The sequence below is a fragment of the Capra hircus genome, chromosome 10, assembly GCF_001704415.2.
Source record: "Capra hircus breed San Clemente chromosome 10, ASM170441v1, whole genome shotgun sequence".
Taxonomy (NCBI): Eukaryota; Metazoa; Chordata; class Mammalia; order Artiodactyla; family Bovidae; genus Capra; species Capra hircus.
The window spans coordinates 67488348-67620449 of NC_030817.1; the positions used below are offsets into that span (position 1 = coordinate 67488348).

Genomic DNA, 132102 nt, shown 5'->3' on the forward strand with positions numbered 1-132102 from the left:
TTATGCTTTATTGATTTCCTGTGATGTGCCAGGTACTGTTAGAGATTTTCATTAATTTAGTATTTTATTGTCCTCTAAACAGCCTTGCAAAATAGGCATTTTTTTATACCTATTTGATGGAGGAGGAAACTGAGCTTAGAGAGGTCATGTAACTGCCCAATGTCACAAGTAGAAATGGGGCAATAGGCATTAGAACCCAGGTCCAACTGACACCATCATGTCCTTCCCCCCTACACCATATTATACTCTTTCCCTTGAGGGAGCTGGTTTGTCTGTGTAAAGAGACAATCTGAGTATGCTAAGCTTAAATACTCCCCAAAGAAGCTATAAATGACAAATTTATCAGAGACCAGTAGGTTTTTGGACATGAAAAATCCAATAGTTTAATTGAGAGATGCCCAGGGGCTTTATTATGAGCTACTACTTTCATTTTATAAGTACCTAGGATATCCTTATTGCTACCAATATACACAGATTTTCTTTTTTTTAAGTCCTGACTCACCTTCTATTCTCCAGAAATAAAGTCTATGCTCTCTTAAATATGCAGGCCCCAGTTTTCAGGATTCTATCTGCCAGGATAGCCTGGTTTATGCCCTGATAATGAGCAGCTCCAAAAATCTTGGTTGTTTAGTATAACAAATATTTATCTCTTGCTTATATAAAATTTTATGTTATATCGGGGTGGATCTTGAGGGCATCTGCAATACCCGCCCTCCAATATGGTGACTCAGCAGTACAGTTTCAGTATTTCAGCTCTTCCAGTTCAACACAAGTCCCCTTCCACAATCACAATGGAAGGCAGCAGAGAGACTTGAGAATCACAACTGGCTTTTCACTACCACTGCCCAGAAATGATTTGTCACTTCTGCTTACATATCATTAGTTATTGTAGTCACATGACCTTGCCCATTTGCAGGGGCAGATAAGAAAAATAGTTTTCTGTATGCCGATAAGGCTTAGACAGTCTGGAATCTTCCTGCAATGCAGGAGACCTGGGTTCTATCCTTGAGTCAGGAAGATCCCCTGGAGAAGGAAATGGCAACCTGCTCCAGTATTCTTGCCTGGGAAATTCCATGGACAGAGGAACCTGGTGGGCTGCAGTCCATGGGGTCACAAAAGAGTTGGACATGACTTAGTGTAAACAACAACTACAAATGCCAAAAAGAAGAGGAGAATGAGATATCACTGAACACTAATGATGTTTGCATAATAACCTGCAATTGTCTATGTCTGTTGTATAGGTATAGAAATAGCCATTTGGAAATAGAACTACTTAGTCCAGATGAGTAGCCAGCAGCCATAAGGATACCTCTTTTCTTAGCAAACTGTTGCTTGGGTTTACTGATGCAAAACACTCCCAGCTTTTTCCTTCTTTCCACCTTTAGTGAGAGGCCATGCAGGGACATATGACAGTGTAGTGTTGGGGACACGAGGGAGGAGGAAGAGACAGTCAATGATGAAAGGGAAGAAGGGGGCAATAAAACTCATAGACCCCTCCTCACTTCCCCCAACCTTCCCCTTGATCTTTGCAGTTATCTCCAGTCCTATTCCATCTCTTGTTTCCCCTACCCAAGTCCCTTCCTGCTCTTTGATACATAGCCAAGAAAGTTGGAATCCAGGAATTCCTTTGAAGATAAATGGATCCTATATCTTTCCATAGGCATGGAAATACTTATCAGCACCCATACGCTAACACTGGGAAGACTGAAGAAGGTAGATCTTCGGAGAGCCCTTTCAAGAAAAGTAATTAGATGCAGAGGGAGGTGGGAGGGGGGTTCAAGAGGGAGCGGACACATGTATGCCTGAGGCTGATTCATGCTGATGTATGGCAAAACCCATCACAATATTGTAAAGTAATTATCCTCTGATTTAAATAAGAAAAGAAAAGTAATTAGGGTTACCAGGGAAAGAGAAGTAGCCTTATAGTGGCATGATTAGTCTTGAGACAACCAAGAAATAACTGTAATTTTAATCAATTCGTAAGTTATTGTCCTGGGACCTAGTCCTACCCAGCACTATGTCAAAGCCCTCTACTGTGTCCTTCACTTATTAAAACAATACAAAACAAAAAAAGGTCAAACAGGCAAATATTTAGTTGTCTTCTCATCTCATTTGTCATTTTCTCTTTTCCCCCAATCCTCTGTTTGGATGCCATACCTGTTCCTTTTCCCCTTAGGCTTCTCTGTGCCATTTTTTTCCTCGTTTACTTGGTCATCCCAGCTTCCCAATTGTTTGCATCAGCGGGCAGAAAGTTGCTCACTCAATCCCAGAATCCACCCTGTTGGGGTTGGGGTGTATGGGGTGTGTGTGTGTGTATGTCCCTACGGACTGCATCCTATCTGTGTGTGTGTGTGTATGTCCCTATGGGTTGTACCCTATGCGTGTGTGACCCATGGACTGTAGACCTCCAGGCTCCTCTGCCCACGGAATTTTCCAGGCAAGAATACTGGAGCGGGTTGCCATTTCCAACTACACAGGATCTCCCCCACCCAGAGGTGAAACTGTAGTCTCTTTTGCCTTTTGCATTGGCAAACGGATTCTTTACCACTGCACCACGAAATGGGACTAAGTGAAAAGGCCCAGGAAACTAGTGCACTGGATTTCTAAATCCCATCTTTCTTAAATAACTTCAGCTACACCCAAAGCCTGATGAACGAGACTGGGCTCCCTGCCCAGGTGGCAACGACGACGTGGAATTATCAGCCTCAGGCAGCCCCAGCTGAAGAGATAAGGAGTACTTAACGACAGCATTAAAAGATGCGAAGCACCGGAGGAGCACCGGGCTTGTCCACCGGAGCCAGATCCGGCTCCTCAGTGCCTGCCATTCCCCGCCTAGGCTGTCAGGCTCGTTGGTGGGGAGGGGGGGCAAGATGGCGGCGTCCTTCCCCTCTTCTAGGCTGAGCGTGAGGGCGGGGCCGCGCGTGTCACGTGGCCGCGCTCGCGGGCCGCGCGCTCCCCATTGCCCCAGGCGCACGGCAGGAGTCCGGTGCCCTCGCAGACGGTGGCTCTGCACTCCTAGGGGTGTCTTCTCGTGTCCCCGCAAAGTCTGGAGGCTCTCTCGCTGCAACTGAGAGCCGGAGCAGGTCCAGGAAACGGGGCACTGGGCCGTGCAGAAGCAAAGGGGCTGCAGAACAAGATCCCTGCAGCCCGCGCTGAGGCAGGAGGTCTGAGCACTCAGCGAGGGGCTGGGCAGGAGACCTCGCGGGCATTCTGAGGGACAGCCGGGCCGGGAGTTGAGGGCGAGGCTATTGGAGAGGTTCAGAGCTTTCCACCCTGACCATGAGCGCTGTGAGGGGCTCCAGGGTCCCCTTGGGACTCCAAGCATTTGACTTGGCCATTTTCCGGGTTTCCCATGGCCATCTATCCTCGAAGCCAGCAGAACTGAGAAAGGGCTTCAGCTAAATGTTTTCTTCCCTCTGAGGAGAGGGCCTGAGTCTGCCAGTCTGAGGAGACTCGAGAGGACCTTCGGTGGTAGCAGCTGAGGTTGAAGAGGGCGGCGGGAGCAAAGAGCGCCCTCCTTGACTATCAGAAACCTCCTTTGTTTCCCTCTCTGCTAAGTGGTCTTGGCGGAGCTGACCACCCAAGAGGGACGGACGACGCTTGGCGGGCTCTGACCGTGCCGCCTTCATGTGGCTGCTGACGGGGGCCCGGGAGGGAGCGGGCATGGGGCGAAGCCTCGCCCTCTCAGCTCCCCGCCTCCCAGGAGCCGGGGCTGGCGATGTGGAGACCTGAGGGGACCCGCGGCTGCCCGGGGTTCTCCAGGACTCCACCAGGCACCCGCGCGTTCCTCCACGCCCGGGGCTGGAGAAGGTGGCGCCGGGGTCCAAGCCGAGCGCACGGGCGGGCGACGACTGAGCGGGAGCCCCAGCCTTGCCATGGGGCATAACGGTAGCTGGATTTCCCGAAATGCCAGCGAGCCGCGCAACGCGTCCAGCGCCGAGGCGGCGGGCGCCAACCGCAGCGCGCTCGGGGAGTTTGGCGAGGCGCAGCTGTACCGCCAGTTCACCACCACCGTGCAGGTCGTCATCTTCATAGGCTCGCTGCTCGGTAAGCCGCCCGCTGGGGCGCCTCCCGCGTGGGCTTCCCCGAGAGCTCAGGCACGGAGAGCCGGGATCGGGCGTCGCTGGAGCCTCCTTGGGTTTCGGGGTGCCTGGAAAAAGTGCAGATAGTTGAAGGAGGTTTAAGAATGCCAGGGTAACTGAAGGGAAGTTAAGCAGGGATGGTCGACTGCAACGCCCAAGCTGGAAACAGGAGTTCCGGTAGGGTTTGGTCCCGAGTGGAGGAGCAATTGCCTGGCCCCGGCGGAGGTCAACCTCTCCAGGCGGCTCTTTGAGGGCCGCTTTGGGATGGTCACTGGGTTGTGCCCATCGTACTTAACATCCTGAGTACTATGGCGGGGCGCTGGCCCCGACCTCTTGTTGACAAATAAAGAGCCACAAAGCTTCAGTTTTGTTGCTGATGACTGATGTGTTTTGCGCTCCTATCTATTCTTTGTATACATTTTTGTATTTTCCCCCAAGAACCCTATTTTGCGCGCTTTTGAAAAAATGGGTTGCTTCTTCGGAGCACCAACCTCCTGGTAAACAACCTTGTGGAGTTAAGCTCTGTGTTGCCTTCAGATATTTTTAAACCCCGAAACGAAATAAATCCCAATATACTTTTCTCCCTAGGTTTTTTGTTTTTTGTTTGTTTTTAAAGTACAGGATAAAGATAGAAAAAAACACAAAACACTACGCATAACAAATTTAGGAATACTTGTTGGGGGAGGAAAAGACCAACGAAATAAAATGAGTGGTTAGTAAAAATATTAGTGCACTAATGTGAGAATTACCTGAACTTCTGGTAGCTACTCTTTGAATGATAAATGATACAATGAATATTCATTTTTGTTGAGATTTGTTGTTCATGTTGCATATTACTTGTAAATATGTGGCTTCCTTTCAAATATAAATTCTCTGATAATGGCATTTAAAGGTTGTGAAAAGATTGTTTGTAATTATGTGTGATATTATGGCCAAGAGCAGTCTTAAAGTTTCAAAGTAGGAATAGATTACTTTTTTGTAGACACCTGTGAATTTCCATGGAAACCAATATAATTGACATCAAAAAGACCATGAAACATCAACTACATCCCAATTTAAAAGAAAAAGAAAGAATAACACACTATAGTAAATAAAAAAAAAAACAGACTATGGCAGAATTGTTTATAATTTCCTTATGTAGCTTCTGTAATTGTCATCATCCTGTCCCATTCTAGCATATTTATCTTTCACTTTTTGTCATGAGGACGTTTTCAGGAGGTGACGCTAATGGGCTATATGTAGATTTATGTGTGTATGTTATGTGTTTTTATGAGTGGAACATACATGCACGATAACAAAGCAAAAGCTTGTGTCCCAAATATTTTTAGTATTCACTTAGCAAACAGTAAACACTGAATACCAACTGGGTATCAAGCACAATGCACTACAGATTTTTGAGAGTTAAATTCTAGTATTGCCACACTTACTTAAAGGGTAGATTATTATTGGGGAGGCAGTAGAAGTGGCTGCATTTTTATTTCTGCATTTATTCTGTGTATATCTGCATATATATATATATATATATATATATATATATAAAAGAGAGAGAGAGGAGGGAATGTTTTGCTTTTTTCATTGGTAGCTTTAACCCTGAAGAAAGATGGTGCCTAGAGAAATTTTCTCATAGGTTGAATCTGAAAACTTCAGTACTATTGAAATAGGAAACAGAGCATGTCTATAAAGGACAAAACAAACAATGCACAGTTAACTAATGCTTTGCTTCCCATGTACTTTCAGTTCTGGTAACTTGCATTGGATTCAGGAGTTCCTAGGTAAATATGCCCTTAATTGAACTTTTTCCACACAGCGCTTTAATTGACATGCAAAAACTGCTTTTATGGATATCTTCAAAGAGAAGACTGATTTTGCCCCTGATCTTTGGTTATACTTGACATGACCTAGTCAGGATTCCCCCTTACACATGACTTAAGCCCTTCTAGGAGAGAATTCCATTTTCTCCTTTTTATTTTTTATAAGAAGTATAAATATGGTTAAATTTCTAGAAATCAAAACTCAGAGAACTTATGCAAACATGAAAGGCATTTCTGGTTTTCATAAAAGCTTAGCTACATAGCATTGCCTTGTGCACTTGTTATTGGTATTATTGGTTCATTGTTCTCTGAGGATTTGACCCATACAAACATGTCTATGTCATTAAATCCTGGTAAATGCCAGTTGAGGCTCTCAGAGCTTAAGTTCCAGAGCCATGTGTAGTCAGTTGCATGGCAAGTAAACTTGGGAAGCCTAGTTTCATGAAGCCCCAAAAGAGAGAAAAATTATCCCAGAAGAATCTAGGATAAAAAGTAAAGCAGAAGAGTGAATAGTATCTGTAATAGCATATGACACTGATTTAATCTGCTTGTTTCCCCTGTCTCTAAACATGGGAGAATGAATTTTTCCCTTTGAGTAAATTCCCATATTGTCAACATAGATTTTTTGTTGGGATTTTCAGATACCTGCTATATGTGAAAATTTCTTTGTACTGTTGACATCTTACAGCTTCTTTTGAAAACTGTTTTAGTGCCTTGTATGAGGGAAAAATAACATCAAGGAATAGCTATAATATTTCAACTTTGCTGCTGCTGCTGCTAAGTTGCTTCAGTCGTATCCAACTCTGTGCGACCCCACAGACGGCAGCCCACCAGTCTCCCCTGTCCCTGGGATTCTCCAGGCAAGAACACTGGAGTGGGTTGCCATTTCCTTCTCCAACGCATGAAAGTGAAAAGTAAAAGTGAAGTCGCTCAGAGAACATTATTTGCTGTGTTGAAAATGAACTCGAGAATTGTATATAATATTATTCAAATAATGCCTTTTGAAGGTTTATGTGAGTTAGTGTCTGTCAGCCTTTTTGTGCAACATCTTGGGATATCTTCAGATATACTGTAGATGTTGAAAGAGAGTCAAATAGTTTAGATTGCCCTTTGATAAATATATAGCATTAGTAGTGAACAATGTGAAATCAAAGACTAAAAAAGAATTGGAACCATCATTTCCAATAAATGTCTTGGATCTAACTCCTCAGAGTTGATCTTTTTCTTTTCCCTTATTCTCTTTGGATTCACAGTCCAAGGACCTGGAGAGCTGGACCCATTCTGGTGCTTTGACTTGAAAAAGGTCAGTGGCTGTGACCTAGTGTATTACCTCTCAGCTGCTTCTGGACAGATTGCCTCTTACCTGTTATTATCATCATTGGAGGCATTTAGATTTTTATAAATGAATTTGCTCTTAAAGAAAATTAGCACTGTAGACAATAGCCAAAAAGTGTGTATCCTACCCTGAAATTTATTTTAAAATAGAGAAATCAGCCTGCCGTCCTCTTGCCAAAACACCATATGTATTCTTCTTAATTTTAACCTATCTCCCTTTTCCTTAGCAATAGTCTACTGTAAACAGACTATACCTATGTGAAGTTGATGACCTCAAATAAAGGTTCAAGTTGTCTGTTGCGTGATTTCTTGAGATGGTCATTGAAGTAATAATTTCAAAGGAAAGAGGGAGGGAAATTATATGTTGAATTGATTTGACAGATGATATGGAGGAACACTATTTTTGTTCATGATTGTCTGTAATCATTCAACAAAATTATATTGAGTACCAGCAGTGTTCATGGCACTTGTTTGACAGAGAAATATATTTGTGCTTTTGATACTAGTTGAAATTAACCAGTTAATAGCTGGATAGTTCTTGGAGCTCCTTAGTTAAATTTTTGAGGGAAACAATGTTCCTGCTAGTTTGTGTTCATAAGGCATACACACAAGGATGGTTTTTCATAATTATATACAATATAGTATGTTGGCCATGATTATAGCCAATAACAATGTAATATTAACAGTCTATATATACGTACATACATACATATATATACACATACATACATACATATATATATATACACACATACATACATACATATATATATACACATACATATATGGCTTCCCTGGTGACTCAGTGGTAAAGAGTTTGCTTGCCAGTGCTGGAGATGCAAGAGACATGGGTTCAATCCCTAGGTCAGGAAGGTCTCTTGGAGTAGAAAATGGCAACCTACTCCAGTATTCTTGCCTGGAAAATTCCCTGGATGGAGGAACCTGGCGATCCACAGTCCATGAGGCCACCAAGAGTCAGACACAACTGAGCATGCACACACACACACACACACACACACGCTATATATGATAGTAAATATGATAATATATATGATACTATTATATAATAAATATATTATTGTTGCTCAGTTGTGTCCAACTCTTGGCAACTCCATGAACTGCAGCATGCCAGGCTTCCCTGTCCTTCACCATCTCCAGAGCTTGCTCAAACTCATTTCCATTGAGTTGGTGGTGCCATCCAATCATCTTGTTTTCTGTCATCCCCTTCTCTTCCTGCCTTCAATCTTTCTCAGCATCAGGGTGTTTTCTAATGAGTCAGTTTTTTGCATCAGGTGGCCAAAGTATTGGAGCTTCAGCTTCAGCATCAGTCCTTCCAATTTATATTCAGGACTGATTTCCTTTAGGATTGACTGGTTTGATTTCCTTACAGTCCAAGGGACTTTCAAGAGTCTTCTCCAACCCCACAGTTCAAAAGCATCAATCCTTCAGCACTTAGCCTTCTTTATGGTACAACTCTCACATCCATACATGACTGCTGGAAAAGCCATAGCTTTGACTAGATGGGCCTTTGTTGGCAAAGTAATGTCTCTGCTTTTTAATATGCTGTCTAGTTTGGTCATGGCTTTTTTTTTCGAAGGAGCCATCTTTTAATTTCATGGCTGCAGTCACTGTCTGAAGGGGTTTGGAGCCCCCCCAAAATAAAGTTTGTCACTGTTTTCATTGTTTCCCCATCTATTTGCCATGGGACTGGGTGCCATGATTAAGTTATTTGAATGTTGAGTTTTAAGCCAACTTTTTCACTCTCTTCTTTCACTTTCATCAAGAGGGTCTTTAGTTACTCTTCATTTTCTGCTATTAAGGTGGTGTCATCTGCATATCTGAGGTTATTGATATTTCTCCCAGCAGTCTTGATTCCAGTCTGAGCTTCATCCAGACTGGCATTTCTCATGATGTACTCAGCATGTAAGTTAAATAAGCACAGTGACAGTATATATCCTTGATGTACTCCTTTTGCGATTTGGAACCAGTCGATTATTCTATGTCTGGTTCTAACTGTTGCTTCTTGATCTGCATACAGATTTCTCAGGAGGCAGGTAAAGTGGTCTGGAATTCCCATCTCTTGAAGAATTTTCCAGTTTGTTGTGATCCACACTGTCAAAGTCTTGGCATAGTCAATAAAGCAGAAGTAGATGTTTTTCTGAAACTCTCTTGCTTTTTCTATGATCCAGTGGATGTTGGCAATTTGATCTCTGGTTCTTCTGCTTTTTCTGAATCCATCTTGAACATCTGGAAGTTCTTGATTCACATACTGTTGAAGCCTTTGTTGGAGAATTTTGAGCATTACTTTGCTAGTGCGTGAAATAAGTGCAATTGTGTGGTAGTTTGAACATTCCTTCCCATTGCCTTTCTTTGGGATTGGAATGAAAACTGACCTTTTCCAGTCCTGTGGCCACTGCTGAGATTTCCAGATTTGCTAGCATATTGAGTGCGGCACTTTCACAGCATCATCTTTTAGGATTTGAAATAGCTCAGCTGGAATTCCATCACTTCCACTAGCTTTTTTGTAGTGATGCTCCCTAAGGCCCGCTTGACTTCACACTCCAAGATGTCTTATTCTAGGTGAGTGACCACACCATCGTGGTTATCTGAGTCATTAAGATCTTTTCTGTATAGTTCTGCCTATTCTTGCCACCTCTTCTTAATATCTTCTGCTTCTGTTAGGTCCATACCGTTTCTGTCCTTTATTCTGCCCATCTTTGCATAAAATGTTCTTTCCATGATATAAATATATATATCATGATAAATATCTTTACCATAATTATAGCCAGTAATAATGTGATATCATCAGCCTTATTATACCTGCTTTTTTTCTGTTTTTGGTATGTCTAGAAACCTAGTAGACTACTTCAAGAATAAGGTGTCCTGAATTGACCTAAGGAGTTTGAAGTGGTGAGGTCAATAGTTATCAGCCTGGGTAGATGAACTCATAATATACTGACTCAAGCTGCATCATGTTGCCTTCGATTTCCATATGCTATATGCGTTTCACCACCCCATTCTTTTATAATGTTATCTATAATATACAGGAAAGCAGTCTGGCTTCCATCTGAATGAAATGCTTTTGATAATCCTTTTTTTCCCCTTTCTAGGCCTTGAGTTTACCAATTCTTCTGGAAATTCTACTGTGAAAATGTAAAAAAACTTTATTAAAATTAAAATTCATGTACCACACATTTCACCCAATTATAGTATACAGTTCAGTGGTTTTTAGTATATTCATGGAATTATGCAGCCATCACCACTACTGAATTTCAGGAAACCTTTTAATACCCCCCGCAAAGAAATCACATATCCATAGTAGTTGCTTCTCATTTCCTCTAAATACCCTGAGCCCTAGCTATCTACTGTACTTCATAACCATTCCTGTTTCCTTCTTCTTTCATCTTTGTATTCTCTGAGACACAATAATATTGAAATTAAGCCAGTTAATAATCCTGCACTGGCCTCTAAGTGTTCAAGTGAAAGGAAGAATTGCATGTATCTCACTTTACATCAGAGAAGGCAGTGGCACCCCACTCCAGTACTCTTGCCTGGAAAATCCTATGGATGGAGGAGCCTGGTAGGCTGCAGTCCATGGGGCGCTAAGAGTCGGACACGACTGAGCGACTTCACTTTCACTTTTCCTTTCAGGCATTGGAGAAGGAAATGGCAACCCACTCCAGGGTTCTTGACTGGAGAATCCCAGGGACAGGGGAGCCTGGTGGGCTGCCGTCCGTGGGGTCACACAGAGTCGGACAAGACTAAAGCAACTTAGCAGCAGCAGCACTTTACATCAAAAGCTAGAATGATTTTAGTGAGGAAGGCATGCTGATAGCTAAAATAGGGTGAAAGTAAGGCTTCTTGTGCTAAACAGTTAGCCAAGTTGTAAATGCAAAGAAAAATTTTTGAAGGAAATTAAAAATGTTACTCCAGTGAATACATAAATAGTAAGAAAGTAAAACAGCCTTCTTGTTGATCTGGATAAAGTTTAGTGGTTTGGGTAGGAGATCAAACCAGCCACAACATTCTCTTAAGCCAAAGCCTAATCCAGAGCAAAGCCCTAACTTTATTCAATTTTGTAAAGGCTGAGAGAGGTAATGTAGCTTCAGAAGAAGAGTTTGAAGCTAGCAGAGGTTGATTCATGAGGTTTAAGGAAAGAAGCTGTCTCCATAACATAAAAGTGCAAGGTGCACCAACAAGTGCTAATATAGAAACTGCAGTAAGTTATCCAGAAGATCTAGCTAAGATAATGAATAAAAGTGGCTACACTAAACTATAGATTTTCAGTGTAGACAAACAACTTTGTATTGGAAGAAGATGCCATCTAGGACTTTCATAACTAGAAAGGAGAAGTCAGTGCCGGGCTTCAAGCTTCAAATAGGCTGACTCTTATTAGGGTTTAATGTAGCTGGTAACTTGAAGTTGAAGCTGATACCGTTCTGAAAATCCTAGAGAATTATTCCAGATCTACTCTGCCTGTGCTCTGTAAATGGAACCCAAAGCCTAAATCACTGCACATCTATTTACATGGTTTACTGAACATTTTAAGCTTACTGTTGAGACCTACTGCTCAGAGGAAAAGATTCCTTTTAAAATATTACTGCTCATTAACAATGAGCTCTTGGGCACCTAGTCACCCAAGAGCTCTGACGAAGATGTGCAATGAGATTCATGTTGTTTTCATGCTTGCTAACACAATACCCCTTCTGCAGCCTGTATATCAAGATGTACTTTAGACTTTCAGGTCTTATTATTTAAGAAATATATTTTGTAAGGTTATAGCTGTCAGGATAATGATTCCTTTGATATCTGGGTGAAGTAAATTGAAGACCTTCTGGAAAGGATACACCATTCTAGACACCATTAAGAACACTTGTGATTCATGAGACAAGGTCAAAATATCAACGACAACAGAGGTGTAGAAGGAGTTGATTCCAAGTCTCATGGATGACTTTGAAGCGGTCAAGACTTCAGTGGAGGAAGTAATTGCAGATGTGGTAGAAACAACTAGAGAGCTAAGAATTAGAAATGGAGCCTGATGATGTGACTGAATTGCTGCAATCTTATGATAAAACTTGAACAGATGAAAATTAAGGAAACAATTCCATTCACCATTGCAACAAAAAGAATAAAATACTTAGGAATATATCTACCTAAAGAAACTAAAGACCTATATATAGAAAACTATAAAACACTGATGAAAGAAATCAAAGAGGACACTAATAGATGGAGAAATATAGCATGTTCATGGATCGAAAGAATCAATATAGTGAAAATGAGTATACTACCCAAAGCAATTTACAAATTCAATGCAATCCCTATCAAGCTACCAGCCATATTTTTCACAGAACTAGAACAAATAATTTCAAGATTTGTATGGAAATACAAAAAACCTCGAATTGCCAAAGCAATCTTGAGAAATAAGAATGGAACTGGAGGAATCAACTTGCCTGACTTCAGGCTCTACTACAAAGCCACAGTCATCAAAACAGTATGGTACTGGCACAAAGACAGACATATAGATCAATGGAACAAAATAGAAAGCCCAGGGATAAATCCACACACATATGGACACCTTATCTTTGACAAAGGAGGCAAGAATATACAATGGAGTAAAGACAATCTCTTTAACAAGTGGTGCTGGGAAACCTGGTCAACCACTTGCAAAAGAATGAAACTAGATCACTTTCTAACACCCCACACAAAAATAAACTCAAAATGGATTAAAGATCTAAATGTAAGACCAGAAACTATAAAACTCCTAGAGGAGAACATAGGCAAAACACTCTCCGACATAAATCACAGCAGGATCCTCTATGATCCACCTCCCAGAATTCTGGAAATAAAAACAAAAATAAACAAATGGGATCTAATTAAAATTAAAAGCTTCTGCACAACAAAAGAAAATATAAGCAAGGTGAAAAGACAGCCTTCTGAATGGGAGAAAATAATAGCATATGAAGCAACTGACAAACAACTAATCTCAAAAATATACAAGCAACTTATGCAGCTCAATTCCAGAAAAATAAACGACCCAATCAAAAAATGGGCCAAAGAACTAAATAGACATTTCTCCAAAGAAGACATACGGATGGCTAACAAACACATGAAAAGATGCTCAACATCACTCATTATTAGAGAAATGCAAATCAAAACCACAATGAGGTACCACTTCACACCAGTCAGAATGTCTGCGATCCAAAAATCTGCAAGCAATAAATGCTGGAGAGGGTGTGGAGAAAAGGGAACCCTCCTACACTGTTGGTGGGAATGCAAACTAGTACAGCCACTATGGAGAACAGTGTGGAGATTCCTTAAAAAATTGCAAATAGAACTACCTTATGACCCAGCAATCCCACTGCTGGGCATACACACCGAGGAAACCAGAATTGAAAGAGACACATGTACCCCAATGTTCATCACAGCACTGTTTATAATAGCCAGGACATGGAAACAACCTAGATGTCCATCAGCAGATGAATGGATAAGAAAGCTGTGGTACATATACACAATGGAGTATTACTCAGCCATTAAAAAGAATTCATTTGAATCAGTTCTGATGAGATGGATGAAACTGGAGCCGATTATACAGAGTGAAGTAAGCCAGAAAGAAAAACACCAATACAGTATACTAACACATATATATGGAATTTAGAAAGATGGCAATGACGACCCTGTATGCAAGACAGGAAAAAAGACACAGATGTGTATAATGGACTTTTGGACTCAGAGGGAGAGGGAGAGGGTGGGATGATTTGGGAGAATGGCATTCTAACATGTATACTATCATGTAAGAATCGAATCGTCAGTCTGCGTCTGACGCAGGATACAGCATGCTTGGGGCTGGTGCATGGGGATGACCCAGAGAGATGTTATGGGGAGGGAGGTGGGAGGGGGGTTCATGTTTGGGAACGCATGTAAGAATTAAAGATTTTAAAATTAAAAAAAAAAAACTTGAACAGATGAGAACTTACATCTTATGAATGAGCAGGGAAAGTAGTTTTCTTGAGATGAAATCTACTCCTGGTAAAGATGCTGTGAAGACTGCTGAAATGATAGTAAAGGAGTTAGAACATGACATAAATATAGTTGATAAAGCAGTGGCACGGTTTGAGAGGATTGACTACAACTTCTAAAGAAGTTCTGATGTGGGTAAAATCCTATCAAACAGTATTGCATGCTACAGAGAAGTCATTTGTGAAAGGAAAAGTCAATCAATGAGGCAAACTTCATTGTCTTATTTTTAGAAATTGCCAAAGCCACCTCAACCTTCAGCAGCCACCACCCTGGTCAGTCAGCAGCCATCAACATGGAGGCAAGAGCCCTCCAGCGAAAATATTATGGCTTGTTGAAGACTCAGATGATGGTTAGCATTTTTTAACAATAAAGTTTTTTTTTTTGGTATATCTGAACATCTATTAAATAGATTTTCTCTTGTAGACACTTTATTTTATAAATAACAGTAGGTATAAGTAGTAGTATTAAAGTAGTGTGACCTATAAAGTTTGTAGACATTTAAAAAAAAGTTTGGAGTAAATTATATAGATTAAAAAAATTGAAATATGGCAATAAAGTATTTTTTAATTGAAGTATGTACATTGTGCTTTTATACATGCTATTGCACATTTAATAGACTTACAGTATAGTATAAACGTAACTTTCATATCCACTAGGAAACTAAAAATTCATGTGATTCGCTTTACTGCAGTGGTCCCTTGTTTGCATTGGTCTAGAACTGAACCCACAGTATTTTGGGGGTATGCCTGTGTATGTTGAGAGTTAAGGTATAGTAGGGCTTCCTAGGTGGTGGTAGTTGTAAAAGAACCTGCCTGCCAATGCAGGAGACATAAGAGACGTGGGTTTGATCCCTGGGTTTGGAAGATCCCCTGGAGAAGGGCATGACAACCCACACGAGTATTCTGGCCTGGAAAAATCCCATGGACAGAGGAGACTGGCGGGCCACAGTTCATAGGGTTGCAGAGTCAGACATGACTTAAGTGACTTAGCACAGCACAGCACAGAATGTTTTAATGCTGGTAGACAAAGCAACTAACTAATTTATTGTCTGAAAATTTCACCTTTAATTATTATTATTATTGATCCTAGTGTTTCAACTCCAAATATTCATGGTTCTGCAAGAAATATCCTTTTACTTTATTGCAATTTTGTAGAAAGGGAGAAAATTTGTCTCAAAATAAGAACAAACAGATATGGCTTTGTTTTTCTCTGGGGTGTCCCAAGTCTCTGAAATTATCTCTTCCATCGAGTTTGCTCAAGAGTTTCTCTACATGTCATTATTCTGAATAAGTCATTTAGATTGGTTGTGACTGGAAGTTGTTGTGAAAACTGTTTTATTGTCAAGGAACTTCCAGATTGGCTGGGTGGAAAATCTTTGTTAGCAATAAAGTATAAAATCTGAGAGGAGTTTCTGACTAGGCTGAAAGGCATGAGTAACTCTAGGTAAAACCTAAAATGTAAGTATTTACCCTAGGCAAAAGTGAAAAGTAAGAAAACTGTCTTTGAAAAATCAACACCTGTTTTCAGAGTTTTTATGTTCTCATGTTCACTCCATCTCTTTCAGACACCTCTTGTTTTCTTCTTTTCCTTTTGGATGCCCAGTGACCTTGTTCTGAATTGCTTACTTGTCTTCCTTCTTTCAAACTTAAAGGGAACTGAATTCCATTCCCTCATAGTGGCCTGCTAAATAAACCACTTCAGACATCAATGTTTACAGATATTATTACATTAATATATTGACCTTAAGAGTACTTAAAAAAAATTACTATCTTAAGCAAAAAGGGTGACTACATTGATCATTTTATGTAGTGACATATGTTAAGAAATGGATGGAGTGGATCTTTTTGGAACTTCTAGTGACATCATCATATAGGCAAGACTGTGATTGCATGTAGGGCATTTAGAAAAGTTGAGGGTATAAGCACATACCTGGCATGTAAAGGAACAGGAGGGTATCAGTTTATATTAGTGTCTTGCTCTCTTTTTCATGGTTTTATTTCCTCTTGTATAATTTCAGATCTATTGTTTCAGATTGTTATCTTGGGATGTTTATTGTGTCTGCTGATTCTTTCTTGTGGTGGATCATTTCCTTGAATGCTTGTAAGTTTTTATTTGTGAGTCCATCTCCTTTTTCTGAAGGATTCTGTGAGGTCTTGGCTGTACAGGTGACCTTCATTTTCACATTTGTTTCTGCCAGGTATCATAGGGCCATCACTAGCCCAAGACCTCAACTGCAGGAAAAGGTTCATTTCTTTGTCATCTCTTTGAGGTAGAGGACACAGTTTTTCACTCTCTCTCTCACTGAGGTGGCCACTCTTGGAGGATTCTGGCTTCATGCTGGGATTTCATTCCAACTACCTGCTTCAAGGAGTATCCAGCCTCATTCAGTTTGTGTGTAGCTGTAGAAACCCGAAGTTAACTGTTAGAGCCTATTTCCTGATCTGAAAACTGCCCCTCAGTGCAAGCCCTTTTGTCTCTGTTTTAGGCAACTGGGGATTTCCCTTTTATTTCTTCTAAGGTTTGCAATGAATTTAAAGATCTCTTCTGTTTTATCCAACACTTCTAGGTGTTTGTAGCAGTGTTCTAAGTTCTGCCATGGAGCCAGAATTGGAAGTTTGAGAATTGTTGTATTGTTCAGTCACTCAAGTCATGTCTGACTCTTTGTGAATCCATGGACTGCAGCACGCCAGGCTTCCCTGTCCTTCACCATCTCCAGAGCTTGCTTAAACTCATATCCATTGAGTCAGTGATGCCATCCAACCATCTCATCCTCTGTTGTCCCCTTTTCTTCCTGCCTCCAATCTTTCCCAGCATCAGGGTCTTTTCCAATGAGTCAGCTCTTCGGATCAGGTGGCCAAAATATTGGAGCTTCAGCCTCAGCATCAGTCCCTCCAATGAATGTTCAGGATTGATTTCCTTTAGGATTGACTGATTTGATCTTGCAGTCCAAGGGACTCTCAAGAGTCTTCTCCAACACCATAGTTCAAAAGCATCAATTCTTCAGTGCTCAGCGTTCTTTATGGTCTACCTCTCACATCCATACATGACTGCTGAGAAAACCATAGAGTTCTTTGTTGGCAAAGTAATGTCTCTGCTTTTTAATATGCTGTCTACGTTTGTCATAGCTTTTCTTCCAAGGGGCAAGTGTCTTAGTTGGAGAATAGGCAAAACATATTAAAATAGAAGGTGGAATGATTGCTAGATTTGATTTTAGGAGATATGCTACCATAAAATGGGGTGATGGCATTAGCTCAGAATAGGGAAAATAAAAAAGTGGATGAGGAGATAGAGCTTAAGAAGGTTTAGGAATCTAGTCTAAAGAACATTAAGAGTATATATGTTGTGTGTTTAGTTGCTAAGTCATGTCTGACTACTCTGTGACCCCATGGACTGTAGTCACCAGGCTCCTCTGTCCATGGGATTTCCCAGGCAAGAGTACTGGAGTGGGTTACCATTTCCTTCTACAGGGGATCTTCTTGACCTGGGGATGGAATTCGTGTCTCTTGCATTGCAAGCAGATTATTTGCCACTGAGCCATTGGGACTTCAATAAGTTTTTATTGAATGGATGAATGAGTAAAAGTTGTGTTCTAGTTACTTTACACTCATAAAACATTCAAATTTCTCTTTCCTTCTAATCCCATAGTTCCTAGGTGTCTGAGAATGTAGCTCCTAGGTCAGATGCAGAGAACCTACAACTTTGAGGGTTGATAGGATGGAGGTTGGGGGCACACTTGGGATTTTTAGCCAAAATAGTTTTAAACCCAACTTTGGCCATTATACTGTAACTAGTGCTATACCTAGTATAGCTTCTCTTGTTGCTCAGTCGGTAAAGAAACTGCCTGCAGTGCAGGAGACTGGGGTCCAATCCCTGGGTCAGGAAGATCCTCTGGAGAAGGAAATGGCAACCCATTCCAGTATTCTTGCCTGGGGAACCCCTTGGACAGAGGAGCCTGACAGGTTACAGTCCATGGGGTCACAAAAGTTGGACATGGCTTAGTGACTAAACCACCACCACCAGTGCTATACCTATTGTATAACTGACTATCTCCTAGCCAACTCCTTTTCCTAGACTTAGGTCAATTAATGTATTACAGGACTTAATTATGCGGTCTTGATTTGTGTTAGCTTAATTCTCCTAAAATTCTACCAGGAAGCTAGGGTATTATAAAGCATTACTGACAAAAGGAAAATAAGTGTAAATAAAGCTTCCTTTAACACACTGTAAGGCATGGCCAAGATTCAGTAAGCCAAAAGTGTAGCCCTGAACCCTGTCAATTAACATCTCCTTCCCCACAGTATGTACACACTCACACGCACAGAAAGGATTTCTTTCAGGAGGCCTCTAGAAACAAAAACACTCAGGAATTTTGTTGTTTTCTTTTTCTTTTGCATTTACAAGCAATTTCCAGGGAGATGCCTTCAAATGGCCTTAAGCAATATTTCAGTTGGTGGCCACACTTGATTCTGAAGAATGTTGGGAAACATTTTTTTTTTGGCCTGCACTGCATATTTGCTTCACCAAATCTGAGACACTCTGAAAAACTTCCAGTTTAATCTTAATCACTGATGTCTAGGCACCTTCCCACTTAAAATAAATTTCTAACAATGGTTTAACATCAATTGCAGAATTCAGTATTTTTTTTTAAATTAATATTTTTTCTGATGAAAGTTTCTCCTGAGGAGCAAAATTACAGAGATAGAGGCAAAGCATGAAACGTATATACACTTTCTCTTTCTGACTGCCTCACTTTTTTCTCCTTTGAGAAGTTTTAAAAATACAGAAAAATATTTACAAATTATAAGCCCACTATTCAGAAATAACAAATGGTAACATTTTGTCATGCTTGTTTTCTGTTGATTAAAATGTTACAGATAACATGAATCTCCCCTTGTGCCTCTTCCTAGCCCACTACCCTGGCTTCCCCATAGCGCTGATGGCTACATTGAATCAGGTGTCCAGAATAACCTTCCTCCCTGTCTGTGTCCTGCTGGTGCTGCTTGATGCTGGCCTGTGATCATGTTTTTGTCATGATGCTTAGTCGATATCTATTAATGGATAGATGACTCCGTGTGCAATGTTAATTGCCATAGGATGGTCACATTATACATGGGCAGTTTAGGAACTTCTTAAAGGGTCTTCAAAAGACAAGCAGGGTTTAGCTAATGGGAGATGGATGCTACCCATACAATGTAGGTGCCCTTGACTTACCTGCTAAATGGTAACTGGCAATCAAGAATACTGCTTTAGCCTTATGTGTACACTGGATTTTGTAGTTTACAACAATACCACATTATTCCAATCATAATATGAATTATGAAACATTGTAGGGACAATTTTCTGTTTTCATTGTCTCAACTCATCCTCTCCCTCTAACAGTACTGCTCTCCCTTAACAATGCATGAGCACCCACTGGTGAACTTCCCTTCCAGTATTTATGAGGGCTCTTAACTGCAAATAACAGAGGTTATTGTCAAAAGAAGACGCAGCCATAAAGGCATTCTAGAAGGAAAAACATTTTATTTACAAAGGTGGATTGCAAGGGAGTTCAGGTTTTTGAAGGACTGGCTTCCCAAATGAAATACACAGCAAACCATTATTTTTAAAAAAAACAACCACAAGATTGGGCTTCCCTGGTGGCTCAGTGGTAAAGAATCTACCCGCCAATGCAGGAGATGCAGGTTCGATCCCTGGGTCAGGAAGATCCCTAGAGAAGGAAATGGCAACCCACTCCAGTATTCTTGCCTGGGAAATCCCGTGGAGAGGAGCTTGGCGAGGTACGGTCCATGGGGTCGCAGGAACATCAGACACGACTTAGCGACTAAACAACCACCACAAGATTACCGTGTTTACAGTTACTCTGCTCACAGTTACCCCGCATGAGTGTTGTAACCTCAAAGATTATGTCATATCTTCAGATATGTCGTATGTGTGTCATGTCTTCCTGGGATCCGATTTCCCTGTCTTCAGCGATTAGTCCAGGAATGGGTCATGGGATCTAAGCTTGGTCAATGCCACTGGTGTAGAGAACCCCTCTTTTCCAAAGGGACTGCTGAACAGAGATAAAGCAAGCTGATCCATAGAGAATGAGGGTAGAGGTGAGGGTGAAAGGAAAAGAGGCCACTGTAAAAGTCAGTAAAGTTGCAAAACAATAAAGTTGTTGTTTAGTTGGTAATTTACAGGAAAGATTCACAATTTCAGTTATTTTGGGGACCAGAGCTAGACAGTGTGATCCTGGATCTTTTTATTGTCTTTATTTTGGCGGAGTGGTGGGACTCAGAGAGCAGACATATATTTATTTACTCCTGACCAAGTAATATGCACATTTTTGCATAAAGCAACAGCACAAGGTGTTAGTTTTTCTTCTACATGAAACTAGCCTGTTGATGATGAGGAAAGAAATTTCCTTCAGGATATTAAGTTGCTTACAAAATTTATGGGATTCAGGGAGCCAAGCCTGAATGGTACAGGGCTGGGACCTCATCAGGAAATACGCACAGCATACCACTGGTTCTAGCAGAAATGAAGCTGTCGTATACCATCAGTGATGTAGAGATTAGACTCCAGAACCCTACGACATAGCTGGCCGTGAAGGACCAAACGCATCTGTCATTCTCCTGTACTTACGAGAAAATCTGATGACTGCACCAGTCACCACCTCACGTTAATCATGTCTGCTTTTCTTGGGAACATCTGCTGGCCAGAACTTGGATATAAGCCTGTGCTCTAACTGCAAGGCTGTCTGAAAAAGTAGTATTTTTAGCTTTCCAGCCTTTGTTGCAGAGGGTAGCAGATGGTTGGAAGATTATGAAATGAATATTTAGTGAACCAAACTGTAGTATCTACCACTTTCTACTTTGTGCGGTTCCTTATATGATAGCCCCTCACAGTACTCCGCTTGACTCCATGCAATCTGGGGGACAGTAGAGGGCACGTGACCCAGGCCTTGCTGGTCCTGGGATCCTATTTCCCTGTCTTCAGTGATTAGTCCAGGAATGGGTCATGGGATCTAAGCTTGGTCAATGCCATAGATGTAGAGAACTCCTCTTTTCCAAAGGGACTGCTGAGCAGAGATAAAGCAAGCTGATCCGTAGAGAATGAGGGTAGAGGTAAGGGTGAAAGGAAGGAGAAGGGTGACATAAAAGCTATCCTGGTGATACTGTATGAGTCCCTGGAGTTTCAGAAATTGTGTTCTCCAACTACATGAACCCCAAACACCCAGCATCTCCCTTTTTTGCATCAGCGTCTGTGAGTTGGCTTCTTGTCATGCATGACAGAAACATCCTGCTTGATTTATATAGTATTGCCATCACCATTCATATCCTGCATTTGCGTAAACAAATTCGGAGGGGGAGTGACATGCCTGTGAGCATATTCTCACAGCCAGGTAGGGCCTGATGCCATGAACATCTGATGCCCGGGAAAGAAGAGCAGCTGAGACCCAGAGCCCCGAGTTGCATAAGAGCCAGAGACGGGCTGGCAGCTGGAGAGATGCTCACATACACTGAGGGTGACTCTAAGTCTAGCAGTGCCAGAGGTCAGGAGTGGAAAATAAGCCCAGGAATGTAAAAGAGGCTGAAAGCTGCCTGTGCGTGTACAGGGACAGAAGCCCAGAGGAGATTCTACTGGACCAGGAAATACGGTGATGTTGGTTCTGAATCAGCACAGAGCTTCTGTTGCTTTTTCTCTCTCAGTTAAACATTGTTTTAAAAAATCAAGTTACTTACACATAAACAGCTGTTAATAGTTAATTAACATAAAAATTTAATTCCTAATATAAAAATTTAGAAGCTAGGAAAAAAAATCTGTGTCAGAAGAGGGAAAAATTGCCATTGTTAGATGGAACCTCCCAGGAGATGAGCTCACCAGGTTCTGGGTCATAAACTGGCTTCTGCTTCCTGAGTGTTTACAGAGCTTCTGGGGAGGTCAGAGGGCAAGGCCATGGCTGAGTCCTGGGAAACACCACTCTCACCACAGTTAGCTGTGGTGTGTAGTTGGGGTCCTGGACACTTGACAGGTATATGGCTGGGGAAATTAGCTGCTCCAGGTTTTCTGCTTTAAATTTCACCGTGGCCAGTGTCCAGCTCTCACGACTGTTGAAGCAGATCACTTCTGTAAGGGGTGAAATGAATGCCCTCCATTGATCCAAGCCCAGGGCATGGGTGGGACAGTGGGAGGTTTGTCAGCACAAAGTCCAGGCATTCAAGTGCAGGGAAGAACCCGGGCCAGATCCGTGTGGGCATTGTCAAGCTAAACAGATAATACATAAAGTTCATTTTCTAAGTCTGTGAGTCTGTTTCTGTTTTGTAAATAAACTCATTTGTACCATTTTTTAAGACTCTCTATATAAACTATATTATATATTTGTCTTTCTCTGTCTTACTTCACTTAGTATGATAATTCCCAGGTCCACCCATGTTGCCACAAATGGCATTATCTCATTCTTTTTAATGGATGAGTAAAAGAAATGCAAAAAAGCGAAATGGCTGTCTGAGGAGGCCTTACATATAGCTGTGAAAAGAAGAAAAGCGAAAAGCAAAAGAGAAAAGGAAAGATATACCCATTTGAATGCAGAGTTCCAAAGAATAGCAAGGAGAGATAAGAAAGCCTCCCTCAGCAATCAATGCAAAGAAATAGAGGAAAACAATAGAATGGGGAAGACTTAGAGATCTCTTCAAGAAAATTAGAGATACCAAGTGAATATTTCATGCAAAGATGGGCTCAATAAAGGGCAGAAATGTTATGGACCTAACAGAAGCAGAAGATATTAAGAAGAGGTGGCAAGAATACACAGAAGAACTGTACAAAAAAGATCTTCACAACCCAGATAATCATGATGGTGTGATCACTCACACTCACCTAGAGCCAGATATCCTGGAATGTGAAGTCAACTGGGCCTTAGGAAGCTTCACTACGAACAAAGCTAGTGGAGGTGATGGAATTCCACTTGAGCTATTTCAAATCCTGAAAGATGATGCTGTGAAAGTGCTGCACTCGCTATGTCAGCAAATTTGGAAAACTCAGCAGTGGCCACAGGACTGGAAAAGGTCAGTTTTCATTCCAATCCCAAAGAAAGGCAATGCCAAAGAATGCTCAAACTACCACACAATTGCACTCATCTCACACGCTGGTTAAAGTAATGCTCAAAATTCTCCAAGCCAGGCTTCAGCAATACGTGAACCGTGAACTTCCTGATGTTCAAGCTGGTTTTAGAAAAGGCAGAGGAACCAGAGATCAAATTGCCAACATCCTCTGAATCATCAAAAAAGCAAGAGAGTTCCAGAAAAACATCAATTTCTGCTTTATTGACTATGCCAAAGCCTTTGACTGTGTGGATCACAATAAACTGGGGAAAATTCTGAAAGAGATGGGAATACCAGACCACCTGACCTGCCTCTTGAGAAACCTGTATGCAGGTCAGGAAGCAACAGTTAGAACTGGACATGGAACAACAGACTGGTTCCAAATAGGAAAAGGAGTACGTCAAGGCTGTATATTGTCACCCTGCTTATTTAACTTGTATGCAGAATACACCATGAGAAGTGCTGGGCTGGCTGAAGCAAAGCTGGAATCAAGATTGCCAGGAGAAATATCAATAACCTCAGATATGCAGATGACACCACCCTTATGGCAGAAAGTGAAGAAGAACTAAAGAGCCTCATGATGAAAGTGAAAGAGGAGAGTGAAAAAGTTGGTTTAAAACTCAACATTCAGAAAACGAAGATCATGGCATCCGGTCTCATCACTTCATGGCAAATAGATGGGGAAACAGTGGAAACAGTGTCAGACTTTATTTTTCTACGCTCAAAATCACTGCAGATGGTGATTGCAGCCATGAAATTAAAAGATGCTTGCTCCTTGGAAGGAAAGTTATGACCAACCTAGATAGCATATTCAAAAGCAGAGACTTTACTTTGCCAAGGTCTAGTCAAGGCTATGGTTTTTCCAGTGGTCATGTATGGATATGAGAGTTGGACTGTGAAGAAAGCTGAGCACCGAAGAATTGATGCTTTTGAACTGTGGTGTTGGAGAAGACCCTTGAGAGTCCCTTGGACTGCAAGGAGATCCAGCTAGTCCATCCTAAAGGAGATCAGTCCTGGGTGTTCATTGGAAGGACTGATGTTAAAGCTGAAACTCCACTAGTTTGGCCACCTGATGGGAAGAGCTGACTCATTGGAAAAGACCCTGATGGTGGGAAGGATTGAGGGCAGGAGGAGAAGGGAAGACAGATGAGATAGTTGGATGGCATCACCGACTCAGTGGAATTGGGTTTGGATGAACTCCGGGAATTGGTGATGGACAGGGAGGCCTGGTATGCTGTGGTTCATGGGGCTGCAGAGTCGGACACGACTGAGCGACTGAACTGAACTGAATACTCCTTTGCTTATATGTACCACATCTTCTTTATCCATTCATCTGTCGATGGACGTTTAGGTTGCTTCTATGTCTTGGCTACTGTAAATAGAACTGCAGTGAACGTTGGGGTGCATGCATCCTTTCAAACTATGTTTTTCTCCAACTATATGCCCAGGACTGGGATTGCAGGATCACCTGGTAGCTCTATTTTTAGTTTTTTAAGGAACTCCATCCTGTTCTCTGTAGTAGCTGTGCCAATTTACATTCCTGCCAACAGTGTAAGAGGGTTTCCTTTTGTCCATGCTCTTTCCAGCATTTAATGTTTGCAGATTTTTTGATGATGGCCATTCTGACAGATGTGAAGTGATATCACTTTGTAGTTTTGGTTTGCATTTTTCTAATAATTAGTGATGTAGAGTATCTTTTCATAGTTGAGGGGGAAGGATGTGGGAGATATACACTGGGAATTTGGGATTGACATATACACACTACTATATTTAAAATACAAACTAACAAGGACCTACTATATATCACAAGGAACTCCGCTCGATATTCTGTAAAAAGCTAAATGGGAAAATAATTTGAAAAAGAATATATACATATATATGTATAACCGAATCACTTTGCTGAAACTAACACAGCATTGTTAATCAACTATGCTTCAATATAGAATAAAAATTTTTAAAAAGGCCATACAGAGGCAGAAGGTATGTAGCAAGTGGCAGAAAGGAGCAAAGCATAGATGTCCCACATAAGTTTCTGAACCACCTTTCAATTTAACATGTCAAGTTCAATACTTGTAAAGGCCATTGTCCTTGCTGTTCTCTTTGCTTTGGAATGTTCTTCCCTAGACACATCCTGTGGCTGACTTGTGTTCATCCTTTAAATTGCAGCTCAAATGTCCCCTCTCCACTTCTATCACATCATCCTATTTATTTCCTCTATAGCAGTTACAATCCCTGAAATTGTCTTGTTTGTGTAGCATTCTGTCTCTCTCCACTGGGATGCAGAATCGCATGGACAGAGAGTTTGTTTAATGTACCACTGTGTCCCCAGCATCTGAAAGAGTGTCTGGCATATAGTTGATGCTCAGTAAGTATTTATTGAATGAGATGCTTGGGGGCAACTAAACAGAACAATTAATTAAATAGCCACTATCCTGATTTGCATGAGGCTTAGGAGCATTCTGACTGTGAATTTTGCCCACGCCAGGACTCAGATACAGTCATATTCAGTAGCCTGGAGTGGTGCTCATAAAAACCAGATATCATGAGGCACAGCAGGTCCCTTGATAGGAAATCCACAAGGACAGAAATTATAGGCTGATTTAATTTAGAGGGAGCCTGAGAAGTAAGACAGGCAGCATTTTGAACCTGGCAGCATAATGTGTAAGAGGATGTCACTATAGCTTTTACAGGCTTTTAGATCCTAGACAAAATAAAAGTGATTGCTGAAACAGCTTAGGGACAGGATGCTCCCTGTGGGAGAGTGGCTAAGAGGCAGTGTTGTCATCATGGAGCTACAGGTGGTCTATACTGAGACAGGTGGCTCCTAGCTATGTGAGATCAGAGTGGTGCCCTGGAGTTTCTGTCAATTTTTAGGGAACCACTATCTGTTCATCCTTCTCCCTGTCTTATCTGGGAAGCTCTGTGGTGGGAATGGGGATGTGAATAAGATATGAAAAAAAACCCCAATATTTTTACCCTAGCCAAGTATTAGAGGTTGTGTATCCCTACTCCCCCCCCCCCCCACCCCACAAAGATATGTAGAAGTCCTGACCCCTAGTACCTCAGGATGTGGCCTTATGTGGCAGTGAGGTTATTGTAGATGTAATTACTTTCAGTGAGGTCATACTGGAGTCAGGTGGGCCTTTGATCCAACATTAATGGACATGTCCTTATAAAAAGTCCAAGTGAAGACAGAACCCAGGGGAACAGAGAAAGAAGTAAAGACAGAGATTGAGCTATGCAACTGTAAGCCAAGGAACACCAAAGATTTCTCGCAAGCCCCAGAAGCTAGGAATAGACAAGGAAGGATTCCCCTACAGGTTTCAGAGGGAACATGGCCCTGCCAACACCTTGATATCAGACTTCTAGCTTCCATAACTGGGAGACAATAAATTTCTGTTGTTTTAAGCCTCTTGTTGCCCCTTTGTAACCACATCCACTTTCCTCTTGCTCCTACCCTTTCCTACTCTGCAACCACTAATATGACCTCAGTTTCTATAATTTTGTCATTTCAAGATGATTATATAAATAGGATAATATTGTGTGAAACCTTTTGGGAATGTTTTCTTCACTTAATATAATTCCCCAAAGATTCATCCTAATTGTGTGTTTCAGTGTTTTGCTCCTTTTAATTTCAATTCCATTTCTATGACTTCTTAAATGAAAGGATGAGCAACTCTGCAACTTTTCTGGTTACTCTTAAGTCTTAAAACACTCCCAATTTAGTACATAGTGTGTGCAAGTCTGATGAAAGAGGCAAAACACCAAACTTGATTGAAAATGAACACTTCTCCCTTCCCCACAACCCCCAGTCCAGGTCTGTTGCCTGGGAGAAGCTTGAAGTTGGGTAAAGGTGTCTGGTTGGCTTCCTTCCCTATCTTGAGCTCTGGCCAACGTTTCTTGACTTTTTGGATTGAAGCCAAAGTTGTGCCTGATAGTATAGGGGTGGAGGGAGGAAATGTGGGAGGGACAGAAAAGACCAGAAAGACTCATCCTGTTGTAATTCACGTCATGCTTTCTGTACTATCACCTATCCCTTGATGGTGGTGATGTCTTCTCATATTCTTGTTTGGTAGCCCACTCTGTCCTCAGCTTCTGTGAATGCTGCTGGGGCTCCAGCTTCTTATTGCTGAGGACTGTTTGTCCCTCCAGGTGACCCTCTTGGAGAAGTCATGACCTGACCCCATGCAATTGCTTTTAAACCATAGCCCACATCTCATCCAAGGGAACACACATCAATTCTTGGCCCCCAAAATTCTGGGAGTGCAGCCTGCCCACTTTATCCTCTTCTTTAAGCAGCCCGTCAACCCATGTCTTGCCCTGTAAGTTTCTCAGATGGGAACCAGTCACTATTCAGTGTGAACTTCAGTTGTAAGGGTTCATACACCAAGCTGTCTGCATGGGTTTGTTGAAGCTTCTCTCTAGGCTTGAGGGGAGAGATGGGCAGCCCCTCCCTTCTCATCTGGGTGGGTGGGACTCAGTGGTGGGCACAGCTCTCCATCTATTCTTCCAGGTGGGTGAGGAATCAAGTGTTAAGACCATTTGGACATGACTTTGAAAAATGTGTTTCTTGATCTGAGTTCCTTACTTTGATATACTGTAATGTGTCTTGATGCCTTGGTAAGTTAGTCAGTTCAGTTGTGTCTGACTCTTTGTGACCCCATGGACTGTGCAGCATGCTAGGCTTCCCTGCCCATCATCAACTGAGCTTGCTCAAACTCATGTGCATCGAGTCAGTGATGCCATCCAACCATCTCATCTTCTGTAGTTCCCTTCTCCTCCTGCCTTCAATCTTTCCCAGCATCAGGGTCCTTTCAAATGAGTCAGTTTTTTGCATCAGGTGGCCAAAGTATTGGAGCTTCAGCTTCAGCATCAGTCCTTCCAACGAATATCCAGGATTGATTTCCTTTAGGATTGACTGGTTCCAAATAGGGACAGGAGTACATCAAGGCTGTATATGGTCATCCTGCTTATTTAACTTATATGCAGCATACATCATGTGAAATACTGGGCTGGATGAAGCACAAGCTGGAATCAAGATTGCTGGGAGAAACATCAATAACCTCAGATATGCAGATGACACCACCCTTATGGCAGAAAGTGAAGAAGAACTAAAGAGCCTCTTGTTGAAAGTGAAAGAGGAGAGTGAAAAAAATTGGCTTAAAGTTCAACATTCAGAAAACTAAGAGATCATGGCACCTGGTCTCATCACTTCATGGGAATAGATGGGGACACATTGGAAACAGTGACAGACTTTTTTTGGGGGGGCTCCAAAATCACTGCTGATGGTGCCTGTGGCCATGAAATTAAAAAACTCTTACTCCTTGGAAGAAAAGTTATGACCAACCTAGATAGCACATGAAAAAGCAGATACATTACTTTGCCAACAAAATCCGTCTAGTCAAAGCTATGGTTTTTCCAGTAGTCATGTATGGATGTGAGAGCTGGCCTATAAAGAAAGATGAGTGCTGAAGAATTAATGCTTTTGAGCTGTGGTATTGGAGAAGACCAGTCCATCCTAAAGGAAATCAGTCTTGAATATTCATTGGAAGGACTGATGCTGAAGCTGAAGCTCCAATACTTTGGCCACTTGATGTGAAGTACTGACTCATTTGAAAAGACCCTGATGCTGGGAACTATTGAGGGTGGGAGCAGAAGGGGACGGCAGAGGATGAGATGGTTGTATGGCATCACCGACTCAATGGACATGAGTTTGAGTAAACTCCGGGAGTTGGTGACGGACAGGGAGGCCTGGCGTCCTGCAGTCCATGGGGTCGCAAAGTGTCGGACATGACTGAGTGACTGAACTGAACTGAACTGATGGGACCAGATGCCATGATCTTCATTTTTTGAATGCTGAGTTTTAAGCTAGCTTTTTCACTCTTCCCTTTCACTTTCATCAAGAGGCTCGTTAGTTCCTCCCTGCTTTCTGCCATTTGGGTGGTATCATCTGCATATCTGAGGTTATTGATATTTCTCCCAGAAATCTTGATTCCTGCTTGTGCTTCATCCAGCTTTTTTTTCTTATTTAAAATTGATGAAGCGATTTTGTTTAAATTTTATACATATCTCTTTCATATCAGCAACTGCTTTTGAAGAAAGCATTTTAGGGCCACTTATAGAGTTTTTCTTTGGTTTCCCTGGTGGCTCAGACAGTAAAGAATCTGCCTGCAATGTGGGAGACCTGGGTTCAATCCCTGGGTTGGGAAGATCCTCTGGAGAAGGGAATGGAAATCCACTCCAATATTCTTGCCTGGAGAAGTCTGTGGATAGAGGAGCCTGGCAGGCTACAGTTCATGGGGTTTCAAAGAGTTGGACAAGACCGCGCGACTACACTTTCTTGTTTTATACAGTTTTTAGGGCCCATCATCACTTCCAAGCTGGGTAAGAGAGACACTGCTTTTATTTTATTTTTTTAAAACTTACACTGAAATTTCAACCTAAGCCACAAGTAAGCATTCTGATTCCTTTAGGACATTTTTTGGTCTCCATATATGTCTGGTTGCCATTCACAAACTCTATGACATTATCATGTGTGGCTTTTTAATGAGAGCTGATAAAACTTGCAGTTGTGAGTTCACATGTCCATGAAACATGAATGATACTGTTACCTCCTATTAAAATAACTGATATTTCATCAGAGGACCTTTATAAGAAGGCTAAAATAATATTGAATGTGATAATTTAAGGTCATTATGCCTTCTGCAGACAAAATTTCAAATTAAGTAATTTATTACTTGTTCTGAATAAAGTAGTTGAGAGTGTCTTATATTAAGAATGACTTTGTATTTTCTGAGTAAAAATGTATGAGGATACCTCTGCCTCATGGTAGAGGGTTTGTGATGTTTATTCCCTGGCTCCCTGAGCATCCCTGTGTGTGCTCATTTACACGTTTAATTATAGCTTCTTTTTGTGGGGGCTTCCTGTGCAGTGTCTTAGGACAAAAAGCACTTCCAAATGCTGCTAAATGGAAAAGAAAGAATAACTCTCTGAAGTCAACCTGAGTGTGAATGTAATTTCCAGGAACATAAAGTTCAAGTGAGACTCAAGCTGAGACAAAGTAATCAAATTTCGGTTTCCAGACCCTCTCACTGATTGATGAAAATAGCACCTTTTGTGTTTGTCCTGTTGTTTCCATGGCCTTCTCCCAAGGCTATGAATCTTTAGCAGTGGCAATTCTACAAATTATCAGAAGCCCTAAAATGAAGCTTTCTGCCTCTGCCACGTGAAAGGCAGGATTAAGGACTAGATGGCTATTTCTCTGTGGGATGCCATTATTGTTAAGATTGGATGGGACTTTTCTCTGTAGAGCGCCAAATCATTTTTTCTATTTGGTACCAAGCCCTTGGGCTCTAGCTGGTGAAGTTCACACCAGGTGCTGAGGAATGGTGGATTTTAGCCTGGCCCTACTGTTGAGTGATGGGTTGACATGGTAAATCACTTCGTCTCTCTTTGTGACTGTCATTGAGAGGCAGAGATTCTTAAACGTAGTGTGCATAAAAATAGCTCGTTAAAAAGTGCAGGTTCCTGAGTTCCACTATCAGAAATTCTACTTTGTGGGTTTGGCCTGGGGTCTTTTTTTAATATAACTTTATTTATTTATTTATTTTTGACTGTGGAGAGTCTTTGTTGCTTCACATGAGCTTTCTCTAGTTGTGGCAAGCAGGGGCTACTCTTCATGGGGTAGGTGGGCTTCTCATTGGCTCTAGACCATGCGGGCTTTGGTAGTTGTGGCATAGGCTCAGTAGTTGTGGTGCATGGGCTTAGTTGCCACATGGCATGTGGGCTCTTCCTGGACCTGGAATCAAACCCGTGTCTCCTGCATTGGCAGGCAGATCATTGGCAGGCAGGTTCTTTACTACTGAGCCACCATAGGCTCCAAGACCCCTGGCCTGGGATCTTGCAGCCCATATTTTTAATGAATGATCTATGTGATTTTGATGCAGGTGCTTCACACTTTAACATTCATCTGAGGGATGCCCAGCCAACTTCTTAGTGTCTTCTTAGGTGGGCATCATGCAGGTTAACTCCCAAGTTATAGCCCCAGGAGCCAAGCAGTGAGGGTAGATGTTAGGGGAGTGAAAGGAAAGACTGGTTACTTAAGTGTCTGGGTCATTGGAAGATGTGTTTTTTTCCTCCTATAAGAGTAGTAGCATTAAGTTAAAGAAAGTGAAGTCGCTTAGTCATGTCCAACTCTTTGCGACCCCATGGACTCTCCCACCAGGCTCCTCCATCCATGGGATTTTCCAGGCAAGCATACTGGAGTGGGTTGCCATTTCCTTCTCCCAGAGATCTTCTTGACCCAGGGATTGAACCCAGATCTCCCACATTGTAGGCAGATGCTTTACTGTCTGAGCCACCTGGGAAATCGCTTTTAGTCAACTCATTCTTGCAAAGAGTGATTGGGATGGGGAGGAAGTAGGAATTTAAGTTTGGGGTTATTGGCACCAGTTCTACCCCTCTTTTAATAGCTAGTGTTACTTAATATCTGAAGGTAATATGGAAAAGATAGATACTCACGGTTTCAATAAGCAGGACCCCTTCTCAAATCTGACTTAGATAATGAAACTTACCTCAAAATTTTATGAGTGAGATTAATTTCCTAATTCTGCCTCTGCTAACCATCTCCATCTCAGCCCATACCCTATAAGTTATAACTAAATTATTTATTCAAAAGATAGGAGGTTGGTTGCCTTTTGAGGTATATCCTTTATAAAAGTAGTGGTAGGGTAATGGGAGTACTTCATCTTATTTTCAGGTGTTCCTTCTCTGTCTTGCAACCTCATATCTCCATATGGAATTTCAGCTGGAATAGTTAGCAGTTAGAAACATGATAGAACTGTCTGAAGTTACCTAAATTGGAAAACACGAAATCATCCTTCCATTTGTACTATGCAGAATTTATTTTTTACTCACAAAACTGAGGTTGAAATAAAATTTTAGACAATACGCATCATCTTATGAGTACATGTCATATGCCATCCCTAGTGTTTTGGGCTTCTTTTGCCTTCATTCCTTTCATTCATGCTGGGCTCTACCTTCTTCTGGGGCTTCTTAATACTTCAGTAATTAAAGCCTTGAGGTTCCACCCATCTGTCACTAGTCTGGATTTCCCAGGCCAACAGTATCCCTAAGATGCTTTAAGCCTAAATGTGCCCTCTAAATATCCAATATGTATGCAGCAACGATCCCAGACTGGGAAATTAAGTCTTTATGAAAAAGCCACAAGCAGTGTAGTTAGGGGAACACACATAATATAGTCAAGGGTCATGTTAAGTTTGGCACAAAGGAGAACAGAGAGGGCAAGTAGGTGATCAGAAAGACCAATTAAGGGCTATTTGAGTTTGGGGAGAATTATGACTGAATTAGCATGCCAATCTCTTGTTAGAATATGAACAACAAGGGAGTGTGTGGGCATCTCTAAAGCACACTTCAATTGGGTCTCCTTATTAAGACTTCTTATTGTTAATATCAGGCAACTTTAATTTTTATTATGGGATCTTTGTGTACTCTTTCAAGTTACAGAATGCAAAAGCTAATTTAAATCTCTGCTGCTCTCTTTTATTTTTATTTATTTATTTATTTATTTTTGCTGCCCTCTTTTAATCTTACATGAGTCTTGTATAGGGAGTTTGGCAGGTGGGTTGAACTGAACTCACATCCTGTTGACTTCATGTTAATGTCTCATATTGAATTTAGCATCTCTCAAACTCCCAAGCCTTTATTTCGCTGCTGTTGTGCTTCTTTTTCATTATCCTGTCGTTATTGTTTAGGAGCCCAGGTTAGTTTCATCATCATTTAAATTCATCTAAATATAACTAAGATGTTTTAATTCTTTGTATCAACGTGTTAATTTTGTGGGGAAGGGGAGTGGATCTTGATGATTCCAAGTAATAGTTTTGCTTTAAGTGATAACCAGCTGTGTATCTTTGGTTGTTGTTGTTGAGTTGCTAAGTTGTGTTCGACTCTTCATGAGCCCATGGACTGTAGCCTGCCAGGCCCCTCTGTCCTTGGGATTTCCCAGGAACGAATGCTGGAATGGGTTGCCATTTCCTTCTCCAGGGGATCTTCCTGACCTAGGGATCAATCCTGCATCTCCTGCATTGCAGGTGGATTCTTTACCACTGAGCTACCAGGGAAGTAAGTGTATCTTTGGTGTCTCCTAAATTATCAAAATTTTAAAAAGCGTTGAATGGTTAGGGAGAGAAGGTTGGAAGTCTTGTCATTAGAGATCTGGTAAAATCTAGTCTACTTTTAATTTACTAGTTAAAACCCTTTTGAAATAATTATTAAACCAATTATGAATGGATTGAATAGAACTATTACCCAGTCCATACGTATAAGTCCAAAACAAATGAGGCTATGACCAGATAAAATTTTTTAATAAAATTTTAAAATGTTTTCCATAACTATGGTCATGGTCTCGCAGGCAACAAATGCAATGTATTTTGAGACCTTTTATCAGATGCTTTGTTGAAAACCAGATATGTCTGTTTTATCTCCTGGGCTTGCTGATAGAAAATAAAGAGAAACTGGCATGATTTATTCTTTTTTTCAAATTGAAGTAATAGTTGATTCACAATTCTGTGTTAATTTCTGCTTTATAGCAGTGACTCAGTTTTATATATTCTTTTTTTTTTCCATCATGGTAGTTTATCACAGGATATTGAGTAGAGTTCCCTGTGATACACAGTAGGACCTTGTTGTTTGTCCATTCCATATATAATAGCTTACATCTGCTAACCCCAACCTCCCACTCCATCACTCCCCCCAACCCACCCACTTTTGGCTACCATAAATCTGTTCTCTGGGGCAGAATTTATACTTAGTGTATCCATGCTGGCCCCTAGTGATTACTTCTGGTCATCCTGTCACTAATTCATATTAGTGTCAGGTTGACCAGTATGAATTTTGCTGTATTTTTTTCTCCTCTTTTTCCTGTCTCTAGTCTTCTGGTTCCCTTCCTATTCTTCATAATTCCTTAAAGGTCTCCAGAGTTAGTCTATAGTTGTGCTTCTCAAACTTCAGTGTGTAAGTGAATCTACCAGCGATCTTGTTACAATAGAGGTTCTGATTCTGGAGGTCTGGGGTGGAGCCTGAGATTCTGCATTTCTAACAAGCTTCTAGATGCTGTTGATGCTATTGGTCCTCAGACTACACTCTGTGTAGCTCGAAACCAGAAGACTTGGCATTCTGGATGAGAAATCTAGATTTGAATGTTCTGTTAGAACAGGAGGGAGGTCTCTGGTGAGTAAAGCTTTCAAGTTCATATCTCAATACTTACAAGCTCATTAGTATCCATATCCTCCAACAGTCATCTGTCTCATTCCTTTACCTTTGATGTCTCTTACTCCACCTGGCTCTTTTGCCAACCCCTTTGCGTTTCTCCCCCTTCAGTGTCTTTCCTCTTCTGCTCATGGTTAGGCTTCTTGGGAGAACAGGTCTTACACTTCCGTTTTCACCTGTCGTGAGTATCCTTCAGTTACCGACTCTGATCCTGTCACTCTCCTATCTGGAACCTTTCTCTGGCCTCCTATTCCCTCTGTTTCCTTGTAGTGACATTTGGCAACCTGGCCCCTGTTTCCCCCTCCAGCTCACCTCTTCCACTCCAGGAATTCCAAACCACACATGGTTCCCAGGGCACATTGTCTTCTTCCCAGTCTCCTCACCTTATCTTCTGCTGCTGCTGCTGCTAAGTCGCTTCAGTCTTGTCCGACTCTGTGCGACCCCAGAGACGGCAGCCCACCGGCTCCCCCGTCCCTGGGATTCTCCAGGCAAGAATACTGGAGTGGGTTGCCATTTCCTTCTCCAATATTGTTCCTTTATCCATAAAAGCTCTTCCTTGGCTAACTGCTCTCATTCTTCAGATATTCCTTTCACTCTCTGTCTCCTCTTAGAAACATAACCTCACATCTCTGTTTATAGTTATTGTTTACATAATTCAAGAATGATTGAAAAGAGAGGTACTTGTATGTTTCCATTCTGACCTGCAACTGTGGAACTGGTGTAAGGAGGTGTTATCTTGCCATGATGGTGATCATTCTTACTGAAAGATTTTAAGGAGAGCAAGTCACTTGGTAAAATCACCATAATCTTTTTTAAAAAGGAAGACTTAACTATAAATGAAGAGGAAAAAGAATATTTTAAATTAGTTTTCATTGTGTGAATTAGTCTACCTGACCTATGTAATATTTATTGACGTTATAATGTCAAATAGTTCACATATTTTATATTTGCTCCACACACATTTACAGAATACCTATTGTGTACAGAGGATTAAGATTTATCTCTGAAACACACACATTAAGACCTTTGACATTAAGACCATTGAGACCATATTAACATTATAACTTTGTAGGAATGAAGCAATAAAATAAAAATATTTTATCAGATTAAAATATTGTCACTAATGTGGTCCACAGAGACAGTGATGAATGGTAAGGTTTTCAGATGATAATTCAGAACTTTGACAACATCTTTCAGGCCACCCTTGGGAGCAGAGTGACAGAGTCTCTTGCTGGCTTAGAGTAGCCTCATGCAAATCACGGAATGAATTGGAGTTTCTTGACAATAACAGGGAATAGAGATGGAAAGCTGCCTGAAAAGATGCAGACACTGAGGATGGATTATTAGCTGATTATTCAAGCTCTAGATGCTCTGAACTTGAAATAAATTAAATTAAGTCCAAAACAAACGAGGCTATGACCAGATAAAACTTCTTAATAAAATTTTAAAATGTTTTCCATAACTATGGTCATGGTCTCGCAGGCAACAAATGCAGTTTGCTATCAGATGCATTATTGCCATGGCACTTGCAGATATGAGAAGGGATGGGGAAAGGTGGAAGTTGAAGGGCGAATAGACTTAAAACCTTATTTGCAAAATGGTCTTAATGTGTGTGTTTCAGAGATAAATATTAATCCTTTGTACACTATAGGTATTCTATAAATGTGTGTGGAGCGAATATAAAATATGTGAACTATTTGAAATTAAATGAAGGGTTTTTATTAAGGAACTGTTTGTGGTAGTGTATTCGGCTTCTCTGGTGGTTCAGATGGTAAAGAATCTGCCTGCAATGCAGGAGACCAAGGTTCGATTCCTGGGTCAGGAAGATGCCCTGGAGAAGGAAATGGCTACCCACTCCAGTATTCTTGCCTGGAGAATTCCATGGACAAAGGAACCCGGCAGGGTACAGTCCATGAGTCTGCAAAGAGTCAGACATGACTGAGTGACTAACACTTTAGATAGGATCAGTGTTGGGTAATGGGCCAAAGGGCTCTAGAATTAGATAGTTCTGGGTGTTCTGGTTCTGGCATTTGTTAGCATTTTGTCCTTGAACTGTTATTATTTTTAAGGTAATGTTTGTCTCATTGTAAAATAGTAGAGAATTTAGAAAACACAGAAAGTTGTGAAGAAGAGAAGAGTAAATATTCATGAGCATTTTCTTATATCATCAAACGTTTGTTAAAAACAGCATTTCATACATTTGTGTGGTATTCAGGTATTTAATCATTTAACCATTCTTATATTTTTGGACATGGAAGATGTTTCTTTTTTTAAACCATGAAGAGTAGTGCTGTGATGAGTATCTTTTAATTAAAAAAAAGTATTTGTGCAAGTTTTTTTCTCAGTGGGGTGATTTCCTAGAAAGGGTGTTATGGAGTTTTATTTGTACATTTTTAAAATTTGCTTTTGATGTTCTTGATAACTGAAAGCAGAGTAAAGGATAAACAATTATGCTGAGCACCAGTTTTCTTATTTATCTGTATCATAATGCTGGGAGGCTATATGCTAATAGCTGCAGAGCACTAGCAAGATGACAAGCAAATACGCAAATATTGTCAGTGTTTCTAGTCTTTGCTTTCAGTTCAGTTCAGTTCAGTCGCTCAGTCGTGTCCGACTGTTTGCGACCCCATGAATCACAGCACTCCAGGCCTCCCTGTCCATCACCAGCTCCCGCAGTTCGCTCAGACTCACCTCCATCGAGTCGGTGATGCCATCCAGCCATCTCATCCTCTGTCGTCCCCTTCTCCTCCTGCCCCCAATCCCTCCCAGCATCAGAGTCTTTTCCAATGAGTCAACTCTTCCCATGAGGTGGCCAAAGTACTGGAGTTTCAGCTTTAGCATCATTCCCTCCAAAGAAATCCCAGGACTGATCTCCTTCAGAATGGACTGGTTGGATCTCCTTGCAGTCCAAGGGACTCTCAAGAGTTTTCTCCAACACCACACTTCAAAAGCATCAATCCTTCTGTGCTTGGCTTTCTTCACAGTCCAACTCTCACATCCATACATGACCACTGGGAAAACCATAGCCTTGACTAGACGGACCTTTGTTGGCAAAGTAATGTCTCTGCTTTTGAATATGCTATCTAGGTTGGTCATAACTTTCCTTCCAAGGAGTAAGCGTCTTTTAATTTCATGGCTGCAGTCACCATCTGCAGTGATTTTGGAGCCCAAAAAAATAAAGTCTGACACTGTTTCCACTGTTTCCCCATCTATTTCTCATAAAGTGATGGGACCAGATGCCATGATCTTTGTTTTCTGAATGTTGAGCTTTAAGCCAACTTTTTCACTCTCCACTTTCACTTTCATCAAGATGCTTTTTATTTCCTCTTTCTGCCATAAGGGTGGTGTCATCTGCATATCTGAGGTTATTGATATTTCTCCCGGCAATCTTGATTCCAGCTTGTGTTTCTTCCTGCTGGATAGTAAAGTTATTGTTGTTTAGACTCTAAGTTGAGTTGGATTCTTTTCAACCCCATACACTGAAGCCCACTTGGCTTCTCTGCCAATGGGATTTCCCAGGCAGGAATACTGTAGCGGGTTGCCAGTTTCTTTTTCCAGATCTTCCTGACCCAAGAATTGAACTGGTGTCTCCTGCATTGGCAGGCAGGTTTTTTTGTTTGTTTGTTTGTTTGTTTGTTTGTTTGTTTTTTTACCGCTGAGCCACTTGGGAAGGGAAGTAGGGTAGTAGGGAAGGCTGGATAGTAAAGTAGGCATCACCTTTCTGTTACAGATGTAGGTGTACATCTCCTTTTCCGAGCAGTTGACTATCTCCGTGAGGCATGAGAGCTCCCCCTACAGGCTTGTCCTCACTCCAGTTTTAGTTGAGATTTCTTTAATTCCACCATACCAAATCAGTAAGTGCTTAACCACCACAATTATCTGTTGTTTATAAAGAAAATAAACTCTAACTGAATTGTATGTCTTTGTTGTGATAGAGAATTTGTTGTGTGAAAATCTATCCCAGTCCTCTTTTTTGGAAACTGCCTTTGGAAATGTGTGTGAAGGTGGAAGGTTGAGGGGAAAGACAGTATTGAGTATATTTGAAGTACTTCTTTTGAGTTAAAAAACAAACAGAAAATTGTTGCAGTCCATTGAAAGATTGGCACAACTGGCTTCTATATCTATCTTGGTTTTAATATAATGTCAAAGCTTGTAGTTCACAACTATGTGAATTTAATATGCATTTCAGTTATGTGTGTTGGTTAGTGGGAAAAGCAAGAGAGGGGAATCAATGTTCTTGAAACCCCAAGTTGCCAGTGTAAGTTAATATAATTTGAGAGCCGTGAGTCACTTTAAAAGATATCATAAAATGGTAATTATAATAAATGATGGTCGACACCGAAATCAGATTGATTATATTCTTTGCAGCCAAAGATGGAGAAACTCTATACAGTCAGCAAAAACAAGACCAGGACCTAACTGTGGCTTGGATCATGAGCTCCTTATTGCCAAATTCAGACTGAAATTGAAGAAAGTGGAGAAAACCACTAGACCATTCAGGTATGACCTAAATCAAATACCTTATGATTATACAGTGGAAGTGAGAAATAGATTTAAGGGACTAGATCTGATAGACAGAGTGCCTGATGAACTATGGATGGAGGTTCATGACATTGTACAGGAGACAGGAATCAAGACCATCCCCAAGAAAAAGAAATGCAAAAAAACAAAATGGCTGTCTGAGGAGGCCTTACAAATAGCTGTGAAAAGAAGAGAAGGGAAAAGCAAAGGAGAAAAGGAAAGATATACCCATTTGAATGCAGAGTTCCAAAGAATAGCAAGGAGAGATAAGAAAGTCTTCCTCAATGATCAATGCAAAGAAATAGAGGAAAACAATAGAATGGGAAAGACTAGAGATCTCTTCAAGAAAATTAGAGTTACCAAGGGAACATTTCATGCAAAGATGGACTCAATAAAGAACAGAAATGATATGGACCTAACAGAAGCAGAAGATATTAAGAAGAGGTGGCAAAAATACACAGAAGAACTACAAAAAAGATCCTCGTGACCCAGATAATCACGATGGTATGATCACTCACCCAGAGCCAGACATCCTGCAATGTGAAGTCAAGTGGGCCTTAGGAAGCATCACTACGAACAAAGCTAGTGGAGGTGATGGAATTCCACTTGAGCTATTTGAAATCCTGCAAGATGATGCTGTGAAAGTGCTGCACTCAATATGCCAGCAAATTTGGAAAACTCAGCAGTGGCCACAGGCCTGGGAAAGGTCAATTTTCATTCCAATCCCAAAGAAAGGCAATGCCAAAGAATGCTCAAACAACCACACAATTGCACTCATCTCACATGCTAAAGAAATGCTTAAAATTCAAGCCAGGCTTTAGCAATACGTGAACCATGAATTTCCAGATGTTCAAACTGGTTTTAGAAGAGGCAGAGGAACCAGAGATCAAATTTGCCAACATCTGCTGGATCATGGAAAAAGCAAGAGTTCCAGAAAAGCATCTATTTCTGCTTTATTGACTATGCCAAAGCCTTTGACTGTGTGGATCACAATAAACTGTGGAAAATTCTGAAAGAGATGGGAATACCAGACCACCTGACCGGCCTCTTGAGAAACCTGTATGCAGGTCAGGAAGCAACAGTTAGAACTGGACATGGAACAACACACTGATTCCAAATAGGAAAAGGAGTACTTCAAGGCTGTATATTGTCACCCTGCTCATTTAACTTATATTCAGAGTACATCATGAGAAACACTGGGCTGGAGGAAGCACAAGCTGGAATCAAGATTGCCAGGAGAAATATCAATAACCTCAGATATGCAGATGACACCACCCTTATGGCAGAAAGTGAAGAGGAACTAAAAAGCCTCTTGATGAAAGTGAAAGAGGAGAGTGAAAAAGTTGGCTTGAAGCTCAACATTCAGAAAACGAAGATCATGGCATCCGGTCCCATCACTTCATGGCAAATAGACGGGTGAACAGCGGAAATGGTGGCTGACTTTATTTTTCTGGGCTCCAAAATCACTGCAGATGGTGACTGCAGCCATGAAATTAAAAGACGCTTACTCCTTGGAAGGAAAGTTACGACCATCCTAGACAGCATATTAAAAAGCAGAGACATTACTTTGCCAACAAAGGTCCGTCTAGTCAAGGCTATGGTTTTTCCAGTGGTCATGTATCGATGTGAGAGTTGGACTATAAAGAAAGCTGAGCACAGAACAATTGATGCTTTTGAACTGTGGTGTTGGAGAAGACCCTTGAGAGTCCCTTGGACTGCAAGGAGATCCAACCAGTCCATCCTAAAGGAGATCAGTCCTGGGTGTTCGTTTGAAGGACTGATGTTGAAGCTGAAACTCCAGTACTTTGGCCTCCTGATGCAAAGAGCTGACTCATTGGAAAAGACCCTGATGCTGGGAAAGATTGAGGGCAGGAGGAGAAGGGGACGACAGAGGATGAGATAGTTGGATGGCATCACCGACTCAAAGGACATGGGTTTGGGTGGATTCCAGAAATCGTTTATGGACAGGGAGGCCTGATGTGCTGCAGTTCGTGGGGTCGCAAAGAGTCGGACATGACTGAGTGGCTGAATTGAACTGAAAATAAATGATTCAGGAAATAATGAATCCTCATATCTGATTTCCAAAATTCTAGTTGTTTAAGAATGGGTCCATCTTGATAGCTTAAATTATTCAGGTAGGCTATTATTTTCTCTTTGATTTAAAATTTCTATTTAGAGTATCAGTATTGTATTTTAGTCTCATTCTGGGGTTCTAGTCCATTTAGGCTCAAAAATAGCATAAGCAGATTCTCCTGGCATATCATTTACTCTTTAAGGAGATTTTGTTATTGTCAATACTGTTCTGGGTCTGAGAGATGATTTCATATTGTGGTGTAATATCTGAACAGGCAAATAGGACCAGCTTTATAGTTTGTCTTTATTATCATCATTGTTACATTGCTGGAAAAGGTTTAAAACGCTTCCTAATCTAGTCTTCTACCTTTTCAAAAAGGAGAAGGCCTTTGGCAACACTGACTGCTTCCTTCTCCTTGGCCTCTGTCTTTTCCCACTAAACTCCACAGAAGACATATACCATGGTGCTACGTTTAGTCTGTGTCCCCTAAGCAGATCTAGTCAAGTCCAGCTCACCCATAGTCAGGTGGACCTCAGCTTCAGTTTTCTCACCAAGTCCAGAGTCATTAAGTGGGTGATGAGCAGATTTGTGTTTCTGCTTTTTTGTGAGCCAAAGGGTAAAAGGTTTCTTTAGTTTGGGTAATACTGGACACTTGTATGGTACTTGCAGCTAAAATAATGAGTAAACATTTGCTAAGCAAATTGACTATTGCTTGTCACATAGTAAATGCTATAAACATGTTTGAAAATACAATAGAAAGTGTAATTTATAGTTAAAATCATTGTCTATGATTCCATACTGCCCAGCTCAGAAGAGCTTTACATTTGGCGGCTCCCTAGGCTCTTAGTGGCCCGGGTCATCTCCTCAGGCTCTCCTTCATCCTTGTTATAAGGTTTTTGTCTTTGCTCAGTTACCTCTTATTAACTATAACCTTCTGCAGATGGGAAACATCCTCACAGTGGAGCCCATTCAGATTTCATTGCAGTTTCTTGTATAGAGTTGTATAGGGAACCCGAATCATGGACTGGGGTGAATTGATTTTTTTTTTTGAATTGATTCTTTTAAAAAGTAAATAAGACATTCTTTTACATAATACTGCTTTGTTTTCTAGATTGGAGCTGCCAAAAACTGAACTTCCTTTTTTCCAGCCTTTGTATTCACCGAAAAGAGATGTTGTAGGTCTTAAGGACAGTGGTATGTTGGTAAATGGTATGTTGGTAAATGTTAAACAGTTAGCTCTCTCTTGGAAAAAAGCCTTGATTTGATGTGTTTGCCAGTTTTGATGGTGTAGGTATTCCCACCGTGAATTTCAAGCTACCGATGTGACCTCACTGAAGTGGAGCTGGGAAGAGATATGTATGTTTGGCTCTCTTGAGCTGGGAGCAGGTTCCTGCTTGCCACTGTAAATACAGAACTGAGGGGATGTGCCTTAGGTCCAGCCATGGAAGGTCTGTGACGATGCTGAGTGTGGCCCTTCCTAGTGTTATTTGTCCACCTGCTCTATGTCGTGCACTGCTCTAGGTACTAGGGGTGTAAGAAACAAACTGAAGTCACTGCCTTTGTGGCATTTATATCCCAGCAAGAGGTTTCAGAAATTTCCAATTTCAAGTTTTTGAGACGCTAGCATTCTCATATTTGGGGACAGTTTGAGTCAAGGTCCCATAACACTTTATTCAGTGAGGAAAACAGAATGGGTTCAGTTAATTTTTCCTGGGCTTAAAGCAGGGATTGTGAGGGAGAAGGTAGCATTGCTCTCTGAATTGTCCCTACCTTGAAGTGGCAGAGATCCCAAACCTTGTAACATGAGGAGCATTAGCAGTTGCCGCAAGGGGTGGGAGTTACAATGGCAGAGAAGATAAGGGTCTTGCTTAGAGTTTTAGTTCCCTAACTAATCCAGAGGAGGTGACTTAATTGCAAGCCATTAGTCTTCCTCATTAAAAATTAATGAGCTGAAAGCTTATAAAGTGGACAAGATTCTGGCAACTGAAATCTTATCAAAGAATTGCAAAGGTCTACATCTTCAAGAAGGGTAAGAAAGGCATTGGAGAAGCTACTGGCAGAGCTCAGGGAGAAGGATAACAATACATGCTTCTTTGGAGGAGAAGTTAGGATTCTTGGTGAAGAACCTCAAATCAAGTGAAATTTTTGTCTAGGAAGGTAGGTCGTTAGGAAACTCAGAAGCTTTAGATAAGCAAAAGCAGAAACAGTTAATTTCCAGCAACAAAATTTGCTGGAAATTAACTGTCTGATGCTTTGTAAGTCCTGCTTGGGTTGCAGGGCTCTCCAGGACCTCTGCCCATGCTGCTTTTCCCCTGTCAAATGAATGATTCATTCATACATAGTGTCTAATGATACTGCTGCCTTACTCAGTGTCATCATTCCAGCGAATGTAGATTGTAGACCATTCATTTCTGTTCATCTGGAATATGCATTGCTCATTCATGCCCAGGCCATCTCCATCTTCTTTAGAAGCAAGGTTCTTCATGCTGGCTTGGAATTTAATGCTTGACTATGAGATTTTTAGCCAAACAAAGGAAACCCAGGCCCTTTTCTAGTACAAGGGTCCCTTTCAACTATTTTGGAAGGACCAATGTGTCTTCCTGGATGACTCAGCAGTAAAAGAATCTGCCTGGAAAGCAAGAGACTCAGGAGATGAGGGTTCGATCCCAGGGTCAGGAATATCCCCTGGAGGAGGAAATTGCATCCCACTCCAGTATTCTTACCTGGGAAATCCCATGGACAGAGGAGCCTGGTGGGATACAGTGCATGAGGTCACAAAGTTGGACTTGACTGAGTACCCATGTAGAGTGTGTGTCTTCAGCTATGGGTTTTGGATTACCTATATCACAGTTGCCTTCTGGTACATCTCTAAAATACCCATTCCTGTGGTGATGTGCCCCAAACCTACTGAACCAGCGTCTCTAGAGTGGGGTTTAGAAATCTGCATTTTTAACAAGTTTCTCAGGTGATTCATGGGTACACTAAAATTTGACAACCACTGGTTTAGACTCAGAGACTGTTAGGAAATAGCCTCAGAGTTTCCCTGGGGGTCCAACCTGAATCCCATTGGAACAAAAGCTGCCTACCTGTCCCTGCAGGTAAGCCTGGGAAAGGGTTGGAGCCTTATTTTTCTGTTTAAACTAGGATACCCACACCATTTGTTAGGCCAGTAGGGACAAGTCCCCTTCCCAAAGATCGCTATTATGTGACACACTGATGCTAACAGGCCCAGGTCAATTAACCATTACAGCTGAAGGTGAACATAATCAATTATTTTGTTTTTAGCTGCTAAAATTTAATTCTGCTATTATCATATTATGCACATTTGCATGATGGTTGACAAAAAGGAAATCAGTGTGAGTAAATACATTTTGTGCCCTTTACCTGTTCTCTGACATTCTAGTATTCATGTACCAAGTGTTGCTTCTTTCAAATCAGTAACATTTAAAAAATCATTCAGTCCCACACTTTGATGCCTCTGACCCTTTGGCCTGCTGCTGAGGCAAAACAGCACAGATATCTTTAGTTGTGTCCGACGCCATCATTTTATAGATGTGAAAATCAAGGTTGGGGGAGAGGAGGCGACTTATCTGGGTGTGCAGGGGTGCAGCAGGCCCCAGGTCTCACCTCTTCTAAGTGAGTGTTCTTCTCTTCCCTGGGCTGCTTCCCAGCAAGAGGGAAGTGTTCCTGACAAGTTCTCTGCTGAGTCTCACAGTTCTTGGCAGACACATCCAAGATTCCCATTTCTAAAGACACATTATTTAGCATTCCCCTGTGAAAGCAGGGACATTGTGTTGAATTATAGATTTAGTCTAAGATTTGGACAAATTGTGTCTTTCTCTCCGTGTCTTGTTCTGCATCACTGAGCACTGGCTTTCTGGAAGGGAGGAACAGTGTTTGACTGATTATATGGGCCAGGGGACTGTCTTCAGTGCCTAGGAGGGCAAGTATGTTGTGATTACCAAGTCTGCTGATAGTTGTGCCATAGTTAATGAATTGGAAGCCTTGTCTCTAATTTACTTTGGAGACTGATAGGTGATTCGGAAAATGGGCAGGAGAGGCTGCTTGGAGCACGAAGGTGGGGGAAGCTTTCTTTTGTTTTGTATTTCACATTCCTCCTTCTTTACCTGACTTACTTTGGAGACCATTCTGGCTTTACAGAGGGGCACAGACACATCTGAAGGTGGAATCAGCAAGAATAAACATTCAACAAGCAAAGCAAAGCTAGAGAGTTTGGCTTAGTTCCCTCAGATAGTGCTGATGAGCCAGTGAATCTTGGTTACTAACATGATGTTTTCTAGAGTCTGGTCAGTCTTTTTCGGGGAGCAGGGTAACATAAATCAGTCATCACGGTAAGTTTGATAGAAAATGATCAAGAACTATTTCTTAGGGGGAAAATCCTCTGTAGTTAGTAAAGGTCTGAGTCGATGACTTTTGACTTGTTAAACTTGCAAAACCCAGTGTTCTTTATCATGTGGCTGTCACAGCTTGTTCCCCATTCAGTGTCTATCCTCTTATTATTTATTCCTTTCTTAAAAGATTCTGATTTTGTTTAGGGTAACAGAATGCCTAGATAGAAGTACCTTCCAGATTCCTTTGCAGATAGGGGTACGTCTGGCCAGTTAGTAAGTGGAAGTTTACTGGATGGAGCTCTGGAAATGTCTTTTTTTTTTTTTTATGGTGATAAGGGACAAGTCAAGCTGGGACATGCCTTTGTCTTTAGCCTAGGCCTTTTCTGCTTTCTACCTATCATATAAGTCCCCTTGACCATTAAAAAATGATCAGAAGACCTGAAGAGACATTTTCTAAAGAGGACATTCAGATGACCAACAGGTACATAACAAAAGAGAAACAGGCTCACAGATTTAAAGAACAAACTAGAGGTTGCCAGTGGGGAGAGCAAAGGTAGGAGGGGCAAGGCAGAGTAGGGGATTAAAAAGTACAAACTGTCCTGTAGAGAACAGATATGCTATGGGGGTATATTGTACAACACAGGGAATATAAACAATATTTTATAATAACTATAACAGTATAATCTTTAAAAATTGTGAATCACTATTTTATATACCTGTAACATAATATTGTACATCAACTATATTTCAATTAAAAAAAAGAAATCCCTTTCAAATAAAAAAAAGAAAAAAGAGCAACAATTAAAAAATCCCATGTTTATCAGCAGATTGGTAATAAATGTCTATTAAGTTGGCAGAAAAGCTTGAAAAATTAATAGTAAATGCTTCCCTTATACAAGTGAAAGCTATTATTTGCAATTTAATACCTAATGTTTAGCAAGATGATCGATTTCATACCCAGTGATTTTTTTCTTTCTCCTTATTTTACTAAAATAGAAAATACTTCATAATTTTTGTCAGGAGTGGCAGCAAGCATATGATAACTCTGTCAGTTTAAGAAACTGGATGATTCCAATTGAACTTGTGTCCAGAAATGATAGTGTGATTTTTCACATGAAGAGTAGTCATTGTTTCATCAGATGATAAATCTGTAAGTCTGCAAGAACATCTTCCTCAAACTTGCCCTTCAGTCTTCTCAAAGAGCCTTTATAGTTTGTTCTCAATATTCAAAATAAACATGTTGTATTCCTGAATGAGAGGATCGGGAAAATCGAAAGACCAACTGTACTGCTGACATTTGCCACATGAAACCACGGAGCTGCTTCTTCCTGATGCTATCTGTGTAGAACAGGAATGCTTTAGCCTCATCCCTTGGTTCAAAAGGTGGCATCAGTGCTCTGGACAGAGCACTTCTGGCAGGAACAACCAATCTAGGACTCTCTGTCCATTTTGTTGCAGAGCATGCTGAGAAGACAAATGCACAGTGGCTGTCATTTGATTATACTCATGTTTTAAACTATTTCCTACACCCCCAGGTTAAGATCAGGAGACATATTGTTGTGTGTTATCCATTGTAGTGAATAAAGCAGTGGGTGTTTTGCATAAAGATAAAGCTTATTTCATTTGTGTAGCACTTTCTTCTCTCCCTGGAAACATAGCTGGGTTATTCCATCACTGTTGATCCTAAGGTACCTTTTCCAATGAAAAATGTCTTTTATTGATGAGTTTTTTTGGTGAGAGACAGAAGCAAGAGTTTTAAAGTGCTTCTCCCTCAAATATGTACTGTTGTTGTTCAGTTGCCCAGTTGTGCCAGACTCTTTGTGATGCCATGAACTGCAGCACACCAGGCCTCCCTGTCCCTCACCATCTCCCAAAGTTTGCCCAAGTTCATGTCCATTGCATTGGTGATGCCATCCAGCCATCTCATCTTCTGACGCCCTCTTCTCCTTCTTCCCTCTATCTTTCCTAGCATCAGTATGGTACTGGCACAAAGACAGAAATATAGATCAATAGAACAAAATAGAAAGCTCAAAGATAAATCCACGCACCTATGAACACCTTTTCTTTGACAAGGAAGGCAAAAATATACAATGGAGAAGAGACAATATTTTTAACAAGTGGTGCTGGGAAAACTGGTCAACCATCTGTCAAAGAATAAAACTAGAACACTTTCTAACACCATACACAAAAATAAACTCAAGATAGATTAAAGATCTAAATATAAGACCAGAAACTATTAAACTCTTAGAGGAAAACATAGGCAGGACACTCTGACTTAAATCATAGCAAGATCCTCTGTGACCCACTCCCAGAGTAATGGAGATAAAAACAAAAATAAACAAATGGGACCTAACTAAGCTTAAGAGCTTTTGCATAACAAAGGACGCTATAAGCAAGGTGAAAAGGCAGCCTTCAGAATGGGAGAAAATAATAGCAAATGAAACAACAGACAAAGAATTAATCTCCAAAATATACAAGCAGCTCATGCAGTTCAATGCCAGAAAAATAACCAACACAATCAAAAAGTGGGCCAAAGAACTAAACAGACATTTCTCCAAAGAAGACATACAGATGGCTAATAAACACATGAAAAGATGCTCAACATCACTCATTATCAGAGAAATGCAATCCCATCTCATACCAGTCAGAATGGCTGCCATCAAAAAGTCTACAGGAAACAAATGCTGGAGAGGATGTGGAGAAAAGGGAACTCTGTTACACTGTTGGTGGGAATGAAAACTAGTACAGCCACTATGGAGAACAGTGTGGAGATTCCTTAAAAAACTGGAAATAGAACTGCCATATGACCCAGCAATCCCATGTGTCTCTTTCAATTCCTCAGTGTGTATGCCCAGCAGTGGGATTGCTAGATCATATAGCAGTTCTATTTCCAGTTTTTTAAGGAATCTCCACACTGTTCTCCATATCAAGATTGCTGGGAGAAATATCAATAACCTCAGATATGCAGATGACACCACCCTTATGGCAAAAGTGAAGAACTAAAGAGCCTCTTGATGAAAGTGAAAGAGGAGAGTGAAAAAGTTGGCTTAAAACTCAACATTCAGAAAACTAAGATCATGGCAAATAGATGGGGAAACAGTGGAAACAGTGACAAACTTTATTTTTTGGGATTCCAAAATCACTGCAGATGGTGACTGCAACCATGAAATTAAAAGATGCTTGCTCCTTGGAAGAAGAGTTACGACCAACCTAGACAGCATATTAAAAAGCAGAGACATAACTTTGTCAACAAAGGTCCGTCTAGTCAAAGCTATGGGTTTTCCAGTAGTCATGTATGGATGTGAGAGTTGGACTGTAAAGAAAGCTGAGCACCAAAGAATTGATGCTTTTGAACTATGGCTGGAGAAGATTGTTGAGAGTCCCTTGAACTGCAAGGAGATCTAACCAGTCCATCCTAAAGGAATTCAGTCCTGAATATTCATTGGAAGGACTGATACTGAAACTCTAATACTTTGGCCACCTGATGTAAAGAACTGACTCATTTGAAAAGACCCTGATGCTGGAAAAATTGAAGGCAGGAGGAAAAGGGGACGACAGAGGATGAGATGGTTGGATGGTATCACCGATTCAATGGACGTGAGTTTGAGTAAACTCAGGGAGTTGGTGATGGACAGGGAGGCCTGGCGTGCTGCAGTTCATGGGGTCTCAAAGAGTCAGACATGACTGAGTGACTGAACTGACCTGAACTGAATGGGGCTTGATGCCATGATCTTAGTTTTTTTAATATTCAGTTTTAAGTCAGCTCCTTCACTCTCCTTTCACCCTCATCAAGAGGTTCTTTAGTTCTTCCCTTTCTGCCATTAGAGTGGTACCATCTGCATATCTGAAGTTGTTGATGTTTCTCTTGCCTATGCTGATTCCAGCTTGTGACTCATCCAGCCTGGCATGTCTCATTATGTGCTCAGCATATAAGTTAAACAAACAGGATGACAGCAGACAGCCTTGTTATACTCCTTTCTCAATCTTGAACCAATCAGTTGTTCCATTCTGAGTTCGAACTGTTGCTTCTTGACCCGCGTATAGGTTTCCCAGGAGACAGGTAAGATGGGTTGGTATTCCCATCTGTTTAAGAGCTTTCCACAGTTTGTTATGATTCACAGTCAAAGGCTTTAGCATAGTTGATGAAACGGAGGTAGATGTTTTTCTGGAATTACCTTGATTTCTCTATGATCCAGTGAATGTTGGCAATTTTATCTCTGGTTCCTCTTCCTTTTTCTAAACCCAGCTTGGACATCTGGAAGTTCTTGGTTTGCATAATGTTAAAGCCTAGCATGCAAGATTTTAAGTATGACCTTACTAACATTGGAGATGAGTGCAATTGTCTGATGTTTAAAACATTTTTAGTACTACCCTTCTTCGAAATTGGGATGAGGATTGACCTTTTCAGTCCTGTGTCCACTGCTGGGTCTTCTAGATATGCTGATATGTTGAATGGAACACCTTGATGGCATCATCCTTTAGGGTTTTGAATAGCTCTACTGGAATTCCATCACACCCACTAGCTTTGTTAACAGCAGTGCTTCCTAAGGGCCACTTGACTTCACACTCCCGAATATCTGGCTCTGGGTGACTGACTACACCATCACAGCAATCCAGTTCATTAAGATCTTTTTTTGTATATTTCTTCCATATATTGTTTCCATTTCCTCTTGACTTCTTCACTGTCTACTAGGTCTCTACTGTTCTACTCATGAGTGAGCAGCAACTGGATCTCACAAGGCTGAACCTGACTGTGAGGAAGCTTAGAAATTATTCTTTGAGCCTCAGGAAGCCTGAGTTCAGTTGCTTAGTCATGTCCAACTCTTTGCGACCCCATGGACTGCAGCATGCCAGACTTCCCTGTCCATCACCAACTTCCAGAGCTTGCTCAAACTCATGTCCATCAAGTCAGTGATGCCATCCAACCATCTCATATTCTGTCATCCCCTTCCCCTCCTGTCTTCAATCTTTCCCAGCATCATGGTGTTTTCCAGGGAGCCACAGTGTGGTTTTAAAAAGGGCAGGACAAGGCCAGGTTTATATTTTAGTCAGATTATTCTGTTAGTTGTATTAAGGATAGATTTGATGGAGACAAGTTTAGAAGCAGTAAAACCAATTAGAGGATGTTGTTGAATTCTGGGTAAGGTATGATGAGGACTTAGACCAAGGCATGGCAATAGGGATGAAGAACTGGTGATATATTAAGAAACATAGGATACCCTTGTCTTGTTCCTGATCTTAGGGGAAATGCTTTCAGTTTTTCACCAGTGAGAATAATGTTTATTGTAGGCTTATCATATATGGACTTTACTATGTTGATGTAGGTTCCTTATATGCCCATTTTTGGAAGAGTTTTAATCATAAATGGGTGCTGAATTTTGTCAGGCATTTTCTGCATCTATTGAGATTATAATATGGTTTTTATCTTTCAGTTTGTTAATATGGTATATCACATTGATTGATTTGCATATATTGAAGAATCCTTGCATCCCTGGAATAAATCCAACTTGATCATGGTGTCTGAGCTCTTTGATGGGTTGCTGAATTCTGTTTGCTAAAATTTTGTTGTGGATTTTTGCGTCTATGCTCATCAGTGATATTGGCCTGTAGTTTTCTTTTTTGTGTGTTGTCTTTGTCTGGTTTTGGTATCAGGGTGATGGTGGCCTCAGAATAAGTTTGGAAGTATTCCTTCCTCTGCAATTTTTTGAAAGAGTTTTAGAAGGAAAGGCCTTAGCTCTTCTCTAAATGTTTGATAGAATTCTCCTGTGAAGCCATCTGGTCTTGGGTTTTTGTTTTTTGGGAGATTTTTGATGACAGCTTCAATTTCAGTTCTTGTAATTGGGTTATTCATAATTTCTATTTCTTCCCGGTTCAGTCTTGGAAGATTGAACTTTTTAAAGAATCTGTCCATTTCTTCCAGGTTATCCATTTTATTGCCATGTAGTTGTTCATAATAGTCTTTGTATTTCTTCATTGTCTGTTGTAACCTCTTTTTCATTTCTAATTTTGTTGATTTGATTATTCTCTCTTTTTTTCTTGATGAGTCTGGTCAAAGTCCCCACTATTATTCAACATAATTCTGGAAGTCTTAGTTACAACAATCAGAGAAGAAAAAGAAAGAAAAGGAATCCAGATCAGAAAAAAAGAAGTAAAGCTCTCACTGTTTGCAGATGACATGATACTGTACATAGAAAACTCAAAAGACAGTATCAGAAAATTGCTAGAGCTAATCAGTGAATCTTTGTATGAAATGTTCCCTTGGTATCTCTAATTTTCTTGAAGAGATCTCTAGTCTTTCCCATTCTATTGTTTTCCTCTATTTCTTTGCATTGATCATTGAGGAAGACTTTCTTATCTCTCCTTGCTATTCTTTGGAACTCTGCATTCAAATGGGTATATCTTTCCTTTTCTCCTTTGCTTTTCGCTTCCCTTCTTTTCACAGCTATTTGTAAGGCCTCCTCAGACAGCCATTTTGCTTTTTTGCATTTCTTTTTCTTGGGGATGGTCTTGACTCCTGTCTCCTGTACAATGTCACGAACCTCCATCCATGGTTCATCAGGCACTCTCTCTATCAGATCTATCTAGTCCCTTAAATCTATTTCTCACTTCCACTGTATAGTCATAAGGGATTTGATTTAGGTCACACCTGAATGGTCTAGTGGTTTTCTCCACTTTCTTCAATTTCAGTCTGAATTTGGCAATAAGGAGTTCATGATCCAAGCCACAGTCAGGTCCCAGTCTTGTTTTTGCTGACTGTATAGAGCTTCTCCATCTTTGGCTGCAAAGAATATAATCAATCTGGTTTCGGTGTCTACCATCTGGTGATCTTCACATGTAGAGTCTTCTCTTGGTAAGTAAAGAACTGAAGAGCTTCTTGATGAATGTGAAAGAGGAGAGTGAAAAAGTTGGCTTAAAGCTCAACATTCAGAAAACTAAGATCATGGCATCCAATCCTATCACTTCATGACAAATAGATGGGGAAACGGTGGAAACAGTGGCTGACTTTATTTTTGTGGGCTCCAAAATCACTGCAGATGGTGACTGCAGCCATGAAATTAAAAGATGCTTACTCCTTGGAAAGAAAGTTATGACCAACTTAAGACAGTATGTTAAAAAGCAGAGTCATTACTTTGCCAACAAAGGTCCATTTAGTCAAAGCTATGGTTTTTCCAGTGGTCATATATGGATGTGAGAGTTGGACTAAAAAGAAAGCTGAGCACCAAAGAACTGATGCTTTTGAACTGTGGTGTTGGAGAAGACTGTTGAGAGTCCCTTGGACTGAAAGGAGATCCAACCAGTCCATCCTAAAGGAGATCAGTCCTGGGTGTTCATTGGAAGGACTGATGTTGAAGCTAAAATTCCAATACTTTTGTCACCTGATGCGAAGAGCTGAATCATTGGAAAAGTCCCTGATGCTGGGAAAGATTGAGGGCAGGAGGAGAAGGGGATGACAGAGGATGAGATGGTTGGATGGCATCACCAACTTGATGGACATGGGTTTGGGTAGACTCTGGGAGTTGGTGATGGGCCAGGAGGCCTGGCATGCTGTGGTTCATGGGGTTGCAAAGAGTCAGACATGACTGAGTTGACTGAAGTGAACTGAACTGAACTGAACTGAACTGAATCAGTGAATTTAGCAAAGTTGCAGGATACAAAATCAGTACACGGAAATCACTTGCATTTCTATATAGTAACAATGAAAAATCAGAAAGAGAAATTAAGGAATCAATCCCATTCACCATTGCAGCAAAACAATATCTAGGAATAAACTTACTTAAGGAGACAAAAGAACTGTACAGAGAAAATTATAAGACACTAATGAAAGAAATCAAAGATGACATAAACAGATGGAAAGACATTCCGTATTCCTGGGTAGGAAGAATCAATACTGTGAAAATAACTATACTACCAAATGTAATCTACAGATTCAATGCAATCCCTATCCAATTACCAATGACATTTTTTCACAGAACTAGAACAAAAAATTTCATAATTCATATGGAAATGCAAAAGACCCCAAATAGCCAAAGCAGTCTTGAGAAAGAAGAATGGAACTGGAGGAATCAACCTTCCTGACTTCAGATTATACTACAAAGCTACAGTCATCAAGACACTATGGTACTGGCACAAAAACAGAAACATAAACCAATGGAAAAAGAAAGCCCAGAAATAAACCCATGCACCTATGGGTACCTTATATTTGACAAAGGAGGCAAGAATATACAATGGGGCAAACACAGCCTCTTCAATAGATGGTGCTGAAAAAACTGGACAGCTACATGTAAAAGAATGAAATTAGAACACTTCCTAACACCATGCACAAAGATACACTCAAAATGGATTAAAGACCTAACTGTAAGACCAGAAACTATAAAACTCCTAGAGGAAAACATAGGCAGAGCACTCAATGACATAAATCAAAGCAAGATCCTCTATGACCCACCTCCTAGAGTAATGGAAATAAAAACAAAAGCAAACAAGTGGGACCTGGTTAAACTTAAAAGCTTCTGCACAGCAAAGGAAACTATAAACAAGGTTTAAAGGCAGCCTTCAGAATGGGAGAAAATAATAGCAAGTGAAACAAGTGACAAAGGATTAATTTCCAAAATATACAAGCAGTTCATACAACTCAATACCAGAAAAACAAGCAACCCAATCAAAAAGTGGGAAAAAGACCTAAACAGACATTTCTCCAAAGAAGACCTACAGATGGCTAACAAACAACATGAAAAGCTGCTCAACATCGCTCATTATTAGAGAAATGCAAATCAAAATGGCAATTAGATACCACCTCACGCTGGTCAGAATGATCATCATCAAAAAGTCTACAAACAATAAATGCTGGAGAGGGTGTGGAGAAAAGGGAACGCTCTTGCACTGTTGGTGGAAATGTAAATTGTTACAGCCACTATGGAAGATGGTATGGAGATTCCTTAAAAAACTAGGAATAAAACCAGCGTATGACCCAGAAATCCCACTCATAGGCATATACCCTGAGGAAAATTGAAAAATACACATGTATCCCATTATTCATTGCAGCACTATTTACAATAGCTAGAACATGGAAGCAACCTAGATGTCCACTGACAGATGAAAGGATAAAGAAGTTGTGGTACATATAAACAATGGACTATTACTCAGCAATAAAAAGGAACACCTTTGAGTCAGTTCTAATGAGGTGGATGAACCTAGAATCTATTATACAGAGTGAAGTGAGTCAGAAAGAGAAAGATAAATGTCATATTCTAACACATGTATACAGAATCTAGAAAAATGGTACTGAAGAATTTACTTCCAGGGCAGCAGTGGAGAAACAGGCATAGAGAATAGACTTGTGGCCATGGGGAGAGGGGAGGAGAGGGTGAGACGTATGGAGAGAGTAACATGGAAACTTACATTACCATATGTAAAATAGATAGCCAACAGGAATTTGCTGTGTGGCTAAGAAAGTCAAACAGGGGTTCTGTATCAACCTAAAGGGGTGGGATGGGGAGGGAACTGGGAGGGAAGTTCAAAAGAGAGGGAATATATGTATACCTATGACTGATTCAGGTTGAGGTTTGACAGAAAACAACAAAATTCTATAAAGCAATTATCCTTCAATAAAAAAAAATTATAGGAGATAAGATTGTCAAGCTTGATGATTGAGCAGATGTGGGGGTGAAGGTTGGGTTAAGGCAGAGTTGAAGGTGTTGATTAGTTTTCTAGATAGGATATTTGTGGTGGTGTCATTAATAAAGAGAGAGATTGAGTTCAAGGGGAGAAGCAGGTGGGATAAAGTAGGGTGTGAAGGGAAAAGTTTTCAAGTTTGGTACAAGCTGAGTTTGAGGTCCCTGTGCAATACCTATTGAGTTATAAGAATCTAAAGCTTGAGGGTAAAAATGTAGAAGTCATCATAGTAGATGACCAAACCATGAGAGTGTGGATGAGTTCACCTAATGAGAGGATGTTGGGGAGGCATTTTAAAAAGCAAGTTAAAAGGAATCCTGTGAAGGAGACTGTGAAGGGATGGTCACAGAGGTGGGAGGAGGACCATGGTTGTGAAGTGTCCCAGAAATGAAGGGAGCAGAGAGTTTCCAGAGGAGAATGACAAATGGCATCAAACCCAGTTGAGAAAGACTAGGTGATGTCTATTTGATTGACAAGGAGGAACGCATGATGACCTTGAGACAGAATAGTTTCAAAAGAGTAGTGGGCATAGATTACTGTGGTTCAAGGAATAAGTGAAAGCAGGAAAAGTGGAGGGAGAGTAAGCTTCTCCCTTAAGCCACCTGGGCTCAGGTGGTAAAATGTCTGCCTGTAATGAGGGGACCTGGGTTCGATCCCTGGGTCAGGAAGATCCACTGGAGAAGGAAATGGTAACCCACTCCAGGAATCTTGACTGGAAAATTCCATGGACAGAGGAGCCTGGTAGGCTACAGTCCGTGGGGTCGCAAAGAGTCGGACATGACTGAGCGACTTCACTTTCATTTTAATCCATTGTGGTCAATGTTAGTTTTGCCAGAGAAGTTCAGCAATAACAAGGTTTTGAGGGTATTCACTATGTGAGTGAGTGAAGGAAAGAGAAGTTCACTGGAGTTCACAGGTACAGAAATTGTGGGTCTGGTCACTTACATGGGACTTTGAAATTATTCTAGATAATGATAAGACCTGGAGAGGACAGAGGCTATGAGTTAGGCACTAAAATCTTCAGCAAGTAATGAACAACCTAGAACTTTGCAGATTACAGAAATGAAGAGGAAGCAGAGGGAATATAGTCAGAGGACATGAGCCATAAAGGACCCATGGTTTACAAGAATATGGAAGGACAGTGTTCTAGATGTGGAATGGGGAGTGAGGAATCTGATGATCCAATGCCCAGCCCTGAGGTGGAGTGCATAGTAGAGTCAATAGTAGTACCCAGTGGGGAAGCAGGGCGCTTGGATTTCAGTTAAGGCCCAAGGCTACAGGGAATAGTCTGTGAAGCAGGCACTTGATCATGTCAAGTGTTGGTCTTTATCTTGGAATAAAAGATCCAGAGGGTACAGTGAGAGGTAAGAGAAGGAGCAGAGGAGAGCTAGGGTAGAGAGAGGCACCCCTGAGCAATGTGGTGATGAGAGTACAAAACGGAGTACAATTTTGGATATATGACAAGGATGTCAAGTGTGGAAGAATTCACTGGCCTTAACATTTCAGTAGATCTTTGGGATAAAGTTGCTTTAGGTGTTCCACAGGCATCTAAAAATCAACTGATGACCACTGACTAGTTCTAGTCAGGAATGTTTAGCTCCTGTTACCACATTCTTCCAACATCACAGAATGAGGTTAGCTGGGCTTTTTTCCATGGAGCAACCCCATACTTGGTCAACATTCAGCACTGGACAGATAAAAATTGGGTTTTAGTCCGAGCTCTTCCTCTGACCTTGTTTATGGTCTTGGGCAAATTACTTACCGTTTTAGTGTCTTCATATTTAAAGTGAAGGGGTAAACCAGATAATCTATGGAATGGTATGTTGATCCCATTTGTCGTTTGGTATTCTTCTACTAGATGTGGTTTTTGATACCATTATAGCACTCATTGACCTTTCACTGTAATCTCCACCAGGATGGACCACCTTCCAGGCATAGACACACACATGCAAGTCAGGCACTGCCTACTCTCATTTTACTTTGCCTGTGACATTCAGGAAGGACTGTGTCCTCAGAGCCTAAACACGTAGGGGTTTCTTGAGTGTTCCATTCACCTGACTGCAAAGGATAGACTTTCAGCCAGCCAGCCCTCCCTCACCTTCATTTTGTTCTTTTTTTGGTCTCTTTTTCTTCTTTGGTATAACGATGAGCTTTATTTTCCAAAGAGCTTTAAATTGGTTTCATAACGAATGGCAAGAAATATTTGTGGTGAAGGACAATGCACAGTCCTTCCTGAATGTCACAGGCATATGCCTCAGTTTTTAGAACACTCCTATCAGGAAATACTGCATGTATAGTAAAAAAAGCAGGGGGTCAGGAACCAGGAGACCTGGGTTTAATATACCTGTTACTAGTTCAGAAGTGGATGCTGTTTTATTTTTGGCTGCACAGCATGTGCAATCTTAGTTTCCCAACCAGGGATCAATCCTGTGACCCCTGCAGTGGAAGCTTGAAGTCTTAACCACTGAGCTGCCAGGGAAGTCCCAGAAGTGGATACTAGTTGGATAAAGGGCAATGATGTCTAGAACAGCATTTGCTTGGATTTGATGGGGCATCTGTTGTGTTTACAGCCTACATTTGGATGTGGATGGGTCTGAGTGAATGTGATTATAGAGGGTTATGTGTTCAGGGGTGTTTACTTGAACATATCTGTCTGGATTCTGAGGGGAGATGAACGTATTCTGCTCTTAGCTTTTGTTCTCCATCTTGTTCTTATGTTTCCTGGCAACAGTAACTTTGTTAAAAAAGATCTCCCCAAGGCTAATGAGACAATAACCCAAAGATTGAAAAGAGAGAATATAAAAAACACTGGGGACCAACATGGATTTCTGTTAGATGTTTTCAGAGCTGCTAGACTCAGTAATTGGTTGGGTTTGTGTGTGTGTGTGTGTGTGTGTGTGTGCGTGTGTGTGTGAGAGAGAGAGACTTTTAATTGAATTATTAAGAAAAATAGGATAAAATAGATAAAGCAGCCAAGCTCTGGAAATGGAGAGGTGACACTATTTGTAAGTTGAATAAGCAACCATTTTTTCCCCTTTGATTCCAAGACCACTTTGAAGGAACAAAAGATATTGTAGACCATGTATTCTTGGATCACCTACTTGGCCTTTGTGAAAATTTCCCACCAGAATATAAGCTAAGAAAAATGTTAGTTTCCATGAGGTATTGAATAGGGCATCCCCTAATAACAGCAATAGTAATTAAAGTATAAAAATCTTTAATATAAACATAAAATTGTTAATGAGCTTCCCTGGTGGCTCAGTGATAAAGAATCCTCCTCCCAATTCAGGAGACATGGGTTCAATCCCTGGGTTGAGAAGCTCCCTTGGAGAAGGAAATGGCAATGCACTCCAGTATTCTTGCCTGGGAAATCCCATGGACAGAGGAGCCTGACTGGCTACAGTGCATGGGGCTGCTAAAGAGTCCGACACAACTTAGCAACTAAACAACAACAACAAAAACCGTTAATATTATATGTCCTGCATTGGAATATGCAAACTGGTAGGAGACCAGTTTGAGAATTGCAGCCCATACAGGTCTAGGATTCTAGAGGATGAGAGAGAAGGTGTGGGAAATCCAGTCTTATTGGGCCTGAATTCCCTGTGTACACTTGGATGCTAGCAATGAGATTTCCCAAGTGCAAAGGAAAAGAGATTCCTGAAATTTCCCCTTAATGGGTTTTGCATCTGTTACTTATTTCATTTGTTTAACATCAATTTCAAGTGCATGTTACTAGGACCTTGAACAGAGAAGGCGATGGCACCCCACTCCAGTACTCTTGCCTGGAAAATCCCATGGACGGAGGAGCCTGGAATGCTGCAGTCCATGGGGTTGGGAAGAGTTGGACACAACTGAGCGACTTCACTTTCACTTCTCACTTTCATGCATTGGAGAAGGAAATGGCAACCCACTCCAGTATTCTTGCCTGGAGGATCCCAGGGACGGGGGAGCCTGGTAGGCTGCCGTCTATGGGGTCGCACAGAGTCGGACACAACTGAAGTGACTTAGCAGCAGCAGCAGCAGTACCTTGAAAGGGGTTACAGGTGTATGAATGCTGAAGCAGTTTTTAAAATAATACTGCCCAATATTATTCTTCTTTTAAAAACAGTAAATTTAGGGGGAATTTAGAATAGATTCATATATCTGCAAAAAGTACACACCAAATAAATCAGTTGATGACAGCTGATGAGCATATGTGTGCATATGAGAAACTTCTTTGAGTTAAGCGAAATGATAATGAGGCTATTTTAAATGTTTATCATCTTTTGCAGTTTTCAAAACATTTTCACATATTTTATTTCATTTTTTGACAGACCCATTAGGTAAAGAGGATTGGCATTATAATCCCCATTTTATATGTGAAGAAAAAAAGGATTTGAGCAACCTCCTAAAACCAATCTCAAAGATTTGACCAAGCTCTTAGAGTGGCAGATTGGATGGGTGTCTGGTTCTTGACTGTCAGTCTAGTGATCTTTCTAATACTCTACTATCTTGGGGCTTCCCTGGTAGTACTGTTGGTAATGAATCCACCTGCAATGCAGGAGACAGCATGCAATGCAGGGGACCTGTGTTGGGAAGATTCCCTGGAGAAGGAAATGGCAGTCCACTCTAGTATTCTTGCCTGGGAAATCCCGTGGACAGAGGAGCCTGGCGGGCTACAGTCCATGGAGTCAAAAAGTTGGACACAACTTAGCAAGTAAACCATTATCACCATCTACAAACATAGCATTGAAAATCTCAGTATTTATGAATGAGTCAACTCTTCTTGTATACAAACATATGCATTTATCCAGGGATGCCTTTTAAATGTCACTGTTTGTGCAACTAGTGTGAATTCTGCAAAGACAAATATTCCTCTGAAACCAAATCTTACCAAATTATGATACCTTTGTAGTTAAATTAACAAATAGACATTGACATGCCTATTGTCATAATAATCTAAGATGTTTTCAGAAATGGTTGCTTTTACTTTTACTGTGCTCAAAAAATGAGATAGCACCTCTTATATTTAGTAATTTTAAAAAACCCCAACAACTTGGACAGTTAGAAAGAAAGCAAACTTCCCTAACAAAAGGGAATCAACTATGCCTGCCACCAACAGATGTGGTGTTGGTTTTGGAATAACAAAACAACAGCAACTTTAGCATGTATTGGGTTCAGTTTAGTTGAGTTGGTCAGTCGTGTCTAACTCTTTGTGACCCCGTGAACCGCAGCATGCCAGGCCTCCCTGTCCATCACCAACTCCTGGAGTCCACCCAAACCCATGTCCATTGAGTCACTGATGCCATCCAACTATCTCATCCTCTGTTGTCCCCTTCTCCTCCTGACCTCAATCTTTCCAGCATCAGGGGCTTTTCCAATGAGTCAGCTCTTTGCATCAGGGGGCCAAAGTATTGGAGTTTCAGCTTCAACATCAGTCCTTCCAATGAACACCCAGGACTGATCTCTTTTAGGCTGGACTGGTTGGATCTCCTTGCAGTCCAAGGGACTCTCAAGAGTCTTCTCCAACACCGCAGTTCAAAAGCATCAATTCTTCAGTGCTCAGCTTTCTTCACAGTCCATCTCTCACATCCATACATGGAAAAACCATAGCCTTGACTAGATGGATCTTTGTGGACAAAGTAATGTCTCTGCTTTTTAATATGCTGTCTAGGTTGGTCATAACTTTCCTTCCAAGGAGTAAACATCTTTTAATTTCATGGCTGCAATCACCATCTGCAATGATTTTGGAGCCCAGAAAAATAAAGTCAGCCACTGTTTCCACCGTTTCCCCATCTATTTGACGGTCCCGTCACTTCATGGGAAGTGAGTCTGAGTGAACTCCAGGAGTTGGTGATGGACAGGGAGGCCTGGTGTGCTGCGATTCGTGGGGTCACAGAGAGTCAGACACGACTGAGTGACAGAACTGAACTGAACTGAACTGATGGAACCAGATGCCATGATTTTAGTTTTCTGAATGTTGAGTTTTAAGCCAACTTTTTCACTCTACTGGGTACTGCTAGGTACTTTAAAGCCCATGAGACCTGCCTTGAGGGAGGGAGATTATACATGTCTTTCTACAGAAATACTTTGTAATGAAATATACTCCTGCGTCTCCACTCTCCACTTTCATTTTGTGTGGTAAGAGATGGAAGGATATTAACAAAGAATGGTTTATTAGTCCCCACTTTTTCTTTATAGAATCTCTCTACTCTCTGATACATGCCGGATGGAGATCTCAAAAGAAATATCTCAAAAAAGTATTTTTTGACTGCTCCACTTGATCCATAATTTAGTGTTCTCCATTTGTATGGGTCACTGGTTTGTTGAAAATCTAATGGAAGTTGTGGATCCGTTCCTTAAATACACATGTGTATGAACCCTCTAAAATTTTAATGTGATTTCAGATAGCTCGTTGACCCACCCCAAGTCTGTCCATGTAACTCCCTGTTCAAATTTCATATTTGCCCACTGTATTAATTTTCCATTACTACATAACAGATAGCCACAAATTTAGTGGCTTGTGTGTATGTTCAATCACTCAGTCATGTCCAACTCTTTGTAACCCCATGGACTGTAACCCTCCAGGCACCTCTGTCCATGGGATTTTCCAGGCAAGAATACTGGGGTGAGTTGCTGTTTCCTCCTCCAGAGGATCTTCTTGACCCAAGGATTGAACCTGCATTTCCTGTAATGGCAGGCAAATAGTGGCTTAAAACAGCACAATTATTTTATCTCAGTTTTTCTCTGAGTCAGGAGTCTGGGCACAGGTTATTAGGGTCCTCTGCTCAGAGTCTCACAGGCTGAAATCAAGATGTTCAACTGCAGCTGTGATCTCCTCTGAAGTGACAGTCCTCATCCAAACCCATTCAGGTTATTGGAAAATTTTATCTTCTTGCAGTTCTAGGACAGTGCTCAGAGCCATTTTCTTGTTGGTATTGCTGGGAGTCACTCTCAGGTCATAGTGACTTGGCCCTTTCAAAACAGCAAGTTGCTTCTTCAAGGTTGTCCGGAGAATCTCAATCTAGTTAGCTGTGATGAAGTCTCATGTATCATATAATGCAATCAAGGGACTGACATTTCATCATTCACAGGTGCCACCCATACTCAAGGGCAGAAGATAATATAGGGTGCATATACCAAGGGGGGGGAGTGGGGCTCATTTTAGAATTCTTCCTACCACACCAATTCTCCATTTTATTAGTTTTCTGATGATGGTGTTAGGACACATGATAAGTTGTAAGATGTTACAGATTATACGCTATTGATAAAGTACTAGAATTTACCATTTTCTCCCAAAGAGAGCAGATTCATGGTTATCCCCAAATAAGGTCATTCCCTTTCACTGGCTTGCTTGTAAGGAACAAAAATGGATGGAGTTTCTTAAGTCCTCTGTGCTACGTTGAATAATGACCTCTCAAAATATCCACCTCCTAATCCTTGGAGCCTATGACTACTGCCTAATATAATAGAAGGGATTTTCCAGATGTGAAATTTTTTTCTTTTTGAATTATTTTTTTGGGGGAGTATAGTTGAAGATCCCCTGGAGGAGGAAATGGCAAGCCACTCTGATACTCTTGCCTGAAAAAATCCTGTGGAAAGAGCAGCCTGATGGGCTACAGTTATAGTCCACGGGGTTGAAAAGTGTTGGACATGAGTGAGCAACTGAGCAGACATAGTTGCTTTATAGTGTTGTGTTAGGCAGATGTGATTAAGTTTAGGATTTTAAGATGAGATTATCTGAGATCACCTGAGTGGGATTTAAGTGTATAATCACAATGTAGGAAGGCAGAGGGAGGTTTAACGACAGAGGAGATGTGACAAGCAGGAGGTTGGAGGGATCAGAGGTACAGGTCATGAGCCATGGAACAAAGGCAGCCTCCAGAAGCTGGAAAGGCAGGGCCCCAGATCCTTGCCTCAAGTTTCTGCAGGACCCATCCCCTTAACTCTAGCCCAGGGAAACTGATTTTGGATCTCTGACCTCCAAACTGTGAGAAAATAATTAATATTGTTGTAAGCCACTCAATTTGTGGTGATTTGTTATAGCAGTCCTAAGATACCAACACACCCGCTGTTAATTCCATAAAATTCTAGATACGTCAACACCCCACATATTTGTTAATGAGACAGCTATGATGTCTACATTTCTTTTTCACTGAATGTAGTGAGATTAATTGGAGACAAAGCTGGAAGAGTTGATGGGGCATATCTCTAAGAATAAAATGTGATTGGGGTGAAGGATTAATATTGTGCTATTGCAGGAAGGCAGTTAGCCTTTGAACAAGAACTCGTCGAGAGAGTAACATGGAAACATGCATTACCATAGTTAGTGGGAATTTGCTGTATGACTCAGGGAACTCAAACCTGGCTTCTGTAACAACCTAGAGGGGTAGGATGGGGTAGGAGGTGAGAGGGAGGTTCAGGAGAGAGGGGACATATGTATACCTATGGCTGATTCATGTTGATGTTTGGCAGAAATCAACACAGTACTGTAAAGCAATTATCCTTCAATTAAAAATAAATAAATTAGAAATTTTAACTTTTTCCCTAGGTCAGGTAACTAGGTCTTACATCTGCAACTAAGAGATCCTGCATGCTGCCACTAAGACCTGGCACAGCCAAATAAACAAACAAATAAATATTTTTAAAAAAGAAAATGAAAGCAAGGAGGGCTTATAGGGGAAGAGAGAAGAGAGGAAAGAAGCCACTGAGAAGTACTGTTTGGCTGTGCAGACTCACTCTGTAAATAGCTTGTGATAAGTAGCCTCCATCCGGAGGGTTGGTGGCTCAAGGTTGGACCTCTGGGAGCCAAGAGACCTGCCAGAGGTGAGCACAACAGAGCCCTTGCTTCTCCACAGCTCAGAGGGGATGTCACAGGAGTAGCTTGCTACAGCCTCCCATGGCTTCTCCTGCTGAGTGTCTGGGGCTCCAGATCTAAGAATCTCTACTTTCCCTTTAAACAGATTTATGGAGGAAAAGGTATTGAGTACTTTTATTTAATTTCACCAAGCCTAAGAATTTTTGAAATACCCATAACAGAATCCTAAGTAAATTAAAATTATAGGCCCTAAAAATGCAAAACAGAAAGCTCACCAAAGGGTTCTCTACCCTTTAACTTGCAAAAACAAACAGATGTATGACGTGAAGGGGAGTGCCGCTACTTGAATGAAATGAAGAGGGGAGTGTATGAACAGTGTTTTTGGAATCTTAAATGTCTCAGGGAACATTCTATAGGGCTAAGGTGCTGACTTGAGAAACACTTATTTCAGTAGCAAGCCCATTCCTTCTTCTCTGTAGTCAGACCCTGTTATGAAACTGAACCTGCTACCTTGCTGAAGACAGGTCACTCAGGTGAAGGTCAAGTGTCCAAAGAGGGAGAGACTCTGGGCTGGCCCCTTTGCTCCTTCCTGTAGGCACAAACATTGTTCAGGAAGTGAATGATCAAACTCGTTACTGAAGTTTTGGTCTAGTCCCACCTGTAATTGTAATCACATGATTAATGGACTCATATCAGCACTTAATTAAAGATATGTGTCCTAATAAAGCCTCTGTCTTGAGAGCCCATAAAAGCACAGCAAGTATTTTGGAAAAGTAGTTTTTAAAATTGATTGTAAGCATAAAGCATTACTCTGTCTTGGGGTGACCTCTTTGACTGCTCTACATAAGATGCTTACTTTGTCACCTTTTGTTTGTAATAACAAAATGCCACATACTGGGTGTCTTAAACAACAAATACTTTCCAGTTATGGAGACTGAGAATTCCAAGATCAAGGTGCCTGCCAGCAGTTCTCTGTGAAGACCTTCTTCCTGGCTTGCAGACGGCCACTTTCCTGCTGTGTGCTCACATGGCCTTTCCTCAGTGTGTGCACATGCAAACAGACCTCTTTCTCTTCTTATAAGAGCACTAATCCCATCATGAGGGTCCTACCCGTGTGTGTGTGTGTGCTGAGTAGTGTTCAACTTTTTGAGATCCTATGGACTGTAGCCCTCCAGGCTCCTCTGTCCATGGTATTTTCCATGAACAATACTGCAGTGGATTGCCATTTCTTTCTTCAGGGGATCTTCCCAACCCAAGGATTGAACCTATGTCTCCTGTGTCTCCAGTATTGGCAGGTGGATTCTTAAGCACTACACCACCTGGGAAACCACCCTCATGATCTGATCTAAACCTAATTCCTCCCAAAGGCCCCACCTCTTAATAGCACCACATAGCCATTAGAAGTTCAACACAAACACTGATGAAAGAAATCAAAGAGGACACTAATAGATGGAGAAATATACCATGTTCATGGATTGGAAGAATCAATATAGTGAAAATGAGTATACTACCCAAAGCAATTTACAAATTCAATGCAATACCTATCAAGCTACCAGCCATATTTTTCACAGAACTAGAACAAATAATTTCAAGATTTGTATGGAAATACAAAAAACCTCGAATTGCCAAAGCAATCTTGAGAAATAAGAATGGAACTGGAGGAATCAACTTGCCTGACTTCAGGCTCTACTACAAAGCCACAGTCATCAAAACAGTACGGTACTGGCACAAAGACAGACATATAGATCAATGGAACAAAATAGAAAGCCCAGAGATAAATCCACACACATATGGACACCTTATCTTTGACAAAGGAGGCAAGAATATACAATGGAGTAAAGACAATCTCTTTAACAAGTGGTGCTGGGAAAACTGGTCAACCACTTGCAAAAGAATGAAACTAGATCACTTTCTAACACCCCACACAAAAATAAACTCAAAATGGATTAAAGATCTAAATGTAAGACCAGAAACTATAAAACTCCTAGAGGAGAACATAGGCAAAACACTCTCTGACATAAATCACAGCAGGATCCTCTATGATCCACCTCCCAGAATTCTGGAAATAAAAGCAAAAATAAACAAATGGGATCTAATTAAAATTAAAAGCTTCTGCACAACAAAGGAAAATATAAGCAAGGTGAAAAGACAGCCTTCTGAATGGGAGAAAATAATAGCAAATGAAGCAACTGACAAACAACTAATCTCAAAAATATATAAGCAACTTATGCAGCTCAATTCCAGAAAAATAAACGACCCAATCAAAAAATGGCCCAAAGAACTAAATAGACATTTCTCCAAAGAAGACATACGGATGGCTAACAAACACATGAAAAGATGCTCAACATCACTCATTATTAGAGAAATGCAAATCAAAACCACAATGAGGTACCACTTCACACCAGTCAGAATGTCTGCGATCCAAAAATCTGCAAGCAATAAATGCTGGAGAGGGTGTGGAGAAAAGGGAACCCTCCTACAGTGTTGGTGGGAATGCAAACTAGTACAGCCACTATGGAGAACAGTGTGGAGATTCCTTAAAAAATTGCAAATAGAACTACCTTATGACCCAGCAATCCCACTGCTGGGCATACACACGGAGGAAACCAGAATTGAAAGAGACACATGTACCCCAATGTTCATCACAGCACTGTTTATAATAGCCAGGACATGGAAACAACCTAGATGTCCATCAGCAGATGAGTGGATAAGAAAGCTGTGGTACATATACACAATGGAGTATTACTCAGCTGTTAAAAAGAATTCATTTGAATCAGTTCTGATGAGATGGGTGAAACTGGAGCCGATTATACAGAGTGAAGTAAGCCAGAAAGAAAAACACCAATACAGTATACTAACACATATATATGGAATATATATGCTCATGCTCCTAGACTTATTTTCTGTTTGTATCTTCCGACTTCTGCTTTCTTCTTGGGCCAGCATAAACCTTAATTAATTCATGTTTGCTTCCCTTCTTCCCTAGCAGTTTCTAGGTGATGGTGAAAGGTCCTTACAGCCCCAACCCACTTTTCTAGTGAAATGTCATTTATTGACGCTGAGGGTGGCATCGTGACCTCCGTCTTGGTTGGATCAGCCTGAGCAAATAGCTAGAATCCAGTTAAGACTGGAAGAGACTTCAAAGCTTATATAAAATCTTGTTTCCCAGGTACCCAGGTTGTCTCTTATTCCAGAACTACTTGAGCAAAGTTGCTACAGTTCTCATCACTCATTGTAAAGAGTGGTCAGGACACTTCAGGCTTCTCCCTCCGCCTCAGCCCTGCTTCCACTCTCTGTCCTGACCCTCTGTCTGTCTGACTGATGCTTACTCCTCTATAATCTTATCTTCCTCTGCTGTCAACTATATTTCTGTGCCTCCTGTCTGTCTCACTCTCCTCTGCTGCTGCTGCTGCTAAGTCGCTTCAGTCGTGTCCGACTCTGTGTGACCCCAGAGACGGCAGCCCACCAGGCTCCCCTGTCCCTGGGGTTCTCCAGGCAAGAACACTGGAGTGGGTTGCCATTTCCTTCTCCAATGCATGAAAGTGGAAAGTGAAAGTGACCCCATGGACTGCAGCCTACCAGGCTCCTCCATCCATGGGATTTTCCAGGCAAGAGTACTGGAGTGGGGTGCCATCGTCTTCTCCTCTGATTGTTCTAAAATCTATATCTGCTTATTTCACTCAGCTGTATGAAATCCTTCCATGGCCTTCCATAGCCTCAGAGTGAAGTTCAAACTCCTCAGCTCCTTTCACATATGGCCCACCCCCTTGCCACGCTCATTATTAGCAGTTTCCTGAAGTTCATGCATTTCCATACCTCCATGTCTGAGCACGTGCTGTCTTTGAGGCATCTTTCTCTGCCTCATTCTCATCCTCAAAATCTGGAGCCTGAACCCCAGCTTGAGCCTGCTGCCCTGTTTCCTACTTCTAGATTATAAAAGAACTCACTATCTTTTCTTCTAGTACTTGCATGCTTTCATTTTTTTACATTTAAATCTGATCCATTTAGAATTATTCTAGTGTATGTTATGAAGTTGAAGTGTGGAACTGAAATGATTTTTTTTTCTAAATGTTATCTAATTGACACAGCCCTATTATTATAAACTCTCTTCTTTTTTTGCTCAGTGAGTTGTGTTGCCATCTTTATCATAATCCAAATTTCCAAATGTAATTTGTGTATTTTTTCTATTCTGTTCTGTTTTTTTCCCCATCTGTTCTACTTTAATCAAAGAAGCTGCTTGGGTTGTTTTTAATAGCAATAGAACTATTTCCTCCAAATTTATCTTCTTTTTCAGTTTTCCTAATTTTTTTGGATTGATCATTTTTTTCATATGAAATTTGAAATCGATGTATCAAATTCCAGAGTAAAATAAACTTACTGGTTTTCGTTACTGGATTCATGTTAAAATTATATGTTAATGTGAGGTAGTTGATATCTTTATAATGTTGAACAGTGTTAGGTAAGATCAAGTAGTATCTCTTCATTTGATCAAGTTTTGGCTTAAATTTTTCAGGAATTGTTAGAAATTTAAACATAGTGGCAACATTTTCAATGGTTAAAAATACATTTTGGCAGTTGAGACTTTATTCATATTATTTCAAGAGCAGACATAGATACCAGAAATCTTACTAAAATATGGCAAGACATCATTTCTCATTTGATGACCACTAAATGATTTCAGATCCTTCATTTGAATTGAATAAACATAAACAAGTGTGAATGATTTTCTAACATGAGCTGCTACATCTAGTTGAGCATCAGATATGTTATTTATAGAATATTGTTGCAGATATGTGACTTGCAACTAATTGTAGTGAGCCACTGACTTTTGGAAAGAATCTTAAAATGTGTATGAATTTCAGCTCTGTTTTTCTGGACATGGAAACAACCTAGATGTCCATCAGCAGATGAATGGATAAGAAAGCTGTGGTACATATACACAATGGAGTATTACTCAGCCGTAAAAAAGAATTCATTTGAATCAGTTCTGATGAGATGGATGAAACTGGAGCCGATTATACAGAGTGAAGTAAGCCAGAAAGAAAAACACCAATACAGTATACTAACACATATATATGGAATTTAGGAAGATGGCAATGACAACCCTGTATGCAAGACAGGGAAAGAGACACAGATGTGTATAATGGACTTTTGGACTCAGAGGGAGGGAGAGGGTGGGATGATTTGGGAGAATGACATTCTAACATGTATACTATCATGTAAGAATTGAATCGCCAGTCTATGTCTGATGCAGGATACAGCATGCTTGGGGCTGGTGCATGGGGATGACCCAGAGAGATGTTATGGGGAGAGAGGTGGGAGGGGGGTTCATGTTTGGGAACGCATGTAAGAATTAAAGATTTTAAAATTTAAAAAATAAATAAATAAATAAAATTAAAAAAATAAAATAAAATAAAATAAAAATTTATTTATATGAACCAGATCACATGCCAGCAAACTCATCAGTGAGGCTGCTTTTCTTATTTCATCAGGTAGAATATCATGTTTAAAAGTTCTTACCTTTTGTTTCTATAGGAAAGCTTTTTACATTTTAGTGAAATGACTCATAAAACATGACATTTTGACCATTTCTGAATTTTTATTTTTATTATTTTGAGCTCTAGTTTTAGATTATGCTGGTGAAAATTTATGTTCAAACAATTTGGAACAAAACTTCCTAACCAAACAGAAAAAACAGTATGGAAATTTGGAAATTGGTTTAGTTTCAAATTGTATGTGTGTGTTTGGAGTAGGTTAGCTACTCTGCTTCTAAGAATGAGGATGTATTAGCCAAAGGACTAGGGACAATGTATGCTGGAGCCTGGGGACAAGGACAGTGCAGACACTGAAGGTCAAACCAGGAGAAATAAATTCTCACTCCAAGGGCAGACTAACCAAAAGGCTCAGAAGTCAAGCAAATAGCCTCTTTTAGTCTATTTAGGTGGGCTGCAGTGCATGGGGTTTTGAAGAGTCGGACACGACTGAGCGACTTCACTTTCACGCATTGGAAAAGGAAATGGCAACCCACTCCAGTGTTCTTGCCTGGATGATCCCAGGGATGGGGGAGCCTGGTGGGCTGCTGTCTATGGGGTCACACAGAGTTGGACACAACTGAAGCGACTTAGCAGCAGCAGCAGCAGGCCACTATAACAGAATACCATAGATGTGAAAAAAGTGAAAGTGTTAGTTGCTCAATTGTGTTTGACTCTGTGATTCCATGGACTATAGCCTGCTAGGCTCCTCTAGCCATGGAATTCTCCAGGCAAGAATACTGGAGTGGGCTGCCAATCCTTTCTCCAGGGTATCTTCCTGACCCAGGGATCAAAGCCAGGTCTCCTGCACTGCAGGCAGATGCTTTGCCACTGAATTTCTAAACAACAGAAGTGTATTTCTTACACTTCTGGAGGCTAGGAAGGACTGGCAGATGTGGTGTCTGCTCAGAGCCCACTTCCTGGTTCACAGATGGGCATCTTCTTCCTGTGTTCGCACAGGGTTGAAGGGCTCAGGTAGCTCTCCTAGTCTCTTCTATAAGGGCTCTAATCCCGTTCATGTGGGCCTCCCTGGTGACTCAGATGGTAAAAATCTGCCTGCAATTCGGGAGACTGGGGTTGGGAGGATCCCCCGGAGAAGGGAATGGCTACCCACTCCAGTATGCTTGCCTGGAGAATTCCATGGACAGAGGAGCTTGGCAGGCTACTGTCCAAGGTTGCAAAGATTCGGACACGATGGAGCGACTTTCACTTCACTTCATCCTATTAACCTAATCATCCTCCAAACTGCCCCACCTTCAGTTACCATCACAATAGGGATTAGGTTTCAACATGTCAATTTTGGTGGGGTCACAAACATTCATTCCATAGAACTGCCACTGGAATGGAAGTTCCTAAAGGGCCCCAAGGGAGAAAAGAGTCCTAAACAATTGCTTGGAACAGAGGGAGCATGCCCAAGGGCCCCATCTCAAACCCCCAAGGGTACTTGAGTAAACACGGTAAAATGCACAGGGTTTGGGTTGATAGTTCAACACTGAGTATGAAGGTCTGGAGCAGTTACCTTGTTAAGATTTGACATCAAGTCATTGCTTCTTTCGTGAAACATGACTCAACATTTTATATGAAAAAAATTTGAATTGAAATACTAAAAGCTCTCCAGCTGACTGATAACTGATGTTTCTGTGATGGGAACTGATGTCAGGTTTCCTGCTGTGGCACGGTTTATCCCACTCATAAAGGGTGTAGAATGTTAAATGGGGATTGTCACATCTTTAAAACATGATTTCTTTTTCAAAGCCTTGATAAAGGTACAGTTTCTTAGTCATGTTGATACTAAAATACAGTTTTATAATTATTCAAACACTTTTCATACTATAGGTAAAATAACTTATACTATATATTAATAATTCCTGAAAATATTTGCTGCCATGACTAATATATCAATCCTAAAGGAAATAAACCCTGAATAGTCATTGGAAGGACTGCTACTAAAGCTGAAACTCCAATACTTTGACCACCTGATGAGAAGAGCCGACTCATTGGAAAAGACCCTGATGCTGGGAAAGACTGAAGGCAGGAGGAGAAGGGGACAACAGAGGATGAGATGGTTGGATGGCATCACCGACTCGATGGACATGAGTTTCAGCAAGCTCCAGGAGACGGTGAAGGACAGGGAAGCCTGTGGTCCATGGGGTCTCGATGAGTCAGACATGACTGAGCAACTGAAGTGAACTACACTACATCATAGTGGATAAGCTTTGCAAGCTCTTACAATTGTGTGAATTTTTTTTTTTTTCTTACATAAGGAGACTATTTGGAGGCTTTCCACCTAGAGGTTATTGACTTCAGTCTGTCATAGTTCACTGAAACATTGAAATTCTGGGACATTTCAGAGATTTATTGAGGCCATGATGAACAGAATGTTCACAATCAGGACTATCTCAGAGGTTCTCTTCTTCAGTTAATTAACTGATGCTAATTCCTTAGTTGGTCCACCTGGTTCCTGCTTTCTAAATGGAGCCAGTTTCTGGACATTCCAAAGCATTGTAATAATTAAGAACAGAATTTATGTTTCATTTTCAGGTGGGCCTTTAGCATTGGGTAATGTAAATACATGAGGAGGGCATGGCAACCCACTCCAGTATTCTTCCCTGGAGAATCCCATGGACAGAGGAGGCTGGCAGGCTACAGTCCATAGGGTCGCAGAGTTGGCCACGACTGAAGCACCTTAGCATGCATGCACGCAATGTAAATATATACAAAAGAGCAGAGTCAGCGAGGGTTCTCCTGATACGGTGGACCATCATCCTAAAATCCCTGTGAGCATGCAGGTTGAAATTGGCTTCGCTCATCCATGCTAGGGCCAGCCTGCATTCTGAGCCCTCAAATCTTTATGACCTTTCTTCTTTATTGCCCAGCTTTAACCAACTACAGGAGGTGTAGCCAATGACTAGAAAATGATGGCAAATTAAGTCATTTCCTAACAGACATTCCAAAATTACAGATCACAAAGAGGATGAAATCTGTAGGAAAACACACCACATTGGGAGTACTTGACCCTGTGTGTGTGTTTCAAAGAGGCTATCTAACTCTCCTGTTATGTACTTACTTGTAGTATAGCTACTTAGAGTTGAGGACACAATCTCTGGGCAACAGGAAAAGCTAACAGGCTCTCTGGGATTCCCCTATGACCTTGTTTGCATTAGCTAACACATTTCTAAATAACCCATAGGGCAAAGATGGGAGTCTCAAGGTAAATCAAAGAATATGTTTGATAGTTGACAACTGACTGACTTTGCAAGTGAGTGACCCAGCAAGTAACAGACTAGTTTTAAGCTTGTTTTACAAAATTTTAGGATTATTTTTTGACTGCTATAGTCAAACAGTGTGCTGTACTTGATTTTTGAAACATTGGGTAAGATTCTAGTCCCAGATAGCAAATAGGTTTCAGCATTCCTACATCTCCAGTTGATTGGTAGCAGCTGCATGTAGTGCAGTGTTAAGAAAGATTCTGAGGTCTTGTACTGGGCTCTGAGGCAAAGAGAACTGTGGCAGTTTTTCAGTGTTTGCTATGTTGAAAGTTGGGGTTGTTTAGTTGCTAAGTCTTGTGTGACTCTTTGCAACCCTGTGGACTGTAGCCCCCAGGCTCCTCTGTCCATGGGATTCCCCAGGCAAGAAAACTGGAGTAGGTTGCCATTTCCTTCTCTAGTTGGGAGTGGTAGTATTAATACGTGTGCTTTATATGTGCTCTGGGGCCACTGGGAAACTGTTCTTGAACAAGAAACCATTGCCTTCAGAATTCTTTTCCCTATTTCCCATAATATTAAAGTTGAGCCAGTGCATCATTCTTTTTTCTTTTTCGGGCTAGCAGGAAATAATAGACCAAAAGAGTAAGGACAGCATGATATAAAGGAATAAGTAGGTCCGTCCTTTCAGAATGCATCAGTAGATTATGGTGGCCTGGTGGGCTGAATCTGATTATGTGGCCTTATGTTACCTTGGAACCACAATACCAAAAGGAGATTGTTCAAGGGTAGATAGCAACCAAGGGAGCAATTACAATCAAAAGTCTAATTAAGAGAGAAATCTGGCAATCCTTTTTTGGTCTTAGTCTTCAGTCACTGTGGCATTTTAGAAAAGAATATATTTGAGATGGAAGAAATGACTGAAAATGGCACAAAATCCTTCATGTGCTAAAATAAAATACAAGCTCAAAAAAAAAAAAAGTGCTACGCTAAGTCTATGTTCTGAGCAAAACATTTCATGTGTGAAATTTCAGTTGCTATGACAACCAGAGGCTGCAGCCCACTGACTTGTGTTCCTAAGGAAAATAAGAGTTGATGTTTATGGTTGAGAATCCAGCACCGCCTTAGAGGAAGAGTGAACCTGGGCCTTCAACTTGTACCTCAGAGGAGATAAGTTCTGTGATGCTGTATGGTCATCTGTTTTTTGGGTTAGGCCCTCCAATTATCTTTAATTGCATCAGGAAGAAAACCCCTCAACTAGAACATCAGTTTGAATGGGAAAATTTTTTCAGTAGAAAACTCACCTGAAGTAGTTGATTTACAAATTCAGAGTAAGCAACAAAGTCCTGCTTTCTTTTACTCTTGATATTCCAATTCTTGAAGAAATGGTAGAAACAGGGGTTTCTGACTCAGCAGTACTTCCTTGCTTCTGGTCATTTCAGGCTTATGTTTTCTTTATTGCTTTTCTTGAAAGCAACGTCACCTGTGTAGAACTTTGTCAGCTCTAAATGTGCAGGGGCAACAACTGACATCCAAATTGTGACTGTTGTTCAAGAAGAGGATAAGCTAACGGAACAATAACCTTAAATCCCAAATATTTGTGGAGAACAGACTGTTCCTCACTTCAGTTAATGGCATCATTATCTAGCTAGTTGTTCAGGTAAGAAACCTCGGAGTCACTTTTCACTTTTCTCTTTCTTTCACTCTCTGCAGATAACCTGTCAGCAAATGCTGTTGCTTATACCTGCACAGTGCACCCCCAATCTACCCACTTCTCTGCTTCACTTCCCACTGTGGTAGTTGTAGGACAGGCATCTCTTACCTGGATGATTTCATGTTCTCCTAACTGGTCTCTCCCTCACTACCCCTTTTTTTTTTACCGTTCATCCTCCCCACAGTTGACAGGATGATTTTATATACATATATATCATCAGCTCAGTCCAGTCACTTGGTTGTGTATGACTCTTTGCGACCCCATGGACTACTGCAGCACGCCAGGCCTCCCTGTCCATCAAAAGCTCCCAGAGCTTGCTCAAACTCATATCCTTTGAGTCGGTGATGCCATCCAACCACCTCATCCTCTGTCATCCCCTACTCCTCCTGCCTTTGTTTTAGGCAGGAGGAGTTTGTTAAATAATTAAATAATTGTAAAATTATTAAATAATTTGTTAAATAATTGTTAAATTATTGTAACATATGTTAAATAATTGTAACATATGTCATCTTGGTATTAGCATCTGTTGATTATCTTTTTTCATTTAGTTTGAGATTTTCATGGTTCTTGATATGATGATTGATTTTTCAGTTGAAACCTGGGCATTTTTGGAATTATGTCATGAGGTTGAGGATCTTATTTATCCTCCTATTTTAGTTGGTGCTCTCTGATTCCACTATGACGGGGGAAGTGAGAGTACTGCTTTGTTAGTGTAAAATGAGGATAGAGGCCCAGGTTCCCCTTTCTGTCCCACTGATGCACAACAAGGAAGCTGAGTAGGTTTTTAGCTCTGGCTCCCTACTGGGCGCCTGCCGATTCCTCCCTGGGTGTGAGGGCAGAAGCATCACGTCACTGTCCTCTTTATGGCCTTCACAGACCTTGTTGGCCTCATCACCACTGCTCAGTGGTGAAAGTTCCTACTCTCTCCTCTGCTTTCTCTGACACCATTCTAGTGGGGGTGATGGGGTCCCCTTACAACCTGGCAAGGCTGGAAGTCTGGGCTCCTCACTTGGCTTCTCTTGGCATGTATGGCTGGAGTGACAGTGTTTTCGGTGCTATTTGGCTGGAAAGTGAAAGTGTTAGTCACTCAGTTGTGTCTGACTCTCTGCAACCCCATGGACTGGAGCCCACTGGGCTCCTCGGTCCATAGAATTCACCAAGCAGGAATACTGGAGTGGGTTGCCATGCCCTTCTCCAGAAGATCCTCCCAACCCAGGGATGGAACCTGGATCTCCCACATTGTAGGCAGATTATTTACCTTTTGAGCCACCAGGATATTAATTGTCTAAAAGTTTTCCATCTTGTTAGGCTGCCCCCTTTCTAGTCTTTTGCTAGAATGGAGCAGGCTTTTTGATTTTTTTTTAAATTTATTTTTTATTTTTTATTTATTTTTTAATTTTTTTAAATTTTAAAATCTTTAATTCTTACATGCATTCCCAAACATGAACCCCCCAGTCTATGTCTGATGCAGGATACAGCATGCTTGGAGCTGGTGCATGGGGATGACCCAGAGAGATGTTATGGGGAGGGAGGTGGGAGGGGGGTTCATGTTTGGGAATGATTGTTTTGTTTTTATCTTGGTCCATTGGTATTTCCAGTTTACTGACACGTTCAGCTCTGAGAAACAGAAGGCACAATGAAAACCCAGAGAATTCATCACCTTATTGGTTCCTGGGTCCCAAGCTTCTGACTTCTCTCCCATAGTCTTCTTCTCTTTTTTTCCATATCATGTCCAAGGTTTTAAATTGTACTCAGTGGGAAGAATAAGGAAAAGTACATCTGTTTCATCTTCCCAGAAGTAGAAGTCCAGAATGATCTTTAAAAAAAAAGTAATCCACATCACTTTCCTGTTTAAATCCTCCAATGTCTTCCACTGTACACACAATAGCAGCTCCCCTATGACCTTCAGAAGGGCACAATCCTGCTGTGCCTGCTTTTCCTTCCTCTGCCATATGCCTCCCTCCACTTTGGTCACTTCACTTCAGGCATTTTGGCCTTTTTAAAATTAATTTTCTCAACAAATATGCGTGAAGCCTTTTTTTTTATATTCCAGGCACTGGGTGGGCATAGTGTCTAGGCACAAAGCTCCTGCCTCCTAGGGCTTGCATTGTTTCTATCATTCCTGCTCAAAAGCCTTGCACTTTCTCAAGTGTTCTTTCCTCAGCTCCCTCCTGTTCATTAAGGTCTCCATGCGCAGGTCTGTTTCTCAGAGACACCCTCCATTTCAACTTTAAGCAGGGGTTTTCTATTTTGGCTGCATGTTGGAAACAGCAGGGTAATGTTAAAGAACATCTCTAAGCCCAGGTGAATTCATCACAGACTGATTAAATCCAGACCTCTGAGGGTGGCCCAGGTATCAGTTTCCAGAGCATTCAGGGGGTTCCTGGTTGTAGCCAAGGTTGAAGTCACTGAAGATTTTCTAGTAAGTACCTCCCTTCTTTACTTTTTCACTACTAGGTACTGTCTGAAATTTATCTTTTGTTAACTTGTTAGTTTTTCTCTAACTTAGGTCTTATCTAGTAGGAAAAATAAATTTAAAGTCTGGTGAATGGGAAACTTTCTTACTTGTAATTACTGGGTTTCTGCTGAAGATTCTGGATGCTGAGACTCCATGCAGATTCTGGATATGAGAGCAAGGACTAAATATGAATTGATCTCTCTGAGTGCTCTGGTAAGACTTCAGAGTTATGAGGTTTCTACTTTTGAACCAGAACTTTTGGGTGTTGTTGTTTAGTTCCTCAGTTGTATCCAACTCTTTGTGACCCCATGAACTGCAGCATGCCAGACTTCCCTGTGCTATACTATTTCCTGGAGTTTGCTGAAACTCATATCCATTGAGTCAGTGATGCCATCCAACCATCTCATCTTCTGATGCTCTCTTCTCCTTCTGCCATCAATTTTTCCCAGCATCAGGGTCTTTTCCAATGAGTTGGCTCTTTGCATCAGGTGGCCAAATTATTGGAGCTTCATCTTCAGCCTCAGTCCTTCCAGTGAATATTCAGGGTTGGTTTTCTTTAGGATTGACTGATTTGATCGCCTTGTTATCCAAGGGACTCTCAACAGTCTTCACCAGCACCACAATTTGGAAGTATCAGTTCTTTGGTGCTCAGCCTTCTTTATGGTCCAACTCTCACATCTCTACATGACTACTGGAAAAACCATAGGCCTAGTCTAGAAATGGCCTCTCAAGTAGCATTCTACCAGACCCTGCCTCCTTCTGTCTGAGATCCTGGTGGAGTTGCTCCCTGGTGCTGGTGACTCACATGGTTTGAGGACTAGACGTTGGGGAATGTTTAAAGTAGTTCCAAACCAGGTGAGGATGGAGAGGTTATCTGTGTCTAGTAGGAGCCAGTCAGCATGACTGGTGACAAGTTGTGACCCCTGTTTATTACTGAAGTCAGATAGCTCATCTCAGTTTGCCCTGAATTCTCTTAGTTTCATCAGTGGAAGTCCTGCATCTCACAAAATCCCTTTGTTCTGAGAAAACTAGGATGGGCGGTCACCCTAAGAGAGTCTGAATGTTATCTCAGCACGTTTTCTGGTTGGATCTGCGGAGGGAACAGGTTGACAGGGCATTGGAGTGGTTTGAGATCATTGCTGGGCTGTCCAGTTCAATTTTTCAAAGCCTTGTACAGTTTAGGGCTAGAGATACCAAGGGAACATTTCATGCAAAGATGGGCTCGATAAAGGACAGAAATGGTCTGGACCTAACAGAAGCAGAAGATATTAAGAAGAGGTGGCAAGAATACACAGAAGAACTGTACAAAAAAGATCTTCATGACCCAGATAATCACGATGGTGTAATCATTCATCTAGAGCCAGACATCCTGGAATGTGAAGTCAAGTGGGCCTTAGAAAGCATCACTACGAACAAAGCTAGTGGAGGTGATGGAATTCGAGTGGAGCTATTTCAAATCCTGAAAGATGACACTGTGAAAGTGCTGCTGCACTCAATATGCCAGCAAATTTGGAAAACTCAGCAGTGGCCACAGGACTGGAAAAGGTCAGTTTTCATTCCAATCCCAAAGAAAGGCAGTGCCAAAGAATGCTCAAACTACCGCACAATTGCACTCATCTCACATGCTAGTAAAGTAATGCTCAAAATTCTCCAAGCCAGGCTTCAGCAATATGTGAACTGTGAACTTCCTGATGTTCAAGCTGGTTTTAGAAAAGGCAGAGGAACCAGAGATCAAATTGCCAACATCTGCTGGATCAAGGAAAAAGCAAGAGAGTTCCAGAAACACATCTATTTCTGCTTTATTGACTATGCCAAAGCCTTTGACTGTGTGGATCACAATAAACTGTGGAAAATTCTGAAAGAGATGGGAATACCAGACCACCTGACCTGCCTCTTGAGAAATCTGTATGCAGGTCAGGAAGCAACAGTTAGAACTGGACATGGAACAGCAGACTGATTTCAAATAGGAAAGGGAGGACATCAAGGCTGTATATTGTCACCCTGCTTATTTAACTTCTATGCAGAGTACATCATGAGAAACGCTGGACTGGAAGAAACACAAGCTGGAATCAAGATCGCCGGGAGAAATATCAATAATGTCAGATATGCAGATGACACCACCCTTATGGCAGAAAGTGAAGAGGAACTAAAAAGCCTCTTGATGAAAGTGAAAGTGGAGAGTGACAAAGATGGCTTAAAGCTCAACATTCAGAAAACGAAGATCATGGCATCCGGTCCCATCACTTCATGGGAAATAGATGGGGAAACAGTGTCAGACTTTATTATTTTGGGCTCCAAAATCACTGCAGATGGTGATTGCAGCCATGAAATTAAAAGACGCTTACTCCTTGGAAGAAAAGTTATGACCAACCTAGATAGCATATTCAAAAGCAGAGACATTACTTTGCTGATTAAGGTCTGTCTAGTCAAGGCTATGGTTTTTCCTGTGGTCCTGTATGGATATGACAGTTGGACTGTGAAGAGAGCTGAGCGCTGAAGAATTGATGCTTTTGAGCTGTGGTGTTGGAGAAGACTCCTGAGAGTCCCTTGGACTGCAAGGAGATCCAACCAATCCATTCTGAAGGAGATTAGCCCTGGGATTTCTTTGGAAGGAATGATGCTAAAGCTGAAACTCCAGTACTTTGGCCACCTCATGCGAAGAGTTGACTCATTGGAAAAGACTCTGATGCTGGGAGGGATTAGGGGCAAGAGGAGAAGGGGACGACAGAGGATGAGATGGCTGGATGGCATCACTGACTCGATGGATGTGAGTCTGAGTGACCTCCGGGAGTTGGTGATGGACAGGGAGACCTGGTGTGCTGCGAAGAGTCGGACATGACTCAGTGACTGAACTGAAGTGACCTGAATGTATGTTCTCCTTAAGGCAGCAAACCAAGGGAAAAGATGGGTACTTCCTGGGCCAAGATCTATGTGTCCTATTGGTTCTTGCTCCAGATTCTCACCTAATCTTTTATTTTCCTTCTGTCAGAGGTTGGTGATGTGGAGGGGCTCCCATTGGGTGACTAGGACCAGTTTCAAAGAAGATTTCTTGATCTCTGTTCATTACTCACCATTCTCCCTCCCCCAACTTCCATCTGACCTGTGTCTCTGGTAGAACCATTAACACTGTCTAGTTGTGATTTGGATACTGGGATAGGTGAAAATCTAAATTGCCAGGCATGTAATGTGGGTTGAGGTGAAATATACTTTCTATAGCAGTGTTTCCCAAAGTGTGATATGAAATTACCTTTTCAAGATCACCTAGGGGCTTATTAAATACAGATTCCTTGACCCAGTGCCATAGACTATGAATCAGCAGGTTTGGGGAAAGCAGCAGAAAACTACATTTTTATAAGCACCCCATGTCATATTCATGAGTCCTGACATTAGAGGACCACTTTTCTGTTGTTCTGTACTATTTAGATTATGTCCAGAGGATATTGGGGAAATCTGCCCTTGATTTTACTCCTTGTTGGAAGGGCCATGAAAAAAATACTGGGGATTTTGCAGGGCTTTATTATATATTATCATTCTGTTAATTGTGTGGCATTAAGGTTCGGGTAAAACTTGATGAGCAATGGTAGTAATCCCTCTGACCCTTTATTAACTATTCTTTCTACTTTCAGCAGTGGAAAGAGAACTTGGGTGGAAAGTGACCGAGTAATATCTTCATAGCAGTTTAATAGCTTTTGCTCTCAGCTTTACAGGCCTCCCCTAGAGCTGAAGGGAAAATTAAATGAGGGAAGTGAGTCAAAATCACATAGAAAAGAGTACTTGCTACCCTGTGTTCTGAAACTGGGCTAAATTCCCAGATCTTTAAACTATTTTTTGTTGTTGTTGAAGTCAGCATTTTCTTCCTTGTTAACTGCATCTGCTGCCATTGGATGTCTGGTATTTTAAAAATCATACCTACTCTAGAAAGAGGTTTATTGCATTTTGAATCCTGATGACATCTTAGCTGGGAATTTGGCTTTTTTCCCCTCCTCCAGCAGAGCTGTGCTTATATAATAATCTTTTGCACAAGCAGAGTGTGTTATTGCTTTGTCAATCAACTGGTAAGTTCAAACACCAGATGTAGGCTAACTTGCAAAATATATTTCTGAGAGTGGCTGTTTGATTCACTGTCACTGGGGCTGACCTGGAGTTCTGCTTCAGTTGATGGCAACTATCATGGTGGCGGTGGTATGTGGGGTGGGAGTGGCTAGATAGTAAATCTCTTAAAAAAATTTTTTTTTATTGTGGTAAAAGTCACATAATATAGAACATACTATTTTAACCATATTTAACTATACAGTTCAGTGACACTAAATACGTTCGCATTGTTGTACGACTCTCACCATCATCCATCTCCTCAGTTTTTTACCTTCCTAAACTGAAACTCTGTCCCCATTAAACACTAACTCTTTATTCCCCTCCACCACCACTCCTTGGCCCCTGACATCTACCAATGTACTTTCTGACTATACGAATTTGACTATTCTAGGTACCTCGTATAAGTGGAATCAAGCAGTATTTGTCTGCACCTAATATATATTGGAATCTGTTTTTAAGGTTAACTTATATATGTCTTACAAACAGATTGTATCTTCTTTTTTCTCCTCCTGTGCTATATAGTAGGTTCTTGTTAGTTATCCACCTTATATATAAGTAGTATATATATGTCAGGGCTTACCTGGTGGCTCAGCAGTAAAGAATCTGCCTGCCGTGCAGGAGCCGCAGGAGATGTGAGTTCAATCCTTGGGTTGGGAAGATCCCCTGGAGGAGGGCATGACAAACCACTCCAGTATTCTTGCTTGGAGAATTCCACGAACAGAGGAGTCTGGCGGGCTATAGTCCAGAGGGTTTAAAGAGTCAGATACGCTGAAGCGAACTAGGCCTACATGCATGCACATACGTATGTCAATCCCAATCTCCCAATTTATCCCAACCCTCTTCCCCTCTTAGTGTCCATACATGTGTTCTCTGTGTCTGTGTCTCCTATTTGCTTTGCAAATAGGTTCATCTGTACCATATTCTAGATTCTACATATATGTGTTAATATACGAAATTTATTTTTCTCTTTCTGACTTACTTCACTCTGTATGAAAGTCTCCAGGTCCAGGCGTATCTCTGCAGATGGCACAATTTTGTCCATTTTTATGGCTGACTAATATTCCACCTGGGAAGCACTAGTGGTAAAGAATCTGCCTCCCAATGCAGGAGACACAAGAGACATGGGTTCAGTTCCTGAGTTGGGAATATCCCCTGGAGTAGGAAATGGCAATACACTCTAGTGTTCTTGTCTGGTAAATATCATGAACAGAGGAGCCTGGTGGGCTATAGTCCATAGGGTAGCAAAGAGTCAGACACAACTGAGCAACTGAATACACACAATATTCCGTTGCATATACGTACCATATCTTCTTTATCCATTCCTCTGTTGATGGATGTTTAGGTTGTTTCCATGTCCTGGATATTGTAAATAATGCTGAAATGAACATTGGAGTGCATGTATCTTTTGGAATTACATTTTTCTATGGGCAAATAGATGGGAAAACAGTGGAAACAGTGGCAGACTTTATATTTTTTGGGCTCCAAAATCACTGCAGATGGTGATTGCAGCCATGAAATTAAAAGACGCTTACTCCTTGGAAGGAAAGTTATGACCAACTTAGCATATTAAAAAGCAGAGACATTACTTTGCCAACAAAGGTCTGTCTAGTCAAGACTATGGTTTGACTGGACCATAGTCAAATCCATACAGTAGTCATGTATGGATTTGAGAGCTGGACTAGAAAGAAAGCTGGGTGCCCAATAACTGATGCTTTTGAACTGTGGTGTTAGAGAAGACTCTTGAGAGTCCCTTGGACTGCAAGGAGATCCAACCAGTTCAGCCTAAAGGAGATCAGTTCTGGGTGTTCATTGGAAGGACTGATGTTGAAGCTGAAACTCCGATAGTTTGGCCACCTGACGTGAAAAGCTGACTCATTGGAAAAGCCCCTGATGCTGGGAATGATTGAGGGCAGGAGGAGAAAGGGACGACAGAAGATGAGATAGTTGGATGGCATCATCTGAAGGAGAAAACAGAACAGGCTCTATCTTGAAAGCAGGACTCCATCTTGGGCCAGACTGTGGACTTTGAGCTATATGCCCAGTATCGATAGAAACTACATACCAATTGGAAAACGAGCCCCTGGAAGGAAGATCCCCTCTATTGCCTAAAAGAATACCCTGCTGGGAGCCAGCATGAGGAACTCTGCCGTGGCAAAGGTCATGAGGAAGGAGGCTCGGCATTACGCGAAGGCGAGATCGAGTCTCAGAAGACCCCCTGTTCCCGAGCATCTACCCCCAAACCAGAGTGCCTACTTTACTGTTTTATGCTCTCACCTATACCTCTGACTTTACGGGGGGCTGACTCCCCACCACCTCTTTCGGAGAAGGAGTTAACTTACAGCTCCAAGTTAATAAAAATTCCTGGGCGTGACAAGAGTGTTTCAACTTACAGACTCCTCTGAAGGTTCTCTAGCCTGCTCGTCCAGCCACATGTGATTGTTTACAGCCTCCCAACCGTGAGAGGCACGAGATGCTTTAAACTTTATATATACAGATTCTTTTGAGAAGTTACAAAATTATTAGTATAGTATTAGTGGGTTGATTAAAAATTATACTGGTGAAGGGTTTTTCATTTGTTGAGCCAATATTTGCTGCTAAATCTCCATATTCCCTGCCCTTATAATAAATATAACTAGCATATAGGAAAAATAAGTATTAACTTTTAAGATTAATCATGTTAAACCTTAGGCTAAGTAAATTCCTTTCTTGATTGTAACCCACTACACCCTCACCCTATAGGAATGCAACTTTATTTGGAGGGTGGCGCCTACTTTAAGAAAAAATCACCTCTGGAAAAAATAAGTGTTCTGGTTGACTGATCGTTATCAGAAAGGGCCATAAAATGTCAGGAGGCCTTATGGCCAGAAGATGATGTAAAACCCCTAAGACCTTTGTATAATTTTATATGAAGCACCTGATTTTGACAAGGGTCAGGTCTGCTGACCCCACATGACTCTGAATTCATCCCTATGTATAACAAAAAATATATAAACAAACCTAAAAATAAAGAAAACGGATCAGTTTCTAGAAAGACTGATTCCCCCGTGTTGTTTCATTTTTGTTCTCCGTTTTTCTGGCTGAATTCCCATCTGGAGCATGGGTGCTTGCCAAGCCCGCTAATTTTGCCCTGGCTTTTAAGATCCACGTGAGAGGGAGCCCAAGGAGGGACACCCTCTGCTATTCAAGTGGGCATTGACGGCCTACGTAGGTGGTGCAAGCTTCTTGTCTCGAAGCTTTATTGGTATCCCACGTAAACCAAGTTATTCAGCCTCTTTTTCTCCACTAATTTTCCTACTACACTATTCCTTTCTAATCTCTCTTTATATTTCTAATTAAATAGCTTTTTCCTAGGACGCCGATTCCGTCTCCCCTTCAAATTACCCTGGATCCACCAGGGCTGAACCCTGGCAATACCCCAATTATCTGTGTAACCAAATAGAATCATACATTCTATTATGCTTATTGGGGTATGACCACAGGCCTATTGATAATTGTCCACTGTTAACTACCTAGGCTTAAGGCATATGAATCACGGGTTAACTTTGATTGTATCTTTCTTTTCCTTTGTTCAGACTAGTTTCGGGGAATTTGGGGAGGTGGTTTGGGCACGTCCACTTAAGATATATAAAGTTTCCACAAAAACTGGTTGGGGTCCTAGGCTAAGAGGAGACTCTGCCTTGGGCCCGCTAGTGTAATAAACTGCACTCCACTATCTGCATTCTCCGTCTGAGTGAGTGTGTTTCCCGGAACGTGTGCCTGCAACACACCGACTAAATGGACATGAGTTTGAGTAAACTCCGGGAGTTGGTGAGGGACAGGGAAGCCTGGTGTGCTGCAGTCCATGGGGTCGCAAAGTCAGACATGGCTGAGGGACTGAACTGAACTGAACTGGATAAATGTCCAGGAGTGGGATTGCTGGGTCACATGATAGTTCTATTTTTAGTTTTTTTGAAGCAACCTTCTATTGTTCTCCATTGTGACTGTATCAGTTTACCTTCCCACCAACAGTGTAAGAGGGTTCCCTTTTCTCTACACCCTCTCTAGCATTTATTGTTTGTAGATTTTTTGAAGATGGACATTCTGGCTGGTGTGAAGTAGTACCTCACTGTAGTTTTCATTTGTATTTAATGCCTAGGTTATTCTAATGATGGACTGAACTAAGGATAATAAGAATAATGATTTAGAAGTATAATTTTTTTTGTTTATAATTTCCCTTATACATACATACAAGTGAGGCCATTTTGTGCTGGTTTGTGCTACTTCCAGGGCACCAACCCTCTTCAGATTCAAATGGCACATTTCACACATGTTCTTCAAAGTCTGAATGCCCTGTGACATCAGGGTATCAGTCACACTTATTTCCTTTTCCATTTCAACCATCAGGTTCTGATTCTACATTGTCTTCTTGTGTCTTCTTCATTTAAATTGCATCTTCTCTATTCTTTCTGCTAAGCTGAGATTATCTCCTTCTCCCAAACTCCCAGAAATTTGTCTCTTTTTATATCCCTGTGTTCAAAGCACTGGCTAAAGTTTCTTATAAAGTCTCTGAATTTCTCTTTCTTGTACAAAGGGGGTTGGGAAACGGCTATGGGACTAGAGTCTCCTGATACAGAGTGGTTCAAGATCCTATATTACATGGTGAGTCAGGAATACCACATTTCATTCAGATGATGACAGTGCAGATTTACACATAGCAAAGAAAGAGATAATATGGAGAGCTTAAAATGTTGTGGAGGCATTGTAATCTGTGGGGAACTGATGGCTGTGATTATCACCCTTTCAGCACAGAATGACAGACATGTATACATTGTCATGGGCTTCCCAGGTGGTTCAGTGGGTAAAGGGTCCACCTGTAGTTCAGGAGACCGAGGAGACACAGGCAGATGCCTGCCTGATTGATCTGGCAATCAGGAAGATCCCCTGGAGGAGGGCATGGCAACCCACTCCAGTATTCTTGAGAATCTCACGGACAGAGGAGCCTGGCAGGCCCAGTCCATAGGGTCGCAAAGAGTCAGACACAACTAAGTGGCTGATTATGCACACATGCATACATTGTCATAATTAGCCTAGGCAATGAGGATAACTCCACAGATATTTGTTTTAATTGACTTTAGTAGGAAACGAAATGACAGTCTTCTTATATAAAAATAATTCCACAATGACTGTCTAGGTATCATGTTCAGTTCAGTTCAGTTCAGTCGCTCAGTCGTGTCTGACTCTTTGCGACCCCATGAACCGCAGCAGGCCAGGCCTCCTTGTCCATCACCAACTCCCAGAGTCCACCCAAACCCATGTCCATTGAGTCACTGATGCCATCCAACCATCTCATCCTCTGTCGTCCCCTTCTCCTCCTTCCCTCAGTCATTCCTACCATTAGGGTCTTTTCCAATGAGTCAGCTCTTTGCATCAGGGGGCCAAAGTATTGGAGTTTCAGCTTCAACATCAGTCCTTCCAATGAACACCCAGGACTGATCTCCTTTAGGCTGGACTGGTTGGATCTCCTTGCAGTCCAAGGGACTCTCAAGAGTCTTCTCCAACACCACAGTTCAAAAGCATCAATTCTTCAGTGCTCAGCTTTCTTCACAGTCCAACTCACATTTATACATCACCACTGGAAAAACCATAGCCTTGACTAGATGGTATATCATTGTTTAAAGTAATTTTTAAATTACTTTTGTCAGCTTAATTGTATACTTCTGTTATTGTATACTTTTTTATGTATACGATTTTTTGTATACATAAATCATTATGTATATACTTTTTGTGTGTGTGTGTATACAAAAAAATTATACACACACACACAAAATTGTGTACTTTTGTCAACTTAAAATATGTTGTTGTTATTCAGTTGCTCAGTTATGTCTGACTCTGCAACCCCATGAACTGGAGCACATCAGCTTTCCCTGTCCTTCACCTGTCTTTCACTTAAAAAATAGTCACAACTTGAAAGTTAAGAATTATATTTTATTCAGTGGGAATTTTTAGGACTTCAAGCCCTGGAGACAGCATGTCAAGTAATCCCGAGAGAACTGCTGTAAGGAGGTGAGGGGAGGAGCCAGGTAATGAAGTTTTGCAATAAGGGCAGGTAGTCTGAACATCAAAAGATAATTGTTAATTAAAGAGAACCAGATATCTCAAGCTAATGAATTTAGTGCTTTTTTATGTATAGGAGGATGCAATAGTCTGGGCTCACTGAAATCATTCCTTGCATATGCGTCTCAGCTATCCTAAATCAGCATTCTGTGTTTTTTCACATCCTGAGCTCCCCTGGGGCTTACAATAGGGAGTAGCTGCAGTCCTGATGGCTGTTAGATAGCAGTTTTTGACCCCTTCCTAAGTGCCCTTGAGTGTATGCTCAGCCGCTTCAGTAGTGTCTGACTCTTTGTAACCCTCTGGACTGTAGCCCTCCAGGCTTCTCTGTCCCTGGGATTCTTCAGACAAGAGTATGGGAGTGGGTTGCCGTGCCCTGCTCCAGGGGATCTTCCTGACTGGGATCGAAGCAGCCTCTGCCTGTATTTCCTGCACTGTAGGCACATTCTTTACCCACTGAGCCACCTGGGAAGCCCACTGAGTGCCCTTTGGCTCAGGAACTCACATTGGAGGGCTGGAATCCTGGATGACTATGTCATTCTTGTTTATTGATACGGCAAGAAATATTCCAATTCTCACTTTTCAAAAAGAAAATCTGTATTTGTCTCTAGGATCAAGTATTTATTACATCCTTATTATTGTTATTAGTAATTTTATTAATAAAATCTGAAAAATAATTATATATCTGTGTTTCTGATTATTTATTGTATATAAAAAGCACTTTATACATTATTTAAAGCAGCATAATTTAAACCAGAGTTTATTCATCTGAAATCTATGGTCATGAACTGTCCACTGTTCTCCACTGTACTGGAGTCTGATAGTTTGGACTATATGAGTTACTGCAGGTAAAAATATCCTCTCCAAGAGCTGGTTCTGCTGTAGGAGTTTAGGCGGAATCTACCAGATTCAGCAGTGTAGCCCATTTAAGTGATTGTTTGATGTCACATGCGGACTGCCTCAGGTGATGCATTAAGTGCAAGAGCTTGACAATAAGGATATTTTTTTTGGCTTATTTATCTTTTTGCTTATTTATTTAATTTTATAGTTTTATTTATTGATTATCCTATACTTGATAATATTCTGGCTATTTGGGGTTAGGATAATTGCATCCTTTCTCAAACCTAAAGCAGAACAAAGGTAAAAATTTGTCCCAAATTGTGGATAATAGGGAGGTACTCAAATATCTCTGAGTACCCAAAGTGTGAAAAATTCCTTTCTCTTTGTCTTTCAGCTTCTGTGCACTTTTTGTAAAAAGAAACGCCTTTGAAGTGTCTGTCCAAGTAAAAGAAATGAGTATTGAAGACAGTGGCAGAGACTGTGGGATGGTCTCCAGTAGCTTTTCCTGCTCTTTCCATCATAATAGAAACCCTGATTTTTAGGTGGGCACATGGCTGCTTAGGGGCTTCCCAGGTTGCTCAGTGGGTAAAGAATTCGCCTGTAATACAGGAGAGGTAGGTTCAATCCTGGGGTCGGGAAGATCTCTTGGAGGAGGGACTGGCAACCCACTCCAGTATTCTTGCCTCGAGAATCCCATGGACAGAGGAGTCTGGCGGGTTATAGCCCATCGGGTCACAAAGAGTCAGACATGACTGAAGCCAGTGAGCGTGGACACATGGCTGCTTAGATAAAGACCGGCTCCATGGCAACCAGTGTGGTCCTGTAACCAATGCAAAACATCACATGATAGATTCCTGGAATTTTTCTTAAGGACAGTTGACACATGCTGCCCTCCTCCCAGCTCATCCCTTCTCTCACCCTGCTGCCTGAAATACTGCTGTGTTTCATGAGCTTTAGTTGTTCCCTTGTACTATGAGGATGGGGGTTCCCTATTTGGGATGATGGAATGGTGAGCTGGAAAGATGTTGAGAATTTTGTTGAGCAGAGCCACTGTAAGCAGCCCTGAACAGTTTGCCAGATTCTTAGATGAGACAAACACTTTTTTTTTTTTTTGCCTTGCTTAAGCTACTATTCCATGTTTAGCCAAATCTGATCTCAAGTGATAACAATGATACGACCCTTAAGGGAAGGAGATTTCATAGCTTTTCCAGGAAGTTTATTAAAGGGCTTAATCATCCTTAAGGACAAAATAGTCCTTTTTTATTTTTAAAAAAGTTTCTCTGATGCAATCAATTCCTGTTTTCTCTTGTTCAAATCTCTAAAAAAGCAGAATGATTGATTGACTTCTTTCTTGTAATAAATCTTTGTGGAATGTAAGATTTTTGTTTTTACCTTAATTGTATAGCTTTTTGCCCATCAGTGGCTTTAGAACTCTTAAGCAGTTATTCTTTAATTTTATGAAAAATATTCATAACCAGATTTTTTACTAAGAGAATTAGCTATGCTAGGCTTGTGGTTCTAATTATGCCTGTGATTATTAGTGGGTTGCAATAAACTTGCTCTTATGAAATGAGTAAGCTGTTTGCTGAACTATGAAAGGAGAAAACAGAGAGACAGAGGAGGTACTGTAACACTGGGGAGAAGTATTAGAAAATGGGTTTTTGGTGTGTGCATGTGAGTGGGTGAGTCAGAGAAAAAGAGAGAGAATGTCTTCAAAGCAAAACATTGTATGTCTATTTGCTGCCCTGTTCTGTGGCTTCCGGGGGAGCAGGAGGCTCACCCCACTGGAGGAACAAGGCCAAATTCCTCTGGTGCATGAAATGGGGGACCCTGTGTGAGATGCTAGACATGCTTCTGTACCAGCTGTCTTTATATTCTGTCTGATTCAAGAGACCACATTCCCTGTAATAGTCACTAAAAGCAATGTCTAAGGGAAATGTAATTAAATGCATATTAAGGCTTCTCTCTTTTCTGTGCCCCAAACCTTCAGGCACTCATTGAAACTTTTTTTAATCTTTTTCAGTAACAGCCTTATTGAGATAAACTTCACTTAACTGGATAATTCGCCTTTTTAGAGTGTACAAGTCAATGGTTTTTTAGCATATTCACAGAGTTGTACGACCAGCACCACAATCAGTTTTCAAACATTTTCTTCACTCCAAAAGTGAACCCACACCCATTAGCAGTCAGTCCCCATTTCCTCCTTACCCCCCAGCCCTGAGCGTGCGTGTGTGCTAAGTCGCTTCAGTCGTGTCTGACTCTGTGACTCTATGGACTGTAGCCCGCCAGGCTCCTCTGTCCATGGGATTCTCCAGGCAAGAATACAGGAGTGGGTTCCCATGCCCTCCTCCAGGCCCCCCAGCCCTAGGCAACTGCTAATCTACTCTCTGTCCCTAAGAACTTGCCTATTCTGGTGTATCATACAAACGGACTCATATAATATGTCATATTTTGTGAGTGGCTTTTTCACTTAGTGTATGTTTTTGAGTTCATGCATGTTATAGCATGTATCAGAACCTCATTCCTATTTATGGCTGAATAATACTCCTATGTGGATATAATATATTATCTTTATCAGTTGATTAATATTTGGGTTGTTTTAACTTTTTGGCTATTATGAATGGTGCTGCTATGAATACTTGTTTACAAGTTCTTCTGTGGACCTGTGTTTTCATTTCTCTTGGCTTAGGATTAGAGTTGTTTGATATAGTGGGCAGCAGAGTGGTTCCTGTTCAAAGAGAAGAGAGGGGGATTTCTCTCTGGGCCAGCTTTGTTCGAGGGAGATGTTTAAACTCTCTGTAAAGCCAGGTGGCCAAGTTTTCAGGTGAGGTAGGAACAGTGCTGATAAATTCAAAGCAATAAGTGAATACATACAACAGGGAAAGTAGTCTAACAAATTCCACTATATAGGTTTGGCTCAAGTAGCTTTTCTTATTTTAATTTTTGACCAGAGGCTGTCAAGCAGTTATATTCTCAAGTCCTCTGAGTGTGTCCTAAGCTCACCCTGCTGTCCCAGAGTGAGTTACCTTTCCCTGCAAGCACCTGCAACCTCACTCTACAGGGCTTTGATAGATTCTGCCCCAGAGTATTGGTTATGCTGTAAACTTCTTGTTTCCTATATCTACACCTCACCTGGAACTTTGGCATTGTTTCTCATCTCATGGCTTCCATATTCAAGCCAAGGTTTTTCAAAGATCCATCCCACCAGAGTTAAGATCATTTCCAGAACACATCTTTGGTCCTCGTTCTCAGTATCCAGGGTTGCATTCAGGTGTTGTCTCATCCTACAAAGGCAATGTGATGCGGTGGTTTTATCCTAGACTTTGCAATCTGACTGCTTGGGGTTGAATTCCAGCTCCCCTACTTCCTATTTCTATAAACTTGAACCATGACTCAACTGCTAGTGCCTTAGTTTCTTCATCTGTGAAAATGAAAGCGAAGGTCGCTCAGATGTGTCCGAATCTTTGTGACCCCATGGACTGTAGCCTGCCAGGCTCCTCTGTCCATGGGATTCTCCAGGCCAGAATACTGGAGTGGGTAGCCGTTCCCTTCTCCAGGGGATCTTCCCAACCCAGGGATCGAACCCAGGTCTCCTGCATTGCAGGTGGATTCTTTACCCTCTGAGCCACCAAGCAAGCCCAAGAATACTGGAGTGGGTTAAATAGAACCAATCTCAAAGGGTACTTATAAAGTGCACATGACCTTTGTAAAGCCTTAGGCAGTAAGTGCTTGCTGAAGTTGGTGAGCAGTCATTCTTTCCAACATTTGCACTTCTGCCTCCATTCTAGTTACTCCAGCCTGAAGCAACAGGCCCACAGGCAATGTGGGAGGAGGGCATTTTTGTCTGTACTTGTCCAGGCTGAAGAGCCTCAGCCCTCAGGTTCACATCAGCGTGAAAGCAGTGGTTTATATGCCCATAGGACATGTTGATGTCTCCTCAAACTCCTTATTGATTCTTCTGATTCTCTATAACAAGGACAGGCATTTTCATTTTATTGGAGCTGAGGAAAATCACACTTTTGTGATTACTTGTCCTGTTTCCCAAGTTGATTACAAGAAACCATGTCTGGCACCTTTGATCACTGCTATTGTCTCAGCCAGTGCTAAGTCTGTGGCTCCCTTGAGGTCCCTGTGGACTGCCCTTTTAGCTGGCAGGGGCCAACTCCGTACTGATGCTCACCCCCAGTGAACCAGGAAGGGAGCCTGAGCAGCATCATACTGGCCTCAAGCAAAAGTGGGAAACACCAGGCTTATCAACCCCTCCATTCAATGTCTCTCCCTCAGGGTCAGCAAGATGTGGGCCCATCAGCCAGGAGCTGTGGGGCACCTTCGCCCCTTTCTTCCCCACGCAGGCTCCTACCTGTTCTAGGTAAGGAAGTTCCCCCAGCCTGCTGTCACTGCTGGAAAGTGAGCAAAACATCATCTTTCCAGGTGGTAAGGGCCAACAAACAACTTGAGAAATATCTGTATTTCAACAATGGACTTTTGGAAATAAAAAAATTAACCTCTAAAGCTGACATTTTCAGCATCATACTAAAGCTGGCTGGAAATAAAAGTTGTGTGTGTGTATTTAAACATATTTCACTTTTTTTTTTTAGTTTAGAAACAAATTGTTACACCCATGTATTATGTGTGTATGCTTGCTAAGTCCCTTCAGTTGTGTCCATCTCTTTGTAATCCTATGGACTGCAGCCTGCCAGGCTCCTTTTTTCATGCGATTCTCCAGGCAAAAATATTGGAGTGGGTTGCCATCCCCTTCTCCAGGGGGTCTTCCCAACCCAGGGATCAAACTTGTGTCTCTTGCATCTCCTGCATTGGCAGGCAGTTTCTTTACCAGTTTTTTTTTTTTTTTTTGGATTATGTCATCCCCGCATACCACTTTGCTTGAAGTAATCACTGTTGACAGCCTGAGATGTATCTTTCTATATATTTCTGTATCTTCCTATAGGGACATGCCACAGTTTATCCTAATGATGGGCATTCAGATTGTTTTCAAATTTGGGGATCATGGTTAACAATCCTTCAGCAAATATATCTGAATAAAATATAGCTGAAAGAATCAATAAGTATTGATTCTTTTGTTTGTACGATAGTTTCACAAAAGTAGGACTGCTGAAGATACATGCACTTAGTAGATACTGCTAGGTTACTTTCCATCACTATAGCAATCTACTTGTCCGCCAAAAACATATAAAGATGTTCATATCCCCATACTCTTTTATACTTGCTCTTATAAATTTTTATTTTATTTTTGCTAATTAACGGTGAGAAATGTTTTCTCCTTTTTATTTGAATTCTCACGTTTGCTATTCCCTGGGGATACACTGTTTCAGTAAATCAAGGTTCTTTCTTGGAGATGACCTTTCTGGCGCATTTGCAGCTGCTTTTAGACCTCCATTGGCTTCAGTTTCTCCAAAAAGAGCTTTGAAGAAGCAGCTTTTATGAGAATGATGGATTTTGATCATAGATGCTGTTCTGTATGATTTAAAAACCATTGACAGATGAATTTTGTGTAAATGCCATTTGGAAAGGTTATAGGAACAAAAAGGAAACAGGTCATGTGTGTACACTGATGTTATGGGTGTTCTGGCTTTGCCCCAGCTCTGCAGTAGTCATGCCTTGCTCTACCCTGCTCTCTGCAGAACCTGGAGGAGCCCCTTGCACTATGGGAGGACCTTCCAGTGGCTAGCATGTTGGGCTTAGAGAGAGGAGAACATGAAGAGGTAAGGACTCCCAGAGCCCATCAGCTTCTGAGCCTTTCTCCCACATTCCCTGCTAAAACTAGGCCCATCTTCCTGTGTGGTCCCCCTTTCTGGAAATTTTTTTTAGCTCTCAAGCATCCCTGGGTCCTGTCTTTATTTCAGCTGTAGATACTTTTCAGAAGTGTACGCCCTCTCAATGTCCTTTGCTGAATAGTAAATTTTTCAAGGTTTTTGATCATCTTTACTGTCACTATTCTGAATTCTTTTTCAATTAGTTTGCCTATTTCCTCTTCATTTATTTGGACTTCTGTGTTTCCAATTTGTTCCTTCACTTGTGTAGTATTTCTCTGCCTTTTCATTATTTTTTTTAGCTTATTGTGTTTGAGGTCTCCTTTTCCCAGGCTTCAAGGTTGAATTCTTTCTTCCTTTTGGTTTCTGCCCTCCTAAGGTTGGTCCAGTGGTTTGTGTAAACTTCATATAGGGTGAGATTTGTGCTGAGTTTTTGTTTGTGTGTTTTTCCTCTGATGGGCAAGGCTGAGTGAAGTGGTAATCCTGTCTGCTAATGACTGGGTTTGTATTTTTGTTGTTTGTTGTTTAGATGAGGCGTCCTGCACTCATCTAAGGGTGCTTACTGGTGGTTTGGTGATGCTGGGTCTTGTAGTCAAGTGATTTCCTTTGTGTGAGTTCTCAATATTTGATACTCCCTAGGGTTAGTTCGAGGTGCCAGGACTTCCTGAAAACACTGATTGGCTGGAAGGAAAGCCTTTATGATGGCAACTGAGCTAGCTTCCTGGTCTGCCCACCAAGTCCATCTGGAATGATGCTCCCGGTGGCTCAGTCATGGGTTCTTCTGCCTCTAGATCAGTCTTCAAGCTCAGAGGATGCTTACTGGAGTCCAAGATCCTCAGCTGATCATAAAATGATATAACTCAGGCACAGCCAGATGAAAGGGAAGCTGAGGGCAAGGCCTGGGGAATGGAAGCAGGATTTCCATGACTTCTTCAGGCACACCCGTCCCCCCCGCCTCACCTCCCAGTGAAATTTTGTAGAAGTGATTTTCCATTTCTGCTTCTAGCTGGCACCCCCAATTCCCTAATTTCTCATCCTACTCTGACTTTCTCAGAATGAATGTTTTTTGGATTGGAGTTATACTACAGTTCTGGGGACTGGCTTGTTGCGGCTTGTAGCTTTCCTCTGGTGCACACGATTTCTTTCTATTTCCCTCTCCTGACACTGTCTTCCTCATCTGGCATGCAGTGGAGTAGGCACCCAAGTGTAATGCGTGCTAACATTCTTGTGGGTGCTAACCCCCACAGAAGCAGTGTATATGGTCTGGGAGACAGAGCATGATGTAGGAGGGCCTGCTTGACTCAAGTAGATCTGTTACTGAGCTTACGGTGGATTAGAGCAGTGTTCAATCCCAAACTGACTGGATGGGTTTCCAGAAATGTTACAGTGATCCATTCTGAAAAGTATATGCCCTACAAAGATGTCTTATCCACAAAGCCTAGGGCACTGCTCTTAGGGACTACCCCTTCTGAGTCTTTATATAACTTCTCAGCCATTGATTAGCGAAGATCAATGAGAAGTGATGGTACCTGCCACAGGCAAAAATTTTGGAGGAAAAGTTTCTATACACATTGCTGATGGAAATGAGAAATCAAAGTCACAGGAAAAAAAACACCAGAAAATAGCATATATGTTCAATATTTATTGTGATATTATTTATAATGGCCAAGACCTATAAACCAAGTGAATGCCCATTTGGAGCATGAAGGGTAAATAATAAATTGTGATATAGTCATATATGTCTGTAAATACAGTGTATATATTTATTTATGATTATATAGTGAGAAAATCATGCTGGTATCCATAAAGGACAGCATGTACAAGTGATAAACCATTTACTTAAAACTATGTTTATACACATAAAGAGAGATATTAAGAGATGATGACCAGAATATTAATCATGTTTATAAGGTGGTGGGATTCCAGGTAATTTTTCTTTCTTCTCATACTTTTCTGAACTATTTGAATTTATAATAGTGACCATGTACTAGTTTAAAAAAAAACACTCAGAAATAAACTGAAGCTGTTTTCATTGTGAAAAAGCTGAGGGGTAGAGGAAGGAATGGAGAAGGCAATGGCAACCCACTCCAGTGCTTTTGCCTGGAAAATCCCATGGAAGGAGGAGCCTAGTAGGCTGCAGTCCATGGGGTCGCTAAGAGTCTGGCACGACTGAGCGACTTCACTTTCACATTTCACTTTCATTCATTGGAGAAGGAAATGGTAACCCACTCCAGTATTCTTGCCTGGAGAATCTCAGGGACAGAGGAGCCTAGTGGGCTGCTGTCTGTGGGTTCGCACAGAGTCGGACACGACTGAAGCGACTTAGCAGCAGCAGCAGCAGAGGAAGGAAATGCCAAACTTGTGATGCGTGGCCAGACTCTTCTGGTTTTTCCCAAGGCACATGGTTCAAGAGATTAAGACGAGAGTGACGATGTCTTTTATGACCTAACCTTGGGAGTCTCTGTTATTTTGCTGTATCCCATTATTTACCTATTCAGTTGTAGGAGAAGCCTACAGAGGGCTGTGAAAACCAGGAGGCGGGGATCACTGGCCATCTTGGAAGCTGATTACCATAGGGAGTCTGAAGGTGTTGCTTTTTCCAGAAGTCTTAACAGTTAGCAAAAATAGCTTTTCTCTGCATAAGACTTACACAGTCTTGTATGGAAGCAAAGAAGTATAGATGACTTTTCCAGGTTCCTTCCATTCATGTGAGTATATAAAGTCAGTTTAGTGTTGTGGATTACCTTCTTATTCCTGCTAAAGAATTATAGAGTTTCTAATTGGGAAAATGACAATTTAAAAATGTAGGAATTTCCCTGGCAGTCCAGTGGTCAAGACTCTGTGCTCCCAGTGCAGGCAGCATGGGTTTGATCCCTGGTAGAGGAACTAAGATCTTGCATGCTACGTGGTGAGGTAAAAAAAAATTAAATAAACAAATGTAGCATGTCACTGTTTCCCTGGACATTGTATATATGCTCACTTTTATTTCCTTACTTGGGGTAATATTAAATTTTGTTGGCTAATACTTACTAGCCAATGTTCTGCCTTCATCCATGGTGTTTGCATGCTTAAACCTTTATAGGAAAAATGTTAGGAGCAAGACTAATGGAAACTGGGAATTATTGAAAGTGAACAGATTTTATATTTTATCTTATTTACTTCAATCGCATTGAATTGATGACACTGACTGCGCTCTGAAAGCCAGTAATTTACTAACCCAGAAAGTGGAAAATCAATGTCTCACAAGATAAAAAATTCTTCCCCCTGCCTTTTGTTTTAGAGTGGGAAAATAAGAGGTCACATCTCTTCATTGATTTTAGTGCGTTAAACAAGGTAATAGTATTTCATGCTGATTTTATTTTGAACCAGCAGGAAAATTACATGGTAAATAACTCAGTATTATTCAAATCAACTAATATGAGAGGAAAAAACAGGAACTGGAAGCTAGCTGATTATTCATGAAATGCTAAAATATTAGAATTCTCCTCTGTTTATCTGTACCACTGTGATTACCATAATCATGAATCCTGGATTCTTAGAACATGATACAGAGAAAAGAATCCTTTTGCCAGTTTTCAGCAATAAGACTAATGAAGATTCAGGAAGAGAAGGCCTGCTGTTGCTGCTGCTAAGTTGCTTCAGTCGTGTCCGACTCTGTGCGACCCCAGAGACTGCAGCCCACCAGGCTCCCCCGTCCCTGGGATTCTCCAGGCAAGAACACTGGAGTGGGTTACCATTTCCTTCTCCAGTGAATGAAAGTGAAATGTGAAAGTGAAGTCGCTCAGTTGTGTCCGACTCTGCGACCCCATGGACTGCAGCCCACCAGGCTCCTCCATCCATGGGATTTTTCAGGCAAGATACTGGAGTGGGGTGCCATTGCCTTCTCTGAAGAGAAGGCCTAGGTTGCTTTAAATAGTTACTGGGAAATGCACATATAAAAACAGGACTTGGCATGGAGATAAATAGAATTGAAATCATTCTCCTTATTATTTTGCTCTCAGATTTTGTCCTCTTCTCCTCTTTCTCCATCTTCTGATACTACTTGAAGGAGACAAAAGAGGAAAAGAGACAAAGAAAAGTCTTAAGAATATGCTTTCGGAAAGGTTTTATTCCTGCGTATTCATTAGAAGTATTTCCAAAATCATATTACACCCGCACTGCACCTAAATACATCTTGTTGGTTCAGTTCTTGTCTCACAAGGAGTCGTATCCAAGTTCAGAGTCCAGATTGAGGCTGTCTCAACTATTAAGTTCCTCCTTTGTTACCCACATGCCACTTCCCCGCTTCCTACAGAGCTCTTGATTCCTAGTATTTTATCTGACCATTTATCCCATTTTCTCATGTTGGTTGGCCTTGATGGGCTGTGTGCTGTAACTTATCTTTTCATTGTTTCTTGTGTGTGTTCTATTCTCCACCTTGCTCTGACTTTCAGATCCACCACTTCCTTCCAGAACCTTCCCTACCTTGACCATGTTTCTCTGGCCCTGGACTGGATCTGGCTGCCTCCACGTTTTGTATCATCTACTGCTCTGGCTCTCCCAGTCCCAGCTCCTCACTCTACAAACACCCCTCTGCTACTGGCCTCCTCCTTTCCTGAAGGAACTGGAGAAAGTGGTGAAGGAGAGTCTACTCTAGAGCAAAAGGAACCTCCTCAGCAGTGAGGAAGTGGTCTGAAATCTGTTATGAGAATTTTAGAATGTCATTTCTTGCTCCTCATCTTCCAGGCTTTCCCCTTCTCCTGCCTCTCCTTCCAAACTTAGCTAAGGAAAAAAGGATGAAATTTTCAACTCTGCATTAGTGTCATAGATTGTGCCAGTTCACGAGGAGTAAGAGACTCATTTCCAGAATCTCACTCCTGTACTTCTTATCAGTCATGCTGGGTCCCCATGGACTAAAGCAGGATTTGGCTCACTTTCCTTTCTTAGCCCTCTAATTATCTTACTCTTGTGTTCTTTGGAAATATTTCCAACATAATTTTCCCTTTCAGACCGCACAATTGTAGTTCCTGGAAGAGAGGGAGTCGGAGAATAGAATGCATGAGTATTCTGTGTACGTTTGCGAGACTAATTACCGTATTGCGTGATGTATCCTTGAATGCGTCTCCCTCAAACTGCTCTGACACTGTGTGCTTGGGGAGATAGTAAGCATTCAGCTTGTTGATTAAAGGCAGTTGCCATCAATAGAGGTACCTACAAAATTGAGTACACAGAAAAAAATTCTGATAGAGACATATAGAACTTCAAGCTTTTATTCATTCATTTATCTGGGTATTTATCTAGGTATGAAACCATTGTTGGTGCTCATGAGGGTTAATAAAATTTCCAGATAAAGTTCCTCTCAGGCTTCATAATCTTGCATTGTTTTATTGGAGAAATAATCCCTCTAGGCTAATGTTTCCTAAGACCCACTTGACTTCTCATTCCAGGACATCTGAGTCTAGGTGAGTGATCACAACATCATGGTTATCCGAGTCATGAAGATCCTTTTTGTATAGTTCTTCTGTGTATTCTTACCACCTCTTCTTACTATCTTCTGCTTCTTTTAGGTCCATACCATTTTTGTCCTTTATTGTGCCCATCTTTGCATGAAATGTTCCCTTGGTATCTCTAATTTCCTTGAAGAGATCTCTGGTCTCTCTCATTCTATTGTTTTCCTCTATTTCTTTGCATTGATCACTGAGGAAGAATTTCTTATCTCTCCTTGCTATTCTTTGGAACTCTGCATTCGAATGGGTATATCTTTCCTTTTTTTCTTTGCCTTTTGCTTCTCTTCGTTTCTCAACTATTTCTAAGGCCTCATCAGGACCATTTTGCATTTCCTTTTCTTGGGGATGGTCTTGATCCCTGCCTCCTATACAATGTCACGAACCTCTGTCCATAGTTCTTCAGGCACTCTGTCTATCAGGTCTAATCCCTTGAATCTATTTCTCACTTCCACTGTATAATCATGAGGGATTTGATTTAGGTCATACCTGAATGGTCTAGTGGTTTTCCCTACTTTCTTCAATTTAAGTCTGAATTTGGCAATAAGGATCTGAACCACAGTCAGGTCCCGGTCTTGTTTTTGCTGACTGTATAGAGTTTCTAGGAAGCATCACTACAAACAAAGCTAGTGGAGGTGATGGAATTCCAATTGACCTATTTCAAATCCTGAAAGATGATGTTGTGAAAGTGCTGCACTCAATATGCCAGCAAATCTGGAAAACTCAGCAGTGGCCATAGGACTGGAAAAGGTCAGTTTTCATTCCAATCCCAAACAAAGGCAATGCCAAAGAATATTCAAACTATTGCACAACTGCACTCATCTCACACTCTAGCAAAGTAATGCTCAAAATTCTCCAAGCCAGGCTTCAACCATACATGAACCATGAACCTCCAGATATTCAAGCTGGATTTAGAAAAGGCAGAGGAACCAGAGATCAAATTGCCAACATCCCCTGGATCATAGAAAAAGCAAGAGAGTTCCAGAAAAACATCTAATTCTAATGGACATCTAATGGACATGAGTTTGTATAAACTCTGGGAGTTGGTGATGTACAGGGAAGCCTGGCATGCTGCAGTCCATGGGGTCGCAAAGAGTCAGACATGACTGAGGGACTGAACAGAACTGAACTGAAGAGCCTTTTCATTCAAAGCAATTATTTAAAATTCACCATGAATTCTAATAAACTAATTTCATAGCTTCTTCCTGCTAACCCAATTTCTGCTTAATTTGAACCTTCTGTATCATTTTAGAACAACTTCTGAAATCAAATTAATGATAATAAAGTAACAGTTTTCTCATGCTAATAATAATCAGTTTAAAGAGTTGGGCAGATACCAGAGAGTTTAATCACAAGTTATAGCAAATTGACACTTCATTAGTGAGGGAGAGGCTCAAACTTTTAGACTCAGAAGAAGAGCAAATTGTATTGAAAACCACCAGGTACAGAGCTCTGGCTACAAGCTTGTTTCTTCCACGTTCTTGCTGCAGCCATAATTCTTAAAAATACCAGTAGCTACTTATCACCTTGCCAGTGCTGGGAAATTTACCCATGTAGGTTAAATGGAGAAATATTTTAAAAATCAGAATAAATTAGAATCCTTTTCGTGAACTATTTAAGCTTTCCTTTGGAAGTGTGAACATTGTAACTCAATTTTAATGTTTGTGTTTCCAGGTTCACAGAGCTTAACAGTGTCTTTTTTTTTTTTTTTTAAACTTTCCAGGTACCATTTGCCTTCTTTATTCTGAGGAATTGTTTATTCCTATCTTGTCTTACCGTCACTCTCTCTCACTCTTTCTAATGAAAAGGAGGTCCCTTTGAGGGTTTTGGTTGGGCAGCAGGTTAAAGGGTTGAGAGAAAAACATGGATTTGCCCTTGAGATATCTAGGCTAATTTCATTCTATCATGATGCTGCAACTTTGAATAGTAATTCTGGGAGCAGCCAGGGGTCTTAAAGGGTTATATGATGTTGAGAAGTTTGCATCCCTCCCCTCACCACATGCCACATTCTTTTAAAACTAACTCATTGCAAAAATCAGTTTCATAATGAAACTACATCTGAATCATACCTAAATAAAATGTAGCAATGCCCTTAGATATTCAGAGACACCTTTACTTTCTAATAAAGTGGTAAGAAACTGAATACAGTTGACCCTTGAACAACATGGGTTTCAACTGCATGGGTCCACTTAAATGTGGATATTTTTCAGTGGTGATTACTGGAGTGCTACATAATCTGCAGTTGGTTGAATCCACGGATGTGGAGGAACTGTGGGTATGGAGGGCTGACTATGTTACATGCAGATCAACCTCTGCCTTATTCAACAGCCAACTGTAGTGTCTTTTTTTTCCCAAATAATTTTGAATAAAATTTTTCCAAAATTTAAATTCTGATAAAATTCTTAATTGCTCAACCTGTGTGTCTAAATGCACATGAGTAGTGTCCACTTAATTGGGAAGATGGTAGGTAATTATTGTTTTTAAAAGTTTTTAAACAAATAATGAAGTATAGTTATAATCATTGTTTTGTTACTTGTATCATTATTATTGGCCAGATAGCATTTAAAAAACTTTCCCCATAATGATACAAATACTCTCTTGATGGTTTTCCACTGTTTACATAGTTGAATTGAAAGCATGATGAAGAAGTCATCATTACGTTGAGATTTTTCTTTATGAAACCATGTCAAGATCATTGATTCTGTTTTCAGTTTCTTTGACCCTTTATGATTTTTAATTCACTGTGGGGCTTTCTTAAGATATATCATGTCTGTGTGCTCCTGCAAGATTTCTGTAGGCTGTTTGAAATGTCTTATAATAGACTTGATGGATTCTAGGAGCAAGAGTGCATCTGGAGAAGAGATGTCCTTGATCTGAGACCTGTCATTTGTGATTCAAATGGAGGCTGAACAGTCTAGGAGGGAGCAGGTCTTGCAGTGGCCCCTGCCCGCCCTGCCAGGGAGACAGGGGCTTAGTGAAGTCACTGAATCCAGAAGACAGTAAAGAGGAGAGACAGGCAGTGTGTGTCCCACACACCTGAGAACAAAGCTCTAAAGTTGTCACAAATACCCAAACACATAGTCCGAGGAAGTACTGTGAAACCACGAGATGTCTGCTGTGATTTTGCCAGCACCATCCAAGGATTTTTTTTCTTTGGTGGACCCTAGTGTTCCATTTGAAATCTGCAGGCCAGTCAGTCCTATCTTGTCTCCCATATCTGACTGCTTATTAGTCCCTCCAGGGTGCTGTCCTCTGCTATTGTCTCTCTATACCGCTCCAGGTTTCTTTTCCTCTGGCCCAGCCTCTCTTTCTCTCTCTGTCAGACCTTTCTTGCGAACCGCTGTGCAACTAAGAGTAACAGTGACGCATCTCCTTACATAGCACGTTATTAGGCATAAGAAGCTGTTCTAAGTGCTGTACGTATGTTACTTGTATGGGCTCATTTAATCCTTGTAATGGCTCTGAGACATAGGCATTGTTATCATGTCCACTTTACAGACAGTGAAATTGAGGCACAGGGAAGTTGATTCACCCATGATCACATAGTAAATGGTAGAACTGGGATGTGAATACGAGAGGAAGTCTTCAGGGTTTGTGTTCTTAGTCATTAAAGTATCCTGCGTCTCCCTAGGGTTAAAAATTCCCCCCGACACTAAACTTTTCTCAGAATGGTCCTTCAACTGCCTTTTCTTTGATTTGCACACGAAAGTGCAGCAACATACTAATGTGTGCTTGGCTAGCCACTTGAAACGTTTCCATGACCAGGTCTATAGCCTGCCCCAGAAAAGCAACCCGCATATACTATGAGCTCATAACTGAATATTAAAAACCATGTGAGGAAAACCATAAAAAGAGAGCCAATATAGCAAACAAATGGCAAAATGAACATGTTGAGAACTAAAAACAATATAATAATCTAAAAGAAAATTATAAGCACTTTAAAAGCATGGTTATAGATTAAAGAAGGAACAGAGCCATAGTAAGATGACTAGACACTAGAAATAAAGAGTAGGCAGTTTGCAGTAGACCCAAATATAAATTTCAAAAAGTGTAATGCCCAATAAGCTACAAGAAAGATAATTTTACTACTTCTAGATGAAATGAGAATTGATAAAATGGAAGGAAAACCTGAGAAATAGCTTTCAGTTTGCAGAAGACAATAAATTGATGGAAAGTGGAGAACATGAAAGAGAGGTTAAGAGACTAGAATGAAGTTTAATGTAAGTCTGTTAATTTCAGAAGAAGATAATAGGGAGAAAACGGGTAGGGCAAAAATTCAAAGAGGCCATGGATGAAAATTTTCTAGAAGTAAGGAAAACATGAATCTTAGGATTGAGGAAGCATGCAAAATTCCAAATATTTCAGTGAGACCACAGAATTTTTATGAGCATGTGGTAGAAACAATGCTCTCATATGCCTTTTGTGGAGGGTCATTTTGCAATATATATATATATAAATAATATATATTTTATATAAATATATAAATATAAATATATAAAAATATATATATTCTGTTTAAAATAATATATATTTTATATAAATAATATATAAATATTATATTATTATATATAACAATATATTATATATATATATAAATAATGTGCAAATTCTTTGACCTGGAAATTGTTTCTAGAAATTTATCTTCAGTAAATAATCAGTCAAATTCCTCCAAATTTAAATATATAAGGATGTTGAACTCAACATTGTATACTAGAGATGTATTGAAAGCAGCTTTAAAAAGCTCATCAGTATGCAACAGACAAAATACACTAGTGTTAGTGTATAACCACAGAAGCATTGTTGCTTTTATGGAGTTGTTAAAATGATGATATCAATCTATTTTTATTTATTGTCATAGAAAGATGGTTGATATGGAAAAAGATCTAAAAAGCCATGTGAATAGTTGGTCCAACTGGTATAATAAAAATATCTGTATATCTAAACAGGAGTTTGGAAAGAGAAATACTTCAAAGTTTACAGATAGTTATCACTGCATCGATAATTTTTACTTTCTTTTTTGTCATTTTACGCATTGTCTGATATGAAGTTATGCTTTGTAAACGGAAATCTTGATTTGTAATTTAGATGAGGAGGAATGATAGAGTAATAGCAGTCCCAGGGAGAGTAGATTTGAACCAATGCCATCATGTTCTACCTCTCATTTTCCTTTTGGTTATGTGTGTTATGAGTGTGTACTAACTGGTACTGTGCCCACAACCCTGGCACTGAATGTTGTCATGGACTCCAGCATTAGAAAATATAATGTGAATGTGTAGGGAGAAAGAATGGATACAGAAACTTGAGTCATCTTTAAAAGGGATTGGGTGATTTAAAACACAAGATGTCTAAAATAAAAAAATATCTCAAGGTTGAATATTCTGTTTAAAATATATATTGAATTATCCCTTGGTGTACCTTGTAATGGAGAAGGCAATGGCACCCCACTCCAGTACTCTTGCCTGGAAAATCCCATGGATGGAGGAGCCTGGTAGGCTGCAGTCCATGGGGTTGCTGAGGGTCAGACATGACTGAGCGACTTCACTTTCACTTTTCACTTTCATGCATTGGAGAAGGAAATGGCAACCCACTCCAGTGTTCTTGCCTGGAGAATCCCAGAGACAGGGGAGCCTGGTGTGCTGCCGTCTATGGGGTTGCACAGAGTCGGACACAACTGAAGCGATATAGCAGCAGCAGCAGTACCTTGTAAAGCTAAGAGGAATCTAAAGTGCTCAGGAGATTAAATGATGAAATGTAATTTTCTTGCTTTGTTGTTGTGTATGTATTTGTGTGCATGTATGTGTGTACTCGTGCACACACACACATTTTTTTATAAAATGTGTGGCCGATCAAACTTGAGTATGGGTGTCCCTCACCTGACCTTTCTTCTAATTCAGGTTCTTAGAGCCAAATGCATCAGTTTTTAAGTGAGGAGAGAGAGAAGTAGTTTAGAGAAGGAACAAAACATAGAGGTTTAGCTATAGTTCTTAATAGGAAAAGGGGTTAGATTTCAGATGCCGCCTGCTGCTGCTGCTGCTGCTACGTCGCTTCAGTCATGTCCGACTCTGTGCGACCCCATAGACGGCAGCCCACAAGGCTGCCCCGTCCCTGGGATTCTCCAGGCAAGAACACTGGAATGGCCCTAAAGTTTTGTAAATAAGTGAAGATAAAATGTGACTACAGCCATCTCAGGTTTTTCAATAGTAACTTGATAAAAACAGGTTTTCTCGTTCGTAAGTGTAGACATATTAATAAGATGTGTGATTAAAAAAAAACAATAAAAATGTGCCCTTCATAATTCGGAGAAAGATAAGAGAGTTAGAAAATGAAGGAAATGATATCTGAGATTAGTTTCAATTAAGTTGCGAAACAATTTACTGTGTACATGAGAGACGTTGGCACACACCCTCTTCTCTCCTTTGCAATGAATTTTCTTGTTTGTTACATAAAATATTTTATTCAGTGTAGCCTCAGTTCAGTTCAGTTCAGTCACTCAGTCATGTCCGACTCTTTGCGACCCCATAGACTGCAGTATGCTAGGCTTCTCTGTCCATCACCAATTCCCAGAGCTTGCTCAAACTCATGTCCATTAAGTCAGTGATGCCATCCAACCATCTCATCATCTGTCGTCCCCTTCTCCTCCTGCCTCAATCCTTCCCAGCATCAGGGGCTTTTTCAAAGAGTCAATTCTTTGCATCAGGTGGCCAAAGTATTGGAGTTTCAGCTTTAGCATCAGTCCTTCCAATGAGTACCCAGGACTAATCTCCTTTAGGATGGACTGGTTGGATCTCCTTGCAGTCCAAGTTACTCTCAAGAGTCTTCTCCAACACCACAGTTCAAAAGCATCAATTCTTCAGCTTTCAGCTTTCTTTATGGTCCAACTCTCACATCCATACATGAACAGTGGAAAAACCATACCTTTGACTAGACAGATGTTTGTTAGCAAAGTAATGTTTCTGCTTTTTAATATGTTGTCTAGGTTGGTCATAGCTTTTCTTCCCAGGAGCAAGTGTCTTATAATTTAATGGCTGCAGTCACCATCTGCAGTGATTTTGGAGCCCAAGAAAATGAAGTCTCTCACTGTTTCCACTGTTTCCCCATCTATTGGCCATGAAGTGATGGGACCAGATGCCATGATCTTAGTTTTCTGAATGTTGAGTTTTAAGCCAACTTTTTCACTCACCTCTTTCACTTTCATCAAGAGGCTCTTTAGTTCTTCTTCACTTTCTGCCATAAGGGTGGTTTCATCTGCATATCTGAGGTTATTGATATTTCTCCCAGCAATCTTGATTTCAGTGCTTCAGCCAGCCCAGCAATGATGTATTCTGCACATAAGTTAAATAAGCAGGATGACAATATACAGCCTTGATGTACTTCTTTCCCAATTTGGAACCAGTCCATAGTTCCATGTCCCCTTCTCACAGTTGCTTCTTGATCTGCATACAGATTTCTCAGGAGGCAGGTAAGGTGGTCTGGTATTCCCATCTCTTTAAGAATTTTCCATAGTTTGTTGTGATCCACCCAGTCAAAGGCTTTGGTGTAATTAAGAAAGCAAATGTAGATGTTTTTCTGGAACTCTCTGGCTTTTTCTATGATCCAGTGGATGTTGGCAATTTGACCTCTGGTTCCTTTGCCTTTTCTAAGTCCAGCTTGAACATCTGGAAGTTCTTTGTTCACATATGGTTGAAGCCTCACTTGGAGAATTTTGAGCGCTACTTTGCTCGCATGTGAGATGAGTGCAATTGTGCAGTAGTTTGAATATTTTTTGTCATTGCCTTTCTTTGGGATTGGAATGAAAACTGACCTTTTCCTATGAAAAGGCTTTCCAGCGTAACCTACGAAGTGACAAAGATTAATAGTGATAGAGAAAAAGAGAAAGAGAAAAAGAGAAACCTGCCTCCTGAGAAATCTGTATGCAGATCAAGAAGCAACTGTGAGAATGGGACATGGAAATATGGACTGGTTCCAAATGGGGAAAGAAGTACATCAAGGCTGTATATTGTTATCCTGCTTATTTAACTTATGTGCAGAATACATCATGCAAAATTCTGGGCTGGCTGAAGCACTGAAATCAAGATTGCTGGGAGAAATATCAATAACCTCAGATATGCTAAGGGTCTTCATTTACGTCTTTATAGAAAGTCCCCCGGTGGACTGGAGACAGCCTCAGTATTGACAACTGATGATATTATGACACTCTCTTCATGTCAGATTTCTTTAAGTGGGCAGTTTTGTTATTAGATTGTTAGCAGATTTTAAGTCCTGTGTGTAAAACTTAAGTGAGGAAAGATGTTTCAGCAAGATCCTATTCTGTGTTTCAGTGGGAAAAGGCCAGGGAAAAAACCCCCATGTAGATGGAGCTTCAAATACATCATTATTGCTCAGCTTATAACCTTGGTGACAGAGCTTGATGGGCCTGAGGTAGTGGTATTAGTATAAACAGCTCTTGTATTGAACACGTGTGTATACATTCCCACTGCAAATTTCATCTCACTGAGGCAGCATACTTATGTAACCAAAGTTTGTTAGAGAATTTCCTGGAAGCAGCTGGCCTACTTACCTAAACACAGTGCCCTTTTTTTTTTTTTTTTCTGGCAAATAAGAAGTAGCTGTAGAATATTGTATTTGAAGAGAGACTCTTGACAGAAAGTTATGTCAACATCTGAGGCACTGAGGCGTCTCCTGGGGTGACTTTGGCTGCAGCCCTGAATTCTGCTATCCCTTCCCCTGGCACCATGGCTCTCCTGTGTGAGGCTGAGCTGCCAGCTCAGGTCATTAGAGGGCATTCTCTGTGCCTGTACTCAAGAGGCAGCAGTATTCTTGGGTCATGACTGATTGGCCATGTGGACCGGGCTCTCTCGCCAGGTGAAAGCCTCCCTAGTAGAATAGGCTGCCTGGTATACCTGAGCACGTGGGCCCTGTGAGGCCCTGGGGATAAGGGCTAGATATGGCAGTTAGTTCTGAAGCTTCAGTCTGGGGCCAGCTTGTTACAAATCCAAGTTTCCAATTCTATACCTGTAACTGTGAGACAGGATGTCTGATATAGTAATCCTTATGCATAGTAAGGTTTGGGAACTACTGACTTAGAACAGCCTCTTGTGATATTCCAAATACAGAAGGGTTATTTTATTGCAGGGACTTTTAGTTGTTATTTGTCCTTTTACAGATTCATTCATCTAAATATTTGTTGAACGCCTATTCTGTGCTAGGTATTGAACTAGGCAGTGGAATTATAATAGTGAACAAGATTGACATTTTTTTTTGTCCTCATGAAATGAAGGGAAAATGAATAAACAAATGAATAATTATGAAAGCTAAGAAGGCCACAGTATTATAACAGAGTATAGTGGAGGGAGGAACAGTGAATGTTTAAAATAAAAATATGGTTAGAGAAGGCTTCTCTGAGGAGGCAGCAATTGTACTAAGACCTGGATTAAAAGGAATCAATCAGACATACAAGAACCTTGCTGGGCAGTATAAAAGCTTGTATCCAGGTACTGAGACTGAATCAGCCTCGATGTGCTTCAAGAACAGAAAAAAAGAGCAGTATGACTGTGCCCAGCAAGCCAGGGGCAGCATGGTGTGAGATTAGGCAGGTTGGTCCCAGATTGTATAGGCTCTGGAGGACAGTGGTTAGGCAGAACAGACTGAGAGGAGAGGTCTAGTCTGGGGCGTGAATGTGAGGGTCATTAGTGTTTCAAAAGCAAGACATCTCAATGGATAATTTAACCTAGTAAGAGGCTGCAGAGAGAAGATGGGAAAGGGCCTGGTGAAGAAGACTAGGAGCCTCTAGGACCTGGGAGAGGTGGGAGGGTGGGAGAAACACAGGAGACTGTGGGCCTGTGGAAGCCACAGGAGGAGAACGCTTAGAGAGAGGCAAGTATGTTATAGATGCTAAAGACCTAGAGCAGTGCAGGCCTCTTCAGTGGCCACCAGCTGCATGTGGCTATGGAGCACTTGAAATGTGACTAATGTGAACTGAAAATATGTTTAAGTGTAAAATAAAATGTACAGCATGCACACCTAAAATGAATATAATGTTATGTATTAATTATATTTCAATTTAAAAATGCATGCCAAATTTCAAAGATGTGATACAAAAATAAGAATGGAAATATTTCATTAGTGCTTTTTAAAGTAGCAATGACATGTTGAAATGATATTGTTTAGCATAGATTGGGGTCAATAAAATACTCTACTAGAATTTTACCTGCTTCTTTTTTGTTTTAAAAAAACATGGCTAATAGAAAATTGTAAGCCACGTGTGTGTGTCTTTTGACCTGTTTCTGTGGCAGAGTTTGGTAACTGGAGGTCATTTGCAAGCTTTAACAGAGTAGACTGGCTGAGATTTAGCAATACCTAGCCAATTGTTTTGGAGAAGGCAATGGCGACCCACTCGAGTACTCTTGCCTGGAAAATCCCATGGGTGGAGGAGCCTGGTAGGCTGCAGTCCATGGGGTTGCTAAGAGTTGGACACAACTGAGCGACTTCATTTTCACTCTCCACTTTCATGCATTGGAGAAGGACATGGCAACCCACTCCGGTGTTCTTGCCTGGAGAATCCCAGGGACGGGGGAGCCTGGTGGGCTGCCGTCCATGGGGTCACACAGAGTCGGACACGACTGAAGCGACTTAGCAGCAGCAGCAGCCAATTGTTTATACTCAGGTGAGACAGGATCATCATGATAATACTTATTATGCCTGAAATTAAATAACAAAACTCACCACTAAAAATTCTTCTAGACTTTTTGATATGTCTGAAAGTGATTTAATAATTTCACATAAATTGATAATATAATATGGCCTTTAAGTTCTTTGAAATGAACTCCCAAATGTGGTTTTTCAATCTTTTTTTTTTTTAACCTGCATTCTCCTTCTTTCCTTTCTGTCTTCTTTCTTTTTATCTAAAAATTCTTTTGTTTTTATTTTTGCCTATCTGGCCAGGAAACTTCATGGTGTTATGGTCGACTTGCCGCACAACCGTGTTCAAATCTGTCACCAACAGGTTCATTAAAAACCTGGCCTGCTCGGGGATTTGTGCCAGCCTGGTCTGCGTGCCCTTCGACATCATCCTCAGCACCAGTCCTCACTGTTGCTGGTGGATCTACACCATGCTCTTCTGCAGGGTCGTCAAGTTTTTGCACAAAGTCTTCTGCTCTGTGACTATCCTCAGCTTCCCTGCCATTGCCTTGGACAGGTAAGATTAAGGAGCCGGGGGTGTAGCTTTTATTTAAGTGTACTGAAAAATTAGCATTGTGAAGCAAATGGTGAATAGCTGATGTTCCAAATATTGCTTGTGGTCAAGAGAAAGAGAATCAATTGCTGAAACAGATGCCTCACAAAAGCCAGCAGCCCCGAAAAATGGGGCTGTTGAGAAAAGATGTGGTGTTGAGGAGGCTACATCATGAGGGTGCTGGGGCAGAGCTGGGGCATGATACAGTTTCAGTCTGGTTGGAATTGGCCATATTTGCTTTGCAATTTGCAGTGCTCATCAGATTGCTAACTCTGCAATTAGGGCCTTTTGATGATGGATGAAAACATTTCTGGAAGAACAAGAGAACAAACAATTCAGTAGTTATTTAACAAGTGATTAGACCGTCCAGTTGGACCTGTCCAGATAGCACCAGAAATTCCTTTGGAGGATTTATTTCCAAGGTTTTATACTGTGATGGTGATTGCTTTCTCTTCCCATCACTTTTTAATGGATGCCCATTTGAAATAAATCTTACATCTTATATCCTAGCTATTGCTATTATACATAATTTGATCAAATTTATCACAGTGAAGTGTAAAGATCTCAGTAATCAACAACTTCCTGCCTTTTTTTTTGTTGTTGTTGCTAGCACTTCATGAATACAGTTGAGATGATAATACATTTTAGAGAACAGAATTAAATAAGCACACAAGAACTGAAAAATATTTTGTGTCCACAAGAATGTTTGATTTCAAGATTTACAAAAAGGAGAAGTTGCTATGTGAAATGTGCTGATTCTTCTGACTTTATATCCTGTGATAAATTTAACTATGTTTTAGGTGAATTTTAGAATTTTAATACTCTTTGTCTATTTTAAACATGCTTAAACCTTAATGACCTATTGAGGGTATAGACTGCAAAATCCATCTCTGGAGTCACTTCACCCTATCTGACTTGGAACCCAGATTTCATTAGCTGCCCAGTGTCAGCTGTATGACGGGACACAAAGTCATACAAAGCCTGCTGCATATTAGCAGAAATCATTGACTTTGTACTTAAAAGAGGGATCTTGGAGCCAGAAGTCTGATTTTAAGTCCTACCTGTGCTGTTTCTTTGCTGGTGGCTTTGGGCAAACCTCTCTGAGCCTCAGTTTCCTCAGGGGTAGAAAGAACTAAATGAACTATTTGAGGCCTGTGTTTAGATAGGCTGCACCGTTATATATATATATATATATATATTTTTTTTTTTTTTTCCTAGTCTTCTCTTCTGTTTGGCACATTCTTTCTCAGATAAATTGTCTGCAATCCTTTTACCACTAGATAGCCACTGCGGCTCTTCGACAGTTTCTCCTCTCAACTCACCATCCACAGGAGCAGACGAGGCAGGTGACAAAACCAAGTGACATGGACCAGTTTGGAGTTGTGTGTCTGCCTTCTTTTACATGGGGGTCATCACTCAACAGGCCCTTTACTACAGCACTGTATAAATTTAGGGTATATGGCATAATGGATTTTCTTACACATATTGTGAAATGGCTCACTAAAAATTTAGCTGGAGACTTCTCTGACAGGTCAAGTGGTTAAGACTTCACCTTCCAATGTAGGGGGTGTGGGTCCTGATCCCTAATCAGGGGGCTAAGATCCCACATGCCTCATGGCTGAAAAGTCAAAACATAAAGCAGAGGTGGTACTGTAACAAACTCAATAAAGACTTTACAAATGGTCCACATACAAAATATTCTAAAAGAATGAGATAACATCCATCATCCCATATAGAAACATATCATTTTCCTGATGATGAGAACTGTTACAATCTACTCGTGTCTCTTAAAAACAGTTTTCTTTATCTTTGGCTGTGTTGGGTCTTCATTGCTGTTCAGGCTTTTCTCTAGCTGCGGAGCGCAGGGGCTGCTCGCCACTTGCCGCGTGTGGGCTCCTCATGGCTGTGGCTTCTCCCGTTGCAGTTCCCGGTCTCTAGAGCATAGGCTCAGTAGTGTGGCACACAAGCTTGGTTGCTCCACAGCCTGTGGGATCTTTCTGGACCAGGGATTGAACCCATGCCTTCTGCACTGGCAGGCAGATTTTTACCACTGAGCTACGAGGGAAGCCCCTTGACCTACTCTTCTAACGACTTACTTCATTCCTTTTTATTGCTGAATAATTTTCCATTGCATGCATATACCACAGTTTATTTATCTGTTTACAGTTAAGGGACATTTGGGTTGTTGCCGCTTTTTGGATCTTGTGAATAATGCTGCTATGAATCCTGAAGGTTTTTTAAGAATAGGATGCAACAAGAGTGGAAACACATCATTCAGGACATTGCTATTCCACCCAGAACAATAATCCCTGTGGGTTATTTTTGAGCCTCTGGTTTTAGGCAAGAAAATACATAAATAATAAGAAATCCATATTATCTTTCCAGCAGAAAATCTACTGTATTTTTTGCCATCATTTTAAAGTTTTTTTCCAGTGTATCTTTTACTTTATTTTTTTATTAAACTATAGTTGATTTACAATGTTTCAGGTGTACCACAAAGTGATTCATATATATATGTATATATATGTATAAATATATATATAATCTTGCCAGATCCTTTTCCATTTTAGGTTATTACAAAATATTGAATATAGTTCCCTGTGCTGTATAGTAGGTCTTTATTTGTATTGTTTATCTATTTTATATATAGTATTGTGCATCTATTAATGGGCTTCCCAGGTGGCGCTAGTAGTAAAGAACCTTCCTGCCAGTGCAGGGGACATACAAGACTTGGGTTTGATCCCTGGGGCAGGAAGATCCCCTGAAATGGCAACCAACTCTAGTATTCTTGCCTGGAGAATCCCATGGACAGAGGAGCCTGGTAGGCTACAGTCCATAGGGTCGCAAAAAATTAGGCATGACTGAAATGGCTTAGCACATCTGTTAATATCAAATTCCTATTTTTTAAAAAAGGTAAGCAAGTTCTTTTAGTAGAAAAGCAAGGTTGGTAGTCCCTATTTCATTATTTAGTGATTATTCAAAAGCATAAGTGTGGTGTGCATGAAGACAAAGGGAGAACAGTCCTTTCCCTCACTTCTTTCTCAGATATTGGTTTCATGGCACCAAGTCAGCAAGTTAATTGGGAGGCCATGTGCACTTCTGCATCATTCTCTAGACACGTACACTCCAACAAAATGATGTATAGTGAACCTGTGCGCTCGTGTTGCATCTATTTCCTGACATATAATGGAATCAGAGATGATGGGAAACTGGGGTTCATTACATGTCTTTTAGCAAATGGGAATCAGAGAGAGTGGACATGTATTCATGTGTGGGTGTGGGACCATCATGTTGGATTTGTTAAATGATGAATAGAAAAGTTTATCTATATTCAGAGAGAAAAAATTGAGAGTGTGTGTAACTTACACATTTCTTTCTCTTCTCTTCTCCTCCCAGAAAGCGGTCTAGAATACATTTTACCGCGCTCCATCCATCTCTGGTCATCCATGGTCATGTGTGTTTGCATCGTCTCTTCCCCAGCTTGTCCCCTGCCAGACTCCACCACAGCACCACTTTCTCTTGACATTTTCCCAGGTGCTCCCCTTCCCCTGCCTCCTCTATGCATGCCTCCAGTAGGGCCGTCTTCTCCTCAGTTACAATTGTTTGCTTCCATGCCATTTTTCCCCATGTAGTTTAGAAACATTCTTGTGTATCCTTTCATCTTTGCAGCCCAGTGCCTGGCACAATATGTAGCACAAGGGTGGTACTCAGAAATCCTAGTGGCAGGAAAGCACACATGCTCATGGCCCCATGAGGGAATACATGTTAATAGGGTTGGAAGGCCGACTCCAGCGTAAGCTGACTGCACAGGCGTGGGCTAAGGGTGAAAAAACTTGCTGTATCTCTGAGGACTGGGCTACTGACTGCCCATTCAAGACAGATGTGGTTCTAGGGGTTTAACAAATTACTCAAAAAAAAAAAAAAGGAAAAAAAAACCCAAAGCAAATCAAATTACTCAGTTTCCCCAAGTCATAGGTGATATTGAAGCAAGATGCTTTGGGAATTCTGATTAGGTGGTTATAGAATAATCAAGTCAAGCTTGAAGGAAAAAAATCTGATTTTAACAAAGATATAACTGTGCAGGTGTTTTAGACCTACTGATTGATCTTAGGGGTCCTGAGTGATTATCATGTAAAAAATGGCTACTGAGCCCACAAAATTTTTTCAGTGGAATTGATTTTGAAGGGCTTTGTCAGAGTCTGTCCCTCACATTGGGTTCTTCTGCGCCAGCAGCTGTAAATGCTAATGATACCCATGCATATATACTGCAGCATGAGTTTGCTTTGGATTTGTGTGCAAATTTCTCTCTCTTCATGGCTTTGAAAATTGCCCTTAAGCTCCTCTAGCCCATGTAAAATTATTTACAAACTACCCTTTACCCTTAAATTGAAAAAGAGTGCCTTCACAGCAGATGGAGATATCCTTTATATCGAGGGCACTCTTTGGGATTTAGTGCTGGTGGCAATAATTGTAAAGCAAACAATGAATTGTATGGCAAAGTCCTCAAAACTTAGGGTCTAGCTTCCAAATTCCCCTAGTGATCTCCTCTGTCTTAGGCAGAATGAAAGAACTCGACCCTTTCTTTCCTCTCTCCTACTTTTAGTAATATAAATTCCCCTAATTTAAAGTGTATCTTCTTCTGTGAAATGAATTTTGCTTGTGCATTTGGCAGGTACTACTCAGTCCTCTATCCGCTGGAGAGAAAAATATCTGATGCCAAGTCCCGAGAACTAGTGATATACATTTGGGCCCATGCAGTGGTGGCCAGTGTCCCTGTGTTTGCGGTGACCAATGTGGCCGACATCTACGCCATGTCAACCTGCACGGAAGTCTGGAGCAACTCTTTGGGCCACCTGGTTTACGTTCTGGTCTACAACATCACCACGGTCATCGTGCCTGTGGCTGTGGTGTTCTTCTTCTTAATACTGATACGCCGGGCCCTGAGTGCCAGCCAGAAGAAGAAGGTCATCATAGCAGCACTGCGGACCCCACAGAACACCATCTCTATCCCCTATGCCTCCCAGCGGGAGGCTGAGCTGCATGCCACGCTGCTGTCCATGGTGATGGTCTTCATCTTATGCAGCGTGCCCTATGCCACACTGGTCATCTACCAGACAGTGCTTAATGTCCCCGACACTTCCGTCTTCTTGCTGCTCACGGCCATTTGGCTGCCCAAAGTCTCTCTGCTGGCGAACCCTGTGCTTTTTCTTACTGTGAACAAATCTGTCCGCAAGTGCTTGGTAGGGACCTTGGTCCAACTGCACCACCGCTACAGCCGCCGAAACGTGGTTGGCACAGGGAGTGGGATGGCTGATGCCAGCCTGGAGCCCAGCATGCGCTCAGGCAGCCAACTCCTGGAGATGTTCCACATTGGGCAGCAGCAGATCTTCAAGCCCACGGAGGATGAGGAAGAGAGCGAAGCCAAGTACCCAGGCTCAGGGGCTCTCCAGGCCAAGGAGCTACTTCCCACCTGCCTAGAGGCAGAGCTGGGGCCACAGTTTGCAGCTCCCGTACCACCCCCGGGCACCATGGACTCTATCTCCCAGGTAGCACCAGCAGTGTCTGTGGAATCTGAGACATTTCCCGACAAGTATTCCCTGCAGTTTGGCTTTGGGCCTTTTGAGTTGCCTCCTCAGTGGCTCTCAGAGACCCGAAACAGCAAGAAGAGACTGCTTCCTCCCTTGGGTAACACCCCAGAAGAGCTGATCCAGACAAAGATGCCCAAGGTAGGCAGGGTAGAGCGGAAGATGAGCAGAAACAATAAAGTGAGCATCTTCCCAAAGGTGGATTCCTAGCATGGCTTGTGAATCCTTGGAAGCCACAGGTCTTTCCACATTCCTGCTCTTCTTTCACTGGGCCTGTGATTTGTCTGATCTCATTGCAACTCAGCATGGGTTAACTCCTGCTCTGTGGGCCAAGTGCTTATGAATGAGAGGGAAATCTATATATAAAATCGAATGTCCTCTTTATTGAGGATATGTATATCTATCTATATATATGTTTATCTCAGTGATCCAAGTCCTTAGTAAAGTCCATGTTCTTCACTGTGGAGACAAAAGCTGGGTAGTGGGGAATGGGTCTTGGGTGGGAACTTCGTGTGCATTTTCTGAGGATATCTCAGTTTAGGGGCCCTGCAGAGAGTATACGTAGAGGAGAGTGTCTATGGAGTGCCAAAGGGAGCAAGTACTCTAAGAGAAGCCCAAGATAATTATGGAGCCATGTGACCATAAAGAAAATGCCTATTAGACTGATTTTAAAATGTGGAAGAAGTGGAGAAGAAAGACTGAGAAGTACCCACACTCTGTAGGCTTTAATTTTCCCAGATGATCTCGTGAGAAAGATTCTATGCAGCAATCAGCAGGGGTTAAGGATATTGAAAATTATGATCTTGTGCCAACTTCTGGAATTAAGAATCATTTCAAAAGGCAAAGTTAGTATACATGGGGGCCTCTGGAAATGTCAAGCTAAAAATACCTGATTAGAAGAGGTGATTCTGCCCAAAAGAGTGGGGGCAGTTTGGTTCTCTTCCAAGGAAGACTCCAGATCCCAGGTGTTGCCAGTTTCATTTTCAGTCTGTTTGTGTGACTCCCTTCATTTTGGGCATAAAGGAGGAACAAAACAGAAGGAATTCATCATTGTGAAATGCCAAGGCAACACCTAGCCCAGCTAAGCTCTTGGCTTCCTGTTTCCCAACGAAGTTATAGCAGGACCCAGACAGGGTAGGAGAGGGAGGACAATGTCCTCAACTGACCAGTCGCCTGGGGGCTCTCACAAGTGATTCGAGACCACTGAATTCAAAGTACAGGTGACTTCACTCTTAATGAAAGCAAATCAAGCACCAGCTCTGCTCTTTTCTGATGGGTGTTTGTTCTTGTTCATTGTATCTAAGGGAGCCAATCCAGTGCCTTGAGCAAGGTTGAAGGGAGGGGACATACTCGGTGGCAGGCAGCACATCCCAAAGGCAGTGGTCCTCGCAGATCTCCTTGAACCACACTGGCCCTTGTCCTTTGGAGGAAGGTCAGACTGTGTGCACGGAATTTCTTTTTCCTGTTCTTTCCTGGGTGTGCTGTCTTGTGATTCCTGACTATGAACCCAAAGACCCTTCTCCCGAGGAGGGAGTGCCTTCCTCTTTGTGTTTGTCTCTTCTGTACATTGTGTGCTCACAGTGGAAACAGGGGCCTGCCTGCCACCCCCTCTCTCAGGGCCCTGCATGCCCTCTGTAACTCCTCACGTCCTGATGCTCCACCGTGTGGCCCTTCAAGCTTATCTTTCAAACATTCACAACTGTAACAGCTTTCATCAAGAAGGAACATAATCTGTCGGAAAACTGTGTCCACTTGAGAAGAATCTGTCAAATGTAGCCACATTGATGTTCTGATAATGTATATGTACAACTTAGTAAGTTCTGGTGAGCCAGACTTTGGTAGATATTTCTTCTGTATATTTGAAGCGGTTGGTTGACATCTAACAGATCATGGCCAGGTGTATTTCTATACTCTTTGAAGAATTATGTTTTAATAAAAAAATAAAAAAACAGTTTCTAAACTCAAAAAAAGCTGTATGAGTGATTTTTTCGCCCTCTTTCAAGTGGTGTACTATCTGAACCTCTCTCTTTCTACATGATCTCAAGTCAAAGGTATTTATTTTTTTCCCCAAATGTAGATACAGCATTCTAGTAGCATTTTTGTATGGTGTTGCAACTTGAAAAATGAATTCCCAAAGAAGAAAGTGCAGTGTTTGAATAATGTCCCCAACCTGGTTTCCAAATAGAGTTGGTGGGTGGACTACTTAAACCTGTAGGTGGAGCTACACTGGGAAGAGTATAGTGCAGCTGTCATTACCCTCTATGGTTGGGACCATGGCCTTGAAGTCTGATGGTCAGTATTTGAATCCTGACTCTACCATTGACCCACCTTGTGATCTTCAGCAGGTGAGGTAACCTCCATGTATCTTGGTTTCCCCTCTGTAAAATGGGGAGATAATAACTGTGTAGAAGCTGCTGTTGCCCTGACTCACATATTTCACCTCTAATTTTAGCCATGTCTGCAGTGGGCCATTGTTGGCTGCATCCATTTACCTTCCTGAGAGCCATCAAGGCCTTGCTCCTCTCCTTTCTGCCCTGGGAGAGCTCCCTAGCTCTGGGGGTTAACCCTTGACCAGTGGGTCATGGGTGTCAGTGGATAAATGCCCCTGCTTCCTGTCTTTCTGCTGCACAACTGTGGGAGGCATCTTTCTACTTCTCAAGAGGTCAAGCAGCTTGAGTCCCTATTGCCCACCATGGTGTCTGGTTAATGCAGCCTTTTGTTGACTCCTCTTCTTTCTCTGTGTGGCTTTCTCTATCCTCATTCATGCCCTCAAGGATTACCTCCCCAAAACCAACCACCCAAAGCCCTTATCTCAAGCTCTGTTTTCAGGGGAATCCAATAGTATATCTCACGGGGTAGCCCTGAGGACTAAATGGCATGGTCTGTTCAACACAGAGCCTGAAACAGAGTAAAACTGTATTAATAGTAGTGCTTCAGTTCAGTTCAGTTCAGTCGCTCAGTCGTGTCCAGTTCTTTGCGACCCCATGAATCGCAGCACGCCAGGCCTCCCTGTCCATCACCAACTCCTGGAGTTCACTCAGACTCACATCCATTGAGTCAGTGATGCCATCCAGCCATCTTATCCTCTGTTGTCCCGTTCTCCTCCTGCCCTGAATCCCTCCCAGCATCAGAGTCTTTTCCAATGAGTCAGCTCTTCGCATGAGGTGGCCAAAGTACTGGAGTTTCAGCTTTAGCATCAGTCCTTCCAAAGGACACCTAGGACTGATCTTTAGAATGGACTGGTTGGATCTCCTTGCAGTCCAAGCGACTCTCAAGAGTCTTCTCCAACACCACAGTTCAAAAGCATCAATTCTTCGGCGCTCAGCTTTCTTCACAGTCCAACTCTCACATCCATACATGACCACTGGAAAAACCATAGCCTTGACTAGACGGACCCTTGTTGGCAAAAGTAATGTCTCTGCTTTTTAACATGCTGTCTAGGTTGGTCATAACTTTCCTTCCAAGGAGCAAGCGTCTTTTAATTTCATGGCCGCAATCACCATCTGCAGTGATTTACCTGGCTACGTTAAAAACAGTGGTTGAGGTTTTTTTGCAGTGTTATTCAGAAAATAATACTAAACTGATGTTTTCACCAGTTACCCAACAATTATTTGTATTCATAATGATGATACTTTGAGGCAGTTGTGCATAGTCACTCAACCATGTCCGACTCTTTGCAGCCCCCTGGACTGTAGCCTGCATGAGGTTTTAGAAGCTAAAATATCTTCCCTGTTAGCTTCTGGCTTAACCAGTGTTTATTCCCATTTATGCCAAGGCAATAAGTTAGTTAATAGGCAGAATAAAGACCTAGTGGCCTTCATAGAAGTCAAGCTGTAATCTCCAGCATGGTGTTATGTGAATCTGTAATGGCTAATTATCTCCTGGGTTTGTAGGAGCCACTTAATTCCAAACTTAAATGAGTGAATGATATAATAAATGGATAAATAAGAGATACAGCACTTGGAGAAGTGGCTAAATCTCTCTGGGCAATGAGCTGAAGTAAGATTTTCTGTCAGAGTTATTGCTGGTTTTCATCGATTTCCTTGAAATGACTCATACAAGGGTTAAAGGTGTTGAATGCAAGGCTTTTGATCTACTTGTCTCTTCAAGACCTAACCCTCTCTGTATATTCACTAGAGTGAGTGTAAATTCTAAATTTGGAAGGAAGTTCAATATTGAGAAATACAGCTCTAGTTATGTGTGTTGGGTATAAACAGTAATCCTTTTGTCCTCTGTATTGATCAGAACTTAGTGGTTAAATCCCTTTTTGCTCCCTTTTAAATTTCTTTCTATATGTGTATTCACTGCAACCTACAGACAGAAGGAAGGTAATATCCACACAAAGGAGGCGCTAGAATGACCAGTGGAGTACATTTTAAGCCAACAGGTGAGGAAGAATATCACAGATGGGTTAATACTTGAAATATTAACCATATCACAGCAGTGCATCCAATTCCTCTACCCTCCTTACCTTGCTCAGCTCCTTCACATGTATTGTCTCAGGGAAGATGGGGTGAAGGCATTCATTACCTCAAAGGAAAGCAAATAGCCTGTGAGTCCCTTTCTAGTTTTTGTGTATCAAAGCCAAGGTCTTAGAAAAGCAGAGGGAACTCTTGGGACTAGCCTAATGGATATTTGGCCATGATTTTCAAGAGTTGGTGGGTGATCCTGGCATCTAGTGAGTAAAGGCCAGGAATGCTGCTAAACACCCTGTGATGCACAGGACAGCCCACCACTGCAAAGACTTATCTGGTCCAAAATATTAATAACACTCTGATTGAGGAACTTTTGGTTAGCCAAACACTGAGAAGCCTTGAATGAGCCAAACATCGGGAAATCTTGGATTAGCCAAAGGTTTGAGATAGTTTGGCAAGGGAAAACCATCTCTCCTCAGTAGAAAAAAGCTTCCCTGGAATTGAGGATAGTAGAGAAGAGAAGTCAGCGGTAAGTGATAAGATACAGACATCTGTACCTTCTGGATAATGGGGTCGTTTTGCTGCCTCCCAGACAACGCCCCAAGAATATAGCAAAACGAAGAAAGATTTGCGCAGTTGCAAGGGGACCTGTGTGTGCCTTGCTCTCCAGGTCCTGCATCCCTGTGGAGAGCTTGGTAGTGAGTCCAGGAGCCAGGGCTTCACTCAGGTATTTACACAGAAGTCTGAAAGAGAAAGCTGGAAGCCCAAAGTTCAGAGGGATGGAAGGGATGGACTGCTGCCTCAAATGGGGCAAGGAATGACCGCATAGGCAATGGCACAGAGGACAGAGGCTGTCTGCACTCGCATGCCCCACAGCGCCCACGGTGTCATGTGAGAGGGAAGGAAACCTCGCATGTCAGAGTCTATTATCCCAGGGTCTCAAGAGGAAAGTAAGCTGTAGCAAAATAATAAAGCAAACTATATATTTTCTAACACTTTGAGGGCGGGGGTGGGGGACTGAAGCAATTTGTATTTAAATCCTGAAGACAGAATGAGGTTTTAAGTTTCTTTTCAACTCTGAGATTTTATGCTTCTGTAGTATATTATTTGACATAGAAATAGATGGTTATAAAAATCTTTTCTAGTTTATTTTGACTTCCCTCTAACAAAATTGTCATTCTTGTTTGCATTTTCTTCGTGGTGGTTTTTATGGAGGAAATCTGGTGTAAACAGGTTTTATTTATATACTACTCCCCTAAAGTCCATGAAGAATTGGACTCCAGCCTTCTGCCTCTGGGCTGTTTCTCTGTGAGAAATATTTACTCTAAGTTCATGATCATTTAAAAGGCAAATGATACAAGGGATAATTTTCTTCTCAAACCCAGCTTTTGAAAGATAATATTAGGAGTTTACCTGATTTTAAATATAGATGAAATAATGACTACAGGTCTAGAGAAATGAGAAAATTAGAATTGCATTGAAAAAGAAAATGTACCTAAAACTTTGTACAAGTTTTTCAGTGGTTAACCGGAAGTTGACTTCGAGAAAGACTAATACATTTTGTCCTTGTGAAGACTGAACATATAAGAGTGCATTTACGTGAACAGATCGTAAGTTGGAGCAGATGCCTTCATCCATTTCCTAAACATCCACTTTCCTTCCTTCTTCATAATGTCTGCTCTATCCCATCTCCAGGGGAGATCATGATTAGAGGAAACTTCTTGCTATATTTAAGACTAATCCATGTGTAAATATAAAAATACAAATTAACTTTACAAAGTGAGACCTACAAAAGTCTATTTAAAAAGCCTCTGAATTTTGCAATGCACCATCAGACTGAACAAAACAAAGAAACAAGAAATCATATGCATCCTTAAAGAGAATTGAGAAAATAAGGAGATCTAGGTCTTCAGGGTCAGAGTGACTGATGGCTTTTTGCTGATATGTCAAATGATGTCAGTTTACTCAGATAATTCCTTTGGTTTAGCTGTATGAGCTAGGCAATTGTAGGCTGTTCTGAATTACATTTTTCCCCCATATCTTCTCAATAACAAAGAAGAAATATTTCTTTTTCAAAATGATTTTTATTGGAGTATAGTTGATTTACAATGTTGTGTTAAGTTCTGCTGTACATCAGAGAGAATTACTTATACATATATCCACTCTTTCTAAGATTCTTTTCCTGTATGGTCATTACAAAGTATTGAGAAGAGTTCCCTGGCTTTTAGGGGCTTCTCTGGTGGCTCAGATAGTAAAGAATATGCATGCCTGCAATGCAGGAGACACTGGTTTGATCCCTAGGTTGGGAAGATCCCCTGGAGTAGGAAATGGCAACCCACTCCAGAGGAGCCTGGCGGACTACGGTCCACAGGATTGCAAAGAGCTGGACACGACTAAGCGACGCTTTCACTTTCCCTAGCTTTTAGTTTTTATTGGAGTATAGTTGAAGGTGTATTTATTAAAGCACTTTTAAGAATTACTGCTTTTTAAGAGTAAGTTTGCTTCAGAATAATGCTAGTTTGCTTCAGAAATTAATTTAAAACCCCCATGATATTATAGATAAATATGTATAAAATATAGAATGTAATAGATTAAACTATTCTAGAATTGTATTTATCATTAACCATATACTTTAAAAAGCTAAAGTGAAGGTAATATAAATTTCTTTGCGATAACTACTTCAGATCATTAGAATATTAGAAGATCTTAATTAATTTTAACTTATAATTTTCTCTGCCTCAAAGTTTATTCCTGTGGTAGCATTTGGCTTCTCTTTGCCTGCTTTGTATTTATATATGATTCACTGTAGGATATTAAAGCACAGTCCACAGACTTCTGTAGGAAATGATATGATCTCTATTTTGCAGATGGGAAAACTAGACGCACAGATGGCCCTAAGAGATGAAGCAAATTAGAGACAGAGCTAAAAACAGTACAGAAGGTATTAAGAACCAGCTTTTCCACTGCATCCTCCAAAGCACGGATGATCGTTATCATCTCTCATTATTATGACTATTTTTTGAATACCCACTTGGCACATATTATTAAACTATGCTGGAGACTGTATTAAAAGTCTTAATGCCTGACAGCTGTTTTTCTCAATGTTATTTCCCAAAGTTCCTTCTGCTTCATGATTTCCTGTTTCGTGATAGAGTCATTCAGTTCAAATAAATGTTAAGAAACTTACTGGAATGCCAAAACTGAGATCACTCAGCTGAGAGTACTCAGAGTCGTCATCTTCTGCCTCAGGTCCTCCTTGTTAATTCCGAGTCTGAGAGAAGTGAAAGTGAAAGTCACTCAGCCGTGTCTGACTCTTTGAGGCTCCATGGGCTATACAGTCCACGGAATTCTGCAGGCCAGAATACTGGAGTGGGTAGCTGTTCCCTTCTCCAGGGGCTCTTCCCAACCCAGGGACTGAACAGGGGTCTTCTGCATTGCAGGCGGATTCTTTACCAACTGAGCAATCAGGGAAGCTCTGAGTCTACCCTTAGTCTCTACCCTTAGTTTAATTTGAGAGTCATTGCCTTCACATCACTCTCACCCAATGCTTAACCATACTCTTCCATGCAGGTATACAAAATGTTAACAAGATTCTTTCATTCATAACAGTAAGTAGTATTGCATTTAACACACATTATTGTGATGGAATATGTGTTTGAGACATGGTCCCTGCCCTCTGGACAATTTAAGGGAGGAAAAAACCCACAAGAGACAGAGAGCAATAAATGATCAAATGCTGACAAAAGTGCTGAGGGAGGGACAGTAAAAATTATCCTTCACCAAGAGTGTGCGTCTTCCCCAGGGATCTTGTTTTCATGGATGGCAAATTTTTCTTTAAATCCAGGAAATTTCTTCCTCCATAAAATGCCCATTTACTTCATATATTCATAGCACTTAGAATTTGGAAGATCTTAGCCTAGTTATATACCACCTCTGTAATTTAATATGAAGAAATGGAAGCCCAGGAGATTAAGCAATTTTTTTCAAGGCCATGGACCAGAACTCATGAGTTTCATAAATGCCTAATCCATAAGCAAGATGTGTGGAGGGGAAACCAGTGCTTTAAAGTGTCTTTTCCATGACACTGAGAAGATGAAATATTTCTCTAACTAATGCCTTCCATTTTCTTCCTGCTTTTATCATGGATAGATAGGTAACTACTACATATTGGCACTCAGAAATTCCCCTTAACTTCTGATGCTTACTGACTAAAATGAGTGGTGGTGAGGAGTTGGAGGGGATTAATATGACCATCTAGTACCTGCCTCTGACAGGCTCTCCAAGCAACTAGGTATGACTAGAGAAAGGCTGAAAAGCTCACTTGCTCAGAAATAGCTTGCTAGAGGATTTGACTCAGGGTAAGTGACCAACATAAAGGTCACTTTATGCAGGAATGCAAGTGTGCCACCTGAATACAAAATTCCCATAAATTTGGGCCAAGTTAATGAGCGCCAAAGAATTGATGCTTTTGAACTGTGGTGTTGGAGAAGACTCTTGAGAGTCCCTTGGAGTGCAAGGAGATCCAACCAGTCCTTTCTAAAGGAGATCAGTCCTGGGTGTTCATTGGAAGGACTGATGCTAAAGCTGAAACTCCAGTACTTGGCTACCTCATTCGAAGAGTTGACTCATTGGAAAAGACTCTGATGCTGGGAGGGATTGGGGGCAGGAGGAGAAGGGGACGACAGAGGATGAGATGGCTGGATGGCATCACTGACTTGATGGACATGAGTTTGAGTGAACTCCGGGAGTTGGTGATGGACAGGGAGGCCTGGCGTGCTGCAACCCATGGGGTTGCAAAGAGTCGGACAAGACTGAGCTACTGAACCGAACTGAACTGAACTAGATACATAACAAAAATTGTTCGCAGTTTCCACAAAAATACCAAGTTATCTGCATCAAAACATACAAGATAAGTGAGCATTTAATGGATGACAGGTATGAAGTGAACCTGATAATTCACCTTTTTCATTCTGCATAGATTAGAAGTTTGCTTTTTTCTGAAGCAAAAGTACTCATTAACAGTTGCAAGAAAACATTCAATACAGAATCTCAAGAACATTTTAATTTCTCTATTTCTACAATGTAAGGAAAAGTATTCAGAAGTTGCCTTCCCATTATTTAATAGATGGGTGTAAGTTGGAGCCTGGAAAAGTGAAGAGGCTTGTCCTAGAATCAACAATAGAGGGAGATGTAAACCCAAATCTCATAAAAAAGCCATTTTCAACTCATTCTATTGCATTGTGCTGTAAAAATAGGGCACGCTGACTGTGGTTTCGCTCTGTTTAATTCTTTGTAGATCACAGAGGAGAAGACTGGTGGCTGTTACCACTGTCCAGATGTTTCTAAACAGGCAATTCTTGCTTATCTGCTTGATGAATATAGTTTTTTCTTATACCAGTATGAATACTGTGGAAATTCAGACTGGAACACATGAGCAGGTGGTTTCCAAAGAGAGCCAAGTCTGCTTATGTCAGATATTCACAGACTCTTGGAGATGAAAGTAAGCTTAGAAATCGTTATCCTGCCTCTTATTTTACTAGATGGAGAAACAGATTGAGAGGAATTAAGACACCAGGTCAGCTCGTTGCAGATTCTGGCTGAGAAAGCAGAGATGTGTAATTTAAAATGCTTTTGTGTGCCAGTGTTGGAGTTATGTAATAAATTTTGATCCAAATTAGTATATTAATTCCAGTTTGTCTATGATGATAAAATGAAGAGAAAATAAATGCAGTTAAATAAGTAATGAATGATCAAATAAGAAAAAGGATTTAAACAAGAAAGCCAATAGTCATCAAAATGATGACTGGTTCCTAGTCTAACAAACTTATTGTCTGTTCAGATAGAAACATTATTTTGAATTTGAACTGAGAGAAAATATGTGTGAGGAGTGAGTGAGACCCCAAGAACATCAGGATGGCAGCCTGAGAGCTGCAATGAACACCCTTGTGATTGTTCACCTTTGACTTCTCTATCTCTGAGATGTTAACTCAGAGAAGAAAAATTTTTCTTTGTTGTTACTGAAGACCTTTGAAGTTTGATCTGAATATATTTCAAATGTGTGGTATAAATTTAACTTTCTTTATGTTAAATCAAAAGGCTTCTATAATAATACAGTTTATAAGATTTTAATTCTAGAATACATTTTACTATACAGAGACCCAATTTAAAACAGAAAATGAACAAACAAAATACCCTATGGGGTCAGGGGGTCAGAGACCTAGCTCAGTTCAGAAGTGATTTGGAATCAGACAAGCATGAAGCATGACACCCAGTCCTTGGACTGTGTTCTGAAATTATGAGTTTCTGCCCAGGATTAATTGTTACATTGTAATTACTAAATTTCATTATCCACCAGAAGAGTCTCACATCCATATTCCTGGCAGGGGCCAAATGCCAGAAGCAGAACTGTGTAATCTCAACTGTCATCCAGCAATGGAGACTGCAGCTAGCCTTGGGAAACTTCTGGCAACTCTTTAAATCTTTACAGGTACAGAATTGCTTCAGGTGACCAAACTGTGGAGCCAGCAGGATAAATCAGAGAATAAAATAGTTTGTTACTGTGAGAAATTTCAAGAAGAGAAATTTTCCCTTTCTGGTGAGAATGACTCACTTAGCGGAGCTGATTTCTTGAGGGCAGAACTGGGATGACCCAACCCCACGGGCCAAAAAAATTTTTTTATGGATTTTAGAATGTATCTTTATTATCTTTATTTTACTACTTTTTAAATAATTTTTAAAAAGTTTTGGTCACTCTTTGTGGCATTGTGGGATCTTAGTTCCCTGACCAGGGATCAAAGCCACATATCCTGCATTGGACCTGCACCTTCTGCCTTGAAAGTCAGGATCTTAACCACTGGGTCGCTGGGGAAGTCCCTATTTTACTATACAAACACCTGTTAGCTCTCTGGGGGCTTCCCAGGAGGATCAGTGGTAAAGAATCCGTCTGCAATGCAGGAGATGAGAATTTGGTCCCTGGGGCAGGAGGATCCCTTGGAGAAGGAACTGGCAACCCACTGCAGTATTTTTGCCTGAGAACTTCCATGGACAGAGGAGGACTTGAGGACACGACATCAAATTGGCTTTCTGGGCCATAAATGTATAGCTGCAGTGTGTGTGTTTGTGTGTTGATTTTTATGTATCTCCACAGCATCCTGGCACAGTTCCCCCCCACCCCACCACACACTGACACTCATATCGCTTGAACAAGTTAAACATGATCACATGACAGTGCATGGGTTAACTCTTTTCACTTAAAAAATCAAAGGGTATCATTATGTATTTGGGCTACCAGATATTGTGAAGTAGTAGCAAGCTTCCCTCGAACTCACAGGGACTTTTAAAATGGGGATATCCTCTGACCGGCTCTTGATTCTGTATGTGTGTGCGCTCAGTTGCTCAGTCGTGTCTGACTCTTTGCAACCCCATGGACTGTAGTCTGCCAGGCTCCTCTGTCCATGGGCTTCTCCAGGGTTGCCATTTCCTGTTCCAGGGGATCTTCTTGATCCAGGCATAGAACCCATGTCTTGTGTGTCTCCTGCATTGCAGGTGGAGTCTTTACCGCTGAGCCACTGGGGAAGCCCCTGATTCTCTATAGCATTGCATAATAGACAGAGTAAGGAGAGGGTTCAGAATCAAGGAAGCTGGAGGTGAGAACATTCTCATTTCTAGCTTACTCTTTACAAAGGGAGTACTGAATGTCTGTGTTCAGAGCCCCTGGATTGTCCAGATCCAGGGGTCTCTCTGGTTCCTTTCAGAGCAGCAACCTTATCACTATTTATTCTTTAAAATACAAACTTGAAGTCAGTGTTTTTCAAAGCATGCTCATCATCATACTGCACCAAAATCACTAGTGTTTGTTAAAATGAAGATTCCTGGACCTACTAACTCAGAGAATAGGGACTAAAATCAACATTGTATTTATTTATTTAGTTTTCAGGCTTTAAACTTTTTATTTTGCATTGGGGTATAGCCAATTAACATTAAACTACCAATGTTACGGTAGTTTCAGGTGAACAGTGAAGGGACTAAGCCATACCTATACATTTATCCATTTTCCCCCACACTCCTCTCCCATCCAGGCTGGCACATAACTTTGAGTTGAATTCCATGTGCTATATAGTAGGTCTTTGTTGGTTATCCGTTTTGAATATAGCAGTGTGTAAATGACTTTCCCAAACTCCTTAAACATCCCTTTGCCTACCAGCAAGTTCATTTTCTGGGAGTCTCTTTCTGTTTTATAAGTAAGTTCATTTGTATAATTTCTTTTTAGATTTCACATATAAGGGATTACATACGATATTTTTCCTTCTGTGTCTGACTGACTTCACTCAGTATGACACTCTCTAGTTTCATTCATGTTGCCGCAAATGGCAAAAATCAACATTTTAAATAACATCTGAAGTGATCCTTATGAACAACAAAATCTGAGAACCCATTTTTAGCAGATTTATTTCATAGCTTTTAAGTACTGAAAAAAGAACTAAACACATACTAAATGCATTTTTACTGTGAATAAAAATAGGATTACTTGTTCCAGAACTTGATTTTTGCTGTTTAAGCCTTGATTTACTCCCTTGGTCTTGCTTCTTGATTACATGGGTAGTGTTGTGGCCAAGCAGGACCAGGAGGAACAGGAGAGAGTGGAGTTTGGGTAAAAGGGTATATGAAATAAAACATGGACTTTTATAGAAAGTCTGCAGGTTTTATAGGAATACAAATAGGTGAGAACTTTAGTCTCTCAAAATTATCAATGGTTATTTGATATTAGGTATCAAATAATAGGAGCCTGGCATGCTGCAGTCCATGGGGTCCCAAGTTGTCGGACATGACTTGGTGACATGACGTGGTGACTGACCAATAACAATTTTATCATATGGAGAGCTTCCGAGGTAACTCAGCAGTAAATAATCTGCCTGCAGTTTAGGAGATGCAGGAGATGCTGGTTCCATCATTGGGTGGGGAAGATCCCCTGGAGGCAGAAATTGCAGCCCGCTCCAGTATTCTTGCCTGGGAAATCTGTTAAGGCTCTCATCAGGCTCCAGTCCATGGGGCTGCAAAGAGTGGGCACAACTGAGCACATACATATATTTATAATATGTACTAAGATTAAAAAAAAGTCTGCTCTGATTTTTTGGTATCTAATTCACTCTTCTTTGGATGGCTATTATAGATGTGCATGCTCAGTCACTAAGTCATGTCCAACTCTTTGCAACCCCATGGACTATAGCTCAGGCTCCTCTGTCCATGGGATTTCCCAGGCAAGAATACTGGAGTGGGTTGCCATTTCCTTCTGCAGGGGATCTTCCCAACCCAGGGATAGAACCCATGTCTCTTGTACTGCAGGCAGGTTCTTTACCACTGAGCCACCTGAGAAGCCCCACTTAAAGACGTACCCAAGCACAGTTCAAACAAACAGAATATTTCAGTTCAGTCGCCTCTTGGATCACACCTAAAATCCAAGGAAAGTGAGTTTCTGAAAGCGGATTTGGAGTTTTGTTTTTAACGGAAGGCAATCAGCACCATCTAGTGGACACAAGTAAACTTTCCTCTTGAATTCAGTCCAGTGAGAAGGTGAAGAGAACAAACAGGCTTTGGAACTGGGTTGGAATCCAAGTACCATTTAGTTACCAAATGAACTTGGCAAAATCGCTTAACCCCCGTGCTCTGCTTCTCAAGTACCGATCTGGGTAATAGCAGTGCTGTTGCATAGGTGTTATGAAGTGACATGGAATGACATATCTGAAGCATGTCCTAAACCCTCAGTAAATGTTACTTTTTAATAACTAAGCCATAGATTCACACGTCATGGGAACTGTCCAGTAGCACACATTTTTAATTTCCCATCAAAGAAATGACTGTTAAATCTAGTTTGTGGAATCTATGATACAATTCTTAGTGAGGTTTCTCTCCTAGTATCGTGTTACATTTGGCTGAAGCTCATGGTGAGAAAAAGGAAATTGGGACAACAAGGCTGGCATGATAGTTGGAGCCCAGATGGAATACAACGTGGGCTCATTCATTCATTCAAATCTGACTCCACTCAGAAGGAGAATTTCAGGAACAGAGAGAGACTGAAAACAAAAACAAAAACCAGCTTTGAAACCAACGCTGCCATATGTCACCAACCTGGAAGGAGACCAGGGAAATTTTAGCTTAAAATATCTTGACTGTAGATGAAATCTTTATGAATTATTTTGAAAGGCATAATTCTTTCTAGAATATTTTGGGGGTGGGGTATAAACACAGCAGAGAAAAATATGGTGCTCTTACATATCTGAATGTGAATTGTTTTGAGGGTATAATTGCAGTAGTTGGCATAGAAGTATTTCAGGAAATTAAAAACAAAGACACAATTTATTGTGTACTAATACACAGCAGAGGATGAGATGGCTGGATGGCATCACCGACTCGATGGATGTGAGTTTGAGTGAGCTCCGGGAGTTGGTGATGGACTGGGAGGCTTGGCATGCTGCGATTCATGGGTTCGCAAAGAGTCAGACACGACTGAGCGACTGAACTGAACTGAACTGACTGTGGTAAGTGTGTGTTTCTGCACAGTCTCCTAATAGTCATTCTTGCAAGTAAAATAAATGTTAATAAGTTGATACTTATTGTATACTTTACACAAATTCTATGACTGATAGTCCAAGGAACAAGTTTTTATTCAAAATAAGTTCTTAAATGAGCAATTTCCAACCCATGATTATGTGAAGCGCTGCTAGCCTTGCTTGGAGATTTGTGTGTTACATTATTCAAATGGTATCCACCCAATAACGTTCTCTGTGTACTCCAATATTTGAATATTTGCTACAGGCTACGTCTCTTATAAAAGTTATATAGAAGTTTCAGCTTTAGCATCAGTCCTTCCAAAGAAAACCCAGGGCTGATCTCCTTCAGAATGGACTGGTTGGATCTCCTTGCAGTCCGAGGGAGTTTCAAGAGTCTTCTCCAACACCACAGTTCAAAAGCATCAATTCTTTGGCGATCAGCTTTCTTCACAGTCCAACTCTCACATCCATACATGACCACTGGAAAAACCATAGCCTTGACTAGACGGACCTTTGTGGACAAAGTAATGTCTCTGCTTTTGAATATGCTATCTAGGTTGGTCATAACTTTCCTTCCAAGGAGTAAGCGTCTTTTAATTTCATGGCTGCAATCACCATCTGCAGTGATTTTGGAGCCCCTCCCCAAAAGTCTGACACTGTTTCCACTGTTTCCCCATCTATTTCCCGTGAAGTGATGGGACCGGATGCCATGATCTTAGTTTTCTGAATGTTGAGCTTTAAGCCAACTTTTTCACTCTCCTCTTTCACTTTCATCAAGAGGCTTTTTAGTTTCTCTTCACTTTCTGCCATATGGGTGGTGTCATCTGCATATCTGAGGTTATTGATATTTCTCCTGGCAATCTTGATTCCAGCTTGTGCTTCTTCCAGCCCAGCATTTCTCATGATGTACTCTGCATATAAGTTAAATAAGCAGGGTGACACTATACAGCCTTGACGTACCCCTTTTCCCATAACGACAAGCAAAATTGACTGGTTAAATTGCGATTGCCTCTTTCTCAGGTGCTCCTGATTCCTGGAACGTTTATCTCAGCTTCTGACTCACAGCGTTTCCTGCCCTTGCTTTTGATTTATCTTGGTATCAGTGGATCTCTATGT

The 132102-nt window shown here is 41.1% G+C and overlaps 1 protein-coding gene across 1 annotated transcript; it reads left to right on the plus strand.

The window, feature by feature from the left end:
* On the plus strand, nt 2983-117994 carry GPR176 (G protein-coupled receptor 176). Its single transcript, XM_018054470.1, has 3 exons — nt 2983-4047; nt 110151-110403; nt 115112-117994. The coding sequence occupies exons 1-3, from the start codon at nt 3876-3878 to the stop codon at nt 116232-116234; spliced, it is 1548 nt and encodes a 515-aa protein (XP_017909959.1). The 5' UTR covers nt 2983-3875; the 3' UTR covers nt 116235-117994.

Coding starts and splice junctions, on each gene's coding strand:
- GPR176 (XM_018054470.1), top strand. CDS start 3,876: ATGGGGCATAACGGTAGCTGGATTTCCCGAAATGCCAGCGAGCCGCGC. Junction 4,048..110,150: donor CTTCATAGGCTCGCTGCTCG/GTAAGCCGCCCG, acceptor CTATCTGGCCAG/GAAACTTCATGGTGTTATGG. Junction 110,404..115,111: donor CCTGCCATTGCCTTGGACAG/GTAAGATTAAGG, acceptor TGCATTTGGCAG/GTACTACTCAGTCCTCTATC.